The sequence below is a fragment of the Poecilia mexicana genome, unplaced genomic scaffold (genome assembly GCF_051168715.1).
Source record: "Poecilia mexicana isolate PSO_F unplaced genomic scaffold, ASM5116871v1 scaffold_2, whole genome shotgun sequence".
Lineage (NCBI taxonomy): Eukaryota > Metazoa > Chordata > Actinopteri > Cyprinodontiformes > Poeciliidae > Poecilia > Poecilia mexicana.
The window spans coordinates 23,712,042-23,849,902 of record NW_028263371.1 but is presented as its reverse complement, the minus strand read 5'-3'; the positions used below and the strand labels follow the sequence as shown (position 1 = coordinate 23,849,902).

Genomic DNA, 137,861 nt, shown 5'->3' with positions numbered 1-137,861 from the left:
TCCATGGATAGACCTCAATGTTGCCCTTTATGGGAAAAAGACATGAACATGTCCAGAACTAAAAAAAAACAAAAAAAAACGAGAAAATCCCAACCAACAGTGTCCAAGGAACTCCGCAGTCTTCCCCCAGGAGCAGATGGAACCAGAACACGTCGTCCTGCAACACCGGTGGTCCGCTTCAGCTGACCAGACGACGGGTCACGGCACCAGTTTTGTAGCGTAATTGAATCTGCGTTGTGTCTTGTGGGAATAACAGCCAAACAACAGCTGATCTTGAAGGCACCTTTAATATCCCTGCATTAAACAGCAGAAAAAGAAAAGTCAAAAACAGGCTCTTTCTCTGCACGGTGCTTCACAGCGCCTTCTCCCACACGGGATTCGAACAGAAAAAGCGCGCGTCGCACGTGTGCAACTTAATGTATAACAAAGCCCAAAGATGAGCATAATAATTTTAAACAGTACATGAATAACAAAAAAATAAAAATTAGACAAAATATTCAAACCAAAAGCAATGAAACATCACATACCTGCATTAAACAGCAGAAAAAGAAAAGTCAAAAACAGGCTCTTTCTCTGCACGGTGCTTCACAGCGCCTGTTTAACAAAGTTTGAATGCCGAAAAGCACATTATTTTACAAAAACATAATACTTATATTTAAAATACACTTATTATCCCCAGAAAACAAAACTACATACCTTCTCCCACACGGGATTCGAACAGAAAGAGCGCGACGGAGATCGTGGGAAAACCTTTCATGAACTATAGTGGTATGCCCCGTTAATTGTTCTTCCCAAACCCCAAACTGACACTCAAAACAACAATACATGAACTCAATATGTTTAACAGTAGAGATAACAATTTACCTTTTCCTTTATAAAACGCCAAATTTAAATAAAAATAATAATTTTTGAAACAGGAAGTTACCCGCTGTTTACAATGGATCTGCCGTCTTTTCAAAATAAAAGCTGGTACTATTCAGATGAGTTCCTACTGGAATAGCGTTGCACTTGGCAATCTAGTGTAATAACATCACACTGCTACATCAGCACAGAAACTTTTTGTCATACTACCCCCAAGAATTTAAAACTACTTTCACCCCTGGCTATAATATAATAATGTATCACCTTCTACAGGGTCGGCTTCATCATTACACACCGACCTGTAAAGTTGTGATTCAGGAAGTGATACTTTTGGATCAGACCTTTCAATCATGGCTTCAGTTTTATAGCTGTTGTTTTTTGATAACTCTGTAGCTGATTTTGCCAAACTGACCACAACAGGGTTTTGGTCAGAAAGAACGTAGGACATGAACAGATTATAAAGTGTTTAGCAATGCATTCTGGGTACAACATAAACGTCATTTACTGCCCTGCTTCATGGGTGAAGAACATCAGTAGTGTCTGTTTTGGATTGTTGTTCTGAAAGGACATGAAAGATTATTTTCATTAAAATAATTGTTAATTAAGGGAGTTTTATTTGGTATGGAAAATATGTTGTTAACCTGCCTCACACTTTATAAAGCCCCAATGTATGTAATGCTATTTAGGGTCTTTGAAAGGCCTCAAAGTTTAAATGCTAAACCCAATAAAATTGTCTCTGCCAAACTGATGGTCTGACCTAAATGGACGACATCAAGCAATAATGTTCTGACCTCCCTCCTCCCGTCAGTGTGGAGCCTGTTGGTGTCCGATGGTTACAGAAAGGTCTGAGGAAGTGTAAGTGTGTTTATCATTTGATTCACCACAATAAAGCAGCTCATATTCAACCATCTTCAAATCTGACCTGCAGGAGTCATCCTCAGTGTCGATAGATAATCAATAACTGCAGCTGGATTCTGTTTGTTCTCTCCATCAGATTCCTGTCAACTTGCAATTGGCACAGTGAGCAGAAGACTTGAACTGTCTGACAGCAACAGGAAGGCGACACGTGTGGAGGAGCTTCTGTCACATCCTGATCATCCAGACAGATTTGATGTTGATCAGCTGCTGTGCAGAAATCGTCTCACTGGTCATAGTTACTGGGAGGTGGAGTGGAGAGGAGATGTCCGAATATCAATGAGCTGAGTGGAGTGGAGAGGAGATGTCCGAATATCAATGAGCTACAGAGCAACCAGAAGGAAGGGATGTAGTGAAGACAGTCTGTTTGGGTTTAACAACCAGTCCTGGAGACTGAGCTGCTCTGATCGTCATGGTTACTCTGCTTGGCATAATAAGGAAGTGACTCCCATCTGGTCCTCCTCTCTCTCACAGAGTAGCCGTGTATGTGGACTGTCCTGCTGGCATCCTGTCCTTCTTCAGAGTCTCTGATTCACTGATCCACCTTCACACCTTCAGCACCACATTCACTGAACCTCTATCCTGGATTCACATTGTGGATTAATTCCTCACTGATTTTGTTCAACAAATAAAGATCTTGTGTCTGGGAAAAACCAACAAATTAGAATATTCTAAAAAATGTTACAAACCCCTAAATTAGTTTATCTCTGATGTAATAATAATAAACCTGCATATTACACCAAGCAGGTGGTGATTTGGAGCAGCTACTGAAATACATCAACAATGACTTGCAAAAGTTTTCACACCCCTTAAACTTTTCCAGATTTTGTCACATTACAAACATAAATTTCACTGGAGTTTAATGTGAAAGTTTAACACAAAGTGGTTTACATTTATGAAGTAGAAAGAAAATTATCCATGATTCAAAACATTTTACAAATAAACTGAAAAGTGTGGTTTGCAAAAGTATTCATCCCTCAGTTTTAGTCCAAACAATTTCCTTCAGACGTTTCCTGATGACAGCTAATTACTAAACAGAGTCCAGCTGTGTGTGATCTAATCTGATCTCAGTTCAAATCCAGCTGCTCTGTGACGCCTCAGAGATTCAGAGAAAACAGCAACATGAAGTCCAAGGAACATGGCAGAGAGGTCAGGGAGAAAGCTGTGGAGAGGTTTAAAGCAGACTTAGTCAATGAAAAGATTCCTCAAGCTTTGAACAAAACACTGTTCAATCCATCATCTGGAAATGGAAAGAGTTTGGTCCAATTATAAACCGTCCAGCTAAACTTCCAGCTGAACAAGGAAAGTGCAGATCAGAGATGCAGCCAAGAGGCCATGTTGACTCTGGACCAAACCAATCTGTCCACAGGAAAAACTAGTAGTTATTTGGTCAGAGCAGAACCAAACTAAACGTTTTGGCCAAAACACTATGAGAACTAACGCTGCAGGTCACTGAACACACCATCCCCACTGTCAAACATGGTGGTGGTGGCAGCATCATGCTCTGAGGTGCTTCTCTTCAGCCGGGACAGAGAAGATGGACAGAGCCAAAGACAGAAGAAAACCTGTTGGAGTCTGAAAAAGACTGAAGACTGGAGCGGAGGTGAAGCTTCCAGCAGGACAACCAGCCTGGAGACAGTCAGGCTACAATGGAGTGGTTCAAAACTAATGTTGGAACGGCCCTGTCAAAGTCCAGACCTTAAGTCAACTGAGAATCTGTGGCAACATCTGAAAACTGCAGTTCTGCAAATGCTCTCCATCTAATCAGACTTGGCTTGATCTGCTTGGAAAAGAATAAAGGGGAAAAACTTCAGTCACTTTTTTTCAATTTCTGCATTGTTATAGTTTTATTTTTATTGTACAAATATATGTTTGAATGCAGTAAATCCTAAAGAAGTTTGACAATTATTCAGTATAATAATAATAATAGTAATAATAATAATAATAATAATAGTAATAATAATAATAATAATGAGATTTTTCATGGTTTTTATGAACCTCAATATTAAGTAGTTTACTTTTCTATAAGCTTAGCCAGAGATCCTGAATTAATATAGATTTCTTTTCATGTTCATCAGAGAAGATTAATGTGAACGAAACTGAAACAGTTTATTTGTACCTGATGAACATGTAAAATACATCTTACCTATGAAAACATGTAAAGTTAATATTGTAGTACTTGTATGTATCTGCTTACGCCTCCAGTATTTCTCATACTGGCTTGGCTGATCTGAGTTTATGCAGAGAGAATATATATTTTTACATATTGAAACATCAACATCTCAGCTTTTAGCCACATTTTATAGAATTCAGTAACATTGATGGTGTCATGTTGGGTTTTAATCGTCTGACCCACATGCAAGAACACCCACAGAACAACGGAAATCAGTAAAATTATATTTATTGCAGAGAATGACAGTCAGAGAAAAAGGGGAAAAAACTGGTCCGGAGAGGATTCGATGCTTCTGGTTGGAGCTAAGGGTGAGAGAGTATGGTGAGTTCGATGACTGGAGGAAATGGTAAACTGCTGGAAGAAAACTTAACGTTCTTACTTCAGCTGAGATGATACGGACCGGGGGGGGGGAAGTCTGAAGGATCCTGGCCGGATTACTTGAGGTCGAGTGTTGCTGCTTCGCTTATGGTGGTGGGGCAGCTCTGGAGGGCGGACGAGATCTGGGCGGGTTTCGTTATGGCCGGAGAGAGGAGGGCAGCGAGCGTGGAGATCCGATCACCAAGGTGGGATTCAGGGACTTGGGCATCCGTTGGGCAATAATCCACCGGCGTCACAAGGAGAGGTTCTGCGCTGGATTTTCACTAAGGGGTTCACAGCTTCTGTAGTGAGAGTTCCTATGGAGGCACAAAAAACAAAGAATCACTAGAAATTCACAAAGTTCGATCACTGGAGAACTTCAGGTGGCCTGTAATACCAAAACTGGCAAAACACTGGCACTGGTGTGTAGGCTGCCTCCTCCTCTTATGCTCCTCCAAATGAGATCATGCAGTGCAGGTGATGAATATCAGCTGGTCCACACCCTCCAGGAATGACTGCCAGGCGCCCCCTGAAGGATGGACAGGGAAACAGCAACCCCAACCACAGACAGGAAACACCCAGGAACCCAACAGTACCCCCCCCTCAATGACCGCCACCAGGCGGTCCAACTGAAGAGGAGGAAGCATTGAAATCAGAGATCAAAGTAGAATCTAAAAGGAAGGACCCAGGCACCCAAGAGCGGTCCTCTGGGCCATAACCCTCCCAGTCAATGAGATACTGCCACCCTCTACCCCGCCGCCGGGAGGCCACAATCCGACGGACCGCATAAACCGGGTGCCCGTTCACATCAAGGGCGGGAGGAGGGGGCTCGGCAGGAGGGCACAAGGAGCTGGTCTGAACAGGCTTGATCTGAGAGACGTGGAAGGTGGGGTGGACACGAAGAGAAGAGGGTAAACGGAGACGAACGGCAGATGGACTGATGACAGATTCAATAACGTAAGGACCAATGTAACGTGGAGATAACTTCTTAGACATGGACTTCAATGGAATGTCTTTAGAGGATAGCCAAACCTCTTGTCCAGGTGAGTATTGTGGTGCAGGACGCCGCTTGCGGTCAGCCACACGCCGATTCAAGTCCGCAGTACGATTGAGTGCAGAAATGGTCTTATTCCAAATTGACTTACAGCGGCGGATGTGGTGCTGAACCGAGGTGACAGCAATTTGGTGTTCATCAGCAGACAGCAACGGTGGTTGATAACCTAGGGACACTTCAAAAGGAGAGAACCCAGTGGATGCAGAAACATGAGAGTTATGTGCGTACTCCACCCAGGGCAGAAACTGAGACCAGATGACAGGATTGGAGGAAGTAACGCATCTGAGAGTGTTCTCGAGTTCTTGATTCATCCTTTCAGACTGACCGTTGGCTTGAGGATGATGACCAGAGGTGAGAGACACCTTAGCTCCAAGAGCCGCACTAAACTGTTTCCAAACCTGAGAGGTAAATTGCGGGCCTCTGTCAGACAGGATTTCAACAGGGATACCATGGAGTCGGAATACATGTTTTATCAAGAGTTGAGCGGTCTGGAGAGCTGAAGGCAGTTTTCTGAGGGGAATGAGATGGCAACATTTAGAAAAGCGGTCGATAATGGTGAGGATGGTTGTCATGCCCTTGGAGGGGGGCAATCCAGTAACAAAATCTATGGAAATATGGGACCAAGGACGTCTGGGGATGGCGAGGGGTTGTAACAGACCAGCAGGACGCTGATGTGAAGGTTTGTTTCTGGCACAAATTGGGCAGGCCAGGACATATTCTTTGATGTCCTTATGGAGAGAGGGCCACCAAAAACGACGAGATGCAAGAGCAATGGTGCGACTGATCCCAGGATGGGCTGAGAATTTAGAGGTGTGTAGCCAATGGATTACTCGGGCCCTAACGGAGGGAGGAACATACATTCTGTTCGGGGGACCAGTACCTGGATCAGGTTCGGACTGTAGAGCCTGCTGAATAAGACCTTCAACCTCCCATGTCAAGGTAGCCACGGTACAGCTGGGAGGCAAGATGGTGGCTGGAACCTTTTCGGACTCATCTGGGGAGAACATTCTGGAAAGGGCGTCTGGTTTTATGTTCCTGGAACCTGGACGGAAGGATATGGACAGATTGAAACGTGAGAAAAACAGGGACCAACGTGATTGGCGGGGGTTGAGGCGTTTAGCGGACTGCAGATAAGACAGGTTTTTATGATCCGTCCAGACCAGCACAGGATGTTGCGAACCCTCCAGCCAGTGCCGCCATTCCTCCAAAGCAAGCTTAATAGCAAGAAGTTCCCGATCGCCCACATCATAGTTGCGTTCAGCGGGGTTCAACCTACGGGAAAAAAAGGCACAGGGGTGAGTTTTCCGATCGGATTCTGAGAATTGAGATAGGACCGCTCCTACTCCTGAGTCTGATGCGTCCACCTCCACCACAAATTGCTTGTCAGGATTTGGCTGAATGAGAACAGGAGCACTTGAAAATAGACACTTCAGTTGAGAAAATGCAGCATCTGCCTCTGGGGTCCAAGAAAAGGGTACTTTGGATGAGGTCAGGGCAGTGAGTGGTAGGGCTGTTTGGCTGTAATTGCGAATAAATCTGCGGTAAAAATTAGCAAAACCAAGAAATCTTTGAAGTTGTTTTCGTGTTTCTGGGATAGGCCAGTCAACCACCGCCTTAATCTTTTCCTCGGTGGGTCTTATCTGTCCGCCCTCCAGGATGAAACCCAAAAAGGTGACTGAGGATCTGTGAAACTCGCATTTTTCGGCTTTTACAAAAAGTTTATTCTCTAGCAACCGTTGAAGAACTGAACGGACATGACGCTTGTGGTCAGACAGATCTTTGGAGAAAATCAAAATATCATCCAGATATACAAAGAAACACGTTCAAAAAGTCACGCAGCACATCATTGACCAGGGCTTGAAAAAAGGCCGGGGCATTAGATAATCCAAATGGCATGACTAGATATTCAAACTGTCCAATGTGTGTCTTGAAAGCCGTTTTCCATTCGTCACCCTGACGAATACGGAGCAAGTGATATGCGTTTCTGAGATCAAGTTTGGTGAACACAGTGGCCCCAACAACCGGTTCGAATGCAGATGAGAGCAAGGGCAAGGGATATTTATTTTTAACTGTTATCTGGTTCAAGCCTCTGTAATCAATACATGGTCTTAATGTGCCATCCTTTTTACCAACAAAAAAGAATCCGGCACCTAAAGGTGATGATGAATGCCTGATGATTCCAGCAGCTAAAGACTCCTTAATATATTTTTCCATGGCCTCCCTTTCAGGACGTGAGATATTGAACAGACGGCTGTTTGGGAGGGGGGCACCAGGAAGGAGGTCTATGGAGCAGTCATATGGACGGTGTGGAGGTAGAGAAAGAGCATGTGACTTACTGAAGACTGGAGATAGGTCATGATACTCAGCTGGGATTAGGGACAGATCGACAGGGTCTGCATCCTGCTGCTTCGCTGGGGAAGGACCTGAAGGAACTGCGGAATGGAGACAAGTAGAGTGACAAGAAACTGACCAGGATTCAACATGCTTTTTTGACCAGTTAATGTGTGGATTGTGGAGCTGCAACCAAGAGAATCCCAAAACAATGGGAGAGTTAGCAGCAGGAAAGACAAAAAACGAAATGACTTCACAATGGTTCCCAGATAATATCATTTTAACTGGTTTGGTCTTGTGTGTGATCTGGGACAAGGCTCGACCATTCAGAGCGGAGACCCTTAATGGGGTTGAGAGCGGAATAGTCTCAATTCCCATCTGCTGAACAAACTGGGAGTCAATTAGGCTTTGTTCACAACCCGAATCTATCATGGCTGATATCGAAATTGACTGATCTTTGTTGAATAGAATGGCTGGGAGGAGAAGACGAGGGGTTTCATTCTTTCTGAGATGGTCCGCCAGTATGCCAGCACCTACTGACGGACCTGAGCATTTAAACGCAGCCCACAGTTTGAGATGAAATGCCCTGATTCACCACAATAAAGACAGAGTCTTGACTTAAGCCTTCGTTGCCTCTCTTCTGGCGTTAATCGGGCATGCCCGACCTGCATGGGTTCGGGTTCCGGTAAGTTATTCTGCGGAGTAGGAGTAGGAGGGGCGTTTGAGAGGCGAACAGAAGAAAAAGTTCTTATCGGAGGATCCCTTCTCCGCCTCTCCCTTTCCCTGGAACGAATTCGATTATCTAAACGGATGGTAAGATCTATGAATTCATCCAGGGTAGCTGGCTCATCTAATGTAGCCAGTTCATCCTTTATTTGTTCGCTTAGGGCGTGGAAGTACGCACTTTTGAGTGCAGATGGGTTCCAACCCGAAGCTGCTGCTTTAATTCTGAAATCGACCGCGAATTCAGAAACTGTACGTTGACCTTGTTTTAAGATCCATAAATCCCGCGAATCGGAAGTCTTATCTGCATCTGGCGAAAAAATCATCTTGAATTCCTTTATAAATTCATCGAATGTGCAGCCGTAGGTTAGTGACGATGAAAATCTAGATTCTGCCCAACTGAGGGCCTGACCAGAGAGCTGGGAAATGATAAAGGATATTGTCAAGTTTTTTGACCTCTACAAATCACCTTAGCTTCTGCCCAAACTTGAAAAGGGCTTGCTCCCATCAAGAAATCCAGGACCAACTCTTCTCAGTGTCATCTTTTTATTTTAAGTGTCATCTTTTCTCTTTTTTTTTCTTTGAATCACTGTACTTTTCAATACATGACACCCAAGCAGGTTGAAAACCTACAAAACAAACAAATTACTTTTAAGTCCATTTTTGTAAAGCCAGCTAAGCCCTCCGAATGCAGGTTTAAAGTACAGTTCCTACCAGTGGTGTTTCTGCAGGAGCTTGAAGATGAGGTCTTTGTTTGTAGAGATTACTCCAAACACAGGTGTGCTGAGTTGTCTTATAGGCTCCTGAAGGCCTGAGTGAGTGAGACGGGTGTGCTTGATTTTCTGTGAGGCACGTGCCAGCTGGGTGGAGATGGTATTGCACTCACACCAATACACCACTTGCTGTTTTAACTTGACACCTCCCACTTGAGCTCCTGGTTTTTTGAACCCAAGGAGGTCACGCCTCTCTCTCTTCACCAGATCTTGTCCCAGCAGGGTTTTCTTGTTCTTCTATTGGCAATAACACAACAATGCGCCTTACATCTCTGTGAAGTATTGTTGAGGGTATCTTCATTTGAAGTTCCTTCCTCGTCCTCCTTGTTTGTCCTCCAGCTCTCACAAGTGGTACAGGGTAACTTGGATAAGTTCGTACATGTACATCTCTTACAGTCCCCTTTTCGTCACTGTTTACACTGATCACTCTGCCAAGTTTGTACTGACTTCTCAAAGCATTTTGGTCTGCAAGCCAAATAATGTCTCCGACAGCAACATTTCGCTTCTTTGAATGCCATTTACTTCTGACAAACAAATTTGGTCCAGCTAGTTGCCTCCATTTTCTCCAGAATCTGTCCACTTCTGTTTGAATGAACTTTAATCTTTTGAGTGGATAACTTTTAAAGTCAAATCCACAGTTATCACTTTTTAGATCAGTTCTTCCAAGCAGCAGAGAGTTTGGTGTGATGTAGCTTATGCAATCTTCTCTACTTTGAGTTCTTGCATCTATTGGTCTTTCATTAGCCAGATTAGCTGCCATATACAGGAATGTTTGAAATTCACTCCATGTGAAAACTCCATCTGATCCTAGATTGTGCAATGCTTGCTTGACTATCTTTACAGCTGCTTCTGCTGCCCCATTCCTATGGGGGGAGTCTGCAGGGTGTATTTTCCAGCTCCATTCAGTTCCATGTTCCAAAGCTTTATGTTGAATTTGCTCTTTGTTTAATTGGTCCAAGAACTGATGAAGATCAGCCAGGACAGGTTTAGCTCCAATAAAGTTTTTTCCGCCATCTGACCATAACTTCCTTGGATGTCCTCTTAAGGCTGTAAATCTTTGGTATGCTAACAAAAAGCCTTCACTTGACTGATCGCTTACAAGATCTGTGTGACTAGCTCTAGATGACATGCAACAGAAGATGATGCCCCACACTTTCAGCTTAACTCTTTTCCGGGCCTCATCCCTCACTTCATAAGGTCCAAATAGATCAATAGTAGTAAACTCAAATGGTCTGGCAGGCAGTGTTCGTTCTGGTGGAAGATCACCCATTATCTGTTCACATCTTTTTGCCCTGATTTTCCGGCACGTCACACAGTTATCCACAACTTTTTTAGCCAATCTTCTGCCTCTCACCACCCATGCTTTTTTCCTCATCTGCAGTAATGTTCCAGCAATGTCTTCATGATTTACTTCATGAGCTTCAAGAGCAACCAATGTGGATATCCATGAGTCATATGGTAAAATGGGAACAGCTCTTCTGTCTTCATTAAAGGATTGAATACGACCCCCACATACCTGAAGTCCAGAATCTTGTTCTTTAAACACAACTAGTCTGTTTAAAGTTGTGTCATGGAATGAGGTATTCTCTTGTGCAGCCAGAAAAACCTCTCTCAGTGCATTCTCACACTCTTTAACACTAAGCCCGGGATGGATGGTTGATTGTTTGATGTCTGTTGAAATTTTTACTTTCACTTTTCTGCCACTATGGTGGGTTTCTAAAGTGAGTTTCCAGTTTTCAACAGCTCTTCTCACCCATGCAATAACTCTGACTAGTTTAGAAAGACTGCTGTATCTTCTCTCTTGAATTAACTGCTTGGCAATGAGTGTAAGAGATGAGACTTTGAGCTCCCTGACCCTTTCTTTACACTTTGTAACTTTTGGAGCATTCTTTGTCACCTCCTCATCACACAATTTTTCTTTAGTTTGCTTAGACTGTGCTCTAGTTATTTCTGCTGAGAAAGCTTTTCTTTGGAGTTTTTCAACACCTTCTTTTGCACTTATAGCAATGTCTTTGGCAGATCTTTTTGGCCATTGGTCAATAGGTTGCAACAAAAATTTTGGTCCATTTTGCCACTGTGAGTCCTCTTGGAGGTGCTCAGGACATGCTCCTCTGGATGTAATGTCTGCAACATTGAGCTCACCTGGAATCCACCACCAATCTGCGACAGGCCCAGTTTTCTGTATTTCACCAATTCTGTTAGCAAAGAAAGTTTGGTACCCATAGCTGTCACGCTGAATGGCTCCTAGCACAGTTTGGCTGTCTAGAAGATGGTACCAGCCTCCAATTTCCATCCTACTGTGCTTTTCAACATACTTCCTCAGACGAGCTGCAAACATAGCACCACAAATTTCTGCTTTTACAGGTTCTCCTTTCTGGTCGAGTGGAGTAAGTTTTGCTTTGGATTCTACAAGTCTCACTTGGATCCCTTGCTCTGTCTCCCATCTAAAGTATAGAACTGCGCCATAACTTTTATCACTCCCATCAGAGAAAGTTATTCCAATGGGCTTTCCAATCCAACTGATTGGTGTTAAACTCCTGTGAAATTTAATTTGGCCCAGGCGAACATACTCCTGGAACAATTCAATGGCTTCATTTCTTAGCCCATCAGAAAGTGGTTGATCCCAAGTATCACCTGCTTTGCCTGCAGTTCTGGTTTCTTGAAAAGCCTTTCTCACTAGAATGGCTCCTTTTTGTTTGGTGGGTGTGACTAGCCCAATGGGATCAAAAAGACTAGCTACTTGGCTAAGGAGTTCTCTTCTAGTGAGAGGATTTGGAGTATTTACTCTCACTTCTCCTTCTTCTAGGTTTTGTCCCATCTTCATTTTTTTCCTCCTTTTTGAGAAGTTAATTGATGTCATCACATATAATTTATCCTCCTCCACCAGATATCCCACTCCCAAAGCCTTATTATCATCCTCTTTCAACTGATTAGGGAGTGTAAGGATTTTGTCTCTGCTAGGTAAGGACATTTTTTGCCTCCCACTTTGACCTGATAGGACCCATGGTTTCAAACAGAATCCCCCAGCTTGTAAGATCTCTTCAACCTTCTTAATGTGTTTATGCAAAAGTTCTGGGTCATTGTCAGATGTTAAAATGTCATCGACATAACAGTCTTCTTCCAGGATCCTCCGCTCCTCTTTACAGCTGTCAAACATGGGCAGTTTTGCCGTTTCTCGCATTGCTACTTGGGCAATACATCCAGCAGGTCGATCCCCAATGTTAACTCTGGTAATGGCAAACTCACCGATCTCCTCTTCTGAGCCGTCTCTCCAGAGGAACCTGTGTAGATGTCTCTCCAGGTCCTCTAGCCACACAGAGTTATACATCTTTTTAATGTCTCCCAGGGCAGCATGCAGTCCCCTTCTGAACCTGAGTAGAACAGCACGAATGGGATTTAAAACATCAGGACCTTTCAGCAGAATATCATTCATACTTAGACCTTCAAATCTTTGACTGCTGTTCCATACTAAACGCACAGGAGTGGTCACAGAATGAGGATTTGGCGCCACCTGATGGTTTACATACCATACTGGTCCTTTCCAGTTGTTTAGAGTGTCTTCTGTTAATTTTATTGCTGCTTTTCTCTCCACCATTTCATGCACCTGGTTTGCATAGACAGTTTTCCATTCAGGCTCTTTATTTAATCGTCTTTCTGTTCTTAAGAAAGTTGATTCAACACTTTTCCTGTTATTGGGAAGACAAACGGGTTCTACAATCCAAGGATACTTTGCATCCCAGTGGGGAGCATCACTGTGGTTATCTGCCTGCACATAGGTAAGACCTTGTTTAATTATTTCAAGTTCTTTCTCCTCCATTAATGTCATATCTTTCCCACCTGGTTGACATGTCCCACAGCGACATCCACCACACTTTGGTTCACAAGCTGCTCCTATGCTCTCCCACCTCCACCAATCAATGAACTCTTTATTGGTAGTTGTGTTTTTGCTTTCTGCTTTAACTTCTTCGAAACTGCAGACTTCTTTATACTTTACAGCAGCAATGCGCATAGAACGAGCAAAGTGCGTTTCTGACCTGTGTGCTGCCACGTCGACGTCTTCACAAAGATCCGGATGAGCTCCTCCCACGGTCATGCCGAGTGGACTGTTCCACAGGACCAGGTCTCCAACAACCTTGACTCTTTGAGGGGCCAGTCTGCCTTCTCTGTGGCTTATTAGCAGCTCAATGGTATCTGGTCTTTTAAGGTCTTCCAGGCCAACATCTGGGAAAAACTTTTGCAGCTGCAGTGGTTGAATGACTTTATGCACTTTAGCAATTTCACTAAGTCCATAACAAATGAGTTGGTGAGCTTTCACTGTGCCTTTGGGGGTTTTAACTCTCACTTTTAACAGGTATCTCTTTGTTCTAACTTTGACTGACATTCCCCCAACACCATGAACAACTAATGTTATGTTTTCACCTTCTAGGCTCAACTTTTTAGCTGCTTGATGAGTAATGTAATTAGTATCAGAAGCCAAGTCAATCAAAGTGCCAATTTTCTGGCCTGCGTTTGCAGTGACTTCCAATAGCATCAGAATGACAGGTTGCTCTTTCAGTCCATATGACTCCATAAGCCCAGGGGCTTCACACTTTGTGTTCTTTGTTGAAGCAGTCACATTTGAAAAGGCTTTTCTGCATTCTCCTGCTAGTTCTAGCGAAAGTCCAGCTATGAATTTTTCCTGCTCTTCTGTCAGTCTATTTTCCCTTCTTGGTTTATCAGTCTCAACCTTTGTAAGCTCACCCTTTGGGCAAAGGAGGAAATGGTGATCTGAAAAGCTTCTTTTCTTACAATCTTTATTTCTACAAAGGTAAGTGTTGATGCAATCAGCATCTCCATGCTTTCTCAAACACCTTTTGCATATGTCCAACGTCTTTACAATGTTGAGCTTTTCAGGTACATTCATTGCTTTGAACTGCTTGCAGAAGAATATTTTATCTCCATGTCTTGCGTCTCCACACACAATACAGGCATGATTCTTTCTTGTGGATCGAGTAAAAGCATGTCGTTTCTCAAACTTCTTCTCAGCCTTTTCACTCACTCCAAGTTGCTCTAATTTCTCTAGAACTTCTTCCTGTGTTTTTAAAAATTTGAGAAGACTATCAAAATGGTTATCTGGTGTAACTGCATTGGCAGGATTAACCATAAAAACTAGCCAGTCTCTCTTTATAACATCAGGTAGTTTACTCTCTAGAGATTTAATAACCAGAGGATTTTTCATTGCTCCAATGTTACCTAACTCTGTTAAGTCAGCTAGAGCCTTTTCAATTGCTTGAATAAGATCTATCACTTTCCTTGGCTGGTTTGCTTTCAGGGGTGGAGTCTTTTCAAGCTCTTCAATAATTTCCAAAGCAATGCTTGACTTGTCGCCATACCTATTTTCCATCACTCGGAACATATCTGCAGCAGTATCATAAGCAGGCAGGTGTAATTCATTACAGATCCTTTCATCTACACTATCCAACAACTGAAACTTTTTCACTTCCACTGAGCCACTTGGTTCTCCCTGCTTCTGCAGACTTTCCCAGTCTTTTCTCCATCTGTGAAAGTTTCTTTTACAGCCATGAAATTTTGGTAGACAAATGGGTCTGATTTTTACACTGGGTGCAGGTTGAGCTAGTATAGGTAAAGATGTAAGGTCTAATTGAGCAGCATCTGATTTCCTCTTCTCCTCTGCAATCGTTTGTGCTATGGCAAACTGCGATTTTCTTGTTTGAAGTTTATTTTTCATCAATTTCATTTGTTTTACTCTGTCTTCTATATTGTCCCTTTCTTCTACTGGAATCCACATTTCCCAGGTCACAAAACTTTTAATAGATTCCTGGATCACATTCTCCACGAAGGACAGCTGCACTTCATATGCGCTTTTGTTCACAGTTAAAACTTTTATGTCAGAAGCATCATTACATGCCTTTTCTGCCTCTTGGATTGCAGTATAGAGTTCATCTTGACCATATCTTTTCCACAAATTAGACTGAACTATTTGTTTGACTTCTTCTAATTTTGATACAGTCATTAATAGTCTTTTCCAAATCAGCTTTTTGCTGTTTATCAAGTTCATCAGCTTCATCTCCCACCTCTGCCAGTAGTCCAGCTTCGTAATCATCATTTGAATCACTTACATGTCTGGCATCAGAAGTTAGCTTTTTAAACTCCTCTTGCAGTTCCATCTCTGTCATGTTGGAAGCTTTTCTGCTCAGGAAGTTTGCTTGCTTGGTGAAGGAAGACTTTGCCATGGTGCGATCCAGCTTCAATTGTTTCACTGACTTTCCAAACATTTCTTCAGCCATTGTGGATTGTATAGATGAGATGACCTGATGTTCCTCCTTGAGTTGATTCGTCAAAGCTCTTTTCTCAGGACTTCACTGTCATCTGATCTTCAGTTGGTTTCCATCTGGTTCCCAATTAGTTCATACGGGTTTCCAGCTGGTTTCCATTGGTTTTCAACTGTCAAGTTTTTTGACCTCTACAAATCACCTTAGCTTCTGCCCAAACTTGAAAAGGGCTTGCTCCCATCAAGAAATCCAGGACCAACTCTTCTCAGTGTCATCTTTTTATTTTAAGTGTCATCTTCTCTTTTTTTTTCTTTGAATCACTGTACTTTTCAATACATGACACCCAAGCAGGTTGAAAACCTACAAAACAAACAAATTACAAATTACTTTTAAGTCCATTTTTGTAAAGCCAGCTAAGCCCTCCGAATGCAGGTTTAAAGTACAGTTCCTACCAGTGGTGTTTCTGCAGGAGCTTGAAGATGAGGTCTTTGTTTGTAGAGATTACTCCAAACACAGGTGTGCTGAGTTGTCTTATAGGCTCCTGAAGGCCTGAGTGAGTGAGACGGGTGTGCTTGATTTTCTGTGAGGCACGTGCCAGCTGGGTGGAGATGGTATTGCACTCACACCAATACACCACTTGCTGTTTTAACTTGACAGATATCTTTGCATTGTCATGGGGAAAACTTTCGGGTGAATAATTGAAAAGGATTGAGCATTGTAACAAAAAACCCCTGCATTTACTTCTTTCACCAGAAAATCTCTCAGGGTTTAGTGGGCGTAGTTGAGAAAACATGGGCTGGACCGTACTCACGGAACCGGTGGAAGCAGGTGGTGCCGAGGGTGGAACAGAAACTGGAGCTGGAGTCGTGGACGCCGCTGATGCGGAAGCCGGGGAGGTAGGAGGCTGGCGAAGAAATGTGATTAGTTCCTCTAATCGGCTGTTGGTTTCAGCTTGGCGGTTAGCCAACTCTTGTAAAGCAGAGTCATGCATTTGAATTTGAGTGTTTTGTTCTTGAATGGTTCTCCGAAGGGCTTCTGCTGAGTCAGATTGTTGGCCAGAGTGTTCTGTCATGTTGGGTTTTAATCGTCTGACCCACATGCAAGAACACCCACAGAACAACGGAAATCAGTAAAATTATATTTATTGCAGAGAATGACAGTCAGAGAAAAAGGGGAAAAAACTGGTCCGGAGAGGATTCGATGCTTCTGGTTGGAGCTAAGGGTGAGAGAGTATGGTGAGTTCGATGACTGGAGGAAATGGTAAACTGCTGGAAGAAAACTTAACGTTCTTACTTCAGCTGAGATGATACGGACCGGGGGGGGGGGGAAGTCTGAAGGATCCTGGCCGGATTACTTGAGGTCGAGTGTTGCTGCTTCGCTTATGGTGGTGGGGCAGCTCTGGAGGGCGGACGAGATCTGGGCGGGTTTCGTTATGGCCGGAGAGAGGAGGGCAGCGAGCGTGGAGATCCGATCACCAAGGTGGGATTCAGGGACTTGGGCATCCGGTGGGCAATAATCCACCGGCGTCACAAGGAGAGGTTCTGCGCTGGATTTTCACTAAGGGGTTCACAGCTTCTGTAGTGAGAGTTCCTATGGAGGCACAAAAAACAAAGAATCACTAGAAATTCACAAAGTTCGATCACTGGAGAACTTCAGGTGGCCTGTAATACCAAAACTGGCAAAACACTCTGGCACTGGTGTGTAGGCTGCCTCCTCCTCTTATGCTCCTCCAAATGAGATCATGCAGTGCAGGTGATGAATATCACCCTCCAGGAATGACTGCCAGGCGCCCCCTGAAGGATGGACAGGGAAACAGCAACCCCAACCACAGACAGGAAACACCCAGGAACCCAACAGATGGTCAATCTTCTCACCATCTGCCTCAATCAGACGCAAAAACGTTTTTGCATCTTTAATATTTGATATATTACAGACACATCATAGCTCATCTGCTATGTCTAAGTCAGCAGGACAAAAGGTTTTACCAACCAACTGAGGACAGCTGTAAAATCAGAATCATATAATTGAAAAAAATACACCGACAAGGATTCATTTGGTTACACAGAAGTTATTGATTCTGTTTTTGAAATGTTTACATTTTGATTGTTATAGAATCAACTTATGTTTTTAGCACTTGACAAAATCAGGGAATAAAAATCAACTATGTGATAATTCTTCACAAAAACTGAATTATGAAACTGTTTTCATCTGTAGGTAAGCATTCAGCAAATACAGGCTGATTCCATAAATTAGATTCTGACTGAAAAGTCCCTTTGTCAGCAACTCCATCACCAAGTGAAAGACATTATATAGATTAGATTACTTCCGCTTTAACATATTTATATTTCGTAGTATGTTTAATAGATGCTAAAAGATTATTTTTAATCAAATAATTTTTAATCTGACAAGCCTGATCAGGACATATATCCTAATTTATTGAACAAAACTATCTGGCAGGGGGCCGAAGCTCTGAAATACAACTTGTTGCAAGTTGGTGAAGTCATCCTCACCAACTTGCAACATAAAATTACAGGTTTGAATGAAGGAGAGAAGACTTTAGACACCCCAGCCTTTTCTACTGTGCGTCACAAAATTAATTTCCCCAATTTTCACTTGTTTGATCATTAGAAAATGAGGGGGGGGGGACGGCATTCCACAGGACTCCAGTGTAAAAAGATGCAAAAACAACAAATTATTCCACATTTTGCGTAATTCTTTACTGGACCAATTCAGTCCAAGTTATCCTCAACAATACAACAATAAAACAAACTATGGTAGTTTTATTGTTGACCTTGTGTTGCAGTTCCTCCCTCTGCTCCATTATCTCTCTCTCCTTCCTCAACTGCTCCAGTGCTTCCTGTCCTCATTTGCATAAAACCACATGGTGGCCTTTTAAACTATAAAACCAACTTTAAATAAAACCTTATAACACAAATATACAGACTATTAAAGCCACACAGCTCTGAGAGTTTAATAAACAATGATAAATTACAAAAATTGTGAGATATACAATCAAAGCTAAGGAAAATCTCTATATAAAGCATACAACTATGCATATGTAAGATATTTTATTAGTAATTTCTTTCTGCAGGTCTATTTTGTTATAGGAAAGTATTGCAATATCCAAACCCGCAATTTAGCAAGATGTGTAAATCAGAGCTGGACCACCAGACATATTTTGTCTTTACAGAATTACACTATTAAAAATATAAACAAGGGCACAATGTAACCTTTTAGTGTACTGTAATTTATAAAAAAAAAAGAGCTGCCTTGCAGTGGAGGTGAAGATGGTCCATTCAGGAAAGCAGAGCTGCATCAAACTTTAATGTGGAACTGCAGAAAAAAACAAAAGCAAATATTGAATTGTTAATGCATGTCACCATGAGAAAAGCCTACTGAGTTTTGCCTAAAAAACTCTTTTTTAAATTAAAATTACACATTTTTGTCTCATGAAGTGAAAAAATTATTTGCAAAACAAACTTATTTGCGCATGTCAGAAATCTTTTCTTGCTATTCTAAGTTTCTGTTTGTGACTCATTGTGATTCTCACGACGTTGTGGGCAGGGCCCAAAATCGCAACAAAAGATTTCTGATATGTGCAAATAAAAGTTTATGTTTGGCAAAAAACTTTTTAAGTTCACAAGACAAAAATGAGTTATTTAATTAAAAAAAGTTTTTTAAACAAAACTTTTTGTTTTAAAAAAAGAAATCATTACAATTCCAAAAGTTTTGATTACAATTTTATTTTACTTAACTGAGGTTAGTTTATTTTTTTTTCCATTGAATATTTGGGAAAAAATTTAACTTCATACTCTGTGAATCAGACCCTAAACTTACTTCAAGTCTGGATTGAGTTTTTGCCCCTTCATTAATGACACACTTTTATTACATACATTATATCTTTCATGGTAATTCAGGGTGAGTTATTTTTAATTCTAAATAAATATCCTTGTTGGACTATTATTTAAGTGCTATTCTTCTTCAAGATACATTTACCTAACGCCAGAACAATGTACATTATGCAGCAAAGGAAATTAGAAGATCTGATATTTATCCATTATGGAGATGATAAGTTTTGGACGGGCGATCTGCCCCTATTGCATAAGCGATACTGAAGAATGGCTGATATCATTAACGATACAGGGAAGCTTTTTAGTTATCTAGCTTTGCTAGCAAAGTAATTAGCCAGCAGCTAGCTAATAGCACAACAATAGCCTAATGTCTGTATGATAAAAATACTGAATCGATAGATAAGAACAGTTTTTCCTCACCTGGCTGTCTCCTCCCCTCAGTAGTTCTTCAGAGAAAGGCAGACACAGAGGCCTGTCAGTGTCTGTTGTATTTCATTACCTCTCTGCTTAAACCGCTGAAGCAGAAACGATACTTTCAACGTTTTCCGTCATCTGACAAGTAGCAAGTCTACTCCACTTTATTCACCAAAAACTGTTTTATAATCTGGAACGTTCGCTACGTTGAGCTCCAGTTAGCTGCTTTATCTCACTGCGCGAGAGGCAACTGCGTCATGCGTCACGGGCAAAAAGTCAAAGGTAACAAGGTGACCGGAGGGCTTATTATGTTGTACATAAAACCCCAACAAAAAAACAAATAATTTTAGTACATGTTATTATGTGTCAGAAGAGGGCTTAGAAAATAATAATACCAAAAAAAAAAAAGAAAAGAAAAAAAATGACCAAAAAGGGCACTTGGGGGCAAGGAGCAAAAGGGGCAGGTGCTCAAGCACCCCTAACACCCCCCTCACTGCACGTGCCTGAGGTATTTTCTGAGGTATTTTTGGCTTCAAAACGCTGTGTTTGATTACGTTTGATAATAATTCAAACTTCTCAATGTTTCACATCGTCTAGCAAAATGTTTTTATATCAGGCTACATAGCTGCTACATCAATGAGCTGCTCTATGCTGTAGTTGGGGATATGTTGTTTGCTGCTAATCATTTTGTGGCTAAAACAAACATTTTACATCAACTTCTAAGTTATGTGAAACTTTTGATAAAATCATTTGAAGGCTCAGAATCAGTCCAGTACCAATCCACATTCTCATGAGAGAAAGACTCATGGTATATATTAAATTTTTAGCTATTGGAGTAATGCTCGAGAGAAATTTATTTAATCAAAGATTGTCATGAATATGTGTGTATGGCTGCACCAATTGCAGTTTTCTGGCCAATCCCTGGTTACCGATCTTTAAAAATCCTGACCTGACGATTTTGATTTTGGCTGATATAATTTTTTTTTTGTCTGAAATATCGCTAAATATAGCAAGAAAGTACGTGAGTTGGCAACAGTGGGGTGAATATTGTTAACTGTAAACGTGCAGACCTGACCCGGTGGGTCTGCCAGTCAAACCTCTCACTGCAAAGCAGAAGAGGACAGAGGCTGACTTATAAACCTTTGCTGACGAAGATAAAATTAGGGGATAAGATGGGCTTCACGTGCAAGTATCGGCCAATCACGAGCCCCCAAAATTAAGGAAATTGGTGCCCAGAAATCAACTGGTCAATAAATCAGTTGGGCAATAAATGTATCCAATATTATACATGTATATAATGTAAACAGCACTACCAGAGATGCAATAAGTTTATAGCGGGTGTATGAATGATATAATGATCAGACTGCTGATTGCAGCCAGTTAGCAGAACTAGAGGGCCCAAAACCACATTTCGCTTAGGGCCACATGGAGGCTTGGACCAGCCCTGAACACACCCGTTGCCGTGACAACCGCCTGCCGAGATCGACATATTGAATACCTGCTCTAGTAAAGCACAAACAGTTCAGAAACAATATGAAATGGGGAAAAAAGCTATTTATTAACTGATTAAGTCGTGTTTTAGATTGTTCTTGAAAAACGAATCAGTCATGGCTTAACAGTGAACCCATTGATTTTTTGTAGACAGCTGCTCCCATCTCTTGGAGGTACTGCGTACCCCCGCTAAATCTTTTAGGGGTACGCAGTACCCGACTACTTTCACCCCTGGTTAGTTGACAGGAAAGTGGGTAATGACAGAGGGGAAGACATGCGGCAAGGGTTGTCAGGCCAGGAATCGAACCTGCAACAGCTGCATTGAAGACTGAGGCCTCCATATGTGGGTTGTGCTTAACCCCTGCTCCACCACAGCACACCCATATTTTTATAGTTTGAAGCAGTTTAAGAAGTAGGCGGAAAACAACAGTTTTGACCAATTAAATGGTTCTCGTGTATTTTATTTAAACGTCTTCAGGATAATGCAAAAAATAAATTTCAGCCTTAATTAAAAGGTTAAAAAAGCTCAAATCAACTGAACAGATTGTTTCTGCTTTTACTAAATAAAGCTGTCAACGTAAAGACGAAAACTTAATATTATATATTTTATCTCTTTGTTAATTTGAATACAAAAAGCTAAAATGGATGTAGGATTAAAATAAAGGGACTGTTACTATATTTGTACACAATCAGGTGCATAGAAAAAAACAAAAAGAACATTATTTTAAAAAATTATTGGCTCATCATTAAAAACCCAGAAAACCAAATCACATTAAAATATGAAAGAATAACATGAACCAATTAGCACATTATCCCAATAATTATCTGAGGTTTGAATAAATCAGTAAAATCACAGTAAAGATGTGATTTTACTGATTTAGGACACATCAAGTCCTAAAGTTCTCTAGAAAACTCAAAGTAAAACATGAAATATGGAGTTAAGAAAGTAAACCACAAAAACAAACTGAGAAATATTAAAGAATCAATTACTATGATGCAAAACTTCATTATTTACAAATTATTAGAATGACTATAAAAAGGTAAAAATCTGTAAAATATTTTTATTTTCAGATATAATTCCTGAAAACTGCTCTAAGATCAGAGTTTCTGTGGGACATCCAGTTCTAAACTGGTTAAGCTGGTTTCTGTGATGGAAGCTGAAGTTTCTCTGCAGTTTCCAGTAAAGCATCTTTTTATCTGTGGAGCTTTGAGGAACATTTTCCTGTCAACAGAAGAAGCAGCAGCAGAGAAAAGAGGTTTGAAGTGTCTTTCATGACTCAAAGCTGAACTGAAAATGATTCCCATGTTTCCATCTCAGACCATTTCTGGTTCCAGGATGAAAATGAATCAGAGAGAAAAAAGATCAACTTTCCAGTTGAATCCAGTTCAGATCAAAACTCCATGAAGCCTCTAAATGGAGCCCAGTTTGAATCGGATCTTTATTGATCCAAAGAGACAAACAATATCAGACACTAAATGACAGACATGAGAAAATAAACAGGAGGAAAATCTTGGAGGTCAGAGGTCATCATCATGATTCAGTCAGTCTCTTTAGACTCAAACTGCTGCAGCTTCAACCTCTGAGGATCAGCAGGACACAGAGACCGTTCTCTACTTTACAGAGATCAGTTCCTCCACCTGCAGAGAGAAGAAGGAAGGAGAGATCAGATCAGTGAGTGTTTCCAGCCTCTCCAGCAGCAGTCAGTGACGCAGCACATCCAGTAGATGGTTTCCAGACTGCAGTCAGACTGATCTCAGAGCTGTGACCAAGATGAACCTGTTCAGTTGTTTCCTGTTGAACTGAGAGAACAAGCAGATCTGAGATCAGATCTGCTGCTGCCACAGTTTGATGAATGAGGACCACTGTCTCTAGACATGTTGGACAGCTGGAAACTGGAGTCCAGCTGGACGTCCTGGAGACATGGACACAGCAACAACACTCATCTTCACACCAACACAAACACAGAAACACAGCAAGCTGCTGCTCCTCTGATTGGCTGATTGCTGTCTCTGTGTCCAATCAGGAAGCCTGAACCATTCTCCTCCCACTGACAAGCTGCAGCTTTACTGGGAACACTGGAGCTTTGCTTTGATGCTAAATCCAACTAAACTGCATGGAGGATTAAAATAAAGGTACTGCTGTCAACATATTAGTTGAATATGCTGACAGTAGCTGGACTCACTTCAAACATTTACTTACTCTACAGTCTTTACAAGATCCTTCAGCTGCTGAACATCTGAATCCTTCAGGTTGTTTTCTCTCAGGTCCAGTTTTGTCAGATGGAGGCTGTTGGACTTCAGAGCTGAGGCCAGAAAATCACAGCTGATCTTTGACACACTGGAGTAAAACAACCTGAATAAAGAATAAAAGATGTGAGCTGAAGCCAACAGGATGCAGGTTAACCAGTCCAACAGAACCAGTTAAAGATTCTCATGAATATTAAAGCCAACAAGCTGCTGCTTCAATAAAGACCTGCTGACTCCAGAACCAGAACCTGGTACTGGGTCATGTTGTGTTGGAGGATTTTAGTCAGTAAAATCATTCCAGGTTCTGATCAAAGTGTTGCAGCATCAATCATTGATTATTGATTTGTTCCTGTTAGATTCCAGGAATTCACTTTTCTAGACTGGGTTGAATTACCTTTGACCTGGTTCACATGAGGGGGATTTCTACACACTGCGGGTCCGAATGCTGTCCTGTTCTGACCTCAGGTCAGCAGGTCCAACTCAGTTACACAGGGGGACTAAATTAAACTCTGGATCCAAGTCCAGGAACAAACTCAGAAAATATTTATTAGATCAGAAGAAATGAACTTTGATTTATGATCAATTATAGATAATTATTCACTGAAATATCAATAATTATATAATTAAAATACTCCAATGTTTCCAGTCTGCAGCCTTCAGTCTGTAGAAAACCACAGAGCTCCTTCACTCCAGAATCTCCCAGGTTGGTGTTGAACAGCTCCAGTTGTGTCAGATGGGTCGGTTTGGACTTCAGAGCTGAGAACAGAGACGTCCAGCTGGTCTCTGACAAACTGCAGTTCTTCAATCTGAATAAAGAATAAAAGATGAGCTGAAACCAACAGGATGCAGTTAAAACTGAAATATGAACAAATAAATAATAAAAATGTAGAAAATTAATTTCCCTGAATGTAAAAAAAAACATGATGAACTGATTCTAACATCTGATCCAGTCAAACTGGTTTAAAGAGTCCAAACCAGCAGAACCAGAACATTTGATCAACAAAGAAACTCAAAGTTTTTCTAAAAGTTTCTCAGGATCTTAAACTCAGTCGGATGTTTTTTCTCTCCATGTTTCCTTACAGGTGTAGTGGTATAGAAATATACATAATCACAAATAGCTTCCAGGTGAGAAGTTCCGACACATTCAGGCATGTGTCGTCTTTGTTCTCCCACTGTGTGGCTTGCGTCCGGTGGACTCTAGCAGCGGAAAGCAACAAATCGCTGGCTGGTGCATGTTGCGCTGATGTTCTGGTGGTAGGTGTTCTCTCTCCCTGCACTTTAGCTGATCTTGGTCAGAAAATCTAAACTGAAGTGTGATCGTAGGTAAAACGCCACTGCGCTGCGCTCCTTCTCTTCCTCGGTCTGCGAGTGTGTGTGCATGTTTTGTGGATCAGCAGGTAAGAAATTAACACTCATCTAAGCTCCAGTTTCTTCTAGTTTTATTTAAAATGGTGACTAATTTTTTATAGGTTCCCCACAGTTGAACCATTGCTGCTCTGTCTGCGTTCGTTTCCCGGATCTGTTTGGCTTTGCTCTGCTCCGTCTACGTTAATCACCCAGATTTCTGCACAATTGTTCTAAAGTTGGACTGCGGCGGCGTTATCCGCCCTCATTGAAGCGGTGTTTGGGGTGGGGAATCGGCGCGCCCGTTTCATCTCCCGCTGTGGCGTAGCAGGGCCATGCCTGGTCTTAATGTTTTAACTTGTATTGTCTGATTTCTATTTGTCTACAGCCCTTTTGTTTATTTAGTCGGGCTGATATTGTTCTTTTTAAGATTGTTATATTGGTTAACTGTTTTTTGTTTGTAGTTGCTGAGGTCCGGTGGTGGTGTTGGTGTGGTGACGGTGTCTTCCTCGTCTGTGTGCTGTGATTCTTGAGTTTGGGTTGTCTCACTGAGTCTAGTGTTAAAGGTTTTTTTGGATTTGCTGTGTTTGGTGGATGTCGTCCGCATAGCGCCCCCTCCGGCCGGTAACCTCAGCTGCTGCACCTCTTTTTTCTTTGATTTCCTTTGATTTCTTGTTTCATTCTTAAAAAGAAACTGGTTTTAAAATGAACATTTTCAAAAGAATTTAATAAATGGTTTTCTATAATTTTGAAACCGTCTCAGATGTTTTAGTCTATGCATAACTGAACCTGTGTGCCTTAAACAAGAGGTAATATTCTCTGGGTGAAATTCCCAGGGTGGCGTTGTTGATTAATTTACTAAAAGTAAACTTCCACAAAATCTGAGTTTCCATCTAGTGTCGCCACAAAGGCTCTGTATCAGCTGACTGCTCTGTACCTTCATTTATCATCAGATATTTTATGTCTCCAGTTTTTGTTCATTAATCTATTAATGATGTTTTTCTTGCTGGTTGTATTTTAAGTGCAGCTCATTGCTAAGTATGACAGATGTAAACGGTTTATTTCAATCCTCTAATTCAGAGTTTTACAACATCCATTACAGCTCAGATTCTGAAAGTTGATTATTTTCTCAAGTTAATAGTTCAGTTCCTGAACTATCAACAAGAAAATATTGAGCCTTTTCTCTGTCAGATTGATTTGGGTCATTTGGTTCAAGTTCTGAATCCTCCATCAGAGACGCTGCAGAAATGGGAACATTATCATAAAGAACAACCTGATTGTGAAGACGAGTCATTTTTAAATCTATTTTCCAGGTGAACCACATGAGGATGATTTCACTGAACTGATGAAGCTTGTTGCACACAAAGCTTTACAAAGGTAAGATCTCACTTCCTGTCCTACAAAATAAGAGCTGAATCAAGATGTTTGAACTAAATGACTTTACCACCATAACCTTCACAAAGTCAGTATTTACTGCAGGACTGTTAATTAATGATCTTTATATTATTTCTGTCTTCTTCATGTCAGGAACTCAGCCAGAAGACTGTGGTCATCCTGACAGAGTCTGACTGTCAGAACAAACTCAGATTTCCTCTGGAAGCTGCTCTCAGTGGTTTGGAGGACGACTGACTTGTAATTTGCTCCATCAGTGGAATTGACACTAAAATGGAAACTCATCACCTGCTTCCATGTTGTTTTGCTTCCTGCCAACATAAAACTCCTGCATGAGCTGCAGCTCCATATGAGCAGGCAGTCGAGTCCCCAGAAAGCTTCCCTGTTTCTAGGAACCATTTCATCCAGAGTTGGTCGACTTTCTCTGTCAGACGGTGAACCTTCAGTCTGAGCATGTGCAGAACCTCTCCTAACACACCTGGTCCAGATTCATGTGCTGCAGTCTCTGCTGGTTCTGATGTCTGGACCAGAAAACTGATGTCCTGAAGAACCTGCAGCCTGTTGAGCTCAGAGAAAAACTCAGTGGTCTGGATTTTTTCAGACGAAGCTGAAGTTGGTTTCTGATTGAAGCTTCAGATTCAGGAAATGGATAAAGGGCGATTCCACCTAATTATTCACTACAACCAGCATCTTTAATCTGCTCTAGTTAAACATTAAAACACCTGGACTGGATTATTATCAACTAACAGCAGAAGATTTAAAACTAAGTGTGAGATTTGAGGAACTTCAATAAAAGGAGATTTTCATTCTCTCTGTTTTTGATCTGACCTTTGACCTGCTTGACATGAGGGGGATTTCTACACACTGGGGGTCCGAATGCTGTCCTGTTCCGACCTCAGGTCAGCAGGTCCAACTCAGTTACACAGAGGGACTAAATTAAACTCTGGATCCAAGTCCAGGAACAAACTTAGAAAATATTTATTAGAACAAAAATATGAACTTTGATTTATGATCAATTATAGATAATTATACACAGAAATATCAATAATTATATAATTACAAACCCTAATGTTTTCAGTCTGTAGCCTTCAGTCTGTAGAAAACCACAGAGCTCCTTCAGTCCAGAACCTTCCAGGTTGGTCCCGCTCAGGACCAGTTCTGTCAGATGGGTCAGTTTGGACTTCAGAGCTGAGAACAGAGACGTCCAGCTGGTCTCTGACAAACTGCAGTTCCTCAATCTGAATAAAGAATAAAAGATGAGCTGAAGACAACAGGATGCAGTTAAAACTGAAATATGAACAAATAAATAATAAAAATGTAGAAAATTAATTTCCCTGAATGTAAAAGAAACATGATGAACTGATTCTAACATCTGATCCAGTCAAACTGGTTTAAAGAGTCCAAACCAGCAGAACCAGAACATTTGATCAACAAAGAAACTTAAAGTTTTCTATTAGCAGCAGCCTGGATGAGGTGAGCTATTTCTGCTGGTTCCTGATAACCAACTGGAGACCCGACTTGGTAACCGGATCAGAACCACTCAGTTTATTCATGAATGGCCTTGGGTTCTTCTTAAAGCTGCTGAAAGCCAATGGAGGCCATTATTTCCTAAGGAGACGTGACCTGATGAAGCTTCATCACAGAGACGAGGCTCCAACCGACTGACAGCTGTCAGACTGAAGAGGACGGTTCCTCTCTGACCCGGCCCAACAGAACCACAGCTTCGGGACAAAGTGAGGAACCTGCTGCTGCTGCAAACCTCACTGTCATTCAGTTCATCTAGATTTGCTTTTCTACAATCAGCCACTTCTTAGATGTTTCATTGATGATGATTTGAACTGGTCAGTGTTTGTGGCTCGACTGGAGGAAAACATTTCATTCTGGATATAAAGATGAGAATCAGAAATAAAACAATCTGAATCTTTACCAACCAAACTGAAACATCTCCATCATTAATTAACTTCATTTGAATTATTTTACTCATTTTGTTCATCAGTCAGAAACATTTTAAAAACTGAAAAACAAAGTTCAATAATATCAAAATCTGAAATAAGAAAATAATTCATTTATAAAGTAAAATGTTTTAGAGATTTTATTCTGAGATGTAAACAGATTGTTTGATAATATTACGACCTAGTTATTAATTAAACTAAAGATTAAAATATCAATGAATGATTTTATTGTATAAGTAGAGAAAACAAACCCCAGTTTCTCCACTTTACTGACTGAACTCTCCAGGATCTCAGAGAGATTCTTCATATCAGAGTCTTCACCATAATTTATGCAGATCTGACGTATTTCCAGTTTAGTCAGATCTGGGTTGGACTTCAGAGCTGAAGCCAAAACTTCACATTCAGCCTTTTGGATCACACAGCCACCAAGTCTGTGATGAGAGAAGAAATAAATTCAGTTCTAATGAAATCAATCTGGATCATAAACAGACTAAAATATGATAACAGTGATGTCATCATGATGTCATCATCTGATCAACATCTGATCTTCAGTTTACTGAGTTTGACCCGACAGAGAGTCTGTGCAGTTCCTGACTAAAGTCCAGGTTCTGGTTCTGGTTCTGGTCCAGGCTTCATGTCCTCAGACCTTCAGCTCAGTCAGATGTTGAAGATCTTCTATCATCTGTGAAGGAAAGTTCAGTTTCTCTGCAGCATCAGAGCCTCAAAGGAGCTACAGCAGCTGATGAAGAGGCTGACTGAGCTGAATGAAGGAAACTACTGGAGATGATGGAGAGGAGGAGGAACTGCTCACAGCTCTGACAAGTCACACTGACTTGGACTAGACCGTTTGGCTCCTTGAGATCTTCCACCAAGCAGGAAGTGAGTTATAAATGAAGTGAGCAGAGCAGGAAGTCCAGCCTGCTGTGGACCTCTGGCATCTCTGGGTTTGTTTAGCCCATATCTGCTGCTGCAGCATCTAGAATCCTCCTCATCATTAATCATAGTAGTATATTCTATAGAAACATGGCTCCCAGCAGCAGATTATTAAATGCTGCCACAGAGGAAACTGGGAGCAGACCAGACACATGATGCTCCCAGTTGTGTCTCCGTTCATCTGCTGGATTTGATGCTTTAACAAAGTAGAAAGTGGACAGTCGTCAACCTGCTTCAGCTAAAAGCTGCAGATTGTTCTGGTCGTCCTGCAGAGCAGCAGCAGAACCGGTCCTGCTGCTCCTTCAGGTCTGGACCGTCCTCTGTTGGTCTGAGAGGAACTGGGACAAACTGGTTGGAAGAGGGACACATGTCTTTGCAGTGGTCTGTCCATCGTCTCAGAGGAACAAAGGTTTGGATGTCAGAAGAAATTGTTGCTAAACTCCTAAAGAGCTGAAGAGCAAAACCCCTGGAGGAGACGGAGCGTTTGGGTCCAGCAGCATCTTCATGGTGAAGCAGTCAAAGTTCTCCAGAACTAAAGAGGCTGGATGTCTAAAGAGCTGAAGCTCATGTCTCTGCAGGTCTTCATGGAGGACAGCTAACAGCTTCAACAAAGGCTGCAGATGAAGAGTTGATGAGGAAAATGGTTCCAGCTCTGGAAGCAGAGTTCTCAGAGCTTTGGGAGGATCTGACAGAAACTAAGACTTTTTCTGGAACCAGACAACAATCACCACATTTTGGTCTCAGTTACAAACTTTTCTATTCATTTCAACCTGAAAACTGATAAAAGGTTAAATATTTTTAACTGATCAAAATGTATAAAAACCAGAAGCTGCAGCTGTCCTGGATGAACTGAATGTTTAGATGTTTGAATGGCTGAAATCATCCAAAGGATGAAGGAAGTAGTTAAAGGCCAAAAACATCCAGAACCAACTTGAAGAAAGAAGAAGAAACAGGAGGACAATAGTGCTGAATCAGCATTCACACAATGGAAACATCTGGACTCACCGAGCCTTTCTGCAGTTCCTCACAGCTGGAACCAGTCTCTGTCGTCCATCCATTGATGTGTTGTACTTCTCCAGGTCCAACTCATCCAGAACCTCTGACATCTGCAGCATGAAGGCCAGAGCTGAACAGTCAGACACTGAAAGTTTCTTCCCTGAATCCAGCAGCCGTTGGATCTCCTGATAAAATGAGACATCGTTCATCTCCATCAGACAGTAGAAGATGTTGATGCTTCTGTTAGGAGAGATTCTATTAGTGTTCATCTCCTTCAGGTTGGTGATGATTCTCTGGACGGTTTCTGGACAGTTCTCTGTCTGACCCAGCAGATCTTCTAAGAGTCTCTGGTTGGACTCCACAGTGAGACCATGAAGGAAGCGGACAAACAGGTCCAGATGGCCATTTTCACTGCTGAGGGATTTCTCCATAACTTTCTTCATGAACTCATCTAGAGATGTTTCTTTGTATTTTTCTCCCAGGAACGTCTTGATGACCTCTGACCTCCTGCTGGTGAAGCAGTGGAGCATGTAGACGGCAGCCAGAAACTCCTGGATGCTCAGATGAACAAAGGAGTAGACGGAGATGTTGCGCATTCCTCTCTCCTTTTTAAATATCTCAGTGAAAACTCCTGAGAACAACGCAGCATCTTTGATGTTGATGCCGCAATGTTTCAGGTCTTTGTCATAGAAGATCAGGTTTCCCTTCAGCAGCTGATCTAAAGCCAGTCTTCCTAGAGACTCAATCAGCTTCCTGTTCTTTGAATTCCAGATAGGTTTAGTCTTTTTTCTCCCGTCATACTTTTCCTCCTTGATTTTGGTCTGAACCACCAGGAACTCCATGTACATCTCAGTCAGGGTCTTGGGCAGCTCTCCTCCCTCTCTGGTCTCCATCATTTCCTCCAGAACTTCAGCAGTGATCCAGCAGAAAACTGGGATGTGACACATGATGTGGAGACTTTTTGATTTCTGGATGTGGGAGATGATCCTGCTGGCCTTCTCTCCATCATATCTGAATCTTTTCCTGAAGTACTCCTCCTTCTGGGGGTCAGTGAACCCTCTGACCTCTGTTACCATGCCAACACACTGTGGAGGGATCAAACTGGCTGCTGCAGGTCGTGTGGTTATCCAGAGGAGAGCAGAGGGAAGCAGTTTCCCCCTGATGAGGTTTGTCAGCAGAACATCCAGTGAGGTGGACTTTTCAGGTTCAATTAATATTTTAGTCTTGTGAAAGTCCAGACTAAGTCGACTTTCATCTAGACCATCAAAGATGAACAGAACCTGGAACGTTTCAAAGTTGCTGATTCCTCTGGTTTTAGTGAAGTGGTCATGAATCAGCCCCACCAAGCTGAACTTTTTCTTTTTCAAGTTATTCAGCTCTCTGAAGGTGAATGGAAATAAAAACTGGATGTTCTGGTTGGTTTTGCCTTCAGCCCAGTCCAGAGTGAACTTCTGTGTTAACAGTGTTTTCCCAATGCCAGCCACTCCCATGGTCATCACTCTTCTGATTGGTTGATCACTTCCAGGTTTAAAGATGTCTTCTCTTCTGATTGTTCCTTGTTTCCTGGATGCTGTTTCAATCCGTCTGACCTCATGTTCCTGGTTGACCTCTCTAGTTAACCCCTCTGTGATGTGGAGCTCTGTGTAGATCTGGTTCAGAAACGTTTGATTTCCATGTTCAGCGATGCCTTCACAGAAACTTTGGAACATCGTCTTCACAGACTGTTTATGGTCATGTTCACACTGAATATGAAAATCTGAAAAAAGAGACACACACAAGAGGAGACAGTTCATCTAAATATAGGGTATACAATTATTTTTGATGTTCTCAGAGGGGATTTAGATACAAACTTTTATGAAGAAGAAAAATCAATAACTTAAAAACTGCTCTTATCTAAAAATGAAAGTTAGCGCAACTTCGGTTTCTGAGAAAGCAGAAATTTTGAGATTTAATTTGTGATTTTCTGCTAACTTAATCTTGCGCTCACTGAGGCGATGAATAAAAAAAGTAAATAAATACATAGAAAGCTAAAACTTGACAAAACTGCAAGGAAAAAAAACTAAAAACCAGGTACTTGCTGCACAAACATGATTAAATTAGTTTTTCTCATTAAAGCTCTTTCTTATTTTTCTCCTGTTGAAGGTTTCAGTTAATCAGACTTTTCCCACAGAGCGACCTCTGACCTTTGAGTATGAGAGTTTTATCAACGTGTTTAATTTAAAATGGCATCCTCTTTGAGTAATGTCTGCAAGCTGGAAACAAAGAACCAAACTGGCCACTTTATTAGGTACACCTGTCCAGTTACTAGTTTATGGTTGAAGGTGAAAAAAGGCAGCAGGAGCTGAGATGAAATCATGTTACAAGCAAACCAACAACACATGCAACCATGAAGCAATTCACGATTAGTTGCAACAACAGACTGAGAAACATTTAGTTCAGATGTAAAAATAGCAATAAATATACTGCAGGCTGTTTAGTTTTTTGATAAATTTAAACCAAATTTTGTCACTTGGAAGTGGGCATGTTTGTGCTGCAATGTATTCCTGGTAAATGACGTAGGCTAGGTGCTAAGTACAAACGTCTTCCATCCACATCAGTAATTTTTGCGTATTGAGTGACATTCAGCCTTTTTACTTTGAAGTGTTGAAATCAGTGATTTCTCTACTGTAATCTAACGTGTTACTATTTCAAATCAAGTAGTTTTCTTTTTTTCTGTTAACAGAATTTCTTTTGTAATTTAATTTTATTTCCTCTGTGCATCTTGGAGAGCAACCGCTGCTTCTATGCGACAGTTAGCAGCAGCAACAGAAATGTAAACAATGGAGGGAGATGCGCATTTTGTTGGTGGAAAAACAAACTAATTTGAGCTTCTGTCGCCTAGTCAGATTATTAAAGTGGCTTTGGGCTTGTTTTTTTCTAAAGTTGCTTGTAAACTTAATGAGTCGCCGGTTGTGGTTTTTTGGGCTTGTTTTTGAAAGTGAAGTTACTCATTTGGGCTTGGAAACAAGCAGAGACAGCTCTATTTAGAGCTTTTCAGACAGTAGAGGAACACACAATAAATGCAAACGTTTTTTTTTTTTTGTTTTCGCACTGTTGTAACAATTAAACAATCTCCCCTTCAGTTCAACATTGTCGATGTTACCATTATAAAATAGCTTACAATTACGTATTGGCAAATTTCCACAAGTGGCGGAGCGTTGTTGTTAGCAGCAACTGAAAGTAAATTAAGTTACTTTTAATGTAACTAAGTTACTTTCCAAATCAAGTAATCAGTAATCCAACTAAATTACTTTTTCAAAGAATAATTAGTAATCCGATTAGTTACTTTTTATAACTGCTTGAAATAGAAGAAAATCCAGAAAATGATGTGTAAATGACGAGGACAGAAACTTGTTTTTTTCTACTGCTTTGAGAGTTTATGCTGCAAAGAGCCTCAATTTCTAACTCAAGCTGTTTGCTGTAACCATCTGATCAAAATATTTTTTTCGATATTAAAATTGTGAGTTATAAACACTGAAAGATGATTAATTGTAAATTAAAACAAATTTATCATCTTCCGCTTTTTTCATGTATTTTTTAACAGCACTTTAGCTATGCTGATGGTGTTTTCCCCTTTAATATATTAAACAGGTTTACTGTGGTTAGCATTATGAAAATGGTTTTTGTTTTTCATTATTATTCTAAAAAGCATCCAGGACACCGTGGCATGAAGATCACAGTTAAAAAACACCAAAGGTGATAACCAAAGACACTTCAGACATATGCAGTATGCAATTATTTAGCTCCAAACTCCATCAATTTTGTTTATTAATTTTAATTATTTATTTGTTGTTTTTAAGACTATATTGTTGTGGGTTTAATTATCTCCTTATTACTGAGGAGATCTGAACGCTATAGATCTGTTGGTTTTACATACCAGCTGACATAGTGACATATGTCACTATGTCACTATGTTTATGACAGTGACATAAATTATGTGGTGTGAATTCAGGCAAAGTCAGTAATTTGATCAACACGTCAAACGGGAGGTTTCTAAGCTAGCTGTTTCAGGCTTCCGTAAATACCGCCGGTGTTATAGATTAACTGGTGGCTAAATTAACGCAGATGTTTCTAAATAGGTGGCTGTGTTGATGCCTGTTAAAAAATGCTACTTGTGTGACAAAACCGTTTGCAAAACTTTCCTATAAATCCCATTTGAAGCAAATATGTTTAATGTTGCATGTGAAAATTATGTTTCAAAACAAGTTTCAACAGAGCAGCATTCAGTGCGCTTAGAAAACACCGCATTTGAGCATAACCACATCAATGAGTACAATCCCATTCACATTCAGGTTCACCAGAATAAATTAATTCCAACTCATGAATAGCCGCAATGTAAACCGGATAGATTTGTAAATGTAATATAAAATGGATAGATTTTCTGACCAGCACTGACCAGAAAAACATTGGAATTGACTCTCAAGTACCTGTAGTGTTTGTTTTTGGCTCAGGTCCTGCAATGCGACCACACTGTTTCTCAACTTTTTTAAGCGACACGATCCTCAGTAAGCGTCGCTAAACAGTGAAGTTGGTGTCATATTTAATCAAATTTAAATCACATATCTGATGGTGTTGCTTTTGGTGTTTACGTGTCCAAATAGAAAGGAATATCAAGCAATATCAATAAGTTTTACTGCAATAAAATCTCACCTAAATGATATAAAGTTAACAGCCAATGTTGTTGTCAGTGGTGACATCTATACTGACAAGCCAAAAGTATAATAATAAACGTTCCTAAATTACTGTCAGATACCACAAACAGATTATGAGCCATATCTACAGTATTCATCTGCGTGTTCTCTACTGGGAAACAGTTTGCAAGCTGTTGACGAAGGGAAATAAAATTAAAAACAGAACAAGCCGCATTAAGATTAACTAGTGACAGCCAAACAGGGTCCTCAATACAGGTATTTGTAAAAACTTAGGTGGCTGTGTTGTTTTTTGTTCAAAACCCCACAAACGTAAATAAACAAATTAGAAAATGACTATGATCTCTTCAAAACAATAATAATTCTTTGTATGTGAAGGAATATTTAAGATTGTATTAAAAGGCCACCAAAATATACCAGACTTCAAGAGGAGACTGTGCTAAACTGTTAGAATTTGTACTACCGCCCAGCATTGTTAGAGTAATGACAATTATTTTACATCTTCTTGGTCTTATATTGACTGACATGCTCTGCAAAAACATCAATAAATGTAAACAGTTCTGATATCACAAAATCTAATTCTTTGCTCACTTAATGGAAGCCACATTTCATTTGCATCTTAAATTGGCTGCAGAAGCAAAGCTGTACAATTTAGTAATTTCACAATATCCTTACAGTTAAAAGTTTGCCTGGCAAACCTGTTAAACGATATTACCACCAAAATGTTGGCAGCAAGTAAATATAATTTTTTTAGGCAATAAAATAAAGTGGTCCAAAATGTGAAATAGACATCTATTTCACATTTTGGACCACTTTTTTTCAAATAGTGTAGCGAGCGCTAGTATTTACGAACGGCCAGCGGCCGCTGAGTTCTGTAAGTGCTGTTTTATCCACTAAACTATATCAGCTGACTGAACTCCAATGTTCCCACCTGTCATTGATTCTCATCTAACGGACACCCCACGCTTTAAGAAGCAAACCTGGATTAACTGGTGACACTTTCAGAATCTTAGTTTGAGTGAAGATTTTAACCTGTTTCTGATGTAAAAGTATATAAGACAATTGTTTTTTCAGCGATGTCTCATATGGTTGAGTATTAGAGTCACTTGATGAGAAGAATAAAGATGTTTAGTTAAATTACGAGAAAAAATATCAACAATAATGAAGAAATGACACTGTCACATAGATCTGCGGTAGCCATGTCTTCTGTAAGTGAACTAGGAGATAAACTATAGCACATTACAAAAACAGTGTTTAAAAAGATTTTGCCATAGTTTCTGTGGATATCTATTTGAAATATCATACAATATGAGGGAGATGTAAAAAACAACATAGCAAGTTGATCTTTTTAAACATTTTATTTTTAATCCCATGGCTCTTCAACATTTATGTCGGCTTTCAGGGATTAATCTTAGCTTTGAGATCTGTTCATGCCATCTCGAGATCTATTTTGATCTTCCTTTGACGAGTTTCAACCTCTGAAGCAACACATAAGTCAGGACAAGTTCTGCGTAATTTACATGTTTTGGTGGTTTTGCAGATTAATGTAAAAAAATGGCAACATACCATATTAGACCAATAAAAGTCTAATTAGTTATTCCCGAGATCATAATGGGTGTCTTAAGGAATCAGATAGTATTTTTGCAAAGATTTATAGTTTTTTAAGCTTATCACATTGTTTATTTCCTGGTTCGGTAAAGGGCTCCTAAAAAGCCACGCCCACAGAAACATCTGTCTTCCCCAGCTGCCACCACCAGTTAATTTAGCCACCAGTTAATCTGTAACACCGTCTATGAGCCCCAACCAGGTGTGCTACGTTCACAGACAAATTAACTTGATTCCATCAAGTAGAAACTATGAATAAACTCAGAAAGACAATTTTGGAAAATCAACTTTAGCTCAACTCAGTTCAGTACTTCTGATCTACATCATAGCGTTTCGAATGATTAAGTGTCGTAGTTGCAAAGGGTCAATACTAAGGTATCCCCTTTGACATGAATGCTGTTTTAACCTAAACAACGTATTATTATCTGGAAGCAATCTGGCTAATGACTGAAGGCTTTTTGTGTTGACGTCTAAGTGTCAAATAAATGCAAATCAGTCTGAAAAATAACAAACATGTGTGTTGATAACTAAAGTGAATAAAACAAGTAAAGTCTTAATGATTTTGTTGGCTGATTTTATGCTCCATGTGTCAGTACTAATTTTGATTCATCGGTTAGGATTTTCCATTCTTAACAATAACTATAGGGAAAAAAAGATCCGACATAGCACCCTCAGTAAAATGCTCAGCTCCCCATTAGCACCTGTAGAAAAAGAAATTCTGGAGCTGCCACTGCATATCAGCCTGATGTATAGATACATGTTCTCCTGCTCTGAGGAACATACTAAACATGTTAAACATGCTAAATGCCACAAGGTGGCACCAAGAACCGGAGATTGGTTATGGAAGAAGGGATCTTAGCAGGAAATGTTTCATCTGCATGAACCAGTTTATTGTGAGGTTATGAATTTGTTCAGTTTTTATGTGTGAAATGAACCTTAAGGCAGTTCTAGTTCAGAGTGAGGGGTCATGACCCCCGCCAGGAAATCCAGATCCGTTCTGTGAAGGAGACGTGCAAAGAGGAACCAAAACTGGAAAAACTACTGAGAATTCAATAAGTTTTCTAAAAGTCACATCAAGAGGTGTTGGTCCCTCTGAGTGCAGTTTGAAGAAAATGGATTTATTTATCATCTAGAGTTTAATCCAAGACAGTAGAGGCTGTAAAAGTACCTTTACTTAACTGTGTGTCTCACCTTTAGCAGGAGACAAAGAGGACAAACCCAGCTGATTGGACAGAGTGGGATCTCTGTGGTGAAGACGTTTGATCATGATTTCACTGGCTCTCTGTCCTTTCATCCTCACGGCATCAATGGTCTCCCGGGCCTTGTTTGATGTGATTGGGTTCCCTTCAAGTATCGCCCGTTTCTCCGAAAGATTATAGACCCCATCTGTTTCCAGGTCATCGAGGAGCTGATTCAGAATTTCCTCAGACACTCTCTTCACAAACTCAGAGCGAACATCTAAAAGCTTTTTCTCTGCAGGGAGAAATCAGAGACAGAAACAGGATTCAATCAAACTGATATTTGAGAGAAAAATGTGACTGTAAATGTGACATTTATCTTTTCCTGTGTTTATTGCCACTAGGGGGCGTATTTCATTTGAGTTCTGAGTACAGTATGTCTGAAGGGGATGGTGTTATTTAAGGCTCAGAGTGATTCTGTTGCTAATGATAAGAGGCTTTCTACTTTGCTTGGTTTGGATTTAAGTGGTTCTAAATAGAAAAGGCAAGACAATGGATATAGGACTGAAAATAAATGACTCTACGATTATAAGTCAAATCAGCATAACGAATCTTCATTGAGCGCACGTAAAACCAACTCCTACCAGGAACATCAGCAACCAGAAAGAAAATATAGGATTTTAGCCGCTATAGTCACTAAGATCAACTATTCATGTTGCTCCATCCAGAGATTCAGAGTCTGTTGATCCTCAGGTCTAAACCTGCTGTTGTGTTTCTGCCTCATATCTGAGTGACGACCACTGATTCTGTCTACATGAGACCAAATGAAGCTTCTGGTTCATCACTTTCTTTCCTCACTGCAGGAATAAAAGAAACACCTTCTAAATATGGAGCTGCACTATTTTAGGAAAACAGGAAATTATGATATTATGATGATGAATTTCATCATTTTCATCTTTCTTTGCCATCATCAACAAATTTTTAATCACCATCTCTAAGCTTTAGCATTTCTGTCACCAAATGTTGGAATAAAAGACACAGCAAGTCTTTCCATCTGAGATAATAAATTAGTAATGAATGATGTGATTACTGGATAAATTAATTATAGAAAATATTCCTGAAGTATCAGAGCTGTTGGCCTGTTCTTCACTTCGGTTCCTTTTAGTTTCCATCTGAGTTCAGTTTTTACCTTCAGGTTTCACAGAAACTCACAATGTTTCCACCAGAGCTTCACTGAACAGGAAGCATGAAAACAATAAAGACACTGAGGCTGAGCTTCATCACATGGCAGCAACACAGGCTGTGATTGGTCAGTTTGTTCCTTTAAGATTCTTCATTTCTGCTTCTGATCACTTACCGAAATCCACTTCCTGCTGCTGCGCCATCTTTTACCTGGAAAACATGAAGATTTATTATGTTTTAGACTTTATTTCATAATTTATTTTGGTCTTTTTGGAAGATGGAACTGAATCTAAAAATTACTGGATTAGAGATGGAAAATACTCATTTAAATCTCTTGATAATCATCAACACACCATCAAAAAACATTTCTTTAATTCTTAAAACTAAAAGATATTTTTATGAAATTTGACTTGATCCTTGCAGAAAATCTGAAATAAACACCAACTTACCAAATGTTTATATGTTCCCGTTAAGGATCGTCAGTCATTTTAGGATCAGATTTCCTTCAGGCTGAAATGAAAACATCTTTAAATCCTGTTTGTTGCCGTAGGACAGTATTGTGTTGCTGCTACTACTACCATCAGCTGATTAAAGCTCCTCCAGAAATGCGTCTGGGCTCCTGCTCAGGTATTTGGTTTTCAGGTGACCAGTTGTCCTCACTGTCTCTTCCGTCTTCCTCTGAGTGATGATGAGCAGCAGAAATAAAGACACAAAAGGGGGGATGAATCTGGACTGACAGAGTTTCATCATGTTGAAACAAACCAAGTCCTGATTGTTTTCACTGAAGCTGCTGTCTGGGACCAAACTGGAGAACTCAGCAGATTTTAAAAGGGGCCAAAAACTCTACAACCCTAAAGGTAACCCAATCAAAACAGCATAATGTAGATATTTTTTTAATTGTCAGAACCAAGAACCTTAAAATGTTGATGTTTCTCCACATGTTGACACGACCACTTGATATGTTAATATTACCAAATACAGATTTTATTAATTTATTTAATGGCATTTATTGTTGATAGGAAATAACCTGCCTGTGATTTTGCTCTCCTGAACCTCTTTCATTCCTGAACATAATGATCTTTAAATTTTGGGCTCTTTTAACCCGGAGGTTTTAAGTTTTCTGTCAAATCTTCCAACAGAAAATTAAAGTGAAGAAAATATGTTTTTGCTTGCTGTACAAATTTGTTTTGTTATGAATGACTGTAGTTCATCAAGAACTCTTGATATCTCTAAAGAAAATAATAACCAAATAGCTTTTCATTCCATTCCCACAAAAAAAAATCTTTCTGCGTTTTGTGACTGAGATTTTGAGACAATAAACTTTTATTCAATTGCAACATCATTAATGTTTTTAAAAAGATTTTCAGAAGTGGATCTTGTAGAAGAAATCTTTTCCATCTTCAAGTTTCAATATAATAAATTTTATATTTATTAATAAGACCATCCCCTGTGGTCTTCCAACGGGGGATGAAGAGTCCAGTTGTTATATTAACAATTTAATCCTCTGGTTACATTTTTATTTAAAAATGACACTTTCTAAAATTTACCTCCATTTTCAAAAAATTTTCTAAGTGTACCTTTATTTTATTTAAGCAAATGCTTAAATATTGCAACAACAAAAAGTAGCCCAATCTTTGTACCAATAACAGCTTAATTAAGGATTTAATATTCCTCTTGCATTTGTAAAATTTTCTGTTTCATTTTCTTCAGTTTCTGGTAATTCTTTTTTTTTTTTTTTTTTCTGCTCAATCATATTTTTTGTTACTCATGCATTTCTTGTCATACTACTTTCTTTTAATTTTTAATTAAGACAAAAATCATACACCACCTTTTAACATGCAGTGATAAATTGTAGGTAATACTTTTCAACATGGGCAGAAATCCTGGGGTATTGGGGGGTCCGGACCCCCAATCTTGGAAAAGTCTAGAATTGTTCGTCCCAAAAAAAGTCATGAAAGAAACCTTTATATTTAAACAATATCAATATGAAAAGGCAAAAGAAACAAAGAACAAAATAAATTCACCATTGTTCTAAGAAAAAATATAAGGATACGTTTTTAAAGCCGCTGGAGTGAGGAGCTAGCTGTTAGCTGTGGCTCTGCAGCACAAACACAAAAACCTCCAATAAGAAAATACTTAAGGCAAAAGATATGTAGACATAGTATTTACTTTCACTGCTCAATCGGAAGAAACACCTTAATAATAAAAATCAGACTGCAGTTTGTTACTTTATTACTTTGGCTGAATCATGGTAGTAAAAATCTTTGAATCCTTGAATCATGTTTAATTATCTTACCTAAAATTGTGGCTGAGTGAACTTTTTAAATGCAAGCAGATGGAGAAAGAGAGGCCCACACCACATAGAAATCCCTTTCCTGGGTTCATCCATTTAGTCTTTGTGTAAATTACTTGGCAAAAATCAGATTTTCCCCAGTGGACAGACGTTGCCCCAAAAACCAAATTAAAAAGTTTCAACTTGTTCTTGACAAAACCTGATAAAGTTCTGGGCTCCAACAAAAAGAAAGCCTCAGCGTGAAGCAGCAGCCTGGAGAGTAAATCCAGATCCTGAACCCTCACCCTTTGGCTGGTGGGTCGGCCTCATCAGGGCTGCAGTTCTTCTCTCCAAACCCTGTAGGTCGCCACCATCTCTTCTCCCCATGAGAACACAAAGACTGTCCCTGAGGCACAACCCCGATTATCATCAAGAGCTTCTGCTTTACGCTGTTTTGGGCAATAAGGTCTCCCCTCTTTACTGGAAGATTCCTCTTTTTGCCGTTGAAACTCTTGTGACAGATTCTCCCTGCAGCCGTCTGAACTCTGTGTCCACAACAACTTCCTCTTTTCTCACAACACTTCTGTTCCTTATCTAACTGATTAATACGTTTTATACATTTACAACCAAAACATAATTTAAATAACAGAGAATTACTTTGTACATCACATTTCTTCCCAATTATTAATATCATTGTTAAATATTAATTCATTAAATTTGAAGCATTCAATTCACTAGTTATCAAAAATCATCTGACTGTTTACAATTATAACTTATCAATTATTAATTATCAAAACAGCTTAGATCAACATTCCATCATTATAACTTTTCCATGTTTACAACTTCTTACAACTCCCAAGAGTTTCAGACATTTTCTTCTACAGATAAATTAAACAAGTAAATTAAATCCAGAAAAAACTCAATAAAAACAAATTATTATTTTAAAGTGCAGAACAACAAGTCAAGGTCCCTTCAGTTTGTTTACGGTCAGAGCTAGCTTGTTACTGCTAGATTGGGGAAAGACCTGAGGAAGAGGACAAAAACCCAGAATGTTGTCCAAGGGGTCAAAGGTCAGAGTGGTCAGCCCCAGTTTCCCCAACGGAAGTGGTCCGTTGTTCTGGACCACTTCCAGCTAGTCCAGAACAACGTGACCAGTGATCTCTCTTCACTAAACCAAAGGAGCAAACTAAATAAACTCAGCGTCGCTTTAAGAAGAGCAGGAAACCAAGATGGCCGCCTTTCCTGCTGCTCCATCTCCACTCTCTGCAGTCCCAGCAGGAAGTGGAGACTCTTTCAGAGGAAGTGGCTCTGCATTTTTTCTGTTCCCAACTCACAGCGAAACACGGTGAGGCAAAGTGACCAAAGCAGCTTCATTCATGAAGCTCTATGAAATATTTACAGGTCAACAAAGTGACATCAACATAGAAACGACCTGCAGCTACAAGAGAAACGCACGAGTTTAGAGAGTCGACCTGAAATGAACAGAGCTGGATTTAAAAGCCGCCCTGATCTGGTTTCAGGTTCACCATCTGATCCATCTCAACTCCCAGAATGCACCAGGTGAACACATCAACATGGAGGCACCAGGTCCAGTTCTGGTTCTGCTCACTGATCTCTTAGCCTCCTCCAGCCTGCACAGGTAGAGGTAGGCCACGTTCTGGAGATATTTATCTCCAGAACGTGGTGATGCTGATCAGTGACTGGATTCTGAACCGAATCCTGAGAGGGATTCAAGCTGCAGCTTCAACATCAGATCCAGATGAAGCTTCTGCTTCACTAAAGAACATTTCAGTTTGAGTCTCTGAATGAAGGAACTGATTTCATGAAGACAAGCGAGTCCAACAGAGCAGACATGATGTCAGAGTGAGAGAGGGAACCGGGTCAGAGATAGAACCAGGTCAGAGAGGGAAGCGGGTCACAGATGGGATTCCTCTTAATGTTCTTAAATACTTTTATGGAAGTATTAAAAATAATTTTATTTAAATCTAATTTCAGATTGAAATTAGGAAAGTTTAATTTGCCGCTTTTGAATAAAAAATTATTGTTTCAGAGAGGAAATAACAAAAGTAGTATGTATTATTTCATATGAAAGGTACCAGGGGAACTCGTTTCTTTCGCTCTTAATGTGAAAGTACTCACCGGAAGTAAATGTGCTATAAATGTGGCTCTAACTTTATCAAGTTGTTGTAGTTGCCATCTGGGTCCACTAGAGGGCAATAACCGCCCTGCTAATTTCAGTTCTCCGCTCCACAGTAAAACTATCAACAACATTCTGTTTCCAGGATAATTTAACATTTCATAAATATTCTCTTACCATCAGACCGGAAGCTCAACATCTTAGCGTCTAAACCAGAGTTGTAGAGCTTTGTTTCAGCTCTGTTGTAGCTGAAGCTCAAGTTTAGGAGCCACAGACCACTGAAGTTGCTCCTGGAGTCCGTTAGCATCGCTAGATCCTCAGAGTTTCTGCGGGTTATTTTCATCTCTGTGGAGCTGCTTTTAGTTCACACTGACATAAAACATTTTAGTGAACACAGGCGAAGAATCTGCTTTCAATTGTCTCACTTGGAACCAGTTAACCTGCTAAGTGTGAAGCGAGAAACCATTTAGAAACAGCGATTCAGACTCATCATTCAGAGCAACGAGTTTATGCCCTCTGATGTCTGAAAGTGGTAACTACAAGTATGATAATGCTGAAAAAATATAAATACGCTTCCTGTGAGGTCTTTCAAAATAAAACACTGGAACGTATCAGTGCCGTTGAAGCAGTTTAACCAAGAAACTAAAAGGAAAAACAACAGTGTTTATTAATTCAATAGTTCTTATGTATTTTATTTAAACATATTCAGTCTGAATAATGTAAAAATAAAAAGCTGCCTTACTTAGAAGTTTAAAAAATGCTCAGCTCAACTTCACAGGATGTTTGTTTTGCCAAATAAAGCTGTCAAACTAAAAGATTAAACTTACAAAATAATTTGATTCTTTGTTCATCTGAATACAAAAAGCTAAACAGCATGAAGGATTCAAATAAAGTATTTACTATATTTGTACACAGTCAGGTGCATAGAAAAACACAAACAATATAACTATTATTAAAAACTTTATTGACCCATCATTATACAGGAACCCATATTATATTGGAAGAAATATTTAAAAATATGAACCAATCAGCACATTATCCCAGTGATTCTCTGAGGTCTGAATAAATCAGTAAATCTCAGTAACGAGCCTGATGTGACACATTGAATCCTAAAGTTCTCTAGAAAACTGAAAACATGAAATATGGAGTTAAAAAAGTAAAACTCCAAAACAAACTGAGAAATATTACAGAATCAATGACTATGATGCAAAACTTCATTATTTTGAGATTTTAGAATTAGCATAAAACGATAAAAATATTTAATATCTTTTTTAATCAGATAAAATGCTGGATGTTCCTGAAAACTGCACTAAGATCAGAGTTTCTGTGGGACATCCAGTTCTAAACTGGTTCAACTGGTTTCTGTGATGGAAGCTGAAGTTTCTCTGCAGTTTCCAGTAAAGCATCTTTTTATCTGTGGAGCTTTGAGGAACATTTTCCTGTCAGCAGAAGAAGAAGCAGCAGAGAAAAGAGGTTTGAAGTGTCTTTATGATTCAAAGCTGAACTGAAAATGATTCCCATGTTTCCATCTCAGACCATTTCTGGTTCCAGGATGAAAATGAATCAGAGAGAAAAAAGATCAACTTTCCAGTTGAATCCAGTTCAGATCAAAACTCCATGAAGCCTCTAAATGGAGCCCAGTTTGAATCGGATCTTTATTGATCCAAAGAGACAAACAATATCAGACACTAAATGACAGACATGAGAAAATAAACAGGAGGAAAATCCTGGAGGTCAGAGGTCATCATCATGATCCAGTCAGAGTCTCTTTAGACTCAAACTGCTGCAGCTTCAACCTCTGAGGATCAGCAGGACACAGAGACCGTTCTCTACTCCAATCTAAATGTCTTCCACCTGCAGAGAGAAGGATGGAGAGATCAGATCAGTGAGTGTTTCCAGCCTCTCCAGCAGCAGTCAGTGACGCAGCACATCCAGTAGATGGTTTCCAGGCTGCAGTCAGACTGATCTCAGAGCTGTGACCAAGATGAACCTGATCAGTTGTTTTCTGCTTAACTGAGAGAACAAGCAGATCTGAGATCAGATCTGCTGCTGCCACAGTTTGATGAATGAGGACCACTGTCTCTAGACATGTTGGACGGCTGGACGCTGGAGTCCAGCTGGACGTCCTGGAGACATGGACACAGCAACAACACTCATCTTCACACCAACACAAACACAGGAACACAGCAAGCTGCTGCTCCTCTGATTGGCTGATTGCTGTCTCCAATCAGGAAGCCTGAACCATTCTCCTCCCACTGGGAAGCTGCAGCTTTACTGGGAACACTGGAGCTTTGCTTTGATGATAACTGGGTTTAGTTCAATATGCTGACAGTAGCTGGACTCACTACAAACATTTACTTACCATAAATTATCTACAAGAACCTTCAGCTGCTGAACATCTGAATCCTTCAGGTCGTTATTCGTCAGGTCCAGATATGTCAGATGGAGGCTGTTGGACTTCAGAGCTGAGGCCAGATAATCACAACTGATCTTTGACAACCTGCAGTCATGCAACCTGAATAAAGAATAAAAGATGTGAGCTGAAGTCAACAGGATGCAGGTGAACCAGTCCAACAGAACCAGTTAAAGATTCTCATGAATATTAAAGCCAACAAGCAGCTGCTTCAGTAAAGACCTGCTGACTTCAGCTCTTAAATTCTGTCAGCTGTACCAGCAGCTTCATCAATAGAATCTAAGTTTCTGCAGCAAATCATTCAAGATTCACACAAAACTAACAAGTCAGTAGGAAATATAAACAAATGGAGATTAATTCAGAGAAATTCAACTATATTAAATAAACATCAGCCAGAAAAACATGAAGTCATGAAGAATATTTAATATTAAACTGACTTTAGGAGCAGCACCCAGAACCATAACCTGGTACTGGGTCATGTTGTGTTGGAGGATTTTAGTCAGTAAAATCATTCCATTTTCTGATGAAAGTGTTGAAGTCATTGATTATTGTTTTGTTCCTATCAGATTCCAGGAGCTGGAATTCACTTTTCTAGACTGGGTTGAATGACCTTTACAGTATTTCTACACACTGGAGGTCCAAATGCCGTCAGAACAGCTGATCCAACACAGAGGGACTAAATTAAACTCGATCCAAATCCAGGAACTACTCATAAATAATTTACTCATAAATAATTTATTAGAACACAAGATATGAACTTTGATTTTGAGATCAATTATATTCACATAAATATTGATAATTATATAATTATAAACCTCAAAGTTTCCAGTCTGCAGCCTTCAGTCTGTAGAAAACCACAGAGCTCCTTCACTCGAGAATCTCCCAGTTCAGTGATGTACAGGTCAAGTTCTGTCAGATGGGTCGGTTTGGACTTCAGAGCTGAGAACAGAGATGTCCAGCTGGTCTCTGACAAAATGCAGTCACTCAATCTGAATAAAGAATAAAAGATGAGCTGAAGCCAACAGGATGCAGTTAAAACTGAAATATGAACAAATAAATAATAAAAATGTAGAAAATTAATTTCCCTGAATGTAAAAGAAACATGATGATGCGGGGTCCCTTTAATGAGCAGCTGGCCAAGTTAAGGAGGCAGATGAGGTCAGAGGTCCCCCTTGAGGTTGTCCACAGCAGCACCCTCACGTGAAACCAAACGAGCTGAATAATCAACGTCTGCTCTTCCAGCAGCTCCAAAGATCAGCTCTTGGTCCACTCTACTGGTACCGCTCAATAATTACAACATGGAGCCACATTGAAATATTTACTGCCAGGCATCTCAGAAAGTCAAACACATTTTAAAGAGATTTATAACACAGAGGAAACGATTTCAAGATTTAATTTTGTTTTAATGATTCTGGCTGACAGTTAAAGGAACCCCAAAATTCAGTTTCTCAGAAAATCAGAATCTCACATCAGACCAGTCAGAAATGGATGTTTGAAGCACAAATGTCAGACTTCTGAAAGTTTGTCCCTCTGTGCTCTCAGTACTTGGTTGGTGTCCTGTTGTAGGAAATGGAGCTCAAGCGCAAATTCAAGCTGGAAAACTTCTGCCTCACGTGCTCCACCCAATCGCTGCGTCATGCTCTCCGCCTCCAATCCCAGCTCTGGTCCTGGACCCGGCGTGTTCAATCATCAATCAACCAAGCTCCGCTTATAAGGGTCCACACCCACGCCAGCAGCCGCTCTCCAGCTGTGCGCAACCCACCTCCACCCCCTTCTCCACCAGCATCATTCAACTCTCCAGGACGTCATCCTTCCTGACCTCCACCACCAGTGTCGGGCCTCGGGGGGGTAGAGCATCCCTAATCAGCGTTGGGGATGTTCACCCGAGTTCACGGCAATCAGCGCTCAAAACTTCTGCCGGGCCAAGCGCCAAAGAACTGTTATTCATTTCTAAAGAATTGTTATTCATTTTGTCATTAAATCCTTTAATTCTTTTCTGTGTCTGAGTTTATCCAGATTGAATTACTGTATCAATGCAGCGTGGCATGGAGGCTGTCAGCCTGCAGTGCCTTACAGGCTCTGTATTAGCCGACTGCTCATATTTTTTTATGTTACCAGTTTTTGTTAATCTATTTGTCGCACAGGGGAAAATATGATTTTCTTTTTAATTTTTTTGTTGTGCTTTGCGTGTTTGGATCGTTTTGTTTTTTCTTTGTTTTTCCCTTTAATGACCCAAATGCACTGGGTTGAAGGCGGCCGTTTATTTGAGGCGGAGCGCACTGATTCCGTAATCAGTGCGCTCAGGTGTCAGCAGAGGCTGATTGAAGCCAGAATAAAAGGAGCCTGGATGGAAGGAGAAGAGAGACTGATCCTGTAAGTGACAGAGACGGTACGCTGCCGAGCGAGGGGCGGACGGAATCCGCACGCCAGGCGCAGAACACCGAGAGGTGAACAGATGGCCCAGTACAGAGGATCAGAGCACAGGGGAACCTCTGCCTGCGCCTGTAAGTGGTGTTCTGACTCGATCAGAGAGTATTAGAGTATTAGTATTTGAGTGTTCCCTTTATCTTTTTGAGCAGTGTATATTTGATAAATGGAGAAAACAAACCTCAGATTCTCCACTTTAATTTATGAACTATCCAGGATCTCAAGCAGAGGCTTCATATCAGAGAGGAATCGGCCCTTCTCCACAATCTTCCTCAGGGTCCGGTCACCTCTTCTCGTTGTGCAGCGTTTTCTGCCACACTTTTTCCTTCCTACTGACTTCCCACTGAGGTGCCTTGATATAACACTCTGCAAACAGCCGATTCATTCAGAAATTTCTTTCCGTTTCTCACCCTCTTGCTTGAGGATGTTAGTGATGGCCTTCTGGACAGCAGTCAGGTCAGCAATCTGACCCATGATTGCGGTTTTGAGTAATGAACCAGGCTGGGAGTTTTTAAAGGCCTCAGGAATCTTTTTCAGGTGTTTAGAGTTACTTTGTTGATTCAGATGATTATTTTTATTGCTCGTTCAGAGAAACTTTTCATAATATTCTAATTTTTTGAGACAGGGATTTTGGGTTTTCATGAGCTGTTTGCCAAAATCATCAAAATTAAAACAATAAAAGACCTGAAATATTTCAGTTGGTGTGCAATGAATCTAAAATATGACAATTTAATTTTTATCATGACATTATGGAAAATAATGAACTTTATCACAATATTCTAATTTTATGACCAGCACCTGTAGTTTAAACTCAAGGAGTTTGGTTTAGTTTGATTGTTTTGAGCCAATCAAACACGGCATGAAGGGAAAAACGTTTCAATACTTCAAATGAACGCATCATGACACATTTTCAGCTCTAGTTCTGCGAAAAAGTATTTTCAATCTTAAGCCGGATAAATACAGATTTTTTATTTCAAAAAAATTTAAATCATCATTTAAAAACAGCTTTTTTATGCAGTTTCTTAATTAATGTTTTATGAGACTTTTTAAGTTACTTTTCTTTTCTGACCTCCTGTAACATCTAGCTGTACTGCAGTTCTAAACGTCTTTTAATTTATATTTAGTTTGCTGCGCGTAGCATGAAGCTGTCCTTCACTGAAAGTAGCAATAATTCACAATCAGTGCAAACTAATTTATCCAGGAAATGTTGAGCTTTACAAAAGGGAAAGGTTTTGCTCAACAAAGTAGGAACCTTTCATTGTGTAGATTTTTTTCTTTTCTGAATTAAAATTAAAAGCTCACTATCAGTGGAGTCAACCCAAAATACTTGGAATAAAAATCCAAATGGTTTAAACTGCATTTCTCAGATTTTTAGTGCCAAATCTAAGACATAATTTATAATATTTTTAATTTTATGACAAATTTTATTTAAAAACAAAATTTAAAGCCCAAGTGCAGCCTTTTAGATTCTCTAAGTGGCAGATTTTTGGGGGAAATTTTCTGCTGCAGGCATTTTAATAGCCTTATTTTTGTCTTTTTGTCACAAGGTGCATTTGGTAAGAAAAATGACATGAAAAAAGACTAAAGCAGCCCTGACGTCACTGTTTACTGGAGTGTTTGTTCATGTTAACTGACTCATTTTCCTCTGCAGTAAAAATGTGAAGTATGTTGGCTTTATAACATAGATATTGTCTGCCACTGTTTCATGGACACAAGAGAGTAGGAGCTTGTTGCAGCCGGGAATCCTGGGAAAATCCGGGATTTATCCAAAAGAGGATAAAAGACGCCTGGAGAAAAAAACCCGGTTTTGGAGACACCTATCATCATTCTGGGGAACCTTTACAGACTCAGAACAGGAGTTATGACTGTAACTCGTTTCTTCATGTTGGCCACAAGTGCAGTAAATATATCATAAAGTATGTTAAAAATGTGCAAAGAATATGTGAAAATCTATTTGTATAGATACACTGGAATAACTGTCCTGTTACATTGTTGTATTCAATATGTAGAAATTTCTATGTGATTGTGTGGATAAGATTTTCTATTATTTATTGATTATTTTTTATTAATTTAATTGTGATCTGACCAAAATACACCATCTGTCTGTTCTGTCCAGAAATGATGACAGTAATGTGCAACGTTAAAGAGGGAAAATATATGTATAGGGATTAAAGAATATATCATAACAATCCACTGGAGTTTAAGTCTTGACAGTAATTATGATCCCTAAGCTTGAATGTGGTTCAAAAAATCATTCTAATGTTTTTATCCTCAAAAGGTTTTACTACATATAGTGAATTGGTGACACAATTCTACTATCATCATGATGCAGATATGTAAAGGCAGGGTTCTGGAGTTATTTTGAAATGCTTGTAATTTATTGAACATTATTTCTTTTTTATTTATAAAAGTAAACACAAACTATTTAGAGAGTTTTAAACTGAGGATCAGGAACTGAAGCCGGTCATGAAGTGAAAGAAAACTGGATGGATCCGACTGACAACAACTTTAACAACGAACATCTAGAAGTTACTGGATGATAAAAAGTATTTCCTCCTTTCTGGGTCTTTTTCTTCTGCCCAGATAATTTATTTATGTCTTGATAAATCCAGTGGAAATGCAGAGGAGATAATAATGTTCCTGTAAAGGTGAAAACAGTCAAAAGACGTTTTTACACCAACATCGAATCTTTGGAGGGAAATAAAACTAGACAAACTGACGCCTTTAAAACTTTTACACAGTAATGTTTCACTTTTAGATGTTATACTTCATTATTATTTTTTACCCTTAATTTTTCTACTAATCTGCAGTAATGAAAACGTTTCTCTTGTTTGCTTCTCAGGTTATAAATAAAGGTTCAAACTGGTTGAACTGGTTCAAACTGGTAACAGAGACGCGTCTCTGTTAGACTGAAAGATGAAACTTTTTCTATTATCATGAAGTTTGTTTTCTGGAGGCTGCAGAGCCGACAGGCTGGAAAACCATCAGCTGTCAGGTTCAACCTGAATAATCTGTCCTGATCTGAACCAGAACCAGAACCAATAGAGAGCAAGTCATTCTCTAAACTTTCACATTTTAAGATTTATCAGAAGCAGTTTGTTAAAAAAAAAAAGCAGCAAAGACATTTCTATATTAAATTAAAATATTGTAGAGTTAAATGTGAGGCCGTCTGTGTGACATCAGAACCTCGACCCAAACTGAAGAACGAGGAAACATTCCTGTACAGCAGAGACAGAAACTCATAAACATCTCACAGTAAACGACAAATTACAACCTGTTAGTAACTCAGCAGGTTTTAAACTTTTCCATTGGAAACTTTTGAGACAAACCAGTTTAACAACTTAAAGCCTCCAGGCTAAAAGAGGCCAAAGCTTAAAGAACATTTTGTTCAGGATGAAAGAGGTTCAGGTGAGAATCAAAGTTTCCTTCTGATCAACAATAAACACAATTAGATAAATTAATAAAATCTGTATTTGATAACATTAACATATCAGATGGTCGTGTCAACATGTGGAGAAACTTCAACATTTCAAGGTTCTTGGTTCTGTTGGCTCAGATTAGAACAAGCAGAAACTATTATTAGTTTTATTGCTCTTGTGTTTCTGAGCAGAAATTTGTTGGTTGTTAAAGTTCTTTATAGATAAAACTGAAAATCTCCATTAATTTAATAAAATATTGATTAAAAATACTAAATATATTTAAAACATAAAGAACTTTTAAACTGTGAATTTGTTGTTTTAAACATTTATTTCCTGGTATCGATGATCAGACAGGATTCCTGTCATTTCAACAGGTAAACACACCTCTGCTGTCAGAGGGGGCGGAGCCTCAGGTTCTGGAGGATCAGGTCCAGTTTGGCTCCGACTCGGAGAAGGAGAAGCAAAGATCTGATCAGGTGAGTTTTAACTCCACTTTCTACTGGTTTCCAGTCCTGACTGGGTTTTCTCTCTTTGAGCTGCTGGACAGAACCAGAACCAGAACTGGGTCTGGTTCTGGTTCTGGTTCTGGTTCAGAGCTGCAGCTCCTGATTTCAACCAGGATCTCTGATTTTCTCTGAGTTTTCATCTGTAACCCAGACAACCAGCTGAGTTTGCTCCCAGTTTCACAGTGAAGTCAAACTGGTACCAGTAGGTTCTGAGCAGTGTTGTGTTCAAGACCACCTAACCCGAGACCAAGACAAGACCAAGACCAGAGTGTATCGAGACCGAGACAAGACCAAGACTTTTAGGGTCCGAGACCAAGTCAAGACCAAGACCGATGAAAGTCGAGACCGAGTCAAGACCAAGACCAGCGGTCCACGCTACATGATACAATAAAATGTAAAATATGATCGAAATTGCTTCTCAAAATAATCTGAAAGATCCATATTCCCATAAAAAACACCTAGATATTAAATACTTAATACATTTTACCAATATTAAATATTCCATTTCTGTGCTAAAATGTGTGATGGTCTCGTGCCATCCCTAAAAACATAACACCCTGGGCATTTGCCCATATTGCTCATGTAAGAAACCACCACTCTCTGCACCATTAAACATAGCAATTGAGGCAATGCCCTGACGGTAAATAACGCTCAACTACCAACACTGACCAAGGAGCAACAAGCAAGAAGTAACCAAACAGAAGGCGCTCATCGTGTCTGTTTTCACTCTCTATCCCAGTACATGAAGCCAGGTAGTCTGACACCATGGCAGACATTACAGCTGCCACTTTGAACAAAAACAATCAAAGAGTGCATGCCCTTTCTTTCTTGTGTTTTAGTTATTTGTTAATTTAAATATCAACGTACATAATTAAATAAAATAATGATGCAGTGCACACAGAGCATTACAAGAACAAAGAACGGGTGTTCTGTCAGGTCAGATCGTCATATGCTTAGCACAAACTCACGGTGTTCTGTCGGATCAGCATACGTTGTCAGATAGTCGTACGTTTAGCTCAGACATGCATACACTGTCATTACCATATGATTTTATTTAATCAGCAACATAGAATCATGACGTAGATCATTATTAACAGTTATTAACAGTTGTATGGCATCCAGCTGCAGCCAGACCTGCTTTAAATACACTTTGAAACCATGACAACGCATGTATATCTATCTAGTTATCATATTATGTCATATTATAAACAATTTAATGACTTATTTTCGTCATAACTTGTTGCTGACAGTGGAGTTGTCAGCAACTGACAACTCCACTGACGGTCGAACTTCTTAAGGCGCATGCGTTGGCATGGTACTCACTCCATGTATGCTAGCAACATAGAATCATGACGTAGATCGTCATACACTTTGTTATTAACAGTTGTATGGCGTCCTGATTTAGCGGTTAAGTGAGTTTTACACGGGCGTGTGTTGTAGCTTACTTCAGCTGCAGCCAGACCTGCTTAAATACACTTTGAAACCATGACAACACATGTATATCTATATAGTTATCATTGAAAACAATTTAATGACTTATTTTCGTCATAACTTGTTGCATGTGGTGAACTGACAACTCCTCTGACGGTCGGACTTCTTAATGCGCATGCGCAGGCATGGTACTCACTGCATGTATGCTATTCTGACAGTGTATGGTAATCTGATAGAACAACGGCTCTCAGTGAGTGACACTCCAGTCCTATCTATAAGTAAAGAGCCGTGGAGAAGAATCGACTGTTTCTGAATGTCACATCACTATATTGCAGACTTTTGGACATAGCGTTGTCCTATATATGCGACAAGACAGTCAACATCTCCGCACAATAACTCAGACAGTGAGTGACTTTTTTTCATTACAATGCTTATGTGTCTCTGCAGCTAGCTTTGCTAACATCACGTTAACGGAGCTTACCTTCTTTGAGCTACTTTTCTAAGTGACGAAAATAGTTAGACGTTGTCCCCATCGTCTGTGAAAGCGAAGCGCTGCTGAGTTAGCTGTGGCCATCGGATTTCTTACTATTTATGCAGCGCTATTATATTACTGACGATTAGACAAACATTTTCTGCCGCTGAGAGAAAACCACTGCGCATGTCCTGGAGCGCCGCGTGCGAGTGAAAGGTGGGGAGGGGGAGGAGGGAGGAGGGAGTAGCGCCGCGCGCGAGTGAAAGGTGGGGAGGGGAGCAGGAGGGGGGAGTAACAGAAACACTAGTTGCTTGGATTTTAATCGGTGCATTTGCATCAGCTGAAAACAAAGATGTTAACAAATAAACTGGACAGTATGCTGTACGTTTAGTGATATTTTCACAGTTGCGGTCTCGACTGGTCTTGAAATAAAATGCCGAGTCATCAGCGCCCGAGACCGAGACAAGACCGAGACCAAATGCGGTCGAGTCCGAGACGAGACCGAGACCATCAGAAAACGGTCTTAAGACCGGACTCGAGACCAAGACCGATCTCGAGTACCACAACACTGGTTCTGAGTGTTTGTGGCCCGGCTGAGAAACCTGGGTTCTGGTTGGTGGATGGAAAATATTTCAATACGAAGTCAATAATTTATTGATCAGAGAGGATTTCTCTGGGCTTTTATCAGTAGAAAATCCAGATTGAATCAGTCTGTGGTGACAGAGGACAGCTGATCACATTTCAATCAATTATTTATCAATAATAATCAGGTAAATATGCTTCATTACGTATTTAGCAAACAAATGGCTTCTCCCTTGTCGGTAACACTTTATTTGAAGGGGGGGGGTGAATAAGACTGTCATGACACTTTCATAAACATGACATAACACCTGTCATGAACATGAAGAAGCCTTCATTACTGACATAAATATGTTATAAAAGTATTACTGATTACACTTTGAAAATTAGGTAACTTTATATTATTAAAGGTAAAGGTTAAACAGTAATGATTTCTTGGTTAATGTCAAGTTGTCATAACAAAGACATTTTGAATAATGTCAATTTTGTATTAAAAGTGTCATAATTTACCGAATGACGCTTTATGACAACAGTCATAAATATTCATGAAGGCTTATTCATGTTCATGACATCTGTTATGTCATGTTTATGACAGTGTCATGACAGTTTAATTCAACCCCCTTCAAATAAAGTGTTACCTAATTGTCTAATTAAAAAATTGTTTGGTGCTCTCTGTCATCTCGCTTTGAGCTCAGACTCTGAGAGGCTTTTCCTTTATCAAACTATTTTTCTGCCTCTTATTTAGTGGAAATATTGATGTTGATGAGACTTTTTCCAAAATCATAACCTTTTTCAACCTTTATAGCTCCTCTGTTGAAAACGAGGCTCTAACATTCACAAATGACAGTGAAATAAAATCCAGTCCAACATCTGGTTTGAGGTGATTCCTCTGGAACCTGTTGGAGGAAAAATATCCCAACTTCAGAAGATGAGCTTTAACCTAACAGAGCTCTGTGGTTCCTCCTGTCAGTATGAGAGTCAGGGTGAGGAGGAGCCATGTTAGGAAGAGAAGTGGAAGCTGCAGGATCTTCAGAACAAACAGGTCATGATGCTGGGCTACTGATTATCCCTCTGTCTGGACACAGGATCAATAGAACCAGTTAATAAACATATCTATATAAAAAAAAAAACATTGCAGCCAGTGGGCTGAGGGAAATACGGCTCCATTTTGTAGCAATTCAAGAACTACCAGCTTTTCTCGCTTCGCAAAAAAATTAATGAACACAGAAACTCAAAATATTTCCCCCAAGAATTTAAAACTACTTTCACTCCTGACAATAAGTGATTATGGTGACATAACAACACAGCGCTCCCTAGAGTATTTAAAAACATCCACTGCTGTTATTTAGACTTGAACTGAGTTAAAACATTAGTCATGACATGTTTAATTAAACCCGTGTGAAGCACGTGATCACTCTTACTACCAGGATATACTTGAGGCTGACGGTGTGACGTCATCACATCAGTCACGTGACTTCAGCGAAAGACGTCTAGTCAAACCTTTCTATTTAATTTCTGCTTTATGTTTCATTAATAGAACAGAAAAACTAAATGCTTTGGTTTTACTTGAGTAATTTTACTATGACGTATTTCCACTCTTACTTGATTTTATTTGAGTTCTGACTCAATAAGCTTCATGATTTTATTCTCCAGCTGTTTTACTAACAGGTCATGTGGACGAGTGTCTCCTGAGATTTTTCTCTCAAAGTCTCAGATTCATCAAGTTTCCTCAAAACATAAAATGATCAATTATTTTCCTCTCTATTCATTGATTCAACAAATGATTAATCATTTCATCATTTGATTCTAACTTGATTTAGAAAATAAATATACAGGTGCTGGTCATAAAATTAGAATATTGTGATAAAGTTCATTATTTTCCATAATGTCATGATAAAAATTAAATTGTCATATATTTTAGATTCATTGCACACCAACTGAAATATTTCAGGTCTTTTATTGTTTTAATTTTGATGATTTTGGCAAACAGCTCATGAAAACCCAAAATCCCTGTCTCAAAAAATTAGAATATTATGAAAAGGTTCTCTGAACGAGCAATAAAAATAATCATCTGAATCAACAAAGTAACTCTAAACACCTGAAAAAGATTCCTGAGGCCTTTAAAAACTCCCAGCCTGGTTCATTACTCAAAACCACAATCATGGGTCAGATTGCTGACCTGACTGCTGTCCAGAAGGCCATCACTGACATCCTCAAGCAAGAGGGTGAGAAACAGAAAGAAATTTCTGAACGAATCGGCTGTTTGCAGAGTGTTATATCAAGGCACCTCAGTGGGAAGTCAGTAGGAAGGAAAAAGTGTGGCAGAAAACGCTGCACAACGAGAAGAGGTGACCGGACCCTGAGGAAGATTGTGGAGAAGGGCCGATTCCAGACCTTGGGGGAAGCAGTGGACTGAGTCTGGAGTAGAAACATCCAGAGCCACTGTGCACAGGCGTGTGCAGGAAATGGGCTACAGGTGCCGCATTCCCCAGGTCAAAGGTCAAGCCACTTTTGAACCAGAAACAGCGGCAGAAGCGCCTGACCTGGGCTACAGAGAAGCAGCACTTTGGACCACTGTTGTTCAGTGGTCCAAAGTACTTTTTTCGGATGAAAGCAAACTTTGCATGTCATTCGGAAATCAAAGTGCCAGACTCTGGAGGAAGACTGGGGAGAAGGAAATGCCAAAATGCCAGAAGTCCAGTGTGAAGTACCCACAGTCAGTGATGGTCTGGGTGCCATGTCAGCTGCTGGTGTTGGTCCACTGGGTTTTATCAAGGGCAGGATCAATGCAGCAGCTATCAGAAGATTTTGGAGCACTTCATGCTTCCATCTGCTGAAAAGTTTTATGGAGATGAAAATTTAATTTGGTCTGGAATCGGCCCTTCTCCACAATCTTCCTCAGGGTCCGGTCACCTCTTCTCGTTGTGCAGCGTTTTCTGCCACACTTTTTCCTTCCTACTGACTTCCCACTGAGGTGTCTTGATATAACACTCTGCAAACAGCCGATTCGTTCAGAAATTTCTTTCTGTTTCTCACCCTCTTGCTTGAGGATGTCAGTGATGGCCTTCTGGACAGCAGTCAGGTCAGCAGTCTGACCCATGATTGCGGTTTTGAGTAACGAACCAGGCTGGGAGTTTTTAAAGGCCTCAGGAATCTTTTTCAGGTGTTTAGAGTTACTTTGTTGATTCAGATGATTATTTTTATTGCTCGTTCAGAGAACCTTTTCATAATATTCTAATTTTTTGAGACAGGGATTTTGGGTTTTCAAGAGCTGTTTGCCAAAATCATCAAAATTAAAACAATAAAAGACCTGAAATATTTCAGTTGGTGTGCAATGAATCTAAAATATATGACAATTTAATTTTTATCATGACATTATGGAAAATAATGAACTTTATCACAATATTCTAATTTTATGACCAGCACCTGTAAATTCAATAAAACATGAATATAAAATAATTAAAGTCAATATTTCAAACCTGTTTGTGTTTTTAGGTGAGTGGAGGAGCGCCACCTAGTGGCAGCAGGATCAGTGTGAGGACAGAGAGGACACAGTCCTTCCCTCTAAAATGTCTCTTAGTGGGGAACACCAGGACCACAGGTGAGGTCATGACCTTTACCTGTGCAGGAAAGGTCAAAGTTCAGCAGTGGAATCACCAAACCGTCTCCGTTCACAGGAAGCTATCAGAACCAGAACCAGAACCTGGATCTGGACCCAGCCATGTTTCCTTCAGCAGTAACAACTCAAAGAGGTGAGCTGGATCTAAGTGTTTTATTTTCTAAATGTTCATGTGAGCCCAACAAATATTACCTTTACAAAGTCGCCTTTTATCACCTGAAGAAATATTTTCCTCTGAATTTGACGATTTTATACAAATATATTAATGTGATTATTGGAAAACAATCCAGTCCTGCTGCCAACAACCAGGAGGCTTTTTATCACCAATCCATTTCTAACATGACCTTTTTATTAATTTACAGGAGTCGTGCAGCTGAGCCCAGCTGTGTGTCATGGAAGAGCAACGAGTCAAAGGACATTATTATTCATTTTAAATCAGACCAGCCTCCAGCAGCAGAGAGTCGGGTCCAAAGGTTCTGTTCAATGTTCTACTGACATGATCATAAAATATACCAGTTCTGGTCACATTTGATTTTCTGTTTGTATTTTAAAAAGTCATCATGATTGAATGTTTTTAGGGACTTTCTGGGTCTTTAGCAACGTTTGGGAGACATGAGGAACCTAGAAAACTCTGCAGCTGCAGAACAAGATGTGAAAGTTTATTAATAGGGAGAAAACATGTAATGATCTAAGAGCTGCATCAGCTGCTGCCATCTTAGATTTCAGCTCTGTGGAAACCACCTGTTGGAGCATTTTATGAATTTATCTAAAGAAATGCAGATACAATGTTGAGAATCTGTGGATAAACATTAGTGGAGCTCCAAGATTAAAACAGTTGATTCCTGTAATTAACTGATTATGGAGAAAAATATGAATTACATAATTGTTTCCTTTTAAATTGACTGAATTTATTAAAAGTTAAATCTGCCACGGTATGAATAATTTTGGTCTGAATTCTAAAATCAGAGCTAATTGAATTGTTTCTGCATAAAGAAGGTGGATGTTTTATTCTGTTCAGGATATTTAAACCTGAACCAATCAGACTTTTGCTGCTGTCTTTCTCTCAGCGTTTCAGTCCCAATCATCAGAAAACAGATCCTAAAATATCTCAGTGTTCCTAGTTAAACACCGATGGAACCTGTGCTGCCGGTTTTAAGGTTTAGAAAACTAAAGAACTATGCAAAGCTAATTCTGCCTCCAATCTGCAGAGAAGCTTCATCTCAGTTTGTCTCTGTGTGGACAGACAGATTCTGGTTCATTTGTCCTGGTTCCTCCACAGAGAGGATCTGCAGAGCTCAGAGGTTCCCACTGATCCGTCTGTCCAGCTGGACTCCATATTTATGGTCTGTACATCGGTTCTGTTCAGTCTGTAGACCAGAGGACTGTCAGTCTGTCCAACATGGACCTGATGTTCAGATCTAGTCTGATATCTTCTCATTCTGTTCCAGCTGCTGGAGGAAAACATTGTCACATTCGTGAAGAACGAGCTGAAGAAGATCCAAAAGGTTCTGAGTCCAGATGACCCAGAACGCTCAGAGGGTCAGAGTGAGGATGAGGAGGTGATGAGGGGTGAGGATGAAGAGCAGAGGAGGAGCAGCAGAGAGGCGGTGATGAAGATCACCCTGAACTTCCTGAGGAAGATGAAGCAGGAGGAGCTGGCTGACCGTCTGCAGGGTAAGAGGATTTCTACAACAATTCTGCTGTTATGTTGAATAATTAAAACATGATTACATGAGAAAATGAATTCAACTGAAATCAAACAAGAGAAACGAACAAATACAGAAAATCTTCATCAAACAGTCACATGATCTCAATGACGTTCTGGATTCAGCAGCTTTTTTATTTAAACATCACCTGTGGTGACTGGTTGCTGCTCATGAAATATAAACTTTGGGAACTTTATATTTACCGTAAAATACTGTAAAAAACAAACATAGCATCAATGCACAAGATAAAAACCCATTTTAGTTTTAATTCCTGCACCCAGTACATAAAAATGTTCCATTCAGCTGCAGATGAAGAACCTTCAGAAACACACAGACAGCTACCAAATTCACCCTGTGATGCAGCAGCGCCAACATTGAGGCCAGTAAATGATAAACTGCTGCTGATCTGCATGACATGAACTCTCCGACTGTCTACCGTCCATCTCGGGCTGAACACATGGACCGACCCATCGGTGCTGCTGGACCATCACTGCTTTTGTCAGTTTAATAGTTTTAAACTGACAAAGTGATTGATTGGGTGGAAGTGAACTAATCCAATAATGATTAACTTTAATTAGAAAAACAAAAATGAAAAGATCACCACAGTCTGACACACAGGGAAAACCTGCAGCTGGACCAAAACTCACTGTGTTGAGATGTTTCTCAGAGTAAAAACAAATATCTAGTTATCTGCGGTTTCTGTCCAGGCGCATCTCGTTCATGTGGCCCATCAGTCTGGGTTAGATTGGTGCTGTGTTTTGTGGATCAGGTGCAGTGAAAGTCTTGTGCGTATCCTCTGATAATATCCTGCTGAGCTGCAGGTCAGAAACTATGGAAAGGTTTTCCTGCAGATTGATATGAGGGGGGGAGGCTCCTACTGTAGAAACCCTTTGAATGTTCAGCAGGATCAACAAGCTGTACAGTGCAGCTCTATGAATTATTTTCTCATGTTTTACATGTTTCTGGTTTCTTCTGAATGAAATCCTCCTCATGGTTTGTAGTTGGAATGAACTCCTTTCTAGACATCTTGATGTATAAATAATAGATGTATTGTGAATATTAATTTGCTGAAGTGTTTCCTCCTATGTCTTTGTCTCTGTGTTCAGAGTTTGATGATCGATGTCAACGTGACCTTAAAGAGTCTCTAAAGAATATGGTCCAAACTGTCTATGAAGGCATTGCGATACGCGGACAGAAAACGTTTCTGAACCAGATCTACACAGAGCTCTACATCTTGGAGGGAGGAAGTGGAGAGGTCAACCAGGAACATGAGGTTAGACAGATGGAAACATCATCCAGGAAACAAGGAACAACAATAAAACTAGAAGAAATCTTTAAACCTGGAAGAGATCAACCAATCAGAACAGTGATGACCATGGGAGTGGCTGGCATTGGGAAAACACTGTTAACACGGAAGTTCACTCTGGACTGGGCTGAAGGCAGAACCAACCAGAACATCCAGTTTATATTTCCATTCACCTTCAGAGAGCTGAATGTACTGAAAGAAGAAACCAGTTTGGTGGAACTGATTCATGAAAGCTTCACTAAAACCAAAGGAATCAGCAGCTTTGAAAACTTTCATGTTCTGTTAATCTTGGATGGTCTGGATGAGAGTCGACTTCCTCTGGACTTCAAGAACAATCCAGTCCTGACTGACCCTTCAAAGTCCAGCTCACTGGATGTTCTGCTGACAAACCTCATCACTGGGAAACTGCTTCCTTCTGCTCTCCTCTGGATAACCACACGACCTGCAGCAGCCAGTTTGATCCCAGATGAGTCTATTGACAGGGTCATAGAGGTCAGAGGGTTCACTGACCCCCAGAAGGAGGAGTACTTCAGGAAGAGATTCAGAGATGATGAAGAGAAGGCCAGCAGGATCATCTCCCACATCCAGAAATCACGAACCCTCCACATCATGTGTCACATCCCAGTTTTCTGCTGGATCACTGCTAAAGTTCTGGAGGATGTGATGAAGACCAGAGAGGAAGGAGAGCTGCCCAAGACCCTGACTGAGATGTACATAGAGTTCCTGCTGGTTCAATTCACAATCAAGAAGAAAAAGTTTGATGGACGACAAAATACAAAATCTATCTGGAGTCCAGAGAACAGGAAGCTGATTGAGTCTCTAGGACAACTGGCTTTAGATCAGCTGCTGAAGGGAAACCTGGTCTTCTATGACAAAGATCTTGATAAATGCGGCATCGACATCGAAGATGCTGCGTTGTTCTCAGGAGTTTTCACTCAGATGTTTAAAGAGGAGAGAGGAACGCGTAACATCTCCATCTACTCCTTTGTTCATCTGAGCATCCAGGAGTTTCTGGCTGCCGTCTACATGCTCCACTGCTTCACCAGCAGGAGGTCAGAGGTCATCAAGACGTTCCTGGAAGAAGAATACAATGAAACATCTCTAGATGAGTTCATGAAGAAAGTCATGGAGAAATCCCTCATCAGTGAAAATGGCCACCTGGACCTGTTTGTCCGCTTCCTTCATGGTCTCACTGTGGAATCCAACCAGAGACTCTTAGAGGATCTCCTGGGTCAGACAGAGAACCGTCCAGAAACCATCCAGAGAATCATCACCAACCTGAAGGAGATGAACACTGATGGAATCTCTGCTGACAGAAGCATCAACATCTTCTACTGTCTGATGGAGATGAACGACGTCTCATTTTATCAGGAGATCCAACGGCTGCTGGATTCAGGGAAGCAGCTCTCAGAGACTGACTGTTCAGCTCTGGCCTTCATGCTGCAGATGTCAGAGGTTCTGGATGAGTTGGACCTGGTGAAGTACAACACATCATTAGATGGCCGACTGAGACTGGTTCCAGCTGTGAGGAACTGCAGAAAGGCTCGGTGAGTCCAGATGTTTTCATTGTGTGATGCTGACTCAGCACTATTGTCCTCCTATTTCTTCTTATTTCTTCAAGTTGATTCTGGATGTTTTCGGCCTTTAACTACTTCCTTCATCCTTTGGATGATTTCAGCCATTCAAACATCTAAACATTCAATTCATCCAGGACAGCTGCAGCTTCTGGTTTTTACACATTTTGATCTTTTAAAAATATTTAACTTTTTATCAGTTTTCAGGTAGAAATGAATAGAAAACCCTGAACTCTAGAAAATTTATATTTTCTCTAAGATCCAATCATCCAGAGAGACTTTTTAAACTTTAAACTCTCTTCACTCATTGAGCTGCTGCTCCATAATTCATCTTTTAGGATCTTTGACTGTTTTTATAAAATAATTGTTTAGGTTTGATGGAAATTTGGACCATTAAAATAAACCATTGGATTAATTATAAACTTTGTAAACAGTGTTGATCTTCTTCATCCCGTCATCATCCTCACCTCTTCCTCCTCCACTAGTTTCCTCTGAGTTTGTAACTGAGACCAAAATGTGGTGATTGTTGTCTGGTTCCAGAAAAAGTCCTAGTTTCTGTCAGATCCAGGTCCAGGACGACCAGAACTATCTGCAACTTTTAGCTGAAGCAGGTTGACGACTGTCCACTTTCTACTTTGTTAAAGCATCAAATCCAGCAGATGAACGGAGACACAACTGGGAGCATCATGTGTCTGGTCTGCTCCCAGTTTCCTCTGTGGCAGCATTTAATAATCTGCTGCTGGGAGCCATGTTTCTATAGAATATACTACTATTATTAATGATGAGGAGGATTCTAGATGCTGCAGCAGCAGATATGGGCTAAACAAACCCAGAGATGCCAGAGGTCCACAGCAGGCTGGACTTCCTGCTCTGCTCACTTCATTTATAACTCACTTCCTGCTTGGTGGAAGATCTCAAGGAGCCAAACGGTCTAGTCCAAGTCAGTGTGACTTGTCAGAGCTGTGAGCAGTTCCTCCTCCTCTCCATCATCTCCAGTAGTTTCCCTCATTCAGCTCAGTCAGCCTCTTCATCAGCTGCTGCAGCTCCTTTGAGGCTCTGATGCTACAAAGAAACTGAACTTTCCTTCACAGATGATAGAAGATCTTCAACATCTGACTGAGCTGAAGGTCTGAGGACATGAATCCTGGACCAGCACCAGAACCAGAACCTGGACTTTAGTCAGGAACTGCACAGACTCTCTGTCGGGTCAAACTCAGTAAACTGAAGATCAGATGTTGATCAGATGATGACATCATGATGACATCACTGTTATCATATTTTAGTCTGTTTATGATCCAGATTGATTTCATTAGAACTGAATTTATTTCTTCTCTCATCACAGACTTGGTGGCTGTTGGCTCTATAAGGCTGAATGTGAAGTTTTGGCTTCAGCTCTGAAGTCCAACCCTGATCTGACTGAACTGGAAATAAGTCAGTTCCAAGGACTGGGAGACTCTGATATGAAGAATCTGCTTGAGATCCTGGAGAGTTCAGTCAGTAAAGTGAAGAAACTGAGGTTTGTTTTCTCTATTTATCCAATAAAATCATTCATTGATAAATTAATTATTAGCATAATTAATAATTTTATTGTAATATTTTAAAACAACCTGTTTAAATGTCATTAAAATCTCTAAAACATTTTACCTTATAAATAAATTATTTTCTTATTTCAGACTTTGAGATCATTAAACTTTGTTTATCAGTTTTTAAAATGTTTTTTACTGATGAACAAAATGAGTTAAATAATTCAAATGAAGTTAATTAATGATGGAGATGTTTCAGTTTGGTTAGTAAAGATTCAGATTGTTTTATTTCTGATTCTCATCTTTACATCCAGAATGAAATGTTTTCCTCCAGTCAAGCCACAAACACTGACCAGTTCAAATCATCATTAATGAAACATCTAAGAAGTGACTGATTGTAGAAAAGCAAATCTAGATGAACTGAATGACAGTGAGGTTTGCAGCAGCAGCAGGTTCCTCACTTTGTCCTGAAGCTGTGGTTCTGTTGGGCCGGGTCAGAGAGGAACCGTCCTCTTCAGTCTGACAGCTGTCAGTCGGTTGGAGCCTCGTCTCTGTGATGAAGCTTCATCAGGTCACGTCTCCTTAGGAAATAATGGCCTCCATTGGCTTTCAGCAGCTTTAAGAAGAACCCAAGGCCATTCATGAATAAACTGAGTGGTTCTGATCCGGTTACCAAGTCGGGTCTCCAGCTGATGATCAGGAACCAGCAGAAATAGCTCACCTCATCCAGGCTGCTGCTCAAATGTTCTGGTTCTGCTGGTTTGGACTCTTTAAACCAGTTTGACTGGATCAGATGTTTGAATCAGTTCATCATGTTTCTCTTACATTCAGGGAAATTAATTTTCTACATTTTTATTATTTATTTGTTCATATTTCAGTTTTAACTGCATCCTGTTGGCTTCAGCTCATCTTTTATTCTTTATTCAGATTGTTGAACTTCAAGTTGTCAGAGACCAGCTGGACGTCTCTGTTCTCAGCTCTGAAGTCCAAACTGACCCATCTGACAGAATTGTACCTGTACAGCACCAACCTGGAAGATTCTGGACTGAAGGAGCTCTGTGGTTTTCTAAAGACTGAAGGCTGCAGATTGGAAACATTGAGGTTTGTAATTATATAATTATTGATATTTCAGTGAATAATTATATATAGTTGATCATAAATCAAAGTTCATATCTTCTGTTCTAATAAATATTTTCTGAGTTTGTTCATGGATCCAGAGTTTAAATTAGTCCCTCTGTGTAACTGAGTTTGACCTGCTGACCTGAGGTCAGAACAGGACAGCATTGGGACCCCCAGTGTGTAGAAATCCCCCTCATGTCAAGCAGGTCAAAGGTCAGATCAATAACAGAGAGAATGAAAATCTCCCTTTATTGAAGTTCCTCAAATCTCACACTTAGTTTTAAATCTTCTGCTGTTAGTTGATAATAATCCAGTCCAGGTGTTTTAATGTTTAACTAGAGCAGATTAAAGATGCTGGTTGTAGTGAATAATTAGGTGGAATCGCCCTTTATCCTTTTCCTGAATCTGAAGCTTCAATCACAAACCAACTTCAGCTTCGTCTGAAAAAATCCAGACCACTGAGTTTTTCTCTGAGCTCAACAGGCTGCAGGTTCTTCAGGACATCAGTTTTCTGGTCCAGACATCAGAACCAGCAGAGACTGCAGCACATGAGTCTGGACCAGGTGTGTTAGGAGGTTCTGCACATGCTCAGACTGAAGGTTCACCGTCTGACAGAGAAAGTCGACCAGCTCTGGATGAAATGGTTCCTAGAAACAGGGAAGCTTTCTGGGGACTCGACTGCCTGCTCATGTGGAGCTGCAGCTCATGCAGGAGTTTTATGTTGGCAGGAAGCAAAACAACATGGAAGCAGGTGATGAGTTTCCATTTTAGTGTCAATTCCACTGATGGAGCAAATTACAAGTCAGTCGTCCTCCAAACCACTGAGAGCAGCTTCCAGAGGAAATCTGAGTTTGTTCTGACAGTCAGACTCTGTCAGGATGACCACAGTCTTCTGGCTGAGTTCCTGACATGAAGGAGACAGAAATAATATAAAGATCATTAATTAACAGTCCTGCAGTAAATACTGACTTTGTGAAGGTTTTGGTGTTAAAGTCATTTAGTTCAAACATCTTGATTCAGCTCTTATTTTGTAGGACAGGAAGTGAGATCTTACCTTTGTAAAGGTTTGTGTACAACAAGCTTCATCAGTGACTGAAATCATCCTCATGTGGTTCACCTGGAAAATAGATTTAAAAATGACTCGTCTTCACAATCAGGTTGTTCTTTATGATGATGTTCCCATTTCTGCAGCGTCTCTGATGGAGGATTCAGAACTTTGACTAAATGATCCAAATCAATCTGACAGAGAAAAGACTCAATATTTTCTAGTTGATAGTTCAGGAACTGAATCACCACAAAATGAGAAAATGATCAACTTTCAGAATCCGAGCTGTAATGGATGTTGTAAAACTCTGAATTAGACGGATTGAAATAAAACGTTTACATCTGTCATACTTAGCAATGAGCTGCAGTTAAAATACAACCAGCAAGAAAAACATCATTAATAGATTAATGACCAAAAACTGGAGACATAAAATCTCGGTTATAAATGAAGGTACAGAGCAGTCAGCTGATACAGAGCCTGGAAGGAAACATGGAGAGAAAAACATCCGACTGAGTTTAAGATCCTGAGAAACTTTTAGAAAAACTTTGAGTTTCTTTGTTGATAAAATGTTCTGGTTCTGCTGGTTTGGACTCTTTAAACCAGTTTGACTGGATCAGATGTTAGAATTAGTTCATCATGTTTCTTTTACAATCAGGGAAATTAATTTTCTACATTTTTATTATTTATTTGTTCATATTTCAGTTTTAACTGCATCCTTTTGGCTTCAGCTCATCTTTCATTCTTTTTTCAGATTGGAGAGATGCATTTTTTCAGAGACCAGCTGGACGCCTCTGTTCTCAGCTCTGAAGTCCAAACTGACCCCTCTGACAGAACTAAGCCTGAGCTTCACCAACCTGGGAGATTCTGGACTGAAGGAGCTCTGTGGTTTTCTACAGACTGAAGGCTGCAGACTGAACTATTTGTGGTGTGTAATTATATAATTATTGATATTTCAGTGAATAATTATCTATAATTGATCATAAATCAAAGTTCATATCTTCTGTTCTAATAAATATTTTCTGAGTTTGTTCCTGGATCCAGAGTTTAATTTAGTCCCTCTGTATAACTGAGTTGGACCTGCTGACCTGAGGTCAGAACAGGACAGCATTCGGACCCCCAGTGTGTAGAAATCCCCCTCATGTCAAGCAGGTCAAAGGTCATTCAACCCAGTCTATAAAAGTGAATTCCTGGAATCTGACAGGAACAAATCAATCATCAATGATTGATGCTTCAACACTTTGATCAGATCCTGGAATGACTTTACTGACTAAAATCCTTCAACACAACATGACCCAGTACCAGGTTCTGGTTCTGGTTCTGAAGTCAGCAGGTCTTTATTGAAGCAGCAGCTTGTTGGCTTTAATATTCATGGGAATCTTTAACTGGTTCTGTTGGACTGGTTCACCTGCATCCTGTTCGTTTCAGCTCATCTTTTATTCTTTTTTCAGGTTGTATGACTGCAGGTTGTCAAAGATCAGCTGTGATTTTCTGGCCTCAGCTCTGAAGTCCAACAGCCTCCATCTGACATATCTGGACCTGGAGGGAAACACAAGCCTGAAGGATTCAGATGTTCAGCAGCTGAAGGATCTTGTAAAGACTTTAAGGTAAGTAAATGTTTGTAGTGAGTCCAGCTGCTGTCAGTGTGGCCTATGTGGTTTTGGTGGCTTCTATCGGTGTGGCAATGAACGACAAGAAGCTGCTCAAGTTGGCATCAGCTGTTTCTTTAATTCTCCATCTGCATTTCACAGAACGGGCATGGAGGTAAGGTCAGTCTCTGGGATCAAACAAGCTCCTGCAAGGAGGAGCCAAAATGTTACCGCGTGGGAAATTCCCACTGCACTTTCCCACGAACTAAACATTCTCGAACACGACAAAAACGACATAATAACAGAACTAGCGTGACCCAGACCGAACATATTTCAACAATATGCAAAAACGACAACCACAAACACACTTCACAAAATGCATTAATATTTCTTTAACACATGGCAGAGACACGTTACCTCGTCAGTGATCCTCATGGCTCTGAGGTTTACCCATAATTTCTCGCTCTTTCTAGGGTGAATGCAATACAACTTTTTACCAGCAGATGGTGCATTTTAGCAGGATTTAACCTGAACCATTTTAACTATGTTACATCAGCATATTGAGCTAAACCCAGTTAGAATCAAAGCAAAGCTCCAGTGTTCCCAGTAAAGCTGCAGCTTCTCAGTGGGAGGAGAATGGTTCAGGCTTCCTGATTGGACACAGAGACAGCAATCAGCCAATCAGAGGAGCAGCAGCTTGCTGTGTTCCTGTGTTTGTGTTGGTGTGAAGATGAGTGTTGTTGCTGTGTCCATGTCTCCAGGACGTCCAGCTGGACTCCAGCGTCCAGCCGTCCAACATGTCTAGAGACAGTGGTCCTCATTCATCAAACTGTGGCAGCAGCTTGATGAATGAGGAAACAGTTCCTGTTGAACTGTTTCCTCAGTTCAACAGGAAACAACTGATCAGGTTCATCTTGGTCACAGCTCTGAGATCAGTCTGACTGCAGCCTGGAAACCATCTACTGGATGTGCTGCGTCACTGACTGCTGCTGGAGAGCCTGGAAACACTCACTGATCTGATCTCTCCATCCTTCTTCTCTCTGCAGGTGGAGGCCATAGTGATCTCTGTAAAGTAGAGAACGGTCTCTGTGTCCTGCTGATCCTCAGAGGTTGAAGCTGCAGCAGTTTGAGTCTAAAGAGACTCTGACTGGATCATGATGATGACCTCTGACCTCCAGGATTTTCCTCCTGTTTATTTTCTCATGTCTGTCATTTAGTGTCTGATATTGTTTGTCTCTTTGGATCAATAAAGATCCGATTCAAACTGGGCTCCATTTAGAGGCTTCATGGAGTTTTGATCTGAACTGGATTCAACTGGAAAGTTGATCTTTTTTCTCTCTGATTCATTTTCATCCTGGAACCAGAAATGGTCTGAGATGGAAACATGGGAATCATTTTCAGTTCAGCTTTGAATCATAAAGACACTTCAAACCTCTTTTCTCTGCTGCTTCTTCTTCTGCTGACAGGAAAATGTTCCTCAAAGCTCCACAGATAAAAAGATGCTTTACTGGAAACTGCAGAGAAACTTCAGCTTCCATCACAGAAACCAGTTGAACCAGTTTAGAACTGGATGTCCCACAGAAACTCTGATCTTAGTTTTCAGGAACATCCAGCATTTATCTGATTAAAAAAGATTTTAAATATTTTAATCTTTTTATATTTATAATACAATTTAAATAATGAAGTTTTGCATCATCATTGATTCTCAGTTTGTTTTGGTTTTTCCATTTTTACCTCCATGTTTCATGTTTTCAGTTTTCTAGAGAACTTTAGGACTCGATGTGTCACATCAGGCTCTTTACTGAGATTCACTGATTTATGCAGACCTCAGAGAATCACTGGGATAATGTGCTGATTGGTTCATGTTTGTTTTTATATTTATTCTTATGTAATGTGGATTCCTGAGTGTTTAACACCAAATAAATTTTTTTTTAAATCTGTTTTTTCCATGCAGCTGACTGTGTACACTTATAATAACTGAACCTGAATTTTAATGCTCCAGGTCATTTTGCTTCTTTTTAAGTTTTCACATTTAGTTTCAAAGCTTAAATTAGTAAAAGCAGAAACATCTCAAGTTGATTTCAGTTTTAAGCTACTAATTAATCCAGCAGTTTATTTTTACATTATTGAGACTGAACATGTTTTAAAAAAAACAGATGAGAAACATTTTGTTTCGATCAAAACTCAATTAATCAAACCATCTATAGAATTAGAATAATAACTTGTATAAAACTCATTTCTGTCTGGCTAATGGTGCAGCAGATCCTGCAGGGGGCGCTCTGGGTCCTCAGTGTTCCGGTCACAGCTCCCAGATTCCTGAATCTTCTGGTTCCTTCCTGAAACGATTTCCTGCAATAAAATGTTGGCTGGAAAACTGAGAAAAGACCTGAAAAATTCAAATCTGACCTCAGAGTTTCACAGCTCAGATCACCATGGAGACCAAGAGAGGAAAACATGGAAGTAAAGGTGTTGAATGTCACCTGGAAGGGGGCGGAGCCTCAGGAGAGTCAGCTCTAGTCAGGTTTGGATCAGAACCGGTTCAGACTCCATGCAGAGCAGAGTCTGGATCAGGTGAGTTTTCACTTCTTGTTCTTCTCTCTGTGGAGGAACCAGAACTCGGCCCGGTTTTCCTTCAGAACCAAGCTGCTGGCTTCATGGAGCTGTGGTTCTGGTCGGGTTCTGGTTTCCTGTTGATCAGAACCAACTAACTCTGACAGCAGATTTCTACAAATTCTCTTAAAGCTGCAGTTTCCAGTTGCTGAGCTGAAAACTGTTTTTTTTGTGGACTTTTGTGGTCTTCCTCACCACCTCTAGCTGGAAATCATGACTGAACTCAGAGGAGCTCCAAACAGGAAATTGGTCAGAAAAAGATGTAAACATTCACGAGTCTAGCCTCCCAGAAGAATATCGAAATCCTTGTCTTCGATCAGCGAAATGAGATGCAGGTGATCAGTTTGTGTGATCAGCGATCACCGATCATACACTTTTTCACGGAAATATGCCGATCGATCGATACACCTCTAGTGAATAGTTGGCTTACAGTTCATTTCCGATGAGAAGAGAGTTAAAATTGTGATAACTCAGAAGAGAATAACAGAAAAAAAATTGGATGATCTTTTTGTTTGTTACAAGTGAATGGATAGATAGGATATTATCTAGACTAGCAAAGTTGCTATGTCCAAGGCAGGTACAGATTATATGTGCAGCTTTTCTTGAATGATGTGTATGGAACTTTTGGAAAAAGAAAATAGTGTAAAGTCTGTATGTACACTTGTATGGAAAAAAATATCAATAAAAATGTGCAAATAAAAAAAAAAGAATATCGAAATCCTCGTCTTCGATCGGTGAAACTGTTATTTTTCTCCTTTGATAGTCTACCCTGTGAGAAGTTTCAAACTACAGTCTGTAATATTTTGCCACAGATAAAATCGCAGGCAAATGGGATCATAATTATGAGTCCAGCCTGTGTTTTGTATTTTTGGTCCAAAAAATGTAAATATTCAGGAATCTAGCGTTGCACAACGATCTCATTGAACTCGTCATTCTCTCCTAATCTTAAAATGGTTAATGTTTCATGTTGAAAATCGATAGTTACTTCTGCACCATCTGGAGCTATTAAATTTACTGGTTCCCGTCTGATTCGTACTGGATTGAGTGAACTGCACCAAATAGCACCACAAATTAAACCGTAGCCAAATGCATGCAGTCAGCATAGCTGTAGCCAACCAGGTGCTGTGGTGGCGCAAGTTTTTCGTCTGTATATATGAATGAACACTAGAGATAAAACAGATAATAGAAACCATTTTCATATTTAGAAATGAAAAACTAACCTCCAAACACTTCACTGCTTCATATATATATATATATATATATATATATATATATATATATATATATATATATATATATATATATATATATATATATGAGAGAGAGAGATAGTTTTTTTTTTATTTGTTCCATGTTAAGTGTTGCATTTTTAGTATTCCCACTTGTCCAAGTGGGAATCTCTGAAGGTGCTTTAGGTTCCTTATCTTGTTTTTGTTTGCAGCTAAAACATCAGATGATTAACATCATATCTTTCTCTCTTTCTCTCTGATTGTTGCTGCAAACTTCAGTGGAGAATTGATCACAGCTGCTGTTCGTTCACGTCCCGCCCACAACGAGAAACAAAGTCAGGAAATGGAAAGAGCTCTTATTTTGACCAAATAAATGACGTTAAATATGTTTATTTGCAGGTTTACTCAGACAAATTATACATCTGTCAAGAAAACAAAGGAGTCGGTTAATTGAACTGATAACATACGTTAGAACAATGAGGCAAATCCTTTGTTTCTTTGTTACAAGCTCTCATCCAGGCTGTTACATTCATTACTTGGCGTTTTTGGACATTCATGGACAGAAACATGTTTTGTTTTTCTGTAGTTCAGTGGGACTTTGATCAGGGGATTGTTGGACAAGGTGTTGAAACTTAATATTCTTAGAAAAACGTGGAGCAGGTTTGTTTTGACTTTCAAAAGAAATCTGTTGCATAACTTTGAATATTTCTTCCTACAGTAATTAATCTCTGCGTGTGACGTATCTGGTGTTGGACCATGAAAAGCGTCAGTCAGTCCAGAATCTGAAGACTCTTTGTGTCTTGAAAGCCTCCCATTGGTGCTCCAAGGAAAGGGGCGTGGCTTGTGAATCCAGGTGAGATTGGTTGTCAACAACATGCGGCAAAGTGATACAATCTGAAACACAGGGTGTGATTTAATAAATAAAACTTTGTCGTGATGTCTTTAAATATCCCTTGAATTTAGTCATCAAAAATTCACCATCATGAACACAACTGGAGAGCAAAGAGGTGAAAATGATGATAAAAGTCCCTGAAGAGTTTCTGAGCATCATGAAAACAATGTGCTGATCCCTCACAGGTTTACTTGCTGCTAATGTTTCAGTTGTGAGCGTAGATTCCTCCAGTTCTGATGCTGCTGATGATGGGAGACGATACTGGATGGTGGCCCGGCCTGATGGGCTTCGCTGAAACCCAGAGCAAATAAACCTTGTTCAGGGACTGAGGTTGCAGTCCCTGAACAAGGGACTGCAACCTTGTTCAGGGTTGCAGTCCCTGAACTGCAGGGACTGCAACCCTGCAGGTGGGTCCAGGTAGGTACAAAAAGATTTGTACCTATCTTTTTAACAAAGATAGGTACAAAATAAAATTGTATTCTGGTTTATTTATTCATAATTCTGCAGAAGGAGTCTTTAAATTACAAATGTCCTGTAAACTAGAGCTCTGGTTCAGAGCTGAGAAGACTACCTATGTTCAAAGCTAACTGGTGCAAGTAGAAATTCAAAAGTTACATGAAATTCAATGTCAGCTGGTCTGTAAATAAAGAGAAATCACCGATCTGAGCAGAATATCCCCTCCTGGCCATGTTCTTGGCTCGGACGGCCTCTTTGATGCGGTCCACCTCTTTCTGGTAGCGCTTGCGGTCCCTCATGGCGTTCTCCTTGGCCTCCTTCAGGGCGTTCTCCAGAGCTTTGACTCGCTCGGCCGTGGCCCGCAGACGCTTCTCCAGCTTGGGCAGCTCACAGCGAAGGTCTGCGTTGTCTCGCACCAGCTGAAGACGCAAACCAGAAACCATTAAATTAACCTCTGAGCCCCAAAAGCCACTGGAGGCTCAACCAGGATGGAATAATTCAGCCATTAGCCTGAATGATGAACGTGTTCCAGTTCACCTGCTTGTGGACCTTGGTGAGTTGGTCCAAATTGTTTTCCAGGAAAGAGATTTTCTGTTTCTGAGCGACGTTGCCAAGCCCCTCCTCACAGTCCAGTTCTGCGCTCTGGAAACCAAAAGCAGCAGGTCAGAGAATCAAAGCAAAGCAGCGATTTGAAGATTTACCTTCTTAACTCGAGCTGTGAGATCCTGAACAAACAGTTTGCGAAGGTTGTGCAAAGTCTGCAGTTCTTTGGCCTGAAAAAGGAGAAAATATTCATTTTCTGACTCATTCAGTTAATCGACCGAAGCGCATAACAAAACATAAACATGACAAAAAGATGAAAGAAAACAAAAATGCAATAAAAATCAAAGGTCTGTGAAGTTAATTTAGAAATATTATCAAGAAATTTTGCAATATTAGCGTTTATGGACGATGCATTTAACTTTTTGTTTCTCTCCATCTTCAGACATCAGTGTTGTAGAAACACTGCCACCTGCAGGTGGGAGTTAGCAACACTTGAACCCAAAGTTTTTGGCTAATTTTGTGAAAAATTTGCAACAAACCCAGAATTCTGTACTAGCGCAAAACAAAACTGTAGATTAAGCATGAATGTCTGGAGGAAGTTATTGATATAATTTGGCAGCAAACAAATGAAAACAGCTCTGATTTGATTAATAAAGTAACATTTAAGCGTAAATCTGTCCTATTTATTGTCTTCTGGAGTCTGAAAAACATTGAGTTTGATATATGTGGTTTAGGGGATTTACTGGAGACGCAAACAAGGTGAATAACTCAAAACTTTGTTTCGCATCGTCATAATTATGTATTTATGAGGAATTAAAATAATTTAATAGATTTTGGATGAAGTTTGTAGCCCAAAACGTTTCTCCATGCCATCTGAACAGAGTTTCATTGGAACCAGTCACCCACCACCGTCTCCTCCAGCCCCTTCAGGTCGTCTCTGGCCTGCTCTCTGTGTTCGTTCAACAGACTAGGGGAAGAGAAACAGGACAAACCTTAAAGAATGAATCTTTATGTTGTTAAATATTCACACAGGGTGATATGAAGTGGTTCCTACATCAGCGTCTGCAGCTTTGAATCCTTCTCCTGGTCCTCAGCCTTCAGCTTCTCATAGTCAGACATGAGTCTCTTCTGCTCCAGTAACAGACCCTGGTTTAGACTGGAAGACAAACATGTCAGAATTTAAATAAGTCAATAAAAACTGACAATCAGGGAGTTTGGACCAGTTAGTAGGACTTTTTTAAACATGCAGTGCGTTTTGCAGCTGGACGGCCCAAATCATGAGGGAGTGACTGAGATCTTCTGCAGTTCATTTACAGAAACCTGGAGATTTATGCTCCCAAAACTAAAACAAGGATCATTATTGTTTGACTGGTTTGAAATTGGTTTATCCAAGTTGAATTGATCTGTTGAGAGACCTACATTATGGTACTTGAATCGTCTGTCGAAACCCCAGACCATAACAGGACCAGATGTCCATTTTCTGCTTTCAGCCCAAATCTCAGGTCCAAGGTGTTTTATCTTACAGTAATTAGCTAAAAAAGTGTTTTTATTAAAGAGATGCAGCTTGGTTTAGGTTTTAAAAACACATTGTACAAAATGCAGCCCTACTTTAATTGCAAACATCCCGTTTTTGTTTTGTCTGAACAGAAGATGTTCGCCTCCTCATTCGGGTTCTTTAGTTAAAGTTCAGTTTTTTTATGTTTTCACTGTAAAACAACAAAATCTTGCCAAGTATTCTTGGTTGAGTTTCTAGTGCAAATATCTTAGTACACGTGAAATAAGACAAAAATAACTTACAAGTAACTTTTCAGCAAGAAAGCTTGTTTTAAGTGAATGATTCATTAAAACTGATGGAACAGAACTGGTTCCACTGGCAGATTATTTCTCTTATAATAATGAAATTGTTTCTATGCTATAAGTGAAATAATCTGCCAATATAACAAGTACTTACTGTTCTCCTGTATTTTGCTGAAAGGTTACCTACTAGTTAATTTAGTCTAATTTCAAGTGTAATTACATATTTAGACACTAGAATAAAAATACTTGGTCAGATTTGGTGTTTTTCCTCCTGCTCTGGTTCAGGTGTTAATAATAGATGCGTCTCATTAAATCTTCAGACATTAAAAAGTCTGAAAAGTGTTTTTTAAATCTTTTTCCTCTTCCATGTCGGGTTTGAAAAGCTGAAACATTTCCTGCTGCGTCTCCTCATCGATCCGTCTTTGAAGGCAGTTTGAAGCGTAGGAATAAACGTTTTGGTTTTCCTGGAGGTTTCCTCACTCTGTCAGCTCGTCCAGCATCCTCTGCTTGTCTTCGATTTCGTCCCGCAGGCGGCTGAGCTGCTTCTGATGAGCCTCCCTGTGGCTCTCCAGCTGCTCCTCCACGCTTTTCTGGAGCTGGACGCAGAAATACGCATCAGAGACGCCAAGAAAACAACAACATGTAAACATCTGGTGGTGACGCCGTCGTCACCTTCACGTCCTCGTCTCCATCCGACCTGTTGAGGTCCTCCTTTGACACATCATGTCGTTTTTCTGAAGAGAAATCATCTTTAGATTTAGTCAGCCAAGCATAAGTCTAAGACGATGATAAAATTAAATAAATGTGCACGAAAGTAAACAAAATCCATTATGGTGAATAAACAAGCGATGCTTGACATGGAGGAAACAAGAATCAATAAAATACTTTTGATTTTTAAGGATTCTCTCTTAAAAATGAAACTAAAACTGATATTTAAGAGAACAAAATGTAAGAAACTTCATGCATTTTAGTTTAACCTGCAGTAAATTAACATATTAACAAAAAGGCTTGTTTTCAGTCACTAATTCTTGAAGACAAATTACACAGTAAAAGTTCTAGTGGTAGATTTTCTTCACTTAAAGCAGGAAAAATGTCTTGTTGTAATTTTTAAATGTATATTCAAGAATTAGTGACTCAAAACAAGCTCCTATATTTTGCTGAAAGTTTACCTGTAAACTAGTTTTTTTGGGTGTTTGGAGTAAAACAATTTGACTATTTTGCAAAGAAAAATGCACAAAAGCATCAGTTTGTAGATTTCTGCAGCTGGTACATTAAACCCTGAAGACAAATAGTGAAGTTTATGGATACGATGTGATGAAACATGTAAAAGTTAAACATATATGTGTTGGTCTTGCTCTGCAGAGGAAGAGGTGGGTGCGGACCGTGCGCCTGCAGCTTGGCGATCTCCTCGGTCAGCGCGTCCTGACTCTCCTCCAGCTGCCTCTTCTTCTGCTCCATGTTCTGCATGTAGTCGGTCAGAGACTTGATCTTGGCCTGGTGCTGGACGAACGAAGGCAGCAGGTGGAAAAACCTCCAAACTGTGAATGAAGAGAGGTGGCTGAAGACTTGTGCACAGCTTACCTGTGAGATGAGCAGCTGACAGGAGGCCAGCTCCTTCTCGTTGGCCTGGATCTTGCGGTGGGCGTCGGCCTGCGCGCTCTCCAGCTGCTTGCTGCGGTTCACCAGAGACTTGACCTCTGACTTCATCTTGCTGATGTAGAGGCGAGCGACGGTGAACTCCTCCTCCACCGCCGAGCCGTTCCCCTTCGCCTCCGCATTCTGAGCCAATAGGAAAGCTGGTCAGATGTTACCATGGTTACGCAGGCGACACACAGCTCTACGTCGGCGCTTAGAACAAATCAACTTTCTCCAGCTGAACAGAAACAAAACTAGCAATTAAGAAATTAAAAATCAGGCCTGAAATCTGGGTGGACCTTCAGAGTCACATAAAGACGGTTACAAAGTCGGTCTCTAATGCAAAAATACAACATTTTATCAAGAATTTCTGTCTAGTTTTTAGTGCAAATATGTTAGCAGCACTTGAAATAAGACAAAACTAACTTTTTCATAAGATAAAAACCTCTTTTCAGCTTAACACTGATGAAAAAGTTCTGGCTTCACTGGCAGATTATTTCACTTCTAACGTGAAACTAGACATTTTTCATCAATGGCAGATTGATCCAGATTTGTGTTGAATAAATATTAAATTTTAAAAAGTGCAAATACCTTTGTACACTTGAAATAAGACAAAACTACAGAAAACTGTACTGATTTCATTAAATTAAAGCTGATCAGTTGCTTTTGATTAGCAGAAACTGGAACATTGATCAAATGTAATGTCTGTCGCCTGTTTCATAATTAATGACTGTTGGATTTATAAAACTGCGGCGCCTCGTCCTCACCGAGGCGGCCTTGGCGTCGCCGGTGCCGATGATGGCGCCGATGTCGCTGAGGTCTCGCAGCAGCAGGTTGAGCACCTCGGCGGCTCTCTTCCTCTGCAGGCCGTTCAGCTCCTCCAGCTGATTCAGCTCCCGCTGCACCACCGACAGCAGAGCCTGCCAACACCGACAGCGAGTATTTTGCAAAGAAAAATGCACAAAAGTATCAGTTTGTAGATTTCTGCAGCTGGTATATTAAACCCTGAAGACAAATAGTGAAGTTTATGGATACGATGTGATGAAATATGTAAAAGTGACTCAGCTCCCGCTGCACCACCGACAGCGTCTCTTCCTCTGACCCGTCAAACCGGACGCTGGATTCGGCGAGGTGGACTCACGGCTTTCTGCTGCAGCTCCTCGATCAGCTGCTGGTTGGCCGCCCCTCGCTCCTCCACCTCCTGGTTCTTCTGGTCGTAGTTGACGGCCAGCTTAATCTTTTTACATTTATTATAACATTTAAATAATGAAGTTTTGCATCATCATTGATTCTGTTTGTTTTGGTTTTTCCATTTTTACCGCCATGTTTCATGTTTTCAGTTTTCTAGAGAACTTTAGGACTCGATGTGTCACATCAGGCTCTTTACTGAGATTCACTGATTTATTCAGACCTCAGAGAATCACTGGGATAATGTGCTGATTGGTTCATGTTTGATTTTATATTTATTCTTATGTAATGTGGATTCCTGAGTGTTTAATCACCAAATAAAGTTTTTTAAAAATCTGTTTTTTCTGTGCAGCTGACTGTGTACACTTATAATAACTGAACCTTAATTTTAAAGCTCCAGGCCATTTTGCTTCTTTTTAAGTTTTCACATTTAGTTTCAAAGCTTAAATTAGTAAAAGCAGAAACATCTCAAGTTGATTTCAGCTTTAAGCTACTAATTAATCCAGCAGTTTATTTTTACATTATTGAGACTGAAGATGTTTTAAAAAAAACAGATGAGAAGCATTTTTTTTTCGATCAAAACTCGATTAATTAAATCATCTATAGAATTAGAATAATAACTTGTATAAAACTCATTTCTGTCTGGCTAATGGAGCAGCACATCCTGCAGGGGGCGCTCTGGGGCCTCAGTGTTCCGGTCACAGCTCCCAGATTCCTGAATCTTCTGGTTCCTTCCTGAAACGATTTCCTGCAATAAAATGTTGGCTGGAAATGAGCTGAAAACTGAGAAAAAACCTGAAAAATTCAAATCTGACCTCAGAGTTTTCAGCTCAGATCATCATGGAGACCAAGAGAGGAAAACATGGAAGTAAAGGTGTTTAATGTCACCTGGAAGGGGGCGGAGCCTCAGGAGAGTCAGGTTTGGATCAGAACCGGTTCAGACTCCATGCAGAGCAGAGTCTGGATCAGGTGAGTTTTCACTTCTTCTTGTTTTTCTCTCTGTGGAGGAACCAGAACTCGGCCCGGTTCTCCTTCAGAACCAAGCTGCTGGCTTCATGGAGCTGTGGTTCTGGTCGGGTTCTGGTTTCCTGTTGATCAGAACCAACTAACTCTGACAGCAGATTTCTACAAATTCTCTTAAAGCTGCAGTTTCCAGTTGCTGAGCTGAACTGGTTCCAGTATCTTTGCTGGTTCTGCTGCATGATGTCAGAAAACGCTGAACTCAGAGACTCGCATCTGGTTTTAGAGGAAGAGCTGATGTGAACCATTAAAACTGGTTTCCAGGATGAAACTGCAGATTCTGGTTCAGCTGCTGGATAAAACCTGAAAATCCAACTTTATTCCCAGTTGATCCGATTCTTTCCATCAGCAGCCAGATCTTTCTGGAGAATCTCTTTAGACACTTTGTCTCCTGCAGAGCAACAACCAGCCTCTGATGACATCACTAGGGCGACCAATCAGAGGCCTTGGGGTCACATGATGGAGGTTTTAAAACAGCTCAGATTCTGCTTCAGTCAGAGTTTAATGAAACTTCAGGTCAGATGATTCTGGTGAATGTTGATGTTCTGATTGACCAGCTGCTGCTTCTGGTCCAGTGACAATATTTGATCTTGGATCAGAACCAAGTGGGTTTTAGTGGAACCGCATTAAAGCGGTTCCGGTCCGATCTGTCAGACAGAATCATGTCTCTAAACAGCTGATTGAAAATCTTCATCCATTCATCAAGACCTGGAAATGAGAGGATGAGGAAGGCTGCTTACTGAACCCATCATCAGAACATGTTGGGTCACAATCAGAACCAGAACCAGTTACTTCAGAGTAACAGAACACTTTGAGTGAAACCAGAATTAAAGATGAATAATTATTATACTCATAGATCTGTTTATGACATTCAGGTTTGGAGGAGACAGACGTCCAGCTGCAACTCTAACCAGAAACACTGAAGTCGTCGTTTCTTCTCCGGCTTCAGCGGCTCCGAAAAGCCGCCTCTCCAAAGGAGGGACGGAACATGGTCCACTCAGACTCCATGTCCTCCACCTCCCCCGGAACGTGTTCGAAGTTCTGCCAGAGATGGGAGTTGAAGCTCCGTCTCACAGGGGACTCTGCCAGACGTTCCCAGCAGACCCTCACGATACGTTCGGGCCTGCCAGGTCTGACCGGCTTCCTCCCCCACCACCAGAGCCAACTCACCACCAGGTAGTGGTCAGTGGACAGCTAAGTATCTCTGTCCAAGACATACGGCCGCAAAACCAACGAAACGATGAGAAAATCGATCATCGAACTGCTTCCTAGGTGTCCTGGTGCCAAGTGCACATATGGACAGCCTTATGCCAGAACATGGTGTTCGTGATGGACAGTCCGTGATGAGCACAGAAGTCCAACAACAGAAAAACACTCGAGTTCAGATCAGGGCCGTTCCTCCCAACCACGCCCCCCCAGGTCTCATTGCCCACGTGAGCGTTGAAGTCCCCCAGCAGAACATCTCGGTGGGGTTTACCCCGGTGAACGAGAGGGTAGCCTCCGTCCGTCTACTGGTGGGGGGACGGGTTCTGACTGTTGTCTGTGCTTACGGGCCAACAGCAGTTCAGATTACCCACCACTTCTTGGACCTAATACAAGTAAATGGACCGAACTTCAGAAAGTGCCGTTCTACAAAGTATTTTAAGTTAATTCCTGTCATTGACACATTTCTGGTCATTGTCATTTCTGACACATTGACCCTGGATCCTGATATCAGAACTAAAGCTGTTCATCTGGTCTGAGAAGCCGATGTGGGTCATTAAAGACCAGAACCCAAGAACCAAGCAGGAAGCAGAACCAGGAGACCAACCCAGTCCTCTAGAGCTGCTCTGACCTTTGACCTTTCTGTTTGGAGCTGCTTAGGCTCAGTGGGCATGGCCAGGTCATCAACCTACCTGGGTCAACTGAACCCAGTGTTCCCAATATTTAAACTGGTCGCAGTGTTACCAGGATATAATCTCTGAATCATTGCTCTTCACATTCTTTTTTGTTTTTAATGCAACATTTTCATCCATCATTTATTTACTTGGCTCTTCTTTCAAACTCTATTTATTTACTGACCAACAGCCTACATTTCTATTCAGCTTTAACGTAAGGTAAAAAAAATTTAAATAGATCAAATCACATTTTTAGTTTTAATTTGAAGCTCAACCAGTTATTAACAGTTATATTATATCTCTGTAGATTCACACGAATCAGTTAGAAAGTGGTTTCTTACTTTGTTTCTGATGGTCCAGGTTCATTACTGAGGTATGGAGGATTTCCTTTAGACCGGTCACTCCTCATAGATGGACTGATGGATCCTGGAGGTTCTGCTCTGTCCTGCTTTAGATCCTGATCTTCCATCTTCTGGACTTCTGGAGAGAGAAACCAGCACAACCTCAGAGATTTCTGGGAACTAAACAACTCTTAAAGTCAGATGAGTTTTGTCTTAATAAATCTGGAATTTTGACATAAAACTTTTTGGTCTTTCAATCAGCAACAAAAAACTTCTGCCAAAAACAAAACAAGAAAACATGAACCAGCAGAAAACACCTTGTACTTCACTGGTTCCAGATTGACTAACGAACAGGGATTTCTTTGTGTCAACAGGTAATTTCTCATTGGAAAGGTCAGAAACCACCTGTGGGGTACCACAACGTTCAATCCTGAGGCCCCTCCCATCATTAATAACTTCCTGCTTGGTCAGTTTTTTTAACAAAATAATCAGATTACTTACCAAGACTAAATGACACACAGCTCTACATTATGATGTCACCAGGTGACTCTGAACCATCCAAGCACTGAACACATCCTTAGAATAGATAAATATCTGGATGTACCAAAACTTTCTCCAGCTGAACAGAAACAAACCAGAAGTTATGTTTGAACCTACAGAGAAACGATCTAGAGTCAATGCACACCTTCAGTTATTACAGCTGGAAACTAGAGATACCAAGAGCTTCTGACCTTCAGTCACATAAAGACAGTTACAAGATATGAATTCTATCATCTGAAGAACAATTCCAGGATTAAAGACTAATGTCCCAGCAAAATCTAGAGAAACTCATCCATGCATTGTTGCATTGGTTACTGCAACAGGTCTGCCTAAAAAATAAAAAAAAAATCAATCAGAATGCTGCTGCTGGTGTTCTGACTAAAACCAGAAAGATAGAGCACATCACCCAGTTCTAAAGTCTTTCCACTGAGAGAATAGCCTTTAAAATACTGTTAGTTTATAAATTACTGAACGACTTAGCAGGAAACGCACCTGAGATAAAAACAGCAACTCAACTAAATTATGTGGAGAATAATACAAGTTCAATGCATCTTAACCCCATACAAGAGAAATAAATCATTAATATTGTGAATAAAAGTAAAAGTAAAGCATCCACTGACTGTTATGATCAAGACATGTAAACGATTAAATTGGTAATTAAGGGTAACTCTAAACCATTAACTTACATTTGTAATTTATCATTCCAAACGGGACAAAAAGAAAATGGCAAAGATCATACCAATGTATAAAACTGGCAATAATCACCTCTTCACAAATTACAAGCCTCTCTCTCTTTTCCCTCAGTTCTCTAAAATGCTAGAAAAACTTTTTAAGAGACTAGAAAAATTCATTGACAAACATACACTACTCAACAGTAGTCAATATGGATTCAGAGCAAATCAGTCAACATCACCAACCTTAACTGATTTAATAGAACAAATTACCAATGCAACAGATGGTAAGAAATTAGCTGTAGGGGTTTTCATACATCTAAAGGAAGCCTTCGACACAATAAATCATCATATTTTAATTAAAAAATTAGAACCCTATGGAATTCTGGGAGTAGTTTTGAACTGGATGAGGAGCAGAAAATTTGTGAAAATGGGAGATATTGAATCCGATTGTCTGGAGATTGTGTGTGGGGTACCGGGACCCCACGTACTGGCACCAGTTTTACTTAATTTGTATATAAACAACATAAACAAAGTGTCTAATGTATTAAAATTTGTGTTATTTGCTGACAACACAAATATTCTAGTCTCTGGTGAAAACTTGCAACACCTTCTTTCCATAGTCTCTTCAGAAATAAGTAGATTAAAGAAATGGTTTGACAATAATAAATTATCACTAAATTTGGACAAGACTAAAATCATAGTTTTTGGAAACTGTTACAATCTGGTGGAATTTAAAATTGCTCAAATTATGTTTAAGGCATCTAATAAACTGCTGCCTGAGCACATACAGAACATGTTTTCTGAAAGAGAAGGGGGATATAACTTAAGGCGTTACTCAAACTTAAGGATTTGCAGTTTACAAACAACAAGAAAGAGCTTTTGTATTTCAATTCATGGGGTAAAGTTATGGAACAAGATAAACGAGGAGTTAAAAGAAAGTCAAAATTTAATACAATTTAAAAGGAAATATCAGGAGGTCATTTTCACAAGATATAGAAATATGGATGAGTATTGGCACTAATGTGTATATGTAAATAAAATATGTCTTTTGCATTCCTTGTTCTTGTGCATGATTTTATACTACCATCATGTCCGAAATAAATAAATAAGATCTGCTGTTGTATAAACCTTCCAGGCCTCTCAGGTCTTCTAGTTCTGGTTCTACTCTGCATCCCCAGAACCAAACATGGAGAAGCAGCATTCAGTTTCTATGAACCACAAATCTAGAACAAACTTCCAGAAAACTACAAAACAGCTGAAACACTGAGTGCCTTTAAATCTCGACTAAAAATCCACCTGTTTAAGCTGCTTTTGAAACATAACTAGAAAATAAATCAATTGTTCTGGATAACTTTTTATAACTTTCCTTTATTTTTCCACCATAATGTAATGTTCCCTCAGTGTTTATTCAAGGGTGTAAATCCCATCTCATTATTGGGGGGACAATAAACAGGAAGATTCAGCCTAATTCTTATTATTAATATGTTTCTTCCTATTGAGCAGTGAAAGTAAATAAAAGGTGTTACATGTCTTTTGCTTAAAGTATTTACTTACTGGAGGGTTTTTATTTGTGCTGCAGAACCAGCTGCACTTCAGCAGGTCCATTAAAACCTTCAGTTTGTATCTGAGAGGCTGAAGATGCTGCAACGTTCTGACCGCATTTCCTTAAAGCTGAAAACAACTTGATGTCAAAGCAGGAGCAAAAGGTTCCCAAGAGACATTTCACTGTTGCTGCATCGTTTCTGCCAGCAGGTCTGATTAGAAACTTGGCTTTTTCTAATAGCAGCAACAATAAGATACAAAAGAAGCCTGATTATGTTGTTTTGCAACCAAAACCTCCACAGCAACCTTTGTTTTAACAAATATCAGAGTAACTTTGGTCACAACAGAACCAGAAACAATCATTAGAAACACATTTATTGCTGCTGACACCAAACGCTGTAAACAGCTGCAGGGACAGGAAGTTACTCTGGAACAAAAATCTGTCAGAGAAACAAATGGTTCTGACTCTTTTCTCTTCAGAGAGAGAAAAACTCACTAAGCTGCAGTGAAGTTTCAGTAAAAAGTGATTTTATCTTCAGTTCTGAGAGACTTGATTTAATTCACTCGTTCTTAAGAGCTTCTCTTCTCTTCCTGCTACCTGCGAAACATGAGCCCCTCCCTTCCTCACTTACGGGAAATCACCTGAGTTTCTCTACCAGCCATGATGCGTTCAAGGACATTCAGTAACATTCAGGACATATTTAGCTTCATATCACCCTGTTTATCCACAGGGTGATATTTTCTAGAGTGTTAATTAAATATCTGTGACGTGTTCTAGACACATTAAACAAAACTCCACCAATACCAGCTGCATGCTGAGGCTAACTGGGAGCTCTGGGCTCAACCGGAGCAGCAGGTGATCCAGAAGCTCTGCAGAAACTCTGGTTGGGACCAGAACATCTGGTTTCTATAGCAACCTGGCTTAAAGTTATTGCTGAACTGATTTGATGATGAAAACTGTACCAGTTCCATAATTTTTATTGTCCTGCTTGACAGGAATCAAACTGTCTAAAGTAGGGGTGCTCAACTCCAGTCCTCGAGAGCTACCGTCCTGCAACTTTTAGATGTGTCTCTGCTCAAACACACCTGGATCAAATAAACTGCTCATTTCCAGCCTATTGCAGAGAAGAATGAATGCTGGTGAGGGAATTCAGACATTTTGGAGGAGAGGTGAATCTAAAAGTCACAGGATGGTAGCCCTTGAGGACAGGAGTTGGTGACCCCTGTTTTAGATGCATCATTTGATCCCAGCAGACTGGAATCAAACGGCTGAATTCCTTCATCAGCAGTCATTCAGTTCTGAAAAGGCCTGGTAACGAGCCATTCATTTGATTGGCTCATTGCAGGCCCTGTTGCAGCAGGGACCCATCTGAAATTTGCAGGATGGTAGCTCCTGAGGACTGGACTTGAGCACCCTGGTCTAAAGAGATTTAAAACTCTATAAATATAAAGCAAAAAAAACTTTACTACAGGAAAACAGTCAGTGAAAGAGAAGGAGAAACAATTTTATAGAAAAATGAATCTAAAAAAACAATTATCTGGAGCTGAAATTAAATGTTTGTTAGAAAGTGTGGAGCAGGTTTATGGAAATGAAACCTGAACTAAATTACATCAATTTAAAATAAATCTAAAACTCAATACATTTAAACCATATGTTGTCTCATAACATGCACACCTAAATATAACAGAATAAAGTATTTTAGCCTAATTTAGGACAGGAACAGAAAAGTTTTACTTCTTCCTGCTCCCTGTGGGCAACTTTTCTTCTTTGTTGATTCATTTATAGTTTTTTTAATCTCAAAGAAGTGAAGTGAAATGAATGTCTGATTTGATGATGTCACCATCCTGAGCCCTCAGGTTTGAACTGGAGCTTCATGGAGAGATGATGAGTCTGGATGGAAATCTGCTGGTTCTGGTTCTGTTCCTGGATTCTTGGAGTATCCTCATTCCTTAATTCTCCCGGATTTTGATCCAACGTGTCTTTCTTAGCCATTCAGGTTTGAATCCGTTAGAAAATCCATCATGTCACTTCTTAAAGCAGATTAATTATTTACTGATAAAAGTCTCTGAAGACAAGATAAACATTTAATAACCTCCTGGATCAGAAACAGGACTGATTTTAACCCAATGGGTGAAGACCTACTGGTCCCAGTTTGACTCTACAGCTGTAAAACTGGAGCTTCTTCCTGTAAGAGGTGAGTAGTAATTACTTAGTTACTTGAGTTACTTTTTGAAAATAGTATTTCAGAAGTATTTCTATGACGCTGTAAGTAGTTTTGTACTTTTGAGTACTTTTATTTTGAAGTATCTCTGATGTTGAAGCAGTGCGACCCACCTAGATCTACCCACCTCTGCTTTCTGCCCTCGGACCTCCATTTCAATTCTCCAGTCTGAAAACAACCAGGAGCCTGACTGAGCTCAGAGATACAGAAGCAGGACCAACTGGTCGGTCCAGATTCCAGCGACAGAACAAATGTTTACCTGTTGCTCTAAAGGGGCGGGGCTTAAACGACTGGTTCTGAGCTGTAGACATGAATCATGATCAGAGACCCACTGGTGTCCCAGTCTGTTTACCGGGAGACGATTCAAAACATTTTACTAATAAACTGAAAAGTGTGGTTTGCAAAAGTATTCATCCCTCGGTTTTAGTCCAACCAATTTCCTTCAGACGTTTCCTGATGACAGTTATTACTAAACAGAGTCCAGCTGTGTGTGATCTAATCTGATCTCAGTTCAAATCCAGCTGCTCTGTGACGCCTCAGAGATTCAGAGAAAACAGCAACATGAAGTCCAAGGAACATGGCAGAGAGGTCAGGGAGGAAGCTGTGGAGAAGTTTAAAGCAGACTTAGTCAATGAAAAAATTTCTCAAGCTTTGAACAGAACACTGTTCAATCCATCATCTGGAAATGGAAAGAGTTTGGTCCAATTATAAACCATCCAGCTAAACTTCCAGCTGAACAAGGAAAGCGCAGACCAGAGATGCAGCCAAGAGGCCATGTTGACTCTGGACCAAACCAATCTGTCCACAGGAAAAACTATTAGTTATTTGGTCAGAGCAGAACCAAACTAAACGTTTTGGCCAAAACACTATGAGAACTAATGCTGCGGGCAGTGTTGTGTTCAAGACCACCCAACCCGAGACCAAGACAAGACCAAGACCAGAGTGTATCGAGACCGAGACAAGACCAAGACTTTTGGGGTCCGAGACCAAGTCAAGACCAAGACCGAGGGGAGTCGAGACCGAGTCAAGACCAAGACCAGCGGCCCGCGCTACATGACACAATAAAATGTAAAATATGATTGAAATTGCTTCTCAAAATAATCTGAAAGATCCATATTACCATAAAACACCTAGATATTAAATACTTAATACATTTTACCAATATTAAATATTCCATTTATGTGCTAAAAAGTGTGATGGTCTCGTGCCATCCCTAAAAACATAACACCCTGGGCATTTGCCCATATTGCTCATATAAGAAACCACCACTGTCTGCACCATTAAACATAGCAATTGAGGCAACGCCCTGACGGTAAATAACGCTCAACTATGAACACTGACCAAGGAGCAACAAGCAAGAATTAACCAAACAGAAGGCGCTCACCGTGACTGTTTTCACTCTCTATCCCAGTACATGAAGCCAGGTAGTCTGACACCATGGCAGACATTACAGCTGCCACTTTGAACAAAAACAATCAAAGAGCAATGTGCATGCTCTGCGTGCTCTTTGGTTCTTGTGTTTTAGTTATTTGTTAATTTAAATATTAACGTACATAATAAAATAAAATAATGATGCAGTGTACACAGAGCATTACAAGAACAAAGAATGGGTGTTCTGTCAGGTCAGATCACGGTGTTCTGTCAGATCAGCATATGTTGTCAGATAGTTGTACGCTTAGCTCAGATATGCATACGCTGTCATTACCATATGATTTTATTTAATCATCAACATAGAATCATGACGTAGATCATCGTACACTTGGTTATTAACAGTTGTATGGCATCCAGCTGCAGCCAGACCTGCTTTAAATACACTTTGAAACCACGACAACGCATATATATCCATCTAGTTATCACATTATGTCATATTATAAACAATTTAATTACTTATTTTCATCATAACTTGTTGCGTATACTGACAACTACACTGACGGTCAGACTTAATGCGCATGCGCTGGCATAGTACTCACTGCATGTATGCTATTTTGACAGCGTATGGCTATGTGATAGAACACCGGCTATATCTGTCAGACACGTCATTACCATAAAATTTCATTTAATCAACAACACAGAATCATGACGTAGATCGTCATACACTTTGTTATTAACAGTTGTATGGCATCCTGACTTAGAGGTTAAGTGAGTTTTACACGAGCGTGTGTTGTAGCTGACTCCAGCTGCAGCCAGACCCTGCTTTAAATACACTTTGAAACCATGACAACACATGTATATCTATATAGTTATCATTGAAAAGAATTTAATGACTTATGTTCATCATAACTTGCTATGTATGGTGAACTGACAACTCCTCTGACGGTCGGACTTCTTAATGCTTAATGCATGTATGCTATCCTGACAGCGTATGGCTATCTGATAGAACAACGGCTCTCAGTGAGTGACACTCCAGTCCTATCTAATAAGTAAAGAGCCGTGGAGAAGAATCGACTGTTTCTAAATGTCACCTCACTATATTGCAGACTTTTGGACATAGCGTTGTCCCATATATGCGACAAGTCAGTCAACACCTCCGCACAAATAATTCAGTACAGTGAGTGATAACATTTTTCATCACAATGCTTATGTGTCTCTGTACAGCTAGCTTTGATAACATCACGTTAACGGATCTTACCTTCTTTGAGCTACTTTTCTAAGTGACGAAAAAAGTTAGACGTTGTCCCCACCGTCTGTGAAAGCGAAGCGCTGCTGAGTTAGCTGTGGCCATCGGATTTCTTACTATTTATGCAGCGATATTATATTACTGACGATTAAACAAGCATTTTCTGCCGCTGAGAGGAAACAACTGCGCATGTCCTGGAGCGCCGCGAGTGAGTGAAAGGTGGGGAGGGGAGGAGGAGGGAGAGTGAAAGGTGGGGAGGGTGGGGGGAGTAACAGAAACACGTAGTTGCTTGGATTTTAATCGGTGCGTTTTGCATCCACTGAAAACAAAGATGTTAACAAATAAAGTGGACATAATGCTGTACGTTTAGTGATATTTTCACAGTTGCGGTCTTGACTGGTCTTGAAATAAAATGCCGAGTCCTCAGCGCCCGAGACCGAGACAAGACCGAGACCATCAAAAAATGGTCTTAAGACCGGTCTTAAGACCAAGACCAACTTCGAGTACCACAACACTGGCTGCGGGTCACTGAACACACCATACCCACACCAAACATGGTGGTGGTGGCAGCATCATGCTCTGAGGTGCTTCTCTTCAGCCGGGACAGAGAAGATGGACAGAGCCAAAGACAGAAGAAAACCTGTTGGAGTCTGAAAAAGACTGAAGACTGGAGCGGAGGTGAAGCTTCCTGCAGGACAACCAGCCTGGAGACAGAGTCAGGCTACAATGGAGTGGTTCAAAACTAATGCTGGAACGGCCCTGTCAAAGTCCAGACCTTAAGTCAATTGAAAATCAGTGGCAACATCTGAAAACTGCAGTTCTGCAAATGCTCTCCATCTAATCTGACTTGGCTTGATCTGCTTGGAAAAGAATAAAGGGGAAAAACTTGAGTCACTAGATGGTTAAAGCTGGTGGAGACAAACCCTAAAGACTAGCAACTGGAATCAGCAAAAGGTGGATCCACAAAGTGTTGAAATGGGTTTGTGCTTGTAATGTGACAAAATATGAAACTATTCAAGGGGGCTGAAAACTTTTGAAAGCCACTGTAGGTGTAGACACTGAAATTTACTCTGAGCTTCATTCCCATTTATTCCATCAGATAATATTCCAGCTGTTGTTTGTTGTCTGTTTTTTTTCCCCTTTGATTTCTCAAGGAATGCATTTGCTTTCCAGAAGCTTTTCATTCCAAATGACTCCTAAAGAGCCCATGATGTGACCACAAGCTTTTCCAAGACTGAGCCTCTTTGCTTCCCTCCAAACATTTGAACAATTAATAGAAATATCCAAATATCCATAATTTATCTTTGGAATGAAGAGTTTGAATCAAAATTGAAGGAGATGTTTTAAATCACCACTGCATCTTGTAAGAACTGGAACTGATGTTACATGTAAACTGAGAAATGAACTTCATACCTGAACCAAACTCATGGTGAGTTGAGTGACGGGTTGAACCAGAGGCTGGGAGGAAGGCTGAGAACCGTCTCCTCAGGAACGTTGACTTCACAGAAACGTTCCTGGGGGAACACTGTGTTGATGAAGGTAATTAGCATTTGTCACCGTGCTGTCATGAGATTTTTTTTTTAATCATCCAACAATGGAGGAAACGTTATCGTAATTTCCACTTTCAGCTGCAGCTTGTGCACAAAACTTGGTTTATAAGTTTAAAATTACAATGATGTCATGACAGAATAAGACGATCTGTCTTCTCGCTGTGCTAACTACAGAAATGCAGTACTCGGTCAGAAACAACCAATCAGAGCCATGAGGAGGGTCTTGGTGCTGTCAATCACTCTTGTGCTCAACCCTCCCTCTTGCTCTTTGCTGTGCTACAGCTGATTCACCACAGCAGAGCCAACTATGAATGCTAATGTTAGTTCACATGGCCACTGATAAAAGGTTTTCCTGAATCTTTTTCTCCACCATTAGCACATTTAGCAGCGTGTACACGAGTTTGACTGACATCCGTAACGGCCCTCCTCCTGGCTCTGATTGGTTGTTTCTGATCAGGAGCGTTTTTGCATTTTTGCAGACCTGCATCTCTGGGAGGATGTGGTTGAGTTTGACCTTTCTCTGTTTTCGTCTGGAGATGCTTCACCATCCTTTGACTTGTCCACAGCTACAATCTGAACCTGCGGCCAAACGAGGCCAATGTCTTCAGCAGCAACGTCACTAAAGAGTTGGTGACGCTGCTGGGGAAAAGGAGCCAGACGGCTTCCAGGCAGCCAGGTTTGGTACTAGTAGTAATAAAAATATCAGTAATCTGCTGGTGATGCACAGCTGACTGTTGCATCTTAGAAATTGTGATTTTTATTCTATTTTTCATAAAGGGAAGTGTTTCTCTTAATTGTTGGGAAATATTAGACTACATCAGTGAGCTCTGTCTTCACAGCTACAGGATCATCTGGTGACACATTTAACCAGGAAATCATTGAAACGTGAGGTTAACTAGCAGGAAACTGGTAACCAAGGCAGCTTATTGATTGGCCTCCATCCAGTATCCTAACAGGCTGCAGCTCTTTGGACTGAAGGCTTATATATGTGGACAAGCTATTTTAATATGTTTTCTAGAAAACTATGAAATGTTGAAGACTGCAGATGCTACTAATTGTCAAAATGTTCACCAAACTTTTATTGGACAAATTATATTTATTATAACAACTTTATAATTAAACTTTAGCTTTAATAACATAAAGCTACATAATTTTAAAGTGTAATCAGTAATACTGTTATAACAAATTTATGTCAGATTATGATTTCTTAATGCCAAGTTTCATAACAGACATTTTGAATAATGTCAACTTTGTATTAAAAGTGTCCTGATTTACCAAATGACACTTTATGACAACAGTCATAAATATTCATGAAGACTTACTGATGTTCATCACAGGTGTTTTGTTTATGACGATGTCATGACAGTCTGATGAACAACCCGTCAAATAAAGTGTTTATCTTCAGACCGTCATCCCAGTCCACACCAGAGGGAAGAATCAGAACCAAACCCAGTGGTTCTGCAGGCAGACAGGAAGACAAAGCAGCGGTTCTGGTGGATCGGGTCCATATTGAACTGGATCCAACATGGAGACCAGCTTCACTCTTTCTGGGACAAAATATGAACAAAACCATCAGGAGGAAAATGTAAAGCTTCATCACCAGTAAACCAGTGGCTGCTGCTGTTTCTGGAGGATGAACCAGTCAGATCCACTCATGAAGACGAGGATCAGAGGAAAACAAATTCTGTCTCAGGTTCTGATTGACATGAAATCAGTTTGCTGAACATTTGATTGTTTTCCTGCTCAGTTTGAGGAGCAGAGAGTCGGGCTGGGAGACGAGACGAAGATCCAGGAATTCAGCCAGAAGATGGAAGATCAGGATCTGCAGGAGGACAGAGCAGAACCTGCAGGACCCATCAGTCCGTCTGTGAGGAGAGACCGGTCCAAACCAGAACCTCCAGACTTCAGGACTGAACCTGGACCCTCAGACTGAAAGTCAGAAACCAGTTTCTATCTGGTTCATGTGGATCTATAGAGATAAAATATAGATAATATTAACTGGTTGATCTTTGATCAACAGTAACTTCATTTTCTTCCATATTAAAGTTAAACATGAAGGATGTTGGTCAGTAAATCAGTTTGAATGAAAAATGATGAAAATGTTGCATGGAAACAAAAACCAGCAACAATGTGAGGAGCAACGACTCAGATTGTCTCTGAACTGGATGTTGCAGCAACTAGTTGACTCTTTACTCTGCAGTAACTTTTCCATCACTAGTCTCTCATCTCAATCACGTCACTAAACTGATTTTTACCAGATGATCTGCTCTGATGTTGGATCAGGACCAACTGGTGGGTCACTGCCACCAACTGGAGGTTCGGCACAGACCCATCTCCATCTGGACCATTAAAAAATATTTAGTTCATTGACTTTATCATGACTCAATTGATTTAGTTTTTCTAAAAAAATAAATAAAATAAAACTGTTGACTTGAATGTTTAGTGGAAGGAAAAACTGAATCAGCAAAATGAACTTAAGTACAGCACATTCTTTTTTTCTCTCTTTATTTTGGTTTAGGGTTTCACAAGCAGTTCACCATAATTATTAAGACTAAGGCTTTAAAAATATGAGTGTGTGATGAATTTATGAGTTTCTTTCTCAATTGAAATAGTGAAATAAAATTGAAATAATTTTCTAATTTGTTGAAACCCAGCTGAGCATTCATTCACAGAGTGACTGTTAGACTGCAAGATGAAACTTTTCCTATTATCATGAAGTTTGTTTTCTGGAGGCTGCAGAGCCGACAGGCTGGAAAACCATCAGCTGTCGGGTTCAACCTGAACAATCTGTCCTGATCTGAACCAGAACCAGAACCAATAGAGAGCAAGTCAATCTCTAAAGTTTCACATTTTCAGATTTATCAGAAGTTTGTTAGAAAATGCAGCAAAGACATTTCTACGTTAAATAAAAATATTCTAGAGTTAAATGTGAGGCCGACTGTGTGACATCAGAACCTCGACCCAAACTGAAGAACCAGGAAACATTCCTGCACAGCAGAGACACAAACTGATAAACATCTCACAGTAAACGGCTTCAGTGACTAAAACCTGTTTGTAACTCAGCAGGTTTTAAACTTTTTCATTGAAACGTTTGAAACAAACCAGTTAAACAACTTAAAGCCTCCAGGCTAAAAGAGGCCAAAGCTTAAAGAACATTTTGTTCAGGATGAAAGAGGTTCAGGTGAGAATCAAAGTTTCCTTCAGATCAACATTAAACAAGATTAAATAAATTTATAAAATCTGTATTTGATAACATTAACATATCAGATGGTTGTATCAACATGTGGAGAAACTTCAACATTTCAAGGTTCTTGGTTCTGTTGGCTCAGATTAGAAGCAGAAACTATTATTAGTTTTATTGCTCTTGTGTTTCTGAGCAGAAATTTGTTGGTTGTTAAAGTTCTTTATAGATAAAACTGAAAATCTCCATTAATTTAATAAAATATTGATTAAAAATACTAAATATATTTAAAACATAAAGAACATTTGTACCAAAATGTGAATTTATTGTTTTTAAACATTCATTTCCTGGTAACAATGATCAGACAGGATTCCTGTCATTTCAACAGGTGAACACACCTCTGCTGTCAGAGGGGGCGGAGCCTCAGGTGGGTCCGGTTCAGGTTCTGGAGAATCAGGTCCATTTCTCCTGTTCACTCCGACTCGGTTTGTGTGAACAGAAGGAGAAGCAAAGATCTGATCTGGTGAGTTTTAACTCCACTTTCTACTGGTTTCCAGTCCTGACTGGGTTTTCTCTCTCTGAGCTGCTGGACAGAACCAGAACCAGAACTGGACCTGGTTAACTGATAAATCAGGAAGTCATACAGTAGCTAATAAAGTGTCATTACATAAGCAGCTGTATGACGATCTAACACTATGGTTTAATAAAGATGATTAAATATAAAATATTGTGATCATAGATGTAGCCACCAGTTTGTCTTCCGCATATCTGAACACCGCCGTAGTTCGGATTCTGACTCTCGTCCTCTGGTTCGCTCGTCTTTCTCTCTCCTGTCGTTTCTCTCTGCAACTTTTCTGTTGAATTATTGTCATAAAGGCAAATAGTGGCGAAAAACTTATTTTAAAGAAAAATACCACCGCAGGAATGTGCGCCACTTTGCTGTTGAAGCTTCTAACCTGGCAGCTTTACGCTCTTATAAAAATACTATTTGACAACATCTGGAAACGAAGTCAAAGCTTCAATCTGAGGATCTGATGGAGGCGATCTCTGCTTCAGGCTGCATGTTGGTTCATCCCGCTTAGAGCCGCTGCTGAGTCAGCAGATCGTCCTGCTGCGCATCGCGGTGGAGGAGCAGCAGGTGGCAGCGCTGAATTTAACAGTAAATAAACAGGATCCGTTCATAATAAGTTTGGTTTGTGATGCACAAACCGAAAGCACCGTTGTGTCACTGGTCAATGTGATAATTTGACTCCTTTATGTGCAGCTGTCCAGCATATGCGGTCATCAGTAGCAGGTGTTCGAGGGGAACAACGTCACACCTGACTTTGTGCAACTTTTCAGACTTTAATCCGCTGCTGACGAAGAAGTCTGGGATGATTTTCTGTTTCTTATACGTTTATTCCTGCATAAAGACTTAAATGTCAGTATTTGCTGTGAATATAATACAATCTGTAAGTTGATGTGAAGTTCGCTTACGTTTCTATGACATCACTGCAGGAGTCAATTTCTACTCGACTTTTATCATTTTATAATCCACCTTAAAATATATCAAGTCTATCAACCCCTAATATGTACATGCATAATGACCCCCTTAACATTTTCGCCTGCCCCCTCATGTGTCCATGGAACCGACATGGAACATCAAATGAAATTATTCACCAATTAGAAGAAAAAAGTCCTTTTAGCCCTTAAGGTGTAGATAAAGCGCTGCTGCAGGAGACACATTTAAATGATTCCGGACATTTAAAATAGCAACAGTGTGTTTTGAACATGTTTGTTTCTCCTGTTTCACTAACAAAAGTAGAGGAGTTTCAATTCTTATTAAAACATCTGTGCCCTTTAAAGTCAGAGAATGTATTAAACGCAAATGGGAGATACGTACTTGTTAGAGCAATGATGAATGGGGACAATTTGCCATATTGAATGTTTCCACCGGGTCACCCTATTAACTTCACAAAACTTGCAGGTCTCTGTTGAAAATGTGATTGTAGGAGGTGATTTCCAGATATACTGGGAATCTATTCTGGTTGAGTTAAGGAAAATTGTCAAAACTAATATTGATCTCGATCCAGTGTCTTTTCTCCTTGCTCTACCAAATAAACATATCCAAAATCCAAACAAGAGAAAGTTGTATAATGTCCTAATTTTCTGTGCTTGAAAGAATATTTTGTGACAGTGGATTTCTAATAAGTCTCCTACTATTTCTGGGTGGAAGAAACTTATTTTGGAATATATCCCGCTCGACATTCTAACATGCCTTGTCTGCTATCAGACTGACATTTTGGGGCAAATATGGAAGCCCTTCTTGGACTATTCTGAAGGTCACATGTCTGCCATTTTGTCTGGAGCATTTATAAATACTTGGATGTGTCTATATAATGATGGAAGTATGTATGCCCCCTATCTTGTCTTTTCTTTTTGTCTCCTCTGGACTGCACTGCTGAGCTTTTGCTCTGTGTTATGTTGTTGTTATTAAATGAAAAAATGAATAAACATGCCTATAAAATAGAAACATTGCAGCCAGTGGGCTGAGGGAAACACAGCTCCATTTTGTAGCAATTCAAGAGCTATCAGGCTTTTCTCGCTTCGTATAAAAATTCATCAGCACAGAAACTTAAAATATTTCCCCCAAGAATTTAAAACTACTTTCACCCCTGATAAAAAGTGATTATGGTGACGTAAGACAGCGCCCCCTAGAGTATTTAAAAACATCCACTGCTGTTATTTAGACCTGAACTGAATTAAAACATTAGTCATGACATGTTTAATTAAACCCGTGTGAAGCACGTGATCACTCTTACTACCAGGATATACTTGAGGCCGACGGTGTGACGTCATCACATCAGTCACGTGGCTTCAGCAAAAGACGTCTAGTCAAACCTTTCCATTTCATTTCTGCTTTATGTTTCATTAATAGAACAGAAAAACTAAATATTTAGAGGGAGAAAATATAATCAGTTAAACAGGATCGTTTCTTTAAATAGACCTTATTTCCCATCTATTTTAAATTGAGTCTGACTTCTTCTGACTTTTACTTTGGTCCCTGAACGTCTCTGAGTTTTATTTTCACTTTCCTCATTTTGACGCAGTTTGGATTTGCCGCATAAATCTCAATCTGTGGGTAAGAAACTTCACATTTGTTTCGTTGTGATGGTTTGGATCGTTTTAAGGGTCGTTGCGTTCAGAATCAGCAGAAACTTCCGCTCCATAGTTCCCAGTAACAAACTCCCAGCCGAAACTGGAAGGGACAGATGAAAATCTGCCCATAGAAGAAAACACGGCGGCCTGGAGCTGGAAGACGTTCATAGGATCCATAGATATTTATATTAATTACTAAATACTGTTGAGTTGAAACAATGAGACATTGATGAGAATTTTAACATTTCATAGAGAAATGTCACTTATTCAAAGCTTCACTTCAGTCAGAGTTAGTTTACTTCCGCTTCAGTAACTACTTTGAAAAATATATTTTCAGAAATACTTTTCTATGCTTTGGTTTTACTTGAGTAATTTTACTATGACGTATTTCCACTCTTACTTGATTTTATTTGAGTTCTGACTCAATAAGCTTAATGATTTTATTCTCCAGCTGTTTTACTAACAGGTCATGTGGACGAGTGTCTCCTGAGATTTTTCTCTCAAAGTCTCAGATTCATCAAGTTTCCTCAAAACACAAAATGATCAATTATTTTCCACTTTATTCATTAATTCAACAAATCATTAATCATTTCATCATCTGATTCTAACTTGATTTAGAAAATAAATATAAATTCAATAAAACATGAATATAAAATAATTAAAGTCAATATTTCAAACCTGTTTGTGTTTTTAGGTGAGTGGAGGAGCGCCACCTAGTGGCAGCAGGATCAGTGTGAGGACAGAGAGGACACAGTCCTTCCCTCTAAAATGTCTCTTAGTGGGGAACACCAGGACCAGAGGTGAGGTCATGACCTTTACCTGAGCAGGAAAGGTCAAAGTTCAGCAGTGGAATCACCAAACCGTCTCCGTTCACAGGAAGCTATCAGAACCAGAACCAGAACCTGGACCAGAACCAGAACCTGGACCTGGACCCAGCCGTGTTTCCTTCAGCAGTAACAACTCAAAGAGGTGAGCTGGATCTAAGTGTTTTATTTTCTAAATGTTCATGTGAGCCCAACAAATATTACCTTTACAAAGTCGCCTTTTATCACCTGAAGAAATATTTTCCTCTAAATTTGACGATTCTATACAAATATATTAATGTGATTATTGGAAATCAATCCAGTCCTGCTGCCAACAACCAGGAGGCTTTTTATCACCAATCCATTTCTAACATGACCTTTTTATTAATTTACAGGAGTCGTGCAGCTGAGCCCAGCTGTGTGTCATGGAAGAGCAACTGGTCAAAGGAATTTTATATTGAGTTTAAATCAGACCAGCCTCCAGCAGCAAAGAGGAGGATCCAAAGGTTCTGTTCAATGTTCTACTGACATGATCATAAAATATACCAGTTCTGGTCACATTTGATTTTCTGTTTGTATTTTAAAAAGTCATCATGATTGAATGTTTTCAGGGACTTTCTGGGTCTTTAGCAACGTTTGGGAGACATGAGGAACCTAGAAAACTCTGCAGCTGCAGAACAAGATGTGAAAGTTTATTAATAGGGAGAAAACATGTAATGATCTAAGAGCTGCATCAGCTGCTGCCATCTTAGATTTCAGCTCTGTGGAAACCACCTGTTGGAGCATTTTATGAATTTATCTAAAGAAATGCAGATACAATGTTGAGAATCTGTGGATAAACATTAGTGGAGCTCCAAGATTAAAACAGTTGATTCCTGTAATTCTCCGATTATGGAGAAAAATATGAATTACATTATTGTTTCCTTTTAAATTGACTGATTTTAGTGAAAATTAAATCTGCCAGGGTTTGAATAATTTTGGTCTGAATTCTAAAATCAGAGCTAATTTAATTGTTTCTGCATAAAGAAGGTGGATGTTTTATTCTGTTCTGGATATTTAAACCTGAACCAAACAGACTTTTGCTGCTGTCTTTCTCTCAGCGTTTCAGTCCCAATCATCAGGAAACAGATCCTAAAATATCTCAGTGTTCCTAGTTAAACACCGATGGAACCTGTGCTGCCGGTTTTAAGGTTTAGAAAACTAAAGAACTATGCAAAGCTAATTCTGCCTCCAATCTGCAGAGAAGCTTCATCTCAGTTTGTCTCTGTGTGGACAGACAGATTCTGGTTCATTTGTCCTGGTTCCTCCACAGAGAGGATCTGCAGAGCTCAGAGGTTCCCACTGATCCGTCTGTCCAGCTGGACTCCATATTTATGGTCTGTACATCGGTTCTGTTCAGTCTGTAGACCAGAGGACTGTCAGTCTGTCCAACATGGACCTGATGTTCAGATCTAGTCTGATATCTTCTCATTCTGTTCCAGCTGCTGGAGGAAAACATTGTCACATTCGTGAAGAACGAGCTGAAGAAGATCCAAAAGGTTCTGAGTCCAGATGACCCAGAATGCTCAGAGGGTCAGAGTGAGGATGAGGAGGTGATGAGGGGTGAGGATGAAGAGCAGAGGAGGAGCAGCAGAGAGGCGGTGATGAAGATCACCCTGAACTTCCTGAGGAAGATGAAGCAGGAGGAGCTGGCTGACCGTCTGCAGAGCAGTAAGAGGATTTCTACAACAATTCTGCTGTTATGTTGAATAATTAAAACATGATTACATGAGAAAATGAATTCAACTGAAATCAAACAAGAGAAACGAACAAATACAGAAAATCTTCATCAAACAGTCACATGACCTCAATGACGTTCTGGATTCAGCAGCTATTTTATTTAAACATCACCTGTGGTGACTGGTTGCTGCTCATGAAATATAAACTTTGGGAACTTTATATTTACCGTAAAATACTGTAAAAAACCAACATGGCAGCAATGCACAAGATAAAAACCCATTTTAGTTTTAATTCCTGCACCCAGTACATAAAAATGTTCCATTCAGCTGCAGATGAAGAACCTTCAGAAACACACAGACAGCTACCAAATTCACCCTGTGATGCAGCAGCGCCAACATTGAGGCCAGTAAATGATAAACTGCTGCTGATCTGCATGACATGAACTCTCCGACTGTCTACCGTCCATCTAGGGCTGAACACATGGACCGACCCATCGGTGCTGCTGGACCATCACTGCTTTTGTCAGTTTAATAGTTTTAAAATGACAAAGTGATTGATTGGGTGGAAGTGAACTCATCCAATAGTGATTAACTTTAAATAGAAAAACAAAAATGAAAAGATCACCACAGTCTGACACACAGGGAAACCTGCAGCTGGACCAAAACTCACTGTGTTGAGATGTTTCTCAGAGTAAAAACAAATATCTAGTTATCTGCGGTTTCTGTCCAGGCGCATCTCGTTCATGTGGCCCATCAGTGGGTTAGATTGGTGCTGTGTTTTGTGGATCAGGAGCAGTGAAAGTCTTGTGCGTATCCTCTGATAATATCCTGCTGAGCTGCAGGTCAAAAACTATGGAAAGGTTTTCCTGCAGATTGATATGAGGGGTGGAGGCTCCTACTGTAGAAACCCTTTGAATGTTCAGCAGGATCAACCAGCTGTACAGTGCAGCTCTATGAATTATTTTCTCATGTTTTACATGTTTCTGGTTTCTTCTGAATGAAATCCTCCTCATGGTTTGTAGTTGGAATGAACTCTTTTCTAGACATCTTGATGAATAAATAATAGATGTATTGTGAATATTAATTTGCTGAAGTGTTTCCTCCTATGTCTTTGTCTCTGTGTTCAGAGTTTGATGATCGATATCAACGTGACCTTAAAGAGTCTCTAAAGAAAACGGTCCAAACTGTCTATGAAGGCATTGCGATACGCGGACAGAAAACGTTTCTGAACCAGATCTACACAGAGCTCTACATCTTGGAGGGAGGAAGTGGAGAGGTCAACCAGGAACATGAGGTCAGACAGATTGAAACAGCATCCAGGAAACAAGGAACAACAATAAAACGAGAAGAAATCTTTAAACCTGGAAGAGATCAACCAATCAGAACAGTGATGGCCATGGGAGTGGCTGGCATTGGGAAAACACTGTTAACACAGAAGTTCACTCTGGACTGGGCTGAAGGCAGAACCAACCAGAACATCCAGTTTATATTTCCATTCACTTTCAGAGAGCTGAATATGTTGAAAGAAGAAAAGTTCAGTTTGGTGGAACTGATTCATGAGCGCTTCACTAAAACCAAAGGAATCAGCAACTTTGAAAACTTTCATGTTCTGTTCATCTTGGATGGTCTGGATGAGAGTCGACTTCCTCTGGACTTCAAGAAGAATCCAGTCCTGACTGACCCTTCAAAGTCCAGCTCACTGGATGTTCTGCTGACAAACCTCATCACTGGGAAACTGCTTCCTTCTGCTCTCCTCTGGATAACCGCACGACCTGCAGCAGCCAATCAGATCCCAGATAAATCTATTGACAGGGTCATAGAGGTCAGAGGGTTCACTGACCCCCAGAAGGAGGAGTACTTCAGGAAGAGATTCAGAGATGATGGAGAGAAGGCCAGCAGGATCATCTCCCACATCAAGGTATCACGAACCCTCCACATCATGTGTCACATCCCCGTCTTCTGCTGGATCACTGCTAAAGTTCTGGAGGATGTGATGAAGACCAGAGAGGAAGGAGAGCTGCCCAAGACCCTGACTGAGATGTACATCAAGTTCTTGTTGCTTCAGAACAAAATCAAGGAGGAAAAGTACAGAGAAAAACCTGAAGATCCAGAGAACAAGAAGCTGATTGAGTCTCTAGGAAGACTGGCTTTAGATCAGCTGCTGAAGGGAAACCTGGTCTTCTATGACAAAGACCTTGATAAATGTGGCATCAACATCAAAGATGCTGCGTTGTTCTCAGGAGTTTTCACTCAGATGTTTAAAAAGGAGACTGGGCTGGGCAACATCTCCGTCTACTCCTTTGTTCATCTGAGCGTCCAGGAGTTTCTGGCTGCCGTCTACATGCTCCACTGCTTCACCAGCAGGAGGTCAGAGGTCATCAAGACGTTCCTGGGAGAAGAATACAATGAAACATCTCTAGATGAGTTCATGAAGAAAGTCATGGAGAAATCCCTCAGCAGTAAAAATGGCCACCTGGACCTGTTTGTCCGCTTCCTTCATGGTCTCACTGTGGAGTCCAACCAGAGACTCTTAGAAGATCTGCTGGGTCAGACAGAGAACCGTCCAGAAACCATCCAGAGAATCATCACCAACCTGAAGGAGATGAACACTGATAGAATCTCTGCTGACAGAAGCATCAACATCTTCTACTGTCTGATGGAGATGAACGACGTCTCATTTACTCAGGAGATCCAACGGCTGCTGGATTCAGGGAAGGAGCTCTCAGTGTCTGACTGTTCAGCTCTGGCCTTCATGCTGCAGATGTCAGAGGTTCTGGATGAGTTGGACCTGGAGAAGTACAAGACATCATCAGATGGACGACAGAGACTGGTTCCAGCTGTGAGGAACTGCAGAAAGGCTCGGTGAGTCCAGATGTTTTCATTGTGTGAATGCTGATTCAGCACTATTGTCCTCCTGTTTCTTCTTCTTTCTTCAAGTTGATTCTGGATGTTTTTGGCCTTTAACTACTTCCTTCATCCTCTGGATGATTTCAGCCATTCAAACATCTAAACATTCAGTTCATCCAGGACAGCTGCAGCTTCTGGTTTTTACACATTTTGATCATTTAAAAATATTTAACTTTTTTTCAGGTAGAAATGAATAGAAAACCCTGAACTCTAGAAAATGTCTATTTCCTCTAAGATCCAATCATCCAGAGAGACTTTTTAAACTTTAAACTCTCTTCACTCGTTGAGCTGCTGCTCCATAATTCACCTTTTAGGATCTTTGACTGTTTTTATAAAATAATTGTTTAGGTTTGATGGAAATTTGGACCATTAAAATAAACCATTGCATTAATTATAAACTGTGTGAACAGTGTTGACCTTCTTCATCCCGTCGTCGTCCTCTCCTCTTCCTCCTCCACTAGTTTCCTCTGAGTTTGTAACGGAGACCAAAATGTGGTGATTGTTGTCTGGTTCCAGAAAAAGTCCTAGTTTCTGTCAGATCCTCCCAAAGCTCTGAGAACTCTGCTTCCAGAGCTGGAACCATTTTCCTCATCAACTCTTCATCTGCAGCCTTTGTTGAAGCTGTTAGCTGTCCTCCATGAAGACCTGCAGAGACATGAGCTTCAGCTCTTTAGACATCCCAGCCTCTTTAGTTCTGGAGAACTTTCACTGCTTCACCATGAAGATGCTGCTGGACCCAAACGCTCCGTCTCCTCCAGGGGTTTTGCTCTTCAGCTCTTTAGGAGTTTAGCAACAATTTCTTCTGACATCCAAACCTTTGTTCCTCTGAGACGATGGACAGACCACTGCAGAGACATATGTCCCTCTCCAGCCAGTTTGTCCCAGTTCCTCTCAGACCAACAGAGGATGGTCCAGACCTGAAGGAGCAGCAGGACCGGTTCTGCTGCTGCTCTGCAGGACGACCAGAACAATCTGCAGCTTTTAGCTGAAGCAGGTTGACGACTGTCCACTTTCTACTTTGTTAAAGCATCAAATCCAGCAGATGAACGGAGACACAACTGGGAGCATCATGTGTCTGGTCTGCTCCCAGTTTCCTCTGTGGCAGCATTTAATAATCTGCTGCTGGGAGCCATGTTTCTATAGAATATACTACTATTATTAATGATGAGGAGGATTCTAGATGCTGCAGCAGCAGAGATGGGCTAAACAAACCCAGAGATGCCAGAGGTCCACAGCAGGCTGGACTTCCTGCTCTGCTCACTTCATTTATAACTCACTTCCTGCTTGGTGGAAGATCTCAAGGAGCCAAATGGTCTAGTCCAAGTCAGTGTGACTTGTCAGAGCTGTGAGCAGTTCCTCCTCCTCTCCATCATCTCCAGTAGTTTCCTTCATTCAGCTCAGTCAGCCTCTTCATCAGCTGCTGCAGCTCCTTTGAGGCTCTGATGCTGCAGAGAAACTGAACTTTCCTTCACAGATGATAGAAGATCTTCAACATCTGACTGAGCTGAAGGTCTGAGGACATGAAGCCTGGACCAGAACCAGAAACAGAACCTGAACTTTAGTCAGGAACTGCACAGACTCTCTGTCGGGTCAAACTCAGTAAACTGAAGATCAGATGTTGATCAGATGATGACATCATGATGACATCACTGTTATCATATTTTAGTCTGTTTATGATCTAGATTGATTTCATTAGAACTGAATTTATTTCTTCTCTCATCACAGACTTGGTGGCTGTTTGATGCTAAACGCGGAATGTGAAGTTGTGGCTTCAGCTCTGAAGTCCAACCCAGATCTGACTGAACTGGAAATAAGTGAGATCTTCATAAATGGAGGTCGAGACGCTGATATGAAGAATCTGCTTGAGATCCTGGAGAGTTCAATCAGTAAAGTGAAGAATCTGAGGTTTGTTTTCTCTATTTATACAATGAAATTATAAATTTTTACTTTAATCCTTAGTTTAATTAACAATTTAATTGTAATATTTTAAAACAACTTTTTTAAATGTCAGAATAAAATCTCTAAAACATTTTACCTTATAAATGAATTATTTTTTTATTTCAGACTTTGAGATTATTGAACTTTGTTTTTCAGTTTTTAAAATGTTTTTTACTGATGAACAAAATGAGTAAAATAATTCAAATGAAGTTATTTAATGATGGAGATGTTTCAGTTTGGTTGGTAAAGATTCAGATTGTTTTATTTCTGATTCTCATCTTTACATCCAGAATGAAATGTTTTCCTCCAGTCGAGCCAAAAACACTGACCAGTTCAAATCATCATTAATGAAACATCTAAGAAGTGACTGATTGTAGAAAAGCAAATCTAGATTAACTGAATGACAGTGAGGTTTGCAGCAGCAGCAGGTTCCTCACTTTGTCCTGAAGCTGTGGTTCTGTTGGGCCGTGTCAGAGAGGAACCGTCCTCTTCAGTCTGACAGCTGTCAGTCGGTTGGAGCCTCGTCTCTGTGATGAAGCTTCATCAGGTCACGTCTCCTTAGGAAATAATGGCCTCCATTGGCTTTCAGCAGCTTTAAGAAGAACCCAAGGCCATTCATGAATAAACTGAGTGGTTCTGATCCGGTTACCAAGTCGGGTCTCCAGTTGATGATCAGGAACCAGCAGAAATAGCTCACCTCATCCAGGCTGCTGCTCATAGAAAACTTTGAGTTTCTTTGTTGATAAAATGTTCTGGTTCTGCTGGTTTGAACTCTTTAAACCAGTTTGACTGGATCAGATGTTAGAATCAGTTCATCATGTTTCTTTTACATTCAGGGAAATTAATTTTCTACATTTTTATTATTGATTTGTTCATATTTCAGTTTTAACTGCATCCTGTTGGCTTCAGCTCATCTTTTATTCTTTATTCAGATTGTTGGGCTGCATTTTGTCAGAGACCAGCTGGACGTCTCTGTTCTCAGCTCTGAAGTCCAAACCGACCCATCTGACAGAACTGGTCCTGAGCGGATCCAACCTGGAAGGTTCTGGACTAAAGGAGCTCTGTGGTTTTCTACAGACTGAAGGCTGCAGACTGAACTATTTGAGGTTTATAATTATATAATTATTGATATTTCAGTGAATAATTATCTATAATTGATCATTAATCAAAGTTCATATCTTCTGTTCTAATAAATATTTTCTGAGTTTGTTCCTGGATCCAGAGTTTAATTTAGTCCCTCTGTGTAACTGAGTTGGACCTGCTGACCTGAGGTCAGAACAGGACAGCATTCGGACCCCCAGTGTGTAGAAATCCCCCTCATGTCAAGCAGGTCAAAGGTCATTCAATCCAGTCTAGAAAAGTGAATTCCTGGAATCTGACAGGAACAAATCAATAATCAATGATTGATGCTTCAACACTTTGATCAGAACCTGGAATGATTTTACTGACTAAAATCCTCCAACACAACATGACCCAGTACCAGGTTGTGGTTCTGGTTCTGAAGTCAGCAGGTCTTTATTGAAGCAGCAGCTTGTTGGCTTTAATATTCATGAGAATCTTAACTGGTTCTGTTGGACTGGTTCACCTGCATCCTGTTGGCTTCAGCTCATCTTTTATTCTTTATTCAGGTTGAATTTCTGCAGGTTGTCAAAGATCAACTGTGATTTTCTGGCCTCAGCTCTGAAGTCCAACAGCCTCCATCTGACTAAACTGAACCTGGTAGGAAACAACCTGGAGGATTCAGATGTTCAGGAGCTGAAGGATCTTGTAGAGACTCTAGAGTAAGTAAATGTTTGTAATGAGTCCAGCTGCTGTCAGCATATTGAACTAAACCCAGTTAGCATCAAAGCAAAGCTCCAGTGTTCCCAGTAAAGCTGCAGCTTCTCAGTGGGAGGAGAATGGTTCAGGCTTCCTGATTGGACACAGAGACAGCAATCAGCCAATCAGAGGAGCAGCAGCTTGCTGTGTTCCTGTGTTTGTGTTGGTGTGAAGTTGAGTGTTGTTGCTGTGTCCATGTCTCCAGGACGTCCAGCTGGACTCCAGCGTCCAGCCGTCCAACATGTCTAGAGACAGTGGTCCTCATTCATCAAACTGTGGCAGCAGCAGATCTGATCTCAGATCTGCTTGTTCTCTCAGTTCAACAGGAAACAACTGATCAGGTTCATCTTGGTCACAGCTCTGAGATCAGTCTGACTGCAGCCTGGAAACCATCTACTGGATGTGCTGCGTCACTGACTGCTGCTGGAGAGGCTGGAAACACTGATCTGATCTCTCCGTCCTTCTTCTCTCTGCAGGTGGAGGAACTGGTGATCTCTGTAAAGTAGAGAACGGTCTCTGTGTCCTGCTGATCCTCAGAGGTTGAAGCTGCAGCAGTTTGAGTCTAAAGAGACTCTGACTGGATCATGATGATGACCTCTGACCTCCAAGATTTTCCTCCCGTTTATTTTCTCATGTCTGTCATTTAGTGTCTCATATTGTTTGTCTCTTTGGATCAATAAAGATCCGATTCAAACTGGGCTCCATTTAGAGGCTTCATGGAGTTTTGATCTGAACTGGATTCAACTGGAAAGTTGATCTTTTTTCTCTCTGATTCATTTTCATCCTGGAACCAGAAATGGTCTGAGATGGAAACATGGAAATCATTTTCAGTTCAGCTTTGAATCATGAAAGACACTTCAAACCTCTTTTCTCTGCTGCTTCTTCTTCTGTTGGCAGGAAAATGTTCCTCAAAGCTCCACAGATAAATAGATGCTTTACTGGAAACTGCAGAGAAACTTCGGCTTCCATCACAGAAACCAGTTGAACCAGTTTAGAACTGGATGTCCTACAGGAACTCTGATCTTAGAGCAGTTTTCAGGAACATCCAGCATTTATCTGGACATTATTTTAATATTCTGTATATAATGTCCTTTTGTTATAGTCATTCTAAAAATCTTTAAATAATGAAGTTTTGCATCATATTCATTGATCCTCAGCGTTAATATTCCTCAGGCTGTTTTGGTTTTTACTTTTTTAACTCCATGTTTCATGTTTTGAGTTTTCTAGAGAACTTTAGGACTCGATGTGTCACATCAGGCTCTTTACTGAGATTCACTGATTTATTCAGACCTCAGAGAATCACTGGGATAATGTGCTGATTGGTTCATGTTTGATTTTATATTTATTCTAATGTAATGTGGGTTGCTATCTGTTTAATGAGCAATAAAGTTTTTAATAACATTCTTTGTGTTTTCTGTTCAGCAAATTGTTTACAAAACTACAGGTCAAAAAATTTGAACATCACAAAAAGTTCATTGAAGTCATTGTTTCCATTCAAAGAGTGAAATTTGTATATTTTATTCATTCAATACATTCAGACCGGTATATTCTCCAGCAGGAGCTTCTGGTTCTGGTTCCACCCAGCAGAACCAGTCACAGTTTGACCTCTGACCTCTGGAACCAAAGCAGATGCCCAGATGATTGTTGAGTTTCTGGAAGGTTCTGGTTCTGACAGACAGGAAAACTCCCAGCATGCATCAGGATTCTTGGTCTTTTTTAGAGTCAAAGTTCTGGTTCTGGTCCAGATGGATCTGCAGTCTGTTTCTGAGCAGTTAGATTTACTCAGTTACTTTTACTCCAGTAATCTTTTGTTAAAATGAGCCTTTAGGAGTATTTTTACTACGCTGTACTTTTCCTGAGTACTTTTATTTTGAAGTATTTTTAATCTGAATTCAGTAAATTTTCTGGCTCCTCGACTCGCTGAGAGGAACTTCACTGAACGAAGAACAAACTAGTTTTAGACTAAAATTCACCAGACCTGCAGTTTCTGTTACAATTTATACGTTTTATTTAGAGAGAAACTGATTTATAAATACATTTACCTCATTTTATTATTCTGACAATAAGTTATTTATATTAATTAATTTCATTTGCTCTTTATAATACCAACATTTCCTCCAAACTTTTATATTTAAAGTTACAAATTTGGAAATAATATTTGTGGCCAGATTGGATAGATTTGTTCATAAACACCAACAACTCACTGAGAGTCGGTTTGGATTTAGGTCACAAAGACCCACAGCAATGGAAGTTCTTCAATAACAGAAGGAGCTACCTGTTCACTAGATACAAAGAAACCTGCTGTTAGGGTATTTATTGACTTAAAAAAGCATTTATACAATTTATCATGAAATACTCATCAAGAAACTCGAGCGCTGTGGTTTAAGAGGAGGAGTTTTGCAATGGATGGAAAGTTTTCTCAGCAACAGGCAACAATTTGTGCAAATGGTTGATTTCCATTCCTCATGCTTTGGTAATGGTTGTGGTGTTCCCCAGGGCCCAGTACTGGAACTAAAGATGTACAAAGCTAGAAACAAACTATTACCAGAAAATTTTCCAAAATTGTTACGGATAGAGTGGGTGGATATGACTATAGAGAAAGCCTCAACTTCAGAACTTCACCTGTTGGAACAACGATGAAAATAATGTGAGTCTCATTAATTGGTGTGAAGATTTGGAACAAACTCAGAGTTGAAGCAAAGTCCAAGCATGACGTATTTTAAGAAAAGCCTCAAAATGGTTATTATTCAAAGGTTCAGGGACAAACAGGGGTGACAAATTTGTCTGGGAGGTGAAATGTTTGTGAAATAAAAATTACTATCATCATCATGTAATTTATAAATATGAATTGATGTTTTGATCAGTGACTCAGAGCATGAGAAGCTTTTTCATCAAATCCTTTTTCCCTCTAGTAATTTTTCAGATGCTCTTTTTCCTTTTCCTTCAGTGAACCATGCTGAGGTTCTGCTGCTCTGGACCACATTTGGTCTCAGTTTTATCCTCCGTTGTCTCTGCAGCTGGAAGGACTCAGTAGTTTTTCCTTCCAGAAGAGTTGAACCCTGAATCGTCTCCTGTCATGAAGTCGCTGCACAGCCAGTTAAAATGCTGCTTCTGATGGCGTCCAGGATGAGTTGGACCCGTTTGATTGGGCCCAGAGGAGGAGCAGAGCGGCCGATGCTGCAGCACCTGGTGTCTCTGTAAAGTAGAGAACGGTCTCTGTGTCCTGCTGATCCTCAGAGGTTGAAGCTGCAGCAGTTTGAGTCTAAAGAGACTCTGACTGGATCATGATGATGACCTCTGACCTCCAAGATTTTCCTCCTGTTTATTTTCTCATGTCTGTCATTTAGTGTCTCATATTGTTTGTCTCTTTATCGGATCAATAAAGATCCGATTCAAACTGGGCTCCATTTAGAGGCTTCATGGAGTTTTGATCTGAACTGGATTCAACTGGAAAGTTGATCTTTTTTCTCTGATTCATTTTCATCCTGGAACCAGAAATGGTCTGAGATGGAAACATGGGAATCATTTTCAGTTCAGCTTTGAATCATAAAGACACTTCAAACCTCTTTTCTCTGCTGCTTCTTCTTCTGTTGACAGGAAAATGTTCCTCAAAGCTCCACAGATAAAAAGATGCTTTACTGGAAACTGCAGAGAAACTTCAGCTTCCATCACAGAAACCAGTTGAACCAGTTTAGAACTGGATGTCCCACAGGAACACTTAGAGCAGTTTTCAGTAACATCCAGCATTTATCTGATTAAAAAAAGTTTTTTTTAATGTTTTTATATTTATTATAAAATTTAAATAATGAAGTTTTGCATCATCATTGATTCTCTTTGTTTTGGTTTCTCCATTTTTACCTCCATGTTTCATGTTTTCAGTTTTCTAGAGAACTTTAGGACTCGATGTGTCACATCAGGCTCTTTACTGAGATTCACTGATTTATTCAGACTTCAGAGAATCACTGGGATAATGTGCTGATTGGTTCATGTTTGATTTTACATTTATTCTTCTGTAATGTGGGTTCCTGAGTGTTTAATCACCAAATAAAGTTTTTTTTAAATCTCCAGGCCATTTTGCTTCTTTGTAAGTTTTCACATTTAGTTTCAAAGCTTAAATTAGTAAAAGCAGAAACATCTCAAGTTGATTTCAGCTTTAAGCTACTAATTAATCCAGCAGTTTATTTTTACATTATTGAGACTAAAAAATTATTTTTTACTAAAAAAAAAAAAAAAAAAAAAAAAAAAGTGTTACGGCCCTGGGCCTTGTAGGCTGGGTTGCAGGTGTTGCTTTTGTCTGTCTTTGTGCTCCTCCCCTTTGCAGGTGTCTCTGGTTCATTGATTGGGAGCGCAGAGTACTTGAACCTGGCTGTCTCCGTCTTCTGGGTCGCCTTCAGCATCCACTTTGCCGCAGCATGGAGCAATCTAGATCACTCCAGTCATTGTCCTCTGCCATGTCCTCAAACAAAGAGAAAAACACATCAGGATCTTGTTCATTAAACTTAGGTAACAGCTTCAACATGTTAACCAAGTTATGTCCAGAAAACCCATTACCACCTTGAGACAGATTAACAGATCCACCACTTAACCTGCCCTCAGACCTCAACTTCAGACGCTCAGCTTCCAAAGACAGTTTCTTCACCTCCAACTCATGTGCTAACCTCTTTTCTTCTTGCTCATGAGCTAGCCGCTTTTCCTGTAAAGCTAGTTTTCTCTCCTCAAGCTCATGTGCTAGCCGTAATTTTTCTAACTCCAACTGCATTTCCATCTCAGTTTTCTTAGACTGAAACTTTAATTGAGAAGCTTGAGAAACTGTTGAGCTTGACAATTCATCTTCCAACCTTGGAGCACCAGTTAAAGAATCTGAACCAAGGGAAGTTTCATCTGTCACATCAGCATCTGAAAGAGAGACATTAAAGACTTTCAGTTTTATAAGTTCGTCTTTTAAAAAACTCCAAAAGCGACCACCCGCAGCGTGTCCCCGCTATCTGCCTAGCGAAGAAGCTTACAAACTCAACCCTAGTCTTCGTGAGGCGTGGCGATGGGTTCTTATGCATTTGAAAACCAGTGGTACGAGAAAGGCGACCAGAAGCCCGTCACCTCCTCGAAACCACGGAATGCTCCCGAGCCGATGAAGGGAAAGGGGAAGAAGGAAGCTCTACCCGCCGTACCTCCACACTAATAGAGAACGCGGTGAAACCCCTGTTGGGAAACGCCGCTAAAAACCTACAAGGGGACACCTACTCAACACATCACAAGTCTAGATTAAAAACTTGACACTTACCTATCGCTAAACTAATCCATGGAACAAGCATCCCTCTCCAATACAACAAAAATGCACCGCACTTCATCCAAACAACCTGCATATCCCCCAAGAGCGCACAAGTCCAAATATGGATAATTACGTCACGGGATTCCCCCGTCACCAATTAAACGCATGGAAATTAGCGTCCCAGAGCCGAACGCTAACAAGCAGTTGACCAATGCAAAACAAGCGCTCACAAACAAGAACGTAATTCAATTAACACGGCAAGAACAAAAGCCAAACTTACCGAACCGAACATAACCGACAGAACCGTTTGACGAGCCCCCAATTGTTACGACTGGCTCAAGGTCATAACAAAACGGGAGACCATGCAGGGGTTAAAGTGCATTTAAATTAATATTTATTAACAAAAACAACAATGGATTGTGGATATCAGCATCAGTGGTGTAATGCAAATGCTTGGATGTTTTGTATGAGTGCATATGGGAGTGTTGAAGTGCAAAAAACAAAGACAAACTCAAATGTGCAAAAAGGAGGGGAGCTGAGGCCTGGCAACAAACACCACGAATGTCAGTCGCCTTCAGCATCCACTTTGCCGACTGACATTCGTGGTGTTTGTTGCCAGGCCTCAGCTCCCCTCCTTTTTGCACATTTGAGTTTGTCTTTGTTTTTTGCACTTCAACACTCCCATATGCACTCATACAAAACATCCAAGCATTTGCATTACACCACTGATGCTGATATCCACAATCCATTGTTGTTTTTGTTAATAAATATTAATTTAAATGCACTTTAACCCCTGCATGGTCTCCCGTTTTGTTATGACCTTGAGCCAGTCGTAACAAGATGTTTTTAAAAAAACAGATGAGAAGCATTTTTTTTCGATCAAAACTCGATTAATCAAATCATCTATGGAATTAGAATAATAACTTGTATAAAACTCATTTCTGTCTGGCTAATGGTGCAGCAGATCCTGCAGGGGGCGCTCTGGGGCCTCAGTGTTCCGGTCACAGCTCCCAGATTCCTGAATCTTCTGGTTCCTTCCTGAAACGATTTCCTGCAATAAAATGTTGGCTGGAAATGAGCTGAAAACCGAGAAAAGACCTGAAAAATTCAAATGTGACCTCAGAGTTTCACAGCTCAGGTCACCATGGAGACCAAGAGAGGGAAACATGGAAGTAAAGGTGTTGAATGTCACCTGGAAGGGGGCGGAGCCTCAGGAGAGTCAGGTTTGGATCAGAACCGGTTCAGACTCCATGCAGAGCAGAGTCTGGATCAGGTGAGTTTTCACTTCTTCTTGTTTTTCTCTCTGTGGAGGAACCAGAACTCGGCCCGGTTCTCCTTCAGAACCAAGCTGCTGGCTTCATGGAGCTGTGGTTCTGGTCGGGTTCTGGTTTCCTGTTGATCAGAACCAACTAACTCTGACAGCAGATTTCTACAAATTCTCTTAAAGCTGCAGTTTCCAGTTGCTGAGCTGAACTGGTTCCAATATCTTTGCTGGTTCTGCTGCATGATGTCAGAAAACGCTGAACTCAGAGACTCGCATCTGGTTTTAGAGGAAGAGCTGATGTGAACCATTAAAAACTGGTTTCCAGGATGAAACTGCAGATTCTGGTTCAGCTGCTGGATAAAACCTGAAAATCCAACTTTATTCCCAGTTGATCCGATTCTTTCCATCAGCAGCCGGATCTTTCTGGAGAATCTCTTTAGACACTTTGTCTCTTGCAGAGCAACAACCAGCCTCTGATGACATCACTAGGGGCGACCAATCAGAGGCCTTGGGGTCACATGATGGATGTTTTAAAACAGCTCAGATTCTGCTTCAGTCAGAGTTTAATGAAACTTCAGGTCAGATGATTCTGGTGAATGTTGATGTTCTGATTGACCAGCTGCTGCTTCTGGTCCAGTGACAATATTTGATCTTGGATCAGAACCAAGTGGGTTTTAGTGGAACCGCATTAAAACGGTTCCGGTCCGATCTGTCAGACAGAATCATGTCTCTAAACAGCTGATTAAAAATCTTCATCCATTCATCAAGACCTGGAAATGAGAGGATGAGGAAGGCTGCTTACTGAACCCATCATCAGAACATGTTGGGTCACAATCAGAACCAGAACCAGTTACTTCAGAGTAACAGAACAGTTTGAATGAAACCAGAATTAAAGATGAATAATTATTATACTCATAGATCTGTTTATGACATTCAGGTTTGGAGGAGACAGACGTCCAGCTGCAACTCTAACCAGAAACACTGAAGTCGTCGTTTCTTCTCCGGCTTCAGCGGCTCCGAAAAGCCGCCTCTCCAAAGGAGGCCCGGAACATGGTCCACTCAGACTCCATGTCCTCCACCTCCCCCGGAACGTGTTCGAAGTTCTGCCAGAGATGGGAGTTGAAGCTCCTCTGCCAGACGTTCCCAGCAGACCCTCACGATACGTTTGGGCCTGCCAGGTCTGACCGGCTTCCTCCCCCACCACCGGAGCCAACTCACCACCAGGTAGTGGTCAGTGGAGAGCTAACTATCTCTGTCCAAGACATACGGCCACAAAACCGATGAAACGATGACAAAATCGATCATCGAACTGCTTCCTAGGTGTCCTGGTGCCAAGTGCACATATGGACACCCTTATGCCAGAACACGGTGTTCGTGATGGACAGTCCCTGACGAGCACAGAAGTCCAACAACAGAAAAACACTCGAGTTCAGATCAGGGCCGTTCCTCCCAACCACACCCCTCCAGGTCTCATTGCCCACGTGAGCGTTGAAGTCCCCCAGCAGAACATCTCGGTGGGGTTTACCCCGGTGAACGAGAGGGTAGCCTCCGTCCGTCTACTGGTGGGGGGACGGGTTCTGACCGTTGTCTGTGCTTACGGGCCAACAGCAGTTCAGATTACCCACCACTTCTTGAAGCTAATACAAGTAAATGGACCGAACTTCAGAAAGTGCCGTTCTACAAAGTATTTTAAGTTAATTCCTGTCATTGACACATTTTCTCACACACATTAATATATTTGGCAATCAAAGACATGACTAAAGACAGAGTTTCTAACTTTTGATGTGATTATTTAATTGTTTTGGGGCATTTCTGAATCAAGAGCACAATGTTTTTATTTGATAGAAACGATTCTGATCATTTTTATAATGACATTGATGAACAGACACACTTTTACAGTGTTTTGGCCCAAAAAGTGGGTATGCAGCGTATGCAACGCATAGGGGCGCAGCACCAGAGGGGGCGCCAAAACCCCGTCTGGGGGGGGCGACGCGCCGATTATGTTTTCCCATACAGTTCAGCGCGCCTCACGCTCCTTCACCTCTCGCGCATAACGAGGTACATGTAGCGAGTTTTCCATTAGCGTCGCCTCGGGGGGGTTGAGCGTCGGTCCTTCACCCTGAAGTTCCTTACCTCGGGGGGATTCATGTTTTCGCATCCACCTGAATAATGTGCAGTTGCGCCACTGTGTTTACTTAAAGGATATATTTACATAATTCCATAATTTAATGTACATTTAACATTTCAAGACAAGAAACAAATAATTGTCTTGTATTTATTTTTATACATTGATAAATTACTTTTGATTGAAGACACTTAGATACGTTTGTAACATTTTCTTTCTTTTTTTTTTTTTTTTTGCCGGAAGAAATAGGCGGGAAGCTAGCTACATTAGCCTCTTGGAGCCCAGCAGGTTCAACTGAACCTGCACTTAATACATTTAATTAGCCATGATAGAGTCACAGAATTGTTTATAGTCATGCTTGTTGTAAAATTTGAGGATCGCTATGAACACTAATGCCCCTAGGCTGTGATGATCCTTAAAGTTTTGTCTATGAGCCCCTGTCTGAATACACTGATTGTGTAACCTGGACAAAATAATCAACCCCTATTTTATTTTGGCGGGTCAAAGTGACCGCACACTTTAAGTTCCGGGTCACAGGTGAACTCGGGTCTCCTGCTGTTGCTGCTGTCGCTGTGGCTAGCTGCTTGTCTTGGCGTCTTCCAAACTTATGGAAGAATACGGCTGGATCGAGGCTTATTAACACAGCCGAAGGATTACATTGAGTGTTTTCTGTCTACCGCTCGACGGTGAGTCGTTTGTTTTACGTACTTTGTTTTTTTTAATAGAAATCCGGTGGCGACACGCCCACTCAATTTATGTATTAATGATTGAAAAATGGTCTTATTGCTTAAAAGGTCATTCTCTTTTTGTTAATTTTGTAGCCGAAAAGATGATATATCGTCAAAATATTAAATGGGCCCTTTGATTTTTGTAAAGTTGTCCTTTTAGGATAGTTTTAGTTATTTTTCATTGATTTTGTTGACGGCCTAGAAATCTGGGTTTGTTTAATTTCTTTGGAGCTGCGCAACAAAACAAAAAGAAAAAAAATACAATTATTTGAAACAATACGGAAGTCGATTAAGTTTAATTGACTCTACTGTCAATTAAACTTGGATACAACTTAAAAGTGCACTTTAATTTGATCTGTAACTTTAATTTGATCTGTAACTTTAATTTGATCTGTAAACTTGATCGCGATCTTTAATTTGAAATTCATTTGAAAGATTCCTGAGAAATACTTTATGAAATATAGCTTCTTTTTTGTAATTATTGAATGTTTAGTTATTTTAGATAACAGTTTAACCCTTTTTAAATGTGAACGCTAATTTGTTTTTATTTATTTATGACCTTGTTCAGGTCAGGTTTTTTCCCACCCCCTGTGTCAACCCAGGATGGCGAGCTACAGGATCACCGCAGCTTTGCGGTAGGACTTAAATGAACCACACTACTTTCTCATTCTGGACATATTTGCATTGGATCATGGACTAAGGATTATTGATTGATGGACCATTAATCACCCTGGATTCACGAATGGACTCAAAATAGAAAAAAAACTCTTGGGTGTCATCAGGATTTATTGTTTTTTGTTGCTGTTGTTTTTTTCTTGTTGTGTATTTTGGTTATATTAATAGAAAATCACAGTTATTATAAATATTATTTTATTATTATTTAATATCTTCTTAAATATATCAAAAACATAAGCTTGAATACAATAACTCCAATTTACTTTCTGTCTGATGGTGCTTTATTCACACACGGCTCCACAGCCGAACCTTTTCTGGCTGCCTATTATTATACTTGGCCTAGTCAGGCGCCTGGCCTTAATTAGCGTTACAGTTGCAGCTGGGTCATTTACTTGAGATAAAAACGAACTTGGATCATTACAGGCAAAGTTCTCTACATCTGTCTATTTTGTTTATTGCTGTTGCAACTTATGAAGAGAAATAATGAATTTCCGAAATCTGAACATTTCTTTTGTTTTTTTATGTCAACAGGTTCTTCTTTGATCTCATCATCTCGCATAGATTTCTGCTCCCACAAAAGGCTCTTTTAAGAGCCACATCTGTCTGTTCGTCATCTTTGTCCTTAATTTGTCTATTCTTCACTTAATTTGTCAACAGTACTGTTTGTTTGTCTGTCCATCAGAAGTCTTTGTTGTTGTTTGCACTTTGCCATCGTTTTTTAAGTATGACACGCCCCAAATTTAGGCCATGCACACATTGTCAAACGCCCAATCAGGCAAACAGAAAAATTTGTTTCGTCTGCCACCAGAGTCTTTCCACCAAAAAAATAAAAGAGAAGGTTCAGACATTCGACGATCAGTGGAGGGAAACTGTTATAAAAAACAGAAACGTTTCCAGAATAATGGATTCTGCGCAAATTGCAGTAAGTAGAAATTGTTGGACTGAAAAAGTTCTGTTAATGAGCAAAATGTAACCTGTACTCCTCTTGTTAAATTAAAATTTCTTCTGACTTTTTCATATGAAGATGTTGAGATGTTAACGCCACAAAGCAGACATGACTTTGAAAATATAAAATATTTTACCAATATGTTGCTAAAGATGAAAAACAACTGCTCTAATAGGACGGCGTGTTTAAGTAATTTGTTTCATGTTCTTATCAATTGCAGGTCCGCAAACTTCACGCTTTAGGCTTCAAGCCCATTTTACTTTTTGCGAGGGAAGAAAAGTCTTCAAGTAAGTGGGTTGCAGACGTAATTACTCATTTGGAGACCACTGCTACTACCAAGAATTTTCTTGAGAAGATGCAGAGGGCTTATGAGTTTCTCCTCTCATTAGGTAATGCATGTATGTGTGTGTGAGAGTGTGTGTACTTCTGTAGTGTGTTATATCAAGTCCACAGAGAGCGAGCAAGATGTGTGTGTATAGATATTTATGTCTGTTTTCTGTAAAATTGTCTTTCCTAGGCACGTCTGTACCAGTGCAGCCCCACACCTCCACAGGACAGGTTTTTTCACCCAAAGAGCAGTTTACTGGTGAAAAAGCTGAGGACCTCATCGACGAACCAAAAGAGACCACAGCTGAGGAGAAGCCAAAGATCACACCACAGAACCAGGAAGAGACTGTGATCATGCTTGATCGGGTTCCTGTTTCTCCTCCTGTTGTTCCGTCCTCGCCGGTTTTCCAGAAGAAGAAAAGAGTCCGAAGCTCCTCTCCGGCTGCCTCTCCTCCCACTCTGCCATCCGTCTCTCCCATAGACCAGCCATGTCAACAGTCATATGAATCACCTGCTGCTAATCCCACCTTGTTTAGTCGGGGTGGCCTATTTGAAAATAAGAAGAGAAAGCGCAAGTTTTGTTTTTCTTAGTCCTGTGACTATTTCTTTTACATCCATCGACTTTCTTACACCGGGGGTAACTATTAGAAAAACCCAACTACCAACTTAAGGAGTCAAGCAGTAAAATGCTGCTGGTGCCTTTCTGTGGGGTCACCCTGGACAGGTCACCAGTCAACACAGAGACACACAACCATGCACACACACACTCACACCTAGGGACAATTTAGAGAAACTAACTAACCTGACAGTCGTGTTTTTGGACTGTGGGAGGAAACCAGAGAACCCGGAGAGAACCCACCATGCAGAAAGACCCTGGGCCAGGAATCGAACCCAGAACCTTCTTGCTGCAAGGCAACACTTCTATCAACTGTGCCACTGTGCATTTAATGTACATTTCTGTTATACTAACCTCAAATTCTGAAATAATAATGATGCTTGTCTTGACCTTGTTTGTGAACCTTTGGACAAGAACACAGTCCAAAGGTTCACAAAGGTTTTAGTTAAACAGGAAGTTTAACTAACTGTCCTGGAATCATAACACAAGCCTTTGCAAATTTTACACAAGTGGGGAGAAGGAAAAGACACGGCTGGAGATGGAGATGAACAAAGATGGCGACAAAGCTTATCCACTTTGTTGCCATCTTCATTGATTTTTTTCAGACTCCTCTACTGACCTTTTGTCAAAACAGCTAGTGATAAATGGAGCAACTCTTTTTTTGTGTTGTGGAGACTCTGAAGTCAACATTGCTCTGTCCTGAGCAAGCAGCTTAGATTGCTTTGATTCTCCCTCGATTCTAGAAAGACCTGCAGTCAGTCTAACAGTTGTCTGTCCTGCAGAATACCTGTGGCAGTAATCAGAGCAGAGCCAATTTTGTCAATATTACAAATAAATCACACATTTGTAAAGCAGAATAATGCTACTGTCAACACGCTCTACAACGCTTGCTGTTCCAGCTCCTCTCCCCACGACCCCACTGCACCGTGTGGGGCTGAATGAGATGGTCATATAGCAGAATGATTGACGTGGTTATTATTTCATATTTTAATGTTAATGACTTTCACTGTAACTCTTAGAAAAACCAACTACCGACTTAAGGAGTCGAGCACTAAAATGTCAAAATTCTCACAGAACCAGAAAACAATTATAAACATTTTATAAGCAACAAAAACTTGTTTTGGGTTTAGTTACACTTTAAGTATTAGTTTTTCCTTTTCTGTGTTTTCTCTAAAATAGTTAAATATTAATATTTAACTACTAATGAAATAATTTCAACCTCTGACCTAATTTGAGAAAATGTGTAAATCCATGTAAAGAAAAGTAAAGTTTAGAAGGATTATAAAATATGAAAGTCACCACACTAGTTCAGTTTTTCACTCTACACGCTTTGACTTTATTTCTTATTTTGTTTTTATAATTGTTTTTTCCTTTTCTTGTCATTAAGGTTGCTGGGAATGTAGTTGACATGACAAATGTGGTAAGACTAAAAGTGTTACTATTGCATCCCCAGTCAAACATGCCATGATGCACAGAGACACATGGCCACATGTGGAGACGAGGGGAGGGGTGATGAGAGGGACTGTGGTCTGCAAAAATAAACACATTTGTTTACTTATAAACTTTGTGGTCATATTTACTTACTCTCCAGACTCATTTTCTTTCTTTCTATTTGTCTTTATTTTTTATAAGGACAAAAAGTCAGAGCAAAACAAATTCACACAAAAAAGTCAACATTTGCAGAGAAACAGAAGCATAGAGATGGAACTTCAAATAACATAATTAGGCAGCTATTCATCAAAGCTGTGATTCGCCACTTATCCTTCAATAATGAGTGAAAACTCTTCCACACTTTGGTAATTTAGAAACATTTATGGACATGTTGTCTGATGATTGCTTTAATTAATGAATTTCTCTTGTTTTATGTGCTGTCTAGGGCAAAGAGGAAGTAAAAATTCATTGCTTGCCCTGCTCTGCTTGGTGAGAAGTGTTTTTTGCACTTAGAAATATTATTTTGCTATGTCATGGGGTACAAGCTGGACACTTGAAGGGATCCTTCCTTATTTTATCCAACTCATATCTTATGGCTTCCCACTCGAAAACACTTTTCAGGAAGCTGTCAGCCGAGATCTTTCCTGTCTGATTTAAAATGAGAGACAAATTTTAAAACAAAAACATATCAAAGGACAAAGGTGTCCAAATCCCAGGCATCAAGGAAGTTCTTCAAGTTCTAGGTGTGTCTCTGGCACAAAACATCTCATTCAATTAATTTTGATGTTACCAGGACTACATGCTCTATGAATGCTGAATGAATGAGGTGGTTTTGATTCAAGTGTGTGTAACCAGTTACATCAAAATGTTGAACATAACCACTCAAAAATGGAGTCAGACGGCCCTCCTGGGATATGTATGTTAAGGAACTCACACGGCCAAAGCGGACGGTTCGTTGGTCCAACATTTTCAGAAATGCTCGACAGGAGAGACCTGGTGCTGCATCTTCATTTCCTCAAATGTAAAAAGCACATCAGTTGCATATAGAGTGGAAAAGTGAAGGGTAGCTGGCCAGTAATCAGTTAAATTTAGGTCATGTCCACATGTCCAACTAGCCTCACATCCCTCACAGCCCAGCTCTGGCATGCTGAGGTCATAACGACCTAAAACACCAAAAAAGTGTAAAAGTTGTAATACTTGATTATTGTAATGTCAGGTTGACATTATGTCACAACAAACTTACTTATTATTTAGATTTTGCTAACATTGTTTTTTGTGATATTTTGGTTTTGATTCATGAAAAAAATAAAGTTTTTCATACCATTGATAGTGACCACAGTGACTGCCTTTCCTGCTCTGATCTCTGATGGACAATCACAAATTCGTACCTCCACAGGTACGAATCGTGCTAAAGAGGTTGACATGTTTAAAATATGAATTCACCTAAACTGCATATAAGATATGCAGAACCAGACGACCAAAAAACCAGAACATTCAAAATACAGTCAAAAGTTAACAGTAAGAAAAACTCTGAGTGTTTAAACAGTAGAAATAATACACATCATGGCAAAGAGACGTATTTAAAACATAGGTAGTTGGAGGTGATGGCTGGAAGAACCCAGCTATGATGGTTTCTCTGTGGTGGAAGAATGTCTGGTGAGCATCGTCACATCACATTTTTCACAGAAGGGGTGTGGTAGGCAATCACAACACAAAGTGCAGATGGATTATTTCCACAATGTTGGCATAAGTGTGCTGACACACTGTGCTGAGCTGTTATGGCGTTAACCAGACGAGGTCTTTCTGCTTTCCGACTCTCTGAAAATATGCTTTTTCTTGTGTTCCAGTTTGTGGAAGCCAGAGGAGCTTTTGGCACCAGTGGTTGACCTGCAGCATCATTCAGCGAGCTCTGGAGTTCTTGTAGAAAAGACTCTTTGGAAAAATAAAAAAATGTTTTACGTCACAGAAGTATAGCACATAGAAGCTGCTTAGAAGAAATAAAATAAGATCTACTACTACTTTCTCCACCTTACTGTGGGTTCAGGTATCTGCATAGGTACTTGACCTTCATCTTTCTTAAGCTCAACAAGCAAGTCATGAAGTTGTTGACCAATCTGTCCACAGGAAAAACTATTAGTTATTTGGTCAGAGCAGAACCAAACTAAACGTTTTGGCCAAAACACTATGAGAACTAACGCTGCAGGTCACTGAACACACCATCCCCACTGTCAAACATGGTGGTGGTGGCAGCATCATGCTCTGAAGGTGCTTCTCTTCAGCCGGGACAGAGAAGATGGACAGAGCCAAAGACAGAAGAAAACCTGTTGGAGTCTGAAAAAGACTGAAGACTGGAGCGGAGGTGAAGCTTCCTGCAGGACAACCAGCCTGGAGACAGAGTCAGGCTACAATGGAGTGGTTCAAAACTAATGTTGGAACGGCCCTGTCAAAGTCCAGACCTTAAGTCAACTGAAAATCTGTGGCAACATCTGAAAACTGCAGTTCTGCAAATGCTCTCCATCTAATCTGACTTGGCTTGATCTGCTTGGAAAAAAATAAAGGGGGAAAACTTGAGTCACTAGATGGTTAAAGCTGGTGGAGACAAACCCTAAAGACGAGTGATTTTTATTCTATGTTTCATAAAGGGAACAATGCATATATAATACATCATGTAAACATGTCAGGGTCATTTTCCATCTCATTCCCAACCGGCTATATTTCTAAGCAGCAACAACCGTGAACATGTTTGAACAAAACGCAGAATAAAACTTTATTTTTCCACAGTGGTCCTCATGTGTCCCAGGCTCCACCACAGCAGCTCCATGTCTTCGCCTGGACAATATGTGGCAGATGAGGTGAATTTTCCATCAGTTTTGGAAATTTGCTGGATTGATTAGTGTGACGTTTGTATGTTTATGTTTTCTGGACTTCATTCAGCTTTAGAAACCTTCACTCTAGATTAGTGCCACTCTGTAGCTTCAGGGTCTTTAACATCATTCAAATTTGGAAAACAGTTTCTCTGAATATCAGCTCTGCCATCTACAGAATTTCCTTCTAGCTGTGAGGTTTCTGCCCCCCACACTTGGTTTCAGTCAGTTTGGAGGAGAAAACCCTTTTATTATCACTATTTAACTTCATTACTCACTGTGATGCATTTCAAGAGTTAATTTAGCTGATTAATTGCTGCAGTAATGGAAACCCAAAATTGTTAGTTTGAATATTTCATGAGGCCAATACAGAATATAATGTTGTAAAATGTCATTATATTGCTTTCATAATTAACAGAAATAATTTTGACGGCTTTTAAGGCTTTTCATGTTTCAAAGTAAATTAGTCTAAGTTCACTTTGTGCCGCTGTACTAAAGGTAAAGTACAAACTAAATAATGGAGCCTGAATGTTTTGGTTTTTACCTGAAACATCAGGAAGTTTGTCTGAAAGTTAAAGATGTTGATTGTCCACCTTTTTATTGAACTAATACACAATTGTTGTACTGGATCATATTTCTGTGCAGGAAGTTTAACAAAATTAAAGGGAGGAGCAAATACATGAGGATCCACAAGAAGGCCTGAACCAATGAGGTCAGTGACACGTTTTAATTTGAATGTTTATTATTGTTTTAAATTACTTTAGGAATAAGGAAATATGACTAATTATAGTTTTTATGAATGTTTTCATTTCAAACTTTCTTCACAATTAACTTTTTACATGTAGTTTTTATCAAAGCAGTGTTTCCTTCCTGCTTGATGCTCTGATCTCAGCTGGTTGAATTTTATCTCAAATATATTTTTAGTGTTTATGTTTTTTCAGGTCTTGATTTTCAAGCTCTATTCATGCTTTTGCAAGGCACTATTTTTCATAATGAAACTGTTTTCATTCATTTCCATCTGATGTGCAAAAGAATGAAAGATTTTATATTTATAGTTCAAATATAGCCTGAGCTTCCAACACATTCTCACTCCCAACTCGTCACATATTGACGCCAAGGGTACCCCCTTCGCGTCAATATGTGACGAGTTGGGAGTGAGAATGTGTTGGATGATCAGACAGGATTCCTGTCATTTCAACAGGTGAACACACCTCTGCTGTCAGAGGGGGCGGAGCCTCAGGTTCTGGAGGATCAGGTCCATTTCTCCTGTTCACTCCGACTCGGTTTGTGTGAACAGAAGGAGAAGCAAAAATCTGATCAGGTGAGTTTTAACTCCACTTTCTACTGGTTTCCAGTCCTGACTGGGTTTTCTCTCTTTGAGCTGCTGGACAGAACCAGAACCAGAACTGGGCCTGGTTAACTGATAAATCAGGAAGTCATAAAGCGTCATGACATAAGCAGCTGTATGACGATCTAACACTATGGTTTAATAAAGATGATTAAATATAAAATATTGTGATCATAGATGTAGCCACCAGTTTGTCTTCCGCATATCTGAACACCGCCATAGTTCGGAATCTGACTCTCGTCCTCTGGTTCGCTCGTCTTTCTCTCTCCTGTCGTTTCTCTCTGCAACTTTTCTGTTGGATTGTTGTCATAAAGGCAAATAGTGGCGAAAAACTTATTTTAAAGAAAAAAACCACCGCAGGAATGTGCGCCACTTTGCTGTTGAAGCTTTTCAGACTTTAATCCGCTGCTGACGAAGAAGTCTGGGATGATTTTCTGTTTCTTATACGTTTATTCCTGCATAAAGACTTAAATGTCAGTATTTGCCGTGAATATAATACAGTCTGTAAGTTGATGTGAAGTTCGCTTACGTTTCTATGACATCACTGCAGGAGTCAACTTCTACTGGACTTTTATCATTTTATAATCCACCTTAAAATATATCAAGTCTATCAACCCCTAATATGTACATGCATAATGACCCCCTTAACATTTTCGCCTGCCCCCTCATGTGTCCATGGAACCGACATGGAACATCAAATGAAATTATTCACCAATTAGAAGAAAAAAGTCCTTTTAGCCCTTAAGGTGTAGATAAAGCGCTGCTGCAGGAGACACATTTAAATGATTACGAACATTTAAAATAGCAACAATGTGGTTTGAACATGTTTTTTTCTCCTGTTTCACTAACAAAAGTAGAGGAGTTTCAATTCTTATTAAAACATCTGTGCCCTTTAAAGTCAGAGAATGTATTAAAGACGCAAATGGGAGATACGTACTTGTTAGAGCAATAATGAATGGGGGACAATTTGCCATATTGAATGTTTCCACCGGGTGACCCTATTAACTTCACAAAACTTGCAGGTCTCTGTTGAAAATGTGATTGTAGGAGGTGATTTCCAGATATACTGGGAATCTATTCTGGTTGATAAGGAAAATTGTCAAAACTAATATTGATCTCGATCCAGTGTCTTTTCTCCTTGCTCTACCAAATAAACATATCCAAAATCCAAACAAGAGAAAGTTGTATAATGTCCTAATTTTCTGTGCTTGAAAGAATATTTTGTGACAGTGGTTTTGTAATAAGTCTCCGACTATTTCTGGGTGGAAGAAACTTATTTTGGAATATATCCCGCTCAACTTTCTAACATGCCTTGTCCACCATCAGACTGACATTTTGGGGCGCATATGGAAGCCCTTCTTGGACTATTCTGAAGGTCACATGTCTGCCATTTTGTCTGGAGCATTTATAAATACTTAGATGTGTCTACATAATGATGGAAGTATGTATGCCCCCTATCTTGTCTTTTCTTTTTGTCTCCTCTGGACTGCACTGCTGAGCTTTTGCTGTGTTGTTGTTATTAAATGAAAAAATGAATAAACATGTCTATAAAATAAAAACATTGCAGCCAGTGGGCTGAGGGAAATACAGCTCCATTTTGTAGCAATTCAAGAGCTATCAGGCTTTTCTCGCTTCATATAAAAATTCATCAGCACAGAAACTTAAAATATTTCCCCCAAGAATTTAAAACTACTTTCACCCCTGATAAAAAGTGATTATGGTGACATAACACAGCGCCCCCTAGAGTATTTAAAAACATCCACTGCTGTCCACTAGACCTGAACTGAATTAAAACATTAGTCATGACACGTTTAATTAAACCCGTGTGAAGCACGTGATCACTCTTACTACCATGATATACTTGAGGCCGACAGTGTGACGTAATCTCATTGTCACGTGACTTCAGCGAAAGACGTCTAGTCAAACCTTTCCATTTCATTTCTGCTTTATGTTTCATTAATAGAACAGAAAAACTAAATGTTTGGAGGGAGAAAATATCAGTTAAACAGGATCATTTCTTTAAATAGACCGTATTTCCCATCTATTTTAAATTGAGTCTGACTTCTTCCGACTTTTACTTTGGTCCCTGAACGTCTCAGTTTTATTTTCACTTCCCTCATTTTGACGCAGTTTGGATTTGCCGCTCAAATCTCAATCTGTGGGTAAGAAACGTAACATTTGTTTCGATGGTTTAGATCGTTGCCTTCAGAATCAGCAGAAACTTCCGCTCCACAGCTCCCAGTAACAAACTCCCAACCGAAACTGGAAGGGACCGATGAAAATCTGCCCGCAGGCGGCCTGGAGCTGGAAGACGTTCATAGGCTCTGTGACCAACAGGTGGAGATCTTTTCTAAAAGTCACAAGATGCACCTGAACACAGATTTAACAGTGCACAAACTTTTATTAAACAATTTATTTAAAACATTTCTCTTTTTAAAAACGAGGCTTCAGGCCTACTACTCGGTCCCTGGAACAAAAGGAACCAGGACAGACAAGTTCAATTATTCCAAAAGAAATAAAATAAAACATGCAATGCAAAAGATATTAGTAAATCAAAAAAAAAAAACAAAAAAAAAACAAGTTAGTAACTTCAATCACAAAACAAAACTAAAAGAAAACAAGGAACAAATCGTTGTCATCCGCTTCCAAATGCCCTTCGATGGGGCCAGAGGAGTAATGCCCCGCGCACTCAGCCTGTCCAATCCGCAACAGGTTTAGTTGAGAGCGGCCCAATCAAACAAGACGACAAGACAGAGGAGCGTCCAATGCGCTGCAGCTCCAAACACAATCAGGTGCCTGAAACAGAAAACCCATCAACCGTGGATCCAGATAAAAGAATCAAGAACTAAATAGGTAGCTTACCCAGGGGTGGAAACACAGCCTAACCCGGGAGGAAGCGGGTCAGCAGGTGAGGACCAGAGTGAAGCCGCCCGCCACAGCAAGCTGCAGCATCAGAGCAACACTGCAGAAACGCACGATAGGTGTAGCACCCAAAAACCAACCATGATCTCAGCCATGGATGGCAAAACTGTCACTTACGATCGCAGACGAGTCGACCAAACCCACAAGCCGATATGTAGCCGCTGACCGTAGCAACAGTGGGAGAAACAAAGACGAGTTCTGAGTTCTGACTCAAGAAGCTTAATGATTTTATTCTCCAGCTGTTTTACTAACAGGTCATGTGGACGAGTGTCTCCTGAGATTTTTCTCTCAAAGTCTCAGATTCATCAAGTTTCCTCAAATTACAAAATGATCGATTATTTTCCACTTTATTCATTAATTCAACAAATCATGAATCACTTCATCATCTGATTCTAACTTGATTTAGAAAATAAATCAAATTCAATAAAACATGAATATAACATAATTAAGGTCAATATTTCAAACCTGTTTGTGTTTTCAGGTGAGTGGAGGAGCGCCACCTAGTGGCAGCAGGATCAGTGTGAGGACAGAGAGGACACAGTCCTTCCCTCTAAAATGTCTCTTGGTGGGGAACACCAGGACCACAGGTGAGGTCATGACCTTTACCTGTGCAGGAAAGGTCAAAGTTCAGCAGTGGAATCACCAAACCGTCTCCGTTCACAGGAAGCTATCAGAACCAGAACCAGAACCTGGACCTGGACCCAGCCGTGTTTCCTTCAGCAGTAACAACTCAAAGAGGTGAGCTGGATCTAAGTGTTTTATTTTTAAATGTTCATGTGAGTCCAACAAATATTACCTTTACAAAGTCGCCTTTTATCACCTGAAGAAATATTTTCCTCTAAATTTGACGATTTTATACAAATATATTAATGTGATTATTGGAAATCAATCCAGTCCTGCTGCCAACAACCAGGAGGCTTTTTATCACCAATCCATTTCTAACATGACCTTTTTATTAATTTACAGGAGTCGTGCAGCTGAGCCCAGCTGTGTGTCATGGAAGAGCAACAAGTCAAAGGAATTTATTATTGACTTTAAATCAGACCAGCCTCCAGCAGCAGAGAGTCGGGTCCAAAGGTTCTGTTCAATGTTCTACTGACATGATCATAAAATATACCAGTTCTGGTCACATTTGATTTTCTGTTTGTATTTTAAAAAGTCATCATGATTGAATGTTTTTAGGGACTTTCTGGGTCTTTAGCAACGTTTGGGAGACATGAGGAACCTAGAAAACTCTGCAGCTGCAGAACAAGATGTGAAAGTTTATTAATAGGGAGAAAACATGTAATGATCTAAGAGCTGCATCAGCTGCTGCCATCTTAGATTTCAGCTCTGTGGAAACCACCTGTTGGAGCATTTTATGAATTTATCTAAAGAAATGCAGATACAATGTTGAGAATCTGTGGATAAACATTAGTGGAGCTCCAAGATTAAAACAGTTGATTCCTGTAATTCACTGATTATGGAGAAAAATATGAATTACATAATTGTTTCCTTTTAAATTGACTGATTTTATTAAAAATTAAATCTGCCAGGGTATGAATAATTTTGGTCTGAATTCTAAAATCAGAGCTAATTTAATTGTTTCTGCATAAAGAAGGTGGATGTTTTATTCTGCTCTGGATATTTAAACCTGAACCAAACAGACTTTTGCTGCTGTCTTTCTCTCAGCGTTTCAGTCCCAATCATCAGAAAACAGATCCTAAAATATCTCAGTGTTCCTAGTTAAACACCGATGGAACCTGTGCTGCCGGTTTTAAGGTTTAGAAAACTAAAGAACTATGCAAAGCTAATTCTGCCTCCAATCTGCAGAGAAGCTTCATCTCAGTTTGTCTCTGTGTGGACAGACAGATTCTGGTTCATTTGTCCTGGTTCCTCCACAGAGAGGATCTGCAGAGCTCAGAGGTTCCCACTGATCCGTCTGTCCAGCTGGACTCCATATTTATGGTCTGTACATCGGTTCTGTTCAGTCTGTAGACCAGAGGACTGTCAGTCTGTCCAACATGGACCTGATGTTCAGATCTAGTCTGATATCTTCTCATTCTGTTCCAGCTGCTGGAGGAAAACATTGTCACATTCGTGAAGAACGAGCTGAAGAAGATCCAAAAGGTTCTGAGTCCAGATGACCCAGAACGCTCAGAGGGTCAGAGTGAGGATGAGGAGGTGATGAGGGGTGAGGATGAAGAGCAGAGGAGGAGCAGCAGAGAGGCGGTGATGAAGATCACCCTGAACTTCCTGAGGAAGATGAAGCAGGAGGAGCTGGCTGACCGTCTGCAGAGCAGTAAGAGGATTTCTACAACAATTCTGCTGTTATGTTGAATAATTAAAACATGATTACATGAGAAAATGAATTCAACTGAAATCAAACGAGAGAAACGAACAAATACAGAAAATCTTCATCAAACAGTCACATGATCTCAATGACGTTCTGGATTCAGCAGCTTTTTGATTTAAACATCACCTGTGGTGACTGGTTGCTGCTCATGAAATATAAACTTTGGGAACTTTATATTTACCGTAAAATACTGTAAAAAACAAACATGGCAGCAATGCACAAGATAAAAACCCATTTTAGTTTTAATTCCTGCACCCAGTACATAAAAATGTTCCATTCAGCTGCAGATGAAGAACCTTCAGAAACACACAGACAGCTACCAAATTCACACTGTGATGCAGCAGCGCCAACATTGAGGGCCAGTAAATGATAAACTGCTGCTGATCTGCATGACATGAACTCTCCGACTGTCTACCGTCCATCTAGGGCTGAACACATGGACCGACCCATCGGTGCTGCTGGACCCATCACTGCTTTAATCAGTTTAATAGTTTTAAACTGACAAATGATTGATTGGGTGGAAGTGAACTCATCCAATAGTGATTAACTTTAAATAGAAAAACAAAAATGAAAAGATCACCACAGTCTGACACACAGGGAAAACCTGCAGCTGGACCAAAACTCACTGTGTTGAGATGTTTCTCAGAGTAAAAACAAATATCTAGTTATCTGCGGTTTCTGTCCAGGCGCATCTCATTCATGTGGCCCATCAGTGGGTTAGATTGGTGCTGTGTTTTGTGGATCAGGTGCAGTGAAAGTCTTGTGCGTATCCTCTGATAATATCCTGCTGAGCTGCAGGTCAGAAACTATGGAAAGGTTTTCCTGCAGATTGATATGAGGGGGGGAGGCTCCTACTGTAGAAACCCTTTGAATGTTCAGCAGGATCAACCAGCTGTACAGTACAGCTCTATGAATTATTTTCTCATGTTTTACATGTTTCTGGTTTCTTCTGAATGAAATCCTCCTCATGGTTTGTAGTTGGAATGAACTCCTTTCTAGACATCTTGATGTATAAATAATAGATGTATTGTGAATATTAATTTGCTGAAGTGTTTCCTCCTATGTCTTTTGTCTCTGTGTTCAGATCGATGTCAACGTGACCTTAAAGAGTCTCTAAAGAATATGGTCCAAACTGTCTATGAAGGCATTGCGATACGCGGACAGAAAACGTTTCTGAACCAGATCTACACAGAGCTCTACATCTTGGAGGGAGGAAGTGGAGAGGTCAACCAGGAACATGAGGTCAGACAGATTGAAACAGCATCCAGGAAACAAGGAACAACAATAAAACTAGAAGAAATCTTTAAACCTGAAAGAGATCAACCAATCAGAACAGTGATGGCCATGGGAGTGGCTGGCATTGGGAAAACACTGTTAACACAGAAGTTCACTCTGGACTGGGCTGAAGACAAAACCCACCAGAACATCCAGTTCATATTTCCATTCACTTTCAGAGAGCTGAATGTACTGAAAGAAGAAACCAGTTTGGTGGAACTGATTCATGAGCGCTTCACTAAAACCAAAGGAATCAGCAGCTTTGAAAGCTTTTATGTTCTGTTCATCTTGGATGGTCTGGATGAGAGTCGACTTCCTCTGGACTTCAAGAAGAATCCAGTCCTGACTGACCCTTCAAAGTCCACCTCACTGGATGTTCTGCTGACAAACCTCATCACTGGGAAACTGTTTCCTTCTGCTCTCCTCTGGATAACCACACGACCTGCAGCAGCCAGTTTGATCCCAGATGAGTCTATTGACCGGGTCATAGAGGTCAGAGGGTTCACTGACCCCCAGAAGGAGGAGTACTTCAGGAAGAGATTCAGAGATGATGAGGAGAAGGCCAACAGGATCATCTCCCACATCCAGAAATCGAAAAGTCTCCACATCATGTGTCACATCCCAGTTTTCTGCTGGATCACTGCTAAAGTTCTGGAGGATGTGATGGAGACCAGAGAGGGAGGAGAGCTGCCCAAGACCCTGACTGAGATGTACATAGAGTTCCTGCTGGTTCAATTCACAATCAAGAAGAAAAAGTTTGATGGACGACGAAATACAAAATCTATCTGTAGTCCAGAGAACAAGAAGCTGATTGAGTCTCTAGGAAGACTGGCTTTAGATCAGCTGCTGGAGGGAAACCTGATCTTCTATGACAAAGATCTTGATAAATGTGGCATCAACATCGAAGATGCTGCGTTGTTCTCAGGAGTTTTCACTCAGATGTTTAAAAAGGAGAGAGGAATGCGCAACATCTCCGTCTACTCCTTTGTTCATCTGAGCATCCAGGAGTTTCTGGCTGCCGTCTACATGCTCCACTGCTTCACCAGCAGGAGGTCAGAGGTCATCAAGACGTTCCTGGGACACAAATACAATGAAACATCTCTAGATGAGTTCATGAAGAAAGTCATGGAGAAATCCCTCAGCAGTGAAAATGGCCACCTGGACCTGTTTGTCCGCTTCCTTCATGGTCTCACTGTGGAGTCCAACCAGAGACTCTTAGAAGATCTGCTGGGTCAGACAGAGAACCGTCCAGAAACCGTCCAGAGAATCATCACCAACCTGAAGGAGATGAACACTGATAGAATCTCTCCTGACAGAAGCATCAACATTTTCTACTGTCTGGTGGAGATGAACGACGTCTCATTTTATCAGGAGATCCAACGGCTGCTGGATTCAGGGAAGCAGCTCTCAGTGTCTGACTGTTCAGCTCTGGCCTTCATGCTGCAGATGTCAGAGGTTCTGGATGAGTTGGACCTGGAGAAGTACAAGACATCATTAGATGGACGACAGAGACTGGTTCCAGCTGTGAGGAACTGCAGAAAGGCTCGGTGAGTCCAGATGTTTCATTGTGTGAATGCTGATTCAGCACTATTGTCCTCCTGTTTCTTCTTCTTTCTTCAAGTTGATTCTGGATGTTTTTGGCCTTTAACTACTTCCTTCATCCTCTGGATGATTTCAGCCATTCAAACATCTAAACATTCAGTTCATCCAGGACAGCTGCAGCTTCTGGTTTTTACACATTTTGATCATTTAAAAATATTTAAGTTTTTATCAGTTTTCAGGTAGAAATGAATAGAAAACCCTGAACTCTAGAAAATGTCTATTTCCTCTCAGATCCAATCATCCAGAGAGACTTTTTAAACTTTAAACTCTCTTCACTCGTTGAGCTGCTGCTCCATAATTCACCTTTTAGGATCTTTGACTGTTTTTATAAAATAATTGTTTAGGTTTGATGGAAATTTGGACCATTAAAATAAACCATTGCATTAATTATAAACTTTGTGAACAGTGTTGATCTTCTTCATCCCGTCATCATCCTCACCTCTTCCTCCTCCACTAGTTTCCTCTGAGTTTGTAACTGAGACCAAAATGTGGTGATTGTTGTCTGGTTCCAGAAAAAGTCCTAGTTTCTGTCAGATCCTCCCAAAGCTCTGAGAACTCTGCTTCCAGAGCTGGAACCATTTTCCTCATCAACTCTTCATCTGCAGCCTTTGTTGAAGCTGTTAGCTGTCCTCCATGAAGACCTGCAGAGACATGAGCTTCAGCTCTTTAGACATCCAGCCTCTTTAGTTCTGGAGAACTTTCACTGCTTCACCATGAAGATGCTGCTGGACCCAAACGCTCCGTCTCCTCCAGGGGTTTTGCTCTTCAGCTCTTTAGGAGTTTAGCAACAATTTCTTCTGACATCCAAACCTTTGTTCCTCTGAGACGATGGACAGACCACTGCAGAGACATGTGTCCCTCTTCCAACCAGTTTGTCCCAGTTCCTCTCAGACCAACAGAGGACGGTCCAGACCTGAAGGAGCAGCAGGACCGGTTCTGCTGCTGCTCTGCAGGACGACCAGAACAATCTGCAGCTTTTAGCTGAAGCAGGTTGACGACTGTCCACTTTCTACTTTGTTACAGCATCAAATCCAGCAGATGAACGGAGACACAACTGGGAGCATCATGTGTCTGGTCTGCTCCCAGTTTCCTCTGTGGCAGCATTTAATAATCTGCTGCTGGGAGCCATGTTTCTATAGAATATACTACTATTATTAATGATGAGGAGGATTCTAGATGCTGCAGCAGCAGATATGGGCTAAACAAACCCAGAGATGCCAGAGGTCCACAGCAGGCTGGACTTCCTGCTCTGCTCACTTCATTTATAACTCACTTCTTGCTTGGTGGAAGATCTCAAGGAGCCAAACGGTCTAGTCCAAGTCAGTGTGACTTGTCAGAGCTGTGAGCAGTTCCTCCTCCTCTCCATCATCTCCAGTAGTTTCCTTCATTCAGCTCAGTCAGCCTCTTCATCAGCTGCTGCAGCTCCTTTGAGGCTCTGATGCTGCAGAGAAACTGAACTTTCCTTCACAGATGATAGAAGATCTTCAACATCTGACTGAGCTGAAGGTCTGAGGACATGAAGCCTGGACCAGAACCAGAACCAGAACCTGGACTTTAGTCAGGAACTGCACAGACTCTCTGTCGGGTCAAACTCAGTAAACTGAAGATCAGATGTTGATCAGATGATGACATCATGATGACATCACTGTTATCATATTTTAGTCTGTTTATGATCCAGATTGATTTCATTAGAACTGAATTTATTTCTTCTCTCATCACAGACTTGGTGGCTGTTCGATCCAAGAGGATGAATGTGAAGTTTTGGCTTCAGCTCTGAAGTCCAACCCAGATCTGACTGAACTGGAAATAAATCAGATCTACATAAATGGAGGTGGAGACTCTGATATGAAGAATCTGTCTGAGATCCTGGAGAGTTCAGTCAGTAAAGTGAAGACTCTGAGGTTTGTTTTCTCTATTTATACAATAAAATAATTTATTGATACTTTAATCATTAGCATAATTAATAATTTTATTGTAATATTTTAAAACAACCTTTTTAAATGTCAGATTAAAATCTCTAAAACATTTTGCCTTATGAGTGAATTATTTTCTCATTTCAGATTTTCAGATTATTGAACTTTGTTTTTCAGTTTTTAAAATGTTTCTGACTGATGAATAAAATGAGTAAAATAATTCAAATGAAGTTAATTAATGATGGAGATGTTTCAGATTGGTTGGTAAAGATTCAGATTGTTTTATTTCTGATTCTCATCTTTACATCCAGAATGAAATGTTTTCCTCCAGTCGAGCCACAAACACTGACCAGTTCAAATCATCATTAATGAAACATCTAAGAAGTGACTGATTGTAGAAAAGCAAATCTAGATGAACTGAATGACAGTGAGGTTTGCAGCAGCAGCAGGTTCCTCGCTTTGTCCTGAAGCTGTGGTTCTGTTGGGCCGGGTCAGAGAGGAACCGTCCTCTTCAGTCTGACAGCTGTCAGTCGGTTGGAGCCTCGTCTCTGTGATGAAGCTTCATCAGGTCACGTCTCCTTAGGAAATAATGGCCTCCATTGGCTTTCAGCAGCTTTAAGAAGAACCCAAGGCCATTCATGAATAAACTGAGTGGTTCTGATCCGGTTACCAAGTCGGGTCTCCAGCTGATGATCAGAACCAGCAGAAATAGCTCACCTCATCCAGGCTGCTGCTCAGAGAAAACTTTGAGTTTCTTTGTTGATCAAATGTTCTGGTTCTGCTGGTTTGGACTCTTTAAACCAGTTTGACTGGATCAGATGTTAGAATCAGTTCATCATGTTTCTTTTACATTCAGGGAAATTAATTTTCTACATTTTATTATTTATTTGTTCATATTTCAGTTTTAACTGCATCCTGTTGGCTTCAGCTCATCTTAATTATATAATTATTGATATTTCAGTGAATAATTATATATAATTGATCATAAATCAAAGTTCATATCTTCTGATCTAATAGATATTTTCTGAGTTTGTTCCTGGACTTGGATCCAGAGTTTAATTTAGTCCCTCTGTGTAACTGAGTTGGACCTGCTGACCTGAGGTCAGAACAGGACAGCATTCGGACCCCCAGTGTGTAGAAATCCCCCTCATGTCAAGCAGGTCAAAGGTCATTCAACCCAGTCTAGAAAAGTGAATTCCTGGAATCTGACAGGAACAAATCAATAATCAATGATTGATGCTTCAACACTTTGATCAGAACCTGGAATGATTTTACTGACTAAAATCCTCCAACACAACATGACCCAGTACCAGGTTCTGGTTCTGGTTCTGAAGTCAGCAGGTCTTTATTGAAGCAGCAGCTTGTTGGCTTTAATATTCATGAGAATCTTTAACTGGTTCTGTTGGACTGGTTCACCTGCATCCTGTTGGCTTCAGCTCACATCTTTTATTCTTTATTCAGGTTGAAGAGCTGCAGTTTGTCAAAGATCAGCTGTGATTTTCTGGCCTCAGCTCTGAAGTCCAACAGCCTCCAGCTGACACAACTGAACATGAGAGGAACCTACCTGAAGCAGTCAGATGTTCAGCAGCTGAAGGATCTTGTAAAGACTTTATGGTAAATACATGTTTGTAGTGAGTCCAGCTGCTGTCAGCATATTGAACTAAACCCAGTTAGCATCAAAGCAAAGCTCCAGTGTTCCCAGTAAAGCTGCAGCTTCTCAGTGGGAGGAGAATGGTTCAGGCTTCCTGATTGGACACAGAGACAGCAATCAGCCAATCAGAGGAGCAGCAGCTTGCTGTGTTCCTGTGTTTGTGTTGGTGTGAAGATGAGTGTTGTTGCTGTGTCCATGTCTCCAGGACGTCCAGCTGGACTCCAGCGTCCAGCCGTCCAACATGTCTAGAGACAGTGGTCCTCATTCATCAAACTGTGGCAGCAGCAGATCTGATCTCAGATCTGCTTGTTCTCTCAGTTCAACAGGAAACAACTGATCAGGTTCATCTTGGTCACAGCTCTGAGATCAGTCTGACTGCAGCCTGGAAACCATCTACTGGATGTGCTGCGTCACTGACTGCTGCTGGAGAGGCTGGAAACACTCACTGATCTGATCTCTCCATCCTTCTTCTCTCTGCAGGATCTGATTTCTGTAAAGTAGAGAACGGTCTCTGTGTCCTGCTGATCCTCAGAGGTTGAAGCTGCAGCAGTTTGAGTCTAAAGAGACTCTGACTGGATCCTGATGATGACCTCTGACCTCCAAGATTTTCCTCCTGTTTATTTTCTCATGTCTGTCATTTAGTGTCTGATATTGTTTGTCTCTTTGGATCAATAAAGATCCGATTCAAACTGGGCTCCATTTAAAGGCTTCATGGAGTTTTGATCTGAACTGGATTCAACTGGAAAGTTGATCTTTTTTCTCTCTGATTCATTTTCATCCTGGAACCAGAAATGGTCTGAGATGGAAACATGGGAATCATTTCAGTTCAGCTTTGAATCATAAAGACACTTCAAACCTCTTTTCTCTGCTGCTTCTTCTTCTGCTGACAGGAAAATGTTCCTCAAACCTCCACAGATAAAAAGATGCTTTACTGGAAACTGCAGAGAAACTTCAGCTTCCATCACAGAAACCAGTTTAGAACTGGATGTCCCACAGAAACTCTGATCTTAGTTTTCAGGAACATCCAGCATTTATCTGATTAAAAAAAGGTTTTGTATATTTTAATCTTTTTATATTTATTATAACATTTAAATAATGAAGTTTTGCATCATCATTGATTCTCAGTTTGTTTTGGTTTTTCCATTTTTACCTCCATGTTTCATGTTTTCAGTTTTCTAGAGAACTTTAGGACTCGATGTGTCACATCAGGCTCTTTACTGAGATTCACTGATTTATTCAGACCTCAGAGAATCACTGGGATAATGTGCTGATTGGTTCATGTTTGTTTTTATATTTATTCTTATGTAATGTGGATTCCTGAGTGTTTAATCACCAAATAAAGTTTTTTTAAAATCAGTTTTTTCCATGCAGCTGACTCTGTACACATATAATAACTGAACCTTAATTTTAATGCTCCAGGCCATTTTGCTTCTTTCTAAGTTTTCACATTTAGTTTCAAAGCTTAAATTAGTAAAAGCAGAAACATCTCAAGTTGATTTCAGCTTTAAGCTACTAATTAATCCAGCAGTTTATTTTTACATTATTGAGACTGAAGATGTTTTTAAAAAAACAGATGAGAAACATTATTTTTTTCGATCAAAACTCGATTAATCAAATCATCTGTAGAATTAGAATAATAACTTGTATAAAACTCATTTCTGTCTGGCTAATGGTGCAGCAGATCCTGCAGGGGGCGCTCTGGGGCCTCAGTGTTCCGGTCACAGCTCCCAGATTCCTGAATCTTCTGGTTCCTTCCTGAAACGATTTCCTGCAATAAAATGTTGGCTGGAAATGAGCTGAAAACTGAGAAAAAACCTGAAAAATTCAAATCTGACCTCAGAGTTTCACAGCTCAGATCACCATGGAGACCAAGAGAGGAAAACATGGAAGTAAAGGTGTTTAATGTCACCTGGAAGGGGGCGGAGCCTCAGGAGAGTCAGGTTTGGATCAGAACCGGTTCAGACTCCATGCAGAGCAGAGTCTGGATCAGGTGAGTTTTCACTTCTTCTTGTTTTTCTCTCTGTGGAGGAACCAGAACTCGGCCCGGTTCTCCTTCAGAACCAAGCTGCTGGCTTCATGGAGCTGTGGTTCTGGTCGGGTTCTGGTTTCCTGTTGATCAGAACCAACTAACTCTGACAGCAGATTTCTACAAATTCTCTTAAAGCTGCAGTTTCCAGTTGCTGAGCTGAACTGGTTCCAGTATCTTTGCTGGTTCTGCTGCTGGTTCTGTTGTGCTCTGGTGGTGAGTCCATTGGAAGGGGGACCCATGTCTCCTCTTTGGGCTCCATGGGTAAAAGCCAAGCCACCAGCAGCTCACGTCCTTCCTGTGCCGTTCATGGCAGGCCCCTTTCTTACAGTTTTTCTGTTTTATTCCTGGACTCTGGTCCTCCTTCCTTTTGTTTTTTTGTGTGGACTTTTGTGGTCTTCCTCACCACCTCTAGCTGGAAATCAGGACTGAACTCAGAGGA

General features: G+C 40.3%; 6 protein-coding genes and 1 pseudogene across 12 annotated transcripts; 4 read left to right on the top strand and 3 right to left on the bottom strand.

Annotated features, from left to right (window-relative positions):
- Window positions 1-21,645: 21,645 nt before the first annotated feature.
- On the bottom strand, window positions 21,646-42,630 carry LOC106910591 (NLR family CARD domain-containing protein 3-like). 3 transcript variants are annotated; one of them, XM_088012934.1, is made up of 11 exons: window positions 41,029-42,630; window positions 39,311-39,410; window positions 39,182-39,242; window positions 38,908-38,942; window positions 37,564-37,845; window positions 30,089-31,835; window positions 28,402-28,581; window positions 27,263-27,436; window positions 24,095-24,268; window positions 23,416-23,568; window positions 21,646-22,853 (listed from the first exon to the last, which is right to left on the bottom strand). In XM_088012934.1, the coding sequence occupies exons 4-11, from the start codon at window positions 38,933-38,935 to the stop codon at window positions 22,841-22,843; spliced, it is 2,751 nt and encodes a 916-aa protein (XP_087869060.1). In that variant the 5' UTR covers window positions 38,936-38,942; window positions 39,182-39,242; window positions 39,311-39,410; window positions 41,029-42,630; the 3' UTR covers window positions 21,646-22,840. The 3 variants fall into 3 exon arrangements, with proteins under 3 accessions (XP_087869060.1, XP_087869055.1, XP_087869063.1); XM_088012929.1 differs by having other exon boundaries at window positions 39,182-39,410; XM_088012937.1 differs by lacking the exon at window positions 27,263-27,436 and having other exon boundaries at window positions 39,182-39,410.
- Window positions 42,631-51,782: 9,152 nt separating this feature from the next.
- Window positions 51,783-65,807, top strand: LOC148160623 (NLR family CARD domain-containing protein 3-like). Its single transcript, XM_088008045.1, has 9 exons — window positions 51,783-51,876; window positions 57,884-57,989; window positions 58,066-58,140; window positions 58,370-58,480; window positions 59,287-59,350; window positions 59,456-59,681; window positions 60,820-62,566; window positions 63,936-64,109; window positions 65,756-65,807. Exons 2-9 carry the CDS (start codon window positions 57,958-57,960, stop codon window positions 65,805-65,807), a joined length of 2,481 nt encoding a protein of 826 aa, XP_087864171.1. The 5' UTR covers window positions 51,783-51,876; window positions 57,884-57,957.
- Window positions 65,808-72,701: 6,894 nt separating this feature from the next.
- Window positions 72,702-86,586, bottom strand: LOC148160622 (kinesin heavy chain-like). Its single transcript, XM_088008040.1, has 13 exons — window positions 86,560-86,586; window positions 78,140-78,265; window positions 77,796-78,026; window positions 76,975-77,172; window positions 76,776-76,893; window positions 76,066-76,127; window positions 75,874-75,989; window positions 74,651-74,752; window positions 74,503-74,563; window positions 73,755-73,826; window positions 73,591-73,695; window positions 73,256-73,472; window positions 72,702-72,888 (listed from the first exon to the last, which is right to left on the bottom strand). Exons 1-13 carry the CDS (start codon window positions 86,584-86,586, stop codon window positions 72,803-72,805), a joined length of 1,521 nt encoding a protein of 506 aa, XP_087864166.1. The 3' UTR covers window positions 72,702-72,802.
- Window positions 86,587-94,169: 7,583 nt separating this feature from the next.
- Window positions 94,170-107,503, top strand: LOC106912001 (NLR family CARD domain-containing protein 3-like). 3 transcript variants are annotated; one of them, XM_088012923.1, is made up of 11 exons: window positions 94,170-94,303; window positions 97,613-97,718; window positions 97,795-97,887; window positions 98,117-98,227; window positions 99,034-99,097; window positions 99,203-99,431; window positions 100,567-102,301; window positions 104,072-104,251; window positions 105,217-105,390; window positions 105,913-106,065; window positions 106,579-107,503. In XM_088012923.1, the coding sequence occupies exons 2-11, from the start codon at window positions 97,687-97,689 to the stop codon at window positions 106,592-106,594; spliced, it is 2,787 nt and encodes a 928-aa protein (XP_087869049.1). In that variant the 5' UTR covers window positions 94,170-94,303; window positions 97,613-97,686; the 3' UTR covers window positions 106,595-107,503. The 3 variants fall into 3 exon arrangements, with proteins under 3 accessions (XP_087869049.1, XP_087869052.1, XP_087869046.1); XM_088012926.1 differs by lacking the exon at window positions 94,170-94,303 and adding an exon at window positions 96,643-96,897; XM_088012920.1 differs by lacking the exon at window positions 94,170-94,303 and adding an exon at window positions 96,644-96,901.
- A 7,448-nt stretch (window positions 107,504-114,951) lies between these two features.
- LOC106912473 (uncharacterized) lies at window positions 114,952-119,614 on the top strand. 2 transcript variants are annotated; one of them, XM_088012856.1, is made up of 5 exons: window positions 114,952-115,446; window positions 116,057-116,123; window positions 116,695-117,085; window positions 117,330-117,498; window positions 117,627-119,614. In XM_088012856.1, the coding sequence occupies exons 3-5, from the start codon at window positions 116,888-116,890 to the stop codon at window positions 118,025-118,027; spliced, it is 768 nt and encodes a 255-aa protein (XP_087868982.1). In that variant the 5' UTR covers window positions 114,952-115,446; window positions 116,057-116,123; window positions 116,695-116,887; the 3' UTR covers window positions 118,028-119,614. The 2 variants fall into 2 exon arrangements, with proteins under 2 accessions (XP_087868982.1, XP_087868985.1); XM_088012859.1 differs by lacking the exon at window positions 116,057-116,123.
- Window positions 119,615-120,014: 400 nt separating this feature from the next.
- On the bottom strand, window positions 120,015-122,635 carry LOC148160621 (uncharacterized; annotated as a pseudogene).
- A 946-nt stretch (window positions 122,636-123,581) lies between these two features.
- LOC148160620 (NLR family CARD domain-containing protein 3-like) lies at window positions 123,582-133,776 on the top strand. 2 transcript variants are annotated; one of them, XM_088012949.1, is made up of 8 exons: window positions 123,582-123,668; window positions 127,099-127,204; window positions 127,281-127,355; window positions 127,584-127,694; window positions 128,501-128,564; window positions 128,670-128,898; window positions 130,037-131,774; window positions 133,551-133,776. In XM_088012949.1, the coding sequence occupies exons 2-8, from the start codon at window positions 127,173-127,175 to the stop codon at window positions 133,759-133,761; spliced, it is 2,460 nt and encodes an 819-aa protein (XP_087869075.1). In that variant the 5' UTR covers window positions 123,582-123,668; window positions 127,099-127,172; the 3' UTR covers window positions 133,762-133,776. The 2 variants fall into 2 exon arrangements, with proteins under 2 accessions (XP_087869075.1, XP_087869080.1); XM_088012954.1 differs by lacking the exon at window positions 123,582-123,668 and adding an exon at window positions 125,776-125,857.
- The last annotated feature ends 4,085 nt before the right edge of the window (window positions 133,777-137,861 follow it).

Coding starts and splice junctions, on each gene's coding strand:
- LOC106910591 (XM_088012929.1), bottom strand. CDS start 38,935: ATGGCGCAGCAGCAGGAAGTGGATTTCG. Junction 37,846..38,907: donor GCAGCAGGAAGTGGATTTCG/GTAAGTGATCAG, acceptor TTCTCCCTGCAG/AGAAAAAGCTTTTAGATGTT. Junction 27,437..28,401: donor AGTAAAGTGGAGAAACTGGG/GTTTGTTTTCTC, acceptor TTCTTTATTCAG/ATTGAGGAACTGCAGTTTGT.
- LOC148160623 (XM_088008045.1), top strand. CDS start 57,958: ATGTCTCTTAGTGGGGAACACCAGGACCACAG. Junction 59,351..59,455: donor AGCTGGACTCCATATTTATG/GTCTGTACATCG, acceptor ATTCTGTTCCAG/CTGCTGGAGGAAAACATTGT. Junction 62,567..63,935: donor AGGAACTGCAGAAAGGCTCG/GTGAGTCCAGAT, acceptor CTCTCATCACAG/ACTTGGTGGCTGTTGGCTCT.
- LOC148160622 (XM_088008040.1), bottom strand. CDS start 86,586: ATGGAGGTCCGAGGGCAGAAAGCAGAG. Junction 77,173..77,795: donor GCGACGCCAAGGCCGCCTCG/GTGAGGACGAGG, acceptor CTATTGGCTCAG/AATGCGGAGGCGAAGGGGAA. Junction 74,564..74,650: donor TCAAAGCTGCAGACGCTGAT/GTAGGAACCACT, acceptor CTCTTCCCCTAG/TCTGTTGAACGAACACAGAG.
- LOC106912001 (XM_088012923.1), top strand. CDS start 97,687: ATGTCTCTTAGTGGGGAACACCAGGACCAGAG. Junction 97,888..98,116: donor AGCAGTAACAACTCAAAGAG/GTGAGCTGGATC, acceptor ATTAATTTACAG/GAGTCGTGCAGCTGAGCCCA. Junction 99,432..100,566: donor GGCTGACCGTCTGCAGAGCA/GTAAGAGGATTT, acceptor CTCTGTGTTCAG/AGTTTGATGATCGATATCAA.
- LOC106912473 (XM_088012859.1), top strand. CDS start 116,888: ATGACACGCCCCAAATTTAGGCCATGCACACATTGTCAAACGCCCAAT. Junction 117,086..117,329: donor TGGATTCTGCGCAAATTGCA/GTAAGTAGAAAT, acceptor TATCAATTGCAG/GTCCGCAAACTTCACGCTTT. Junction 117,499..117,626: donor TGAGTTTCTCCTCTCATTAG/GTAATGCATGTA, acceptor TGTCTTTCCTAG/GCACGTCTGTACCAGTGCAG.
- LOC148160620 (XM_088012949.1), top strand. CDS start 127,173: ATGTCTCTTGGTGGGGAACACCAGGACCACAG. Junction 128,565..128,669: donor AGCTGGACTCCATATTTATG/GTCTGTACATCG, acceptor ATTCTGTTCCAG/CTGCTGGAGGAAAACATTGT. Junction 128,899..130,036: donor GGCTGACCGTCTGCAGAGCA/GTAAGAGGATTT, acceptor CTCTGTGTTCAG/ATCGATGTCAACGTGACCTT.